Source organism: Gasterosteus aculeatus, chromosome 18 (assembly GCF_964276395.1).
Source record: "Gasterosteus aculeatus chromosome 18, fGasAcu3.hap1.1, whole genome shotgun sequence".
Lineage (NCBI taxonomy): Eukaryota > Metazoa > Chordata > Actinopteri > Perciformes > Gasterosteidae > Gasterosteus > Gasterosteus aculeatus.
The window spans coordinates 4,216,515-4,340,420 of NC_135706.1; the positions used below are offsets into that span (position 1 = coordinate 4,216,515).

The 123,906-nt window shown below is 42.3% G+C and overlaps 2 protein-coding genes across 3 annotated transcripts; one reads left to right on the top strand and one right to left on the bottom strand.

The window, feature by feature from the left end:
• Positions 1-47,951: 47,951 nt before the first annotated feature.
• On the top strand, positions 47,952-104,353 carry LOC120808231 (heparan sulfate glucosamine 3-O-sulfotransferase 5). 2 transcript variants are annotated; one of them, XM_040160946.2, is made up of 4 exons: positions 47,952-48,411; positions 72,815-72,890; positions 101,356-101,497; positions 102,521-104,353. In XM_040160946.2, exons 3-4 carry the CDS (start codon positions 101,391-101,393, stop codon positions 103,449-103,451), a joined length of 1,038 nt encoding a protein of 345 aa, XP_040016880.2. In that variant the 5' UTR covers positions 47,952-48,411; positions 72,815-72,890; positions 101,356-101,390; the 3' UTR covers positions 103,452-104,353. The 2 variants fall into 2 exon arrangements, with proteins under 2 accessions (XP_040016880.2, XP_040016882.2); XM_040160948.2 differs by lacking the exon at positions 72,815-72,890.
• Positions 104,354-110,792: 6,439 nt separating this feature from the next.
• Positions 110,793-114,094, bottom strand: marcksa (myristoylated alanine-rich protein kinase C substrate a). Its single transcript, XM_040160425.2, has 2 exons — positions 113,557-114,094; positions 110,793-112,633 (listed from the first exon to the last, which is right to left on the bottom strand). Exons 1-2 carry the CDS (start codon positions 113,653-113,655, stop codon positions 111,965-111,967), a joined length of 768 nt encoding a protein of 255 aa, XP_040016359.2. The 5' UTR covers positions 113,656-114,094; the 3' UTR covers positions 110,793-111,964.
• Positions 114,095-123,906: the final 9,812 nt, after the last annotated feature.

Consider the following 123,906-nt stretch of genomic DNA (forward strand, 5'->3'; position numbering starts at 1 on the left):
GCCACTACAAACCTCATTAGGACTTAATGTGCTAATGATGGAGACGTGCAAAAGCAAACCTTGATAAATAGTTTAAGTTCCTCATAAAAGAGCAGGGGGCTATTGCAACAAAGTAGAATAAAGACATCCAGGATAACTAATAATAATAGTGTGATCATCGCAGCTTAATCAGTTGCATGTTTGCTGAGACAGAATGAGAAGGGGGAGCTAAGTCAATCCAGGTATACATAGCTGGGATAAGTGCACGTCCACGGCCTTCTTAAATAGACCACGGTATCGATCATAGATTTACTGATGCAGAAATGTAGAAGACGTGTATGGCATATTTTTCACCCACTGAGCAGCAACTAATTATGGAAATTCATGAGCCAAATTTATGAAGCATATAATATGCAAAAAAAGAAAAAACGGCAGCTGTAATTAAACAGAAAGAAAAAGTCTGGCAGATAATCGCGGACCGACTGAATGCGGAAGGATTTAACAATTTCTACTTACTAGGAAAGTTGTAGACTGTTATAATTGCTTTTAATATAATTGTTTCATGTGTTGGTTTTGTTGTATAATAATACTTTTTATTTATATAGTGCTTTAAAAAAAAACAGCACATTTAGCACATGAACACGGATAGTGTTTATGTGCTAAATGTGCTGGTCCGAGTTACATTGAACTCACCAGGAGACCACTCCCAGGGGTGTGGACACTAACTTTCACACCTTTACTGATCTGTAGAAATACCTGTAGGCACCAATTGTTCTTGAGTTTGATGGTAGAAGCAAAAGACAGTCACTATGGGTGGTCAATGGGCTGTCCTGTGGCCTGTTGATTACAGAGACCAGTGTCTCCTCAGCTGAGATGTCCTTTTTACCACAACACGCTTTCTTTTATTAAATACTAAATACTAAGCACATTGTGTGTTTTGAATGGACGTCTTTGTGTGAGTTACCAACAAAGCTCGGTTGGCGTTAATTAACTGATCAGTCATAGAAGGAATGAATGGATACCTAGTATAGGCCTCAACTGGTTGAGCGTAAACGTATAGTTAACTTATAGATTACATACGTAATGCACAGTGTATAACTTTCTAGCAGAGTTAAGACCCACGTGGCTTGCTGGGACCGCGTGTTGCTATTAGTCTATTAATTGCAATTTCAAAATTACAGTGGTATTACACTATTATTTCTCCATTAATTACATTTCAGAATCACAGCTGTATACTGGTGTACACTAAATGCATTTTATTAATTGGTCCAATTTATAAACCGGGTTGTCAGTTTGTTCATAATATTCCACAAGCCCAACACTGGTTGTTGAGCTGCACCCGATTTTCTGTGTCCTCGTACAACCGTGTTACATTCTGCCTCATTTATTCAAATTGAAATTCAGAGATCAGGAAAGGAAGTTCTCCCCAGATCTTAACACGATCTTTATGAGCCGTTCATGTCACTGCTGTCAAACTGGCAACTGGTCACACAAGCTGTTCTCTGTTGCAGTCAGCTGTCACTTCTTTTGTCATTTAGCCTCCTCTTCATCAGAACTGTGCTGCTCATTATTGTCCCATCTCCATGGGGACAGGTACTACTTAAAGCCTCATCGCCCCCGAAAGTATGACCTTACAATAGGGACTAATTGCTGAAGACTATAGACACTGTGTATACTGTTCACTGAAAAATCTGTCCCTATTTGAACAGCAGTGTGGTATCTTTCTTTGTCCCTATGTCTGTGTCCCTGTGCTTAAGAGACTCCTTAGCTGTTGGGGATAGCTCTTAATTTTAAGATGGTTCCAAAAGAAAAAGTTGTTAAGCACTTTCTTCTGTGTAGAAATTAAAATCTGTAGGGACGATAAACCCACACAGTAGTTGCATTGATGCCTGGTGGCAGTTTTTCTACTAATTTGGTTTTCATCCTATATAAAGAGCAGTATACAGCCGCACCAGGATATGATTTGAATGTGAAGAACGCTTTGAACATGAGCAATAATCTTGCTGATAGCCGTATGAGCTATTAAAGTCCAGGGGTTTTACATTTCTTCAAAATAATGAATGTATCAGAGCTTAATAGGTGCCAGATACACATTAAAGAAGTTACATTCACAAAAATAAATAATTATTTGCTTAACAAATGCATATAGGTTGCATTTTGTCAAGCAAAAATTGTGTTTGGCATACAAATTAAAGCCCGCACTATGTTCTGGTGAATACATCTACAGTAAACTTATATTCTCTAAACCCTAATGTCTAGTGGATGACAGGATTCCTTATTTAAGTGGAAATGCGCAAAGTGAAGGTCTGTATGTTGAATATGCTATGAATTCCTAATTTATCATTAACATTATTCTCCTTCAACAGTGTCACTTTGTAGTAACCCCTCATCCTGCAGCTAAATTCAGATGAATGCTACAGTTCCCTTAAGTTGATTGTTTATTCAGATCAGCTGTTAGTCCCTCACACTTGCCTAAGCTGCTCTCAATTAAGAATTGAGAGCAGCTTGGTGCATCGAGTCTCTTAGCTGGAGTGTGGCGACGCCCTTTCCGTAGGGCTGAAGAAAGTTGGGGAACTTGCCACACAGGCAACTCTGATATTCCCCATAAGGCAAACTTCCTTTCAGCAGATATTGTCAGCCATAAACGGTGCTGTTATGGTCAGATTGAGACTTCTTTGCATCCTTACTGTTTGTGATTTAGCTGGATTTTGTGCATTCTGCTACCTTGCTGGCATAGGTATTAAAGAACACGTTTCAACTAGACCATATGCATTAGTGCAGACCCTAATGCTACTCGTGGAAGACTTTGCTTGCCTCACTAGAGTGACCTCTACTCCCATTGTATTCAACAGACTGGACATAGTTGCAACGAACCCCCTGCATCCCACTTTAAAAGGGAAATCTTTTTTTATCCATCCATTCTGGGCAGCTTCAGTTGAAAGTTGCAAGAATCTTTTTCATTGGACCAAGGTTTATGGGGAAAGCCTATTCTGACGCTTCGAGTCCACGATTGCTTCCAGTTGCCGGAGATGTTGGTTATGTGGGCGCGGCTCATAGTAGATCTTGTTGGTGCATCTTGTTTGTGCCTGGGTGATAAACCTGCAGAACAATCTATGTTGCAATGTATGTTTGTCTTCGACTTAAATTCCAAAAGCCCTTCACCCTTCCTTCATGTTTTGAAGTACAGTAAATATCCTGAAAAATAGATGTGAAATAGATGATTAGGGCTAGGAACATACATTTTCAGTATGCAAACACTATCTCCAGCTAAATAAATTCTTAATTTCTTCGTTAATAATCTATCTGCTGGGAGCAAAGCCTCTCGATTATTCAGCTTCCCACATATTGAGCTCCTCGCACTGTGCTTCAAAGGTCCGGATAGCAAAGGACTGATAAGCAGGTAGAGGAACTGAGGAGCAGAAGACTATCCGGGGGCAAAGCTGACAGGTGGCAAACCGTCAGGAGAGGATGATACGAGTGAAGGAAGAGAGGGAACGAGTAGGGAGAGAGGGACATTTCGGGAATCTCTCTAGAAGGACTCCCACTGAGAGAACTTCTCCTTTGCTTCTCCTCAACATCTTTCTCATTTCTCAAGGGGTTGAGGACACTTGGCAGGGTGGAAATCAAAGAGCTCTCATTCTGTTTTGTGCTGGAGGTATTCGCTGCCTGTAACTAAAAGAGGAATTACAAACAGACAATGAAGAAAGAAAACTGTCATAGTCAAAGCACACAGCTGTTAAAACCACTTAGCAATGAAGGCTATTTTTAAGTTGAAGATAAAGCTGGCGTGTCTCCCACACATTATGTCACAAAGTGACTCAAATTTATGTAATTCATTTCTGCTGTTGTTGTACCTCTACTAGCTATCTTTTAATGGTTGTAATCTTATGCAGAGTATAAAACTTTACTGTCCCTGAAGTAAAACAAAGGCAGTCACTGCAGTTAGCGTCACCTCCCATTTAGTTGTGGAGGTGGAGATAAATGGCTGTTTAAAATGTTCTAACTGGAGTGAGTGAGGGGAACATCGGTGCTTTGATCTGATCATGGCACATAGCCCTGTGAGTGCATTCTCGTGTCCAACACCTTGGATTACAGCCCTCATGGTCATCAGCACAGCTACTGCAGGACTGTTTGAATTGGAAATCTATTCATCTGCTTTTATCATATTGATTTGTGGTGGCTCCGAGGCTACCCCAATACTCTTCTCCTCTTACAGCAGCAGAATACAGTTACTGATCAGTACAGGAAGCAGACTAGCAGGCTTCCACGGTGCTTCGTGAATCCCCTTTTTTAGGTTTTGTGAACTCCTCTACTTGTGTAGAGACCAAACTTCACATGTGGAGAGAACAAAAGCTACGCCGTTCGTCTGCGTTGACGCATCCCGGCGCAGGGAGTCGGCTGCTCCGCCATGCTTCAGTGGAGGGTGGGAGCCATTTGCAGCTACCTCCAAGAACATTACAGAGATTCTCCTTCCCTATAATGAGACTATAAATGGAGCTGCTTGGCTTCTCTTCCCCGCTGCATTCATCACTGAAACACAGTTCTTCTTGAGGATGGTGACACTTCCTGCTAAGAGGCCAGTTCTACAGTGTCAAAGGCTTAATCAGGGGGTGATGCGGTAAAACACTGCTGGTATTTGACCTTATGGGTTTTACTGGTAGGGGATGTTCGGTTGCATGTAGATAAGTCAGTATTTTTTGTTGAAAATTATCAAAACTTGTGTGATATCTTCTGCTTCAAAGACCAAATTCCTAGTATTGCTAACCTTATGTTGAATGGATTTGCCTTCACCCCTCTGCATACGTGGAACAATTGCTACTCTTTTGAATTAAACCTGCAGATCCTGTGTGGATGTGGCGCTCTAATCTATGCGCAACGTTCCCGCAGCTTCGCGATTAGTACAGCAGTTCTAGCGGCATAGCAAATACACTGTAGTAATAGCACATTTATTGTTGTGCCAGCAGCTAAATCCCTCCGAAATAATTTGCCTTTGACAAAGACTTTTAAACTTCAAACCTCAATAGATATTTCACGTTTCACGCCGATTATTTTTTTGCCATAAACTTGGAAATAATGGGGTTTTATCAAGTATTTATTGGGGAAATTACTAGTTACCAAAGATTATAAATCTATGTTGTGTTGCCGGTTGTGAAACCCAGGATGGTGGAACGATTTGAAATAGCTGTGAAACAAGAAGCAAGTATAAAAACCATCTGGTGACAATGCACCATGGAGCACCACCAACTAGCCAGAACCAAACTATTGTGTACTCATCATAAACTTATATGTGAATTCTTCACCTCGTTCGATACGTTAGAGTCTTGGCTATAATGTGCAATAATTCATTTGAAAATATTCCAAACACAACTCCTAGAGGTTAAAAAATACCATATGCAAATTAGTCCAGGAATCTGCACACGGCGGTGTATTTGTAACATTCTAAGCAAAGCAAGGGATGAACAAAGAAACCAGCAAGCGTGGGTGAAGTTGATAAATAATTTCTCTCAGACAAACCTTGCCAAAACTAGACCAAAAATTGCCACCAAGCATCGAGCATATGAATCATAAATGCCCCTTACCTTAGAGGTTTTTAACAGGATTATGAAATGAATACAATTTTTTTTTTGTGTGAGGTACGTCCATGCAACATTGAATGCGCATCACAAGCAAATCACAAGAAGGTTTTAGGGTAAGGGAGTCACTTCAGCTTCTGAGTCACTCAGGAAGCTGTCGATCATTCACGTGTGGTTTTAGGCAGATCCAAAAGCAACATACAATCCAACAAAGTGGTCCAAAGGGTGTGCCAACCACAGGCGGAATTCAGATTCTGACACCCGTCATTTGTCTGCTGTGAAGCCATCACAAAAGCCTATTTTCAATACTCAGTAGTATTTTCAGTACTCTATCCATGTGAAACTTTCCATGATTACTGTCCACAAAAAGGGCTATTATGTAGATGTGATTTTAGTCTGGTATCTCCAAGTTTATAGGATTTATAGTGCTGTTTGTGATATTTTTTACAAACGAAATGTCATGGTTTGGGTTCACGTTTTTTTATTTTGTAGTTTCATGCCTCTGGTGCTGGTTAACTTCATTTCCTGCCTTCCTGCCTGTCATCCCCTGTGATAGTCTGCCGTGTCCACCTGTGTCCAATCACCTGCATCTTCCCAGTGTCTTTAAGCCATGTGTGTCTCTTGTCCCTTGTTGTGTCATTGATCGTTCAACCCTGCATGTTATGCCTTGAATGTCTACCCTGGACCTCGTCCCTGTGTCATGTAAGTGCCTGTTCCCCGTCTGCGTTTTTCCGTGTCTTCGTTTGTTCCCTCCTGGCGTTTTGGATTTTGTTTTTTCGGGGATTTATTAAAAGTAATGTTTTTGTCAACTGTGCCCTACTTCCTGCCTCGCCTCCCGCATTGACACAAAATTAAAGTTTTTTTTTATTTGCAATATTGATTTATTTCTGGACCAGTAACTTAGAAACTGATTTTTACACATCATAACACACAGTGTTCCCCTTAACCTGACAGAAAAACAATTGTCCAAATGTGTATTTTACACGCAATATGTCAGCCCAAATTTATAAACATTTATTACACCTGTATAACATTAAAATTGTGCACAATCTTGGCGATTGGACTCCCTCTTGAACCAGGATAATCAAGGGGCCGTGATCCCGAGTTCTGCTCGGCAGAATCCCCTTCCTGGAGTCCAGACACTGGTGGTGGTGGTGGTGGTGGTGAAGAAGGGAGTTGATGAAAACAATGACAACTGAAGAATGCCTGACAGCTGTTGGAGGTGCCTGGGGTGGAGGAGGGTTGCATCCGGTTTTGCACTGAAATGACACCTGACAGCAACAACGGAGAGAACCCCTTTAAAGGTTTGACAGCAACAATATGATTGATTTAGAGACACAGTGCCGCATCTGGTTGGTTGGTTGCATACACCTGAATACAGCCAATATCAGCTGATAGAGTAATGCTGGGAGACCAACTGAGGCATGAGTAAATTACGGTTGCGTGAAAGGGAGTCTTCCTTCCTGAACTACCTCTTAATTTGAATGGAGTTTGTATTTGTGATATCCAGAGTATTATCAGGTCACTTTTAAATAACTCTACAGAGACATCTTTTTCGAGAAACCGTATACCGGATTTAGTTCTAAAACTAAATGCAGAAAAGGGGGTGAAATGTGTGCAGCTTTATGATAAGTGAATTGCAGAATATTATGTTAAGCGCAGCTGAATAATCTCTCCATCCCCTATTCATCATTTTGTTTATTGTTTATTATTCATTTACATGTCTCACTTTTCTACAAGACGATTGCTGGCCTTGTCGTACTTTTAACACTCCTGGAAATCACCGTCAAACTGTAACGCATTCTGTTCAACGGCAAACTAATAGAAATTTTATCCAGCTGATGCTGTCTCTGACAAATTGAGTTGTCCAGATATGATCATGTTTGGCGTATATATTTGTATGTGCCTTAAAAATTGGAGAGAGTCAGGAGGTCTGAATTAATGCCAGCTGCATGGCAGTTTCACCCGCTGTGTGCGGCAGACGGAACTCAATTCAGCCTAAGTGTGATTCTGTGCATCCTGCCGCGCCACATCCTCCTGCTGCTGATGATAATGGGACGTCGGCCCCTCATTGGCCTGTCAGATGTTACTGATGTGCTATTCTCTCCTCTAGGTCACCCCTAGGCTACAACAGCTGCCTCCTTCTGCTCACCCCACCTTCTACCGTGTCCTCCCATGAGAGGTTGCACTGAATGCCATCCAAGCCAGCTCGGCCCTCCTGAGTCAGTGGCTTCCGCATCCGCCCCTCGCCCCGGGCAAGCATTTAAAACCGCCACACATTGTGGAGGGCCATCGCCACTGCAAAGCATTTGCTAACCAAAATCCTATTACTGGTGTATTTTTTGTCTTTCATTTCCCCAAAGTCTCTCTCAGACAGGAGGTTTCAGCAGCAAAGACTGATAGGGCGTGGCATGAAGACTCTGGCAGCAGGTGATGAATCAAGAGGATGAACAAGCATGTATGAGCTGTAATTTTATTAACCGCAACCTGTGATGCATCATCTACCCCTCGCTCTACCACCCGAAATAAATGTTTGTTGCACAAACAAACCTTGGGAAAAAACACAGGAGGACCATTGATGTTGTTGTTCGCATTGTGCTCAATTTCCCAGCATCTGATGAGCAAACAACAGTAATGATCCATTTGCTCGCCTTGATATGAAGGAGAATAATGGACGTTTTGTGGAAGAGTGGGAACTGATGTTTAAGCTTTGGCTTTCTCTAGAGTCCACCCTCCCTCTCCTTTATTGTGCGTCTTCATAAATTTTACTTGTCAGCGAAAACGGTCCATTCCCTTTTCTCCGTCCACAATCTAATACATCATTCTATCAACCTTGCGTTCCTCTGATGTCGTTCAGCAAGATATTCCATCACGGTACGGGGCTCATACATCAACTGTGGGGAGATTTCAGATACCCTTTTTTGTTCTTTTACAAAAGACAACCTCTTTTTCGTGCATTTAAATATCTGTATAATTTGTACTCCAATGTGCTCAAATCAGTCTTCCTGACAAGTGCAAATGTCAAAATCACACGTCACAGGCATCATTACATTGCCCTGAAGTTTTCACTGAAAACTATTAATTGTAGTCGCCAGAGCAACTCACAGGACAGTAGTTATAAAATAGAATATCACAAAAGTAGTGATACGACCGAAACATCGAGTGCAAAGAGATGCATGAAATAAAACTCCATGCATACGTACACATGGACTGGGCACTCCTGAGCATCAGCCAGCGCTATGCACGCTGCCCTGAAGTTAAATTTGACATCCCCAACTCTTTGATCCTTAGGAGAAATATCAATCTCCAACAGGTCCTTGTGGTATGCAGAGGATGGGGTTAGCCTTGAAAGGGGACACGCTAGCCCGCTCTCCATTCAGTATCACCCTTTCTGGATTATAAAAAAAAACTCTACTCATAAGAGGGTTGCAAAATGTGTTTTTCCAGCCATATTGTACCAAATGTGTGTCTGCATATCTCATTCACTACCATAGTACTTGCATATCCTATGCAACATGAGGTTATATACGTACGGCACACAGTGAGGACTACTGGATTGGGCAGCAGAGGAGCGGATGATGAATGGCTTACTCATGGCCTCCCAGGGACGATGGTCGTTTGTGTTGATCAACATTTACAGGACAATTAATTTCCCCAAATGCATTTGAATTAATGACAAGCCTTGACATATATGCTTGAGTATACAAGCTGCATAGTAAACCCTCCAGTGTAACAATATTGAGTGTGTAAACCCTTTGCACGCCTGTGTATAAGCCCAATAAATGGAACTAAATCACCTCCTGAGCAGGCGTCATTCGTGCTGTTCTTTTATCAGATCACCCCGAGAAGTATTTTTGTTTCATCAGCAATGCTGTCTGTCGAGCCTGGTATCTATATGCTGTTCATCGCAGGTCCTTCCAGTGCAATCAATATGAAACCTCTACTTCTTTTGTCTCTCTCTCACTTTTTTTGTATTGCATCCAGTGGGTAAGGGGTGCAGCCAGGGCCTGTAGGAAAGATGATAAAAAGGTTTTACCAGAGACCGGTAAGTTACAGCTGCAGTCGAGACCCTGGCAAGGAAGAAGGAGAGCCATCACTTTATCTCTCCAGTGCCGGGGTCACAGGGGGCTATCATGCATGTCAGGAGCTCCAGTCTTTAATCACAGAGGAGACACTCTTCTACGTTTTTTTTCTTCGGTCGCCTCATTGCTCTCCAGCGAAGTAACCAACCAATCGGCCAGTGTCCTGTCCAAACGGCTGCTGAGTCAGCTAATGAATGGGTGTCTGAAGATTTGCCCGCCAGACCCTCTGTGATTACACCAGTGCCTCCGCCAGGCCTGCTGTCGCCACTCTTGTGAGAGATCAGCCCAAATTTACAGTGCAACTTGGGCACTGAGACCAGCGAGAGGTACTCGGGCCGAATTATACATTTATTTAAAGCCTGTATGTGGCTGAAGCTCTGAACAAAATATCGGCAGTAGACCTTAAGTTGAGACATTTTTGTAAAACAAATATATTCAGTTTGGAGGCTGGACATCAGTTTTCTTTCGAACAAGAAGAGGAGCGGGTACTGATGATTGGTCTGAGCACTTTCTATTAGCCTTAGTTGTTTTCATTAGCTCTCCACATTCTCATTCTTACAAGTCAATGGAGGCAAAGACAGAGGTGAAGTATTAAGGAGAGTCTCTAAACAGAGATATTTCACTTTAATGTAATCAGCTGAAAAGGTATTGGCTTTAGCACAGAGCAATATGAAAATTATTCTGCTCCCTCTTGAACTAAAAGAAAAGCCGGAAAAGCCGGAAAGAAAATGTAAATACCTTTTGTAGGTGTCCAACAAAAGGTATGTGTTTATTCTCATTTTAAGTTTACTTTATCATTGTAATAAAGGCCCCACTTGCTAATAGTCAAATTAAGTAATTTACTGTGGCAAGTTAGTATGCATTGTGGAATTAAGGTTCAGCATTAGAGTTATGGTCCATATATCTTCCTCTATTTTAAAGATGAACACAGGGAGTAGCCTGGCAGTCCGGCTTGTCTCCAGTTTGCAGCTTTCTGTGATTTCTTAATCATAATTCATAAGACCCTGAAGTTTTAAAATAAGAGAAAATTACTAAAATAATGCTCCGGGATGAATTGTGGAGCCCCACCTGGCCACTACTAGATATCACCATCACTATGCTCTGAGTCATGCCTGTAATTGTTTTCAGGTGTTGCTATGCACGGCTCATTTATTCCCTGAATAAATCACAAACAGAGTGGTGAAGTATTTTAATTGTGTACCGAAGCCTGGGGGCAACAGATTTGATGGATTCCCCTCATGCCAGGCAACGTGAACAATGAGACAGCGGTACCTCTGAGGGAGAAGATAACACCGTCTCCCTCCTGAAGGATCCTCATTAGGAGCGTTTAAATGTACAATGCAGGACATTTGAAATCCAGAGGCGGCATTTAAGGATGAGCTTCTCCTTGACCAAGTCTGATCCGAGCACACCCGCCTGCTGTTAAGACTAATCTCTGCCATCAACCCCGTCCAAGCCATTACACCCCCGGGTCTCGTTCAGCACCAAAATGCCAATTTATGCATTCATCAAAGATGAGCACTCACGGTAAAGGTGTTTAATTTCACATTACCGCATTAATTGTGGAACACTATTTCCTACAGTGCGGCAGTAGAACTGAAGGACAAATATATTTTTATATATTTAGTATAGTTACTCTCTTGATGACTAGAGAGTCATTTTACTTACTCACACACACACATTCTTATTTCTCTCAAGTTGTCTCTCCTCAGTCGGGTGGGTGGGTGAGCACAGGTCACATTAAATCAACGGCAAACAGCGAGAGGTGGAGACATTGGAAGATGAAAACCTCCATTGGCCTCTGAACAGAGCCTCTGTGAACTTGAGAATAGGAAATTAATCAGCACAGAGTGTCAGGGTGTGTTGGATCTTGCCGCAGTGACAAGCTGCTCTGTCGTGAGAGCCTTGATTACCGCACAGAACTGATAAAAAGTGCTCTAGCCGCACATGTTCTTATTGTATTATACAATCAACAGGTTTTTTTTTTATCCTACGCACCGCTAGGCTAAGCTAGCTGCTAGGCACCTTAAATCTCAACATCTACCCTGGGCAGCACACGGTCTGAAGAGGACCTCCACTTCAAGACAGTAGTTTGGAAAACGTCCTGGCTAGATATCGGGAGATTGTTGGCACTAGTACAGCCGTCAAATCATGGAGAGTTGAGAGCACAGCAAACTGTTCAACGACAGCAGGAAGAGTCGCTAGTTCAACACGTTCCACCCTGTGGGATTCTGCCTCCAAGATGATCAAATGTGTGTTGTTCTGTGTTTAAAATTAACAATTAAACAATAGTGTCTTAAATACAGTATACGCTTTCTAAAGTGATTACTCTTTACTTGTGAGATTTAGTCTTTAGAAGCAAAACACACTTTTAATCGCAATTAATGAATTTTAAAATGTGCAATTAATTATTTTATGCAACGGATGAATCTAACGGATGTAACAGATCAACCTTACAGTTTGGTTTCAGGTTAAGTTTCAGGAGCCATGGGGTTTTTTTTAAAAGGGGAGGAGAAAAATATAACTTTGCTTTCTATTTATTAGGTAAAGTTCAAAACAAAAGTTCCAAGCAAAGAAGTTTCAGTTGTTGAATCAAATATTTAAGCTGTCAAATTGAAAGCAAAATGGATCAAAATAAATTATACTCAATTCTGTTAAAGTGCAACATCAACTAGAAAATGCATTTCCTGCTGAAAATGCGTTGGAATGCAAAAAGCTGAAAGCTGAAATGAACTTTTTAAAATAGCTGAAAATACAGAAAGTTGAAGGGAATTTGAATACATTTGCTGAAATTATAGATATTAGAAAAGCTGAAATGAATTTGAAATTGCTGAAAATACAGAAATGGGAGAAGCTGAAAGGAATTTCAATAGATTTGCTGAAAAAGCAGAAATGAAAACAGCTGAAATAAATTTGAAATATTGCAAAAAAATACAGAAATGAATATTGAAAAATTGCTGTTGATAGAGGCATAAGAATAGCTGAAATTATTTTAAAGAACTGCTGAAAATACAGGAAGTGGGGAAGCTGAATTTCAATAGATTTTCTAAAAACAGAAGTTGCAGGAGCTTAAATTTGTTTAAAATTGTTTGTAGTAATATTAGTAGTAGTATTAGTTATAATTGTGGTATTAGTAGTACTAGCAGTAATAGTAGGTTTAGTATCAATAGCAGTAGAAACAGCTGTAATACTATTAGCCATAGTCGTATTTGTAATAACATTAGTAGTAGTTGTAGTATTAATAGCAGTAGAAATACTAGTAGTATGGTAGTAGAAGTATCAGTTGTAGTACTAGAAGTACGAGTAATATTCGTAGTGGGAGACAGAATGTTTGTTATTCAAACTAAGAAGTTTTTAATTAATAGGCCTCATCACAAACATTACAGTAAAAATTCCCTCCATGTGGCTTTTATTTTGAAATTATTGGATTGGGTGGGTTGGGGGGGTGTAGATAGAGGGAGGGAGGGTGAGAGGGTGAGGAAGGGAGGGGTGGTGAGGAAGAGATAGAGGGAGAGAGAGAGGAGGAGAAATAGACAGACATACTGACTGACTGAGTGATTAACAGTGAGAAGAGGTCAGGGTGGAGGGGGGAGGGGGGGCTAGTGTCTTTATCATATTGGTCTGTTGACAGAAAGCATAGCTGCGTCATGTGACTCCACTAATCACGTCATTGGAGCAGCTGTGAGTCACACACAGAGATACTGCAGCGTGTTTACGAGTAACCACGGCAACGGCGCACCTATTGCATTGGGTGGGGTGGGGGGGTGTAGATAGAGGGAGGGAGGGTGAGAGGGTGAGGAAGGGAATGGTGGTGAGGAAGAGAGGGAGAGGGGAGGAGAATTAGACTGACTGACTGACTGAGAGTGATTAACAGTAAGTAGAGGTCAGGGGGGAGGGGGGAGGGGGGGCGAGTGTCTTTATCATATTGGTCTGTTGACAGAAAGCATAGCTGCGTCATGTGACTCCACTAATCAGGTCACAAGGAGCAGCTGTGAGCCACAGACAGATCCTGCAGCGTGTGAGTGCTCGTAACCACGACAACGGCGCACCTGTGCGGCTGCAAAAGTGCAGACACAGGACAGCGAGTTACACAGAATCCACACCTCAAACAAATGAGAACCAGCGCAAAACTATAACAGCTATCTAAAAAATACGGCGTTTGTATGAGACCCAAGACTCTACCGAACGCGTGGATGTGTTTTTATGTCTGTCCGGTAATGAATACGGCTCCTATGGCCGTTGACAGAACGTGTACCTTGTGGATTTTTGTGAGAAATATGTCGGCAGATTTGTATTGGAGCCTATGGGGCTTTTGGCAGAGGTTGTGTCACTCAAACACTCCTTGCGCCAAAACTAAAAAACTCTGGGATTCCATGAACACATTAATCCAATCAGCACAACCATACCCTCATTAATCTGAAGAAATGAAGCCTCTAGAGTGTATACTTTGGCTGCAAGGACAGAAGTTCCATATTTTTTTAACCAGATTCCTGCGATGCCCCACACTCTAGCCGTCGAGCTCTCCACTGTAGCAGACGCAATACACACTCATGTAAAAGTCAGAAACGGAGCGAAAAACTAGTGAAACATAATCAGTGATTATGAAAAAAGTACAATAGATATCCACAAGCAGTTTTTTTCATAAAATAGTTTAGACCTGTGTCAACATTTGAAAGTTTAAATGGTGTCTGTAGCTGAAAGATTTGCGAAGCTGAAAAATCTGAAAGTTGAAGAAGTTTAGGAGGATTTGAAAGCAAACTCCATTTGAAAACCATGTTAAAATATTAATGATTATTGATTTATATAAATTCAAGCATAAGAGGTAGAAAGCTGAAAAGTCATAGCCCTCAAGCCAGAAAGGAGCTGAACATTTTAATATTTGAACGGTTTTAATAGCTGAAAGTGTGAAGGAGTTGAAAGGTGCCGCGGAAGAAATAGAAGATGAAGAACTAGAAAATGCATTTCCTGCTGAAAATGCGTTGGAATGCAAAAAGCTGAAAGCTGAAATGAACTTTTTAAAATAGCTGAAAATACAGAAAGTTGAAGGGAATTTGAATACATTTGCTGAAATTATAGATATTAGAAAAGCTGAAATGAATTTGAAATTGCTGAAAATACAGAAATGGGAGAAGCTGAAAGGAATTTCAATAGATTTGCTGAAAAAGCAGAAATGAAAACAGCTGAAATAAATTTGAAATATTGCAAAAAAATACAGAAATGAATAGTGAAAAATTGCTGTTGATAGAGGCATAAGAATAGCTGAAATTATTTTAAAGAACTGCTGAAAATACAGGAAGTGGGGAAGCTGAATTTCAATAGATTTTCTAAAAACAGAAGTTGCAGGAGCTTAAATTTGTTTAAAATTGTTTGTAGTAATATTAGTAGTAGTATTAGTTATAATTGTGGTATTAGTAGTACTAGCAGTAATAGTAGGTTTAGTATCAATAGCAGTAGAAACAGCTGTAATACTATTAGCCATAGTCGTATTTGTAATAACATTAGTAGTAGTTGTAGTATTAATAGCAGTAGAAATACTAGTAGTATGGTAGTAGAAGTATCAGTTGTAGTACTAGAAGTACGAGTAATATTCGTAGTGGGAGACAGAATGTTTGTTATTCAAACTAAGAAGTTTTTAATTAATAGGCCTCATCACAAACATTACAGTAAAAATTCCCTCCATGTGGCTTTTATTTTGAAATTATTGGATTGGGTGGGTTGGGGGGGTGTAGATAGAGGGAGGGAGGGTGAGAGGGTGAGGAAGGGAGGGGTGGTGAGGAAGAGATAGAGGGAGAGAGAGAGGAGGAGAAATAGACAGACATACTGACTGACTGAGTGATTAACAGTGAGTACAGGTCAGGGTGGAGGGGGGAGGGGGGGCGAGTGTCTTTATCATATTGGTCTGTTGACAGAAAGCATAGCTGCGTCATGTGACTCCACTAATCAGGTCATTGGAGCAGCTGTGAGTCACACACAGAGATACTGCAGCGTGTTTACGAGTAACCACGGCAACGGCGCACGTATTGCATTGGGTGGGGTGGGGGGGTGTAGATAGAGGGAGGGAGGGTGAGAGGGTGAGGAAGGGAATGGTGGTGAGGAAGAGAGGGAGAGGGGAGGAGAATTAGACTGACTGAGAGTGATTAACAGTAAGTAGAGGTCAGGGGGGAGGGGGGAGGGGGGGCGAGTGTCTTTATCATATTGGTCTGTTGACAGAAAGCATAGCTGCGTCATGTGACTCCACTAATCACGTCATTGGAGCAGCTGTGAGTCACACACAGAGATACTGCAGCGTGTTTACGAGTAACCACGGCAACGGCGCACCTATTGGATTGGGTGGGGTGGGGGGGTGTAGATAGAGGGAGGGAGGGTGAGAGGGTGAGGAAGGGAATGGTGGTGAGGAAGAGAGGGAGAGGGGAGGAGAATTAGACTGACTGACTGACTGAGAGTGATTAACAGTAAGTAGAGGTCAGGGTGGAGGGGGGAGGGGGGGCCAGTGTCTTTATTATATTGGTCTGTTGACAGAAAGCATAGCTGCGTCATGTGACTCCACTAATCAGGTCACAAGGAGCAGCTGTGAGCCACAGACAGATCCTGCAGCGTGTGAGTGCTCGTAACCACGACAACGGCGCACCTGTGATCATTAACGGCTGCAAAATGCAGAGACATGGCAGCGAGTTACACAGAATCCACACCTCACACAAATGAGAACCAGCGCAAAACTATAACAGCTATCTAAAAAATACGGCGTTTGTATGAGACCCAAGACTCTACCGAACGCGTGGATGTGTTTTTATGTCTGTCCGGTAATAAATACGGCTCCTATGGCCGTTTACAAAACGTGTACCTTGTGGATTTTTGTGAGAAATATGTCGGCAGATTTGTATTGGAGCCTATGGGGCTTTTGGCAGAGGTTGTGTCACTCAAACACTCCTTGCGCCAAAACTAAAAAACTCTGGGATTCCATGAACACATTAATCCAATCAGCACAACCATACCCTCATTAATCTGAAGAAATGAAGCCTCTAGAGTGTATACTTTGGCTGCAAGGACAGAAGTTCCATACTTTTTTAACCAGATTTCTGCGCTGCTTCAGCCTCTAGCCTCGAGCTCTCCACTCTAGCAGACGCAATACACACTCATGTAAAAGTCAGAAACGGAGCGAAGAACTAGTGAAACATAATCAGTGATTATGAAAAAAGTACAATAGATATCAAGAAGCAGTTTTTTTCATAAAATAGTTGAGACTTGTGTGAACATTTGAGAGTTGAAATGGTGTCTGTAGCTGAAAGATTTGCGAAGCTGAAAAATCTGAAAGTTGAAGAAGTTGAAGAGGATTTGAAAAGCAAACTCCATTTGAAAACCATGTTAAAATATTAACGATTATTGATTTATATAAATTCAAGCATAAGAGGTAGAAAGCTGAAAAGTCATAGCCCTCAAGCCAGAAAGAAGCTGAACATTTTAATATTTGAAGGATTTTAATAGCTGAAAGTGTGAAGGAGTTGAAAGGTGGCGCGGAAGAAATAGAAGTTGAAGATGAAGAAACTAGAAAATGCATTTCCTGCTGAAAATGCGTTGGAATGCAAAAAGCTGAAAGCTGAAATGAATATTTAAAAAAAGCTGAAAATACAGAAAGTTGAAGGGAATTTGAATACATCTGAAATTACAGATATTAGAAAAGCTGAAATGAATTTGAAATTGCTGAAAATACAGAAATGGGAGAAGCTGAAAGGATTTTCAATAGATTTGCTGAAAAAGCAGAAATGAAAACAGCTGAAATAAATGTGAAATATTGCAAAACAAAGCAGAAGTTGCAGGAGCTTAAATTAATTTAAAACAGTACAGAAATAACAAAAGCTGAGATGAATAAAAAGAGGTTTAAAATTGTTTGTAGTAATATTAGTAGTAGTAGTAGTTATAGTTGTAATTGTGGTATTAGTAGTACTAGCAGTAGAAGTTGGTTTAGTATCAATAGCAGTAGAAACAGCTGTAATACTAACACTATTAGCCATAGTAGTATTTGTAATAACATTAGTAGTAGTTGTAGTATTAATAGCAGTAGAAATACTAGTAGTATGGTAGTAGAAGTATCAGTTGTAGTACTAGAAGTACGAGTAATATTTGTAGTGGGAGACAGAATGTTTGTTATTCAAACTAAGAAGTTTTTAATTAATAGGCCTCATCACAAACATTACAGTAAAAATTCCCTCCATGTGGCTTTTATTTTGAAATTATTGGATTGGGTGGGTTGGGGGGGTGTAGATAGAGGGAGGGAGGGTGAGAGGGTGAGGAAGGGAGGGGTGGTGAGGAAGAGATAGAGGGAGAGAGAGAGGAGGAGAAATAGACAGACATACTGACTGACTGAGTGATTAACAGTGAGAAGAGGTCAGGGTGGAGGGGGGAGGGGGGGCGAGTGTCTTTATCATATTGGTCTGTTGACAGAAAGCATAGCTGCGTCATGTGACTCCACTAATCACGTCATTGGAGCAGCTGTGAGTCACACACAGAGATACTGCAGCGTGTTTACGAGTAACCACGGCAACGGCGCACCTATTGCATTGGGTGGGGTGGGGGGGTGTAGATAGAGGGAGGGAGGGTGAGAGGGTGAGGAAGGGAATGGTGGTGAGGAAGAGAGGGAGAGGGGAGGAGAATTAGACTGACTGACTGACTGAGAGTGATTAACAGTGAGAAGAGGTCAGGGTGGAGGGGGGAGGGGGGCTAGTGTCTTTATCATATTGGTCTGTTGACAGAAAGCATAGCTGCGTCATGTGACTCCACTAATCAGGTCACAAGGAGCAGCTGTGAGCCACAGACAGATCCTGCAGCATGTGAGTGCTCGTAACCACGACAACGGCGCACCTGTGATCATTAACGATCTACTGCAAAAGACAGAGACATGGCAGCAAGTTACACAGAATCCACACCTCAAACAAATGGGAACCAGCGCAAAACTATAACAGCTATCTAAAAAATACGGCGTTTGTATGAGACCCAAGACTCTACCGAACGCGTGGATGTGTTTTTATGTCTGTCCGGTAATAAATACGGCTCCTATGGCCGTTGACAAAACGTGTACCTTGTGGATTTTTGTGAGAAATATGTCGGCAGATTTGTATTGGAGCCTATGGGGCTTTTGGCAGAGGTTGTGTCACTCAAACACACCTTGCGCCAAAACTAAAGAACTCTGGGATTCCATGAACACATTAATCCAATCAGCACAACCATACCCTCATTAATCTGAAGAAATGAAGCCTCTAGAGTGTATACTTTGGCTGCAAGGACAAAAGTTCCATATTTTTTTAACCAGATTCCTGCGATGCCCCACACTCTAGCCTCGAGCTCTCCACTCTAGCAGACGCAATACACACTCATGTAAAAGTCAGAAACGGAGCGAAGAACTAGTGAAACATAATCAGTGATTATGAAAAAAGTACAATAGATATCAAGAAGCAGTTTTTTTCATAAAATAGTTGAGACTTGTGTGAACATTTGAGAGTTGAAATGGTGTCTGTAGCTGAAAGATTTGCAAAGCTGAAAAATCTGAAAGTTGAAGAAGTTTAGGAGGATTTGAAAGCAAACTCCATTTGAAAACCATGTTAAAATATTAATGATTATTGATTTATATAAATTCAAGCATAAGAGGTAGAAAGCTGAAAAGTCATAGCCCTCAAGCCAGAAAGGAGCTGAACATTTTAATATTTGAACGGTTTTAATAGCTGAAAGTGTGAAGGAGTTGAAAGGTGCCGCGGAAGAAATAGAAGAAGAAGATGAAGTTGAAGAATAAAGATTCGAAGAACAATACTTGGAATGCATCTCAATGCATTCCAACTAATAAAGATTCGAAGAACAATACTTGGAATGCATCGTTAATGCATTCCAACAATAAAGATTCGAAGAACAATACTTGGAATGCATCTCAATGCATTCCAACAATTATGTTGACCTAACACCTCCTTCCTTTAATCAATACTGAATAATCAATTGATGCTGTAATAGCTTCATTAGCCCGGTCAGATTCTGCCACTTATGCAGTGAGGATACCTTGTTGCTGCGGCCACGTCGCTGATAGACCAGGATTTTTTCAGATGTGTGGCCATGCTTTATTTCTAAACAATGCTGAGCCACCACAATGCTTTTGTTCACCCATACCCCATCATTATAATTTACCCGGAAGCCAAAATGCTCCCAAATTTGGAACTTATGAGAGGCCAGTGGCATCTCAAGTTCCTCCGTTCGCTATTACATTACATTACATGTCATTTAGCTGACGCTTTTATCCAAAGCAACTTATATGCAATAGCAACAATATGACCTTTACTGTTAAATACTCCAGACATGCATTGTTCGAGTGAACACACTACTGCCTTCTATATGTTTACTGATACTTTAAATTGATATTCAAGGAAGGGTTGTGACATTACCAAAATTATGACTTCGAATACCTTCCATAAATATGATACCCGATACAATAGGGCTGGGCAGTATACCATTTATACCGGTATAAGATTTCCTTGCAGTATGAATTTTTCACATACCTTAACAACACAACAGCTTGTGACACAAACAATTTTTTAACACTAATAATTGTATTATTATAAAATTACCCCACTGAACTGCATGCTGGGTTAAGCTTGCTCGCTATTACAAGAAGAAACCCGATTGCAACTTGAAAAGAGCGATACATTATTATACACGGCTATGTTACATAGCAAAACCACATTTCACTTCTGGCATATTTTTTTTTACCAAGTCGACGACGGTTGGCAAGTGCTTGCGCATGTGAGGCTATGTCTCCCCTGCGATCCCTCGCTGTGAGCTCATACTGGGTAGTCGCGCCTCCTTCCAGTCAGTCTGTGCGGGCAGCATGACAGGGAGCTGAGCAGTGAGTGCGCTCAGATCGAGTGCTATGTTAATGAAGTATTAAGACTAAAATGCTAAACTAATATGCAAAATTGTATTGTTTAACGTACGGGCATATCAATACATTGCGCAACATTAATCCTGGAACTAGTGGCTACAAAAGGAACATCAGCAGTAAAACTTACACTAAAACACACAAAAAAAGTAAAATACTTGTTAATTGGTTCTCTATGACTCAATCTATGTAGTTGGTTGCGTGCACAAAGTCAGTCAGTGTTCTCTTAAACTGCTTATCCATAGAGGGTCGCATAGGAGCTGGAGTCAATCCTAGCTAGCATCGGGTACACCCCGGACTGGTCTTCAGTCATTCACAGTACTGACACAGCCATGCACTCACGCATTCACACAGAATCTTTTTGGACTCTTTGGAGGAAGCCAATGTACCCGGAGACAACCACACAGGCACGGGGAGATCATTCCAACTCCACACATTATGGCTCCAGCCGCTTGGCAGGTTTGAACCTAAGACCTTCTTGCTTTGAGGTGACAGTGCTAACCACCACACCATCATGCTGACCAGGACCAGGCATAGTGTCTTTTTAAAATAAACTTCCGATGTAGGTTTATGGTTTTAGTCTAACGTTAGTCTAAACGTTGTGCAGATTAGTGCTACATTGTCACCTCAAACAGAGTGCAGATGCACTGGGCACACATGAGGAATATCTGCTGCAGCTAAACGGGGAAAGTGTGCACGTGGCTTTAGCACTCTGACCTAAATTTATTATTCCAAGCCTAGTGCTACAAAATGCACCTCTTGCAGTTACAGCCATTGCAGTTGGTGCGGAGCTATGGCCTGTTTAGAGGAAAGCACCTGCTCTTCAGATCGCATTGTCTATGCCGTAAAGGTCTGGGAAGCAGAAGCTGCTGGATCTCATTTCTGCGCTCGTGATGAAATGGCTACCCATGCCTCGCCAGGCGACGATGAGAAGGAGGAGGCGGATGAGGCCCACGGTTCACTAATACCACATTCAGACCCGCTGAGCACTGCAAATATTTGAAATGTCAATCCATTTGATAATGTCAGTAGGCCCCAAAGAGCAGACTCGGCATTGCAGGCAACTCGCGCCGCTGAATAGTAGCAGCCCTCTCCACGCTCTTCACCCATTTTCTTCCCATTTCGCCGTTTACTAATCTCTTTCTAGAGCCACTTGAGTCCAGATTACCAGCAGAAAGCAGAGAGCTGACCGGGCAGGACTCAGGCAGCTGCTCATCCTTCCGTAGCCAACAGTGAAGTAAGTAATAGGCTTTTTTAATAAGCCCCAGCAGGACATTTACCTCAAAATACCATGATGATATGTTAATGGGTCGTGCAGAGAAGATAATTGTTAGATCATTTAAATCAGCGAGCAGGAAAAGAGTCAATATCACATTCAACGGGTGACCTCAAGGATGCATTTGATGGTTAACCTCAGTGCTGCAATCCTCAATATACAGATATTGATCATCAAAACCAAATAGCTTTTTGTAAAATGTCCGGTTCAATGGCTAACCCCCTTGTTGCTACAAGAATATAAAAGCACATCTGTATAGGGTTTTATATATATATATATGTGTGTCTACATCCGCATATATCGTCGCCCCTAAAACCTGTGGTTGTGGACACATGCTTCCTCCCGACTGAGAGAGACAGGCACCCACGATGCGTCGCGAAGTGGAAGGGGGGGTCGGTTTGAGAAGCAGCCGACATCCTGACTAAAAGAGAGCGTCTGCGCTTGATTGCATTTATGGAGATAACTAAACATAGCACATGTTAATGCCTGCACCTTGCACTAAAACAGCACAGCAATCCATCACTGCGCCAAGCCTGAGACCAACTAGAGTCAGACAGATGAGGAGCTGAGTGCTGCGTCAATCGCTAAGACACTTTATATATAGTGGTGAGCACGGAAACAAACACAGGCGCTATGTAATAATGAACGGGTTTCTTCACATTTGCAACATAAAAAAACATCTATATGAAATTTGGGTTGAAAAATTGTTCAGTGCACAGTGTTAATGATCTGAGGCAAGACGCTTTTGTGTGTGTGTGAGTATGTGCACGTTCCGTTGAGCCTAGTTCGCCTCTGATGTGAACTTTTTTTTACCTGCATCTATGAAGACAAATGGTGTTTATTGTCGCCTTTGCAAACTGGGCTGTAACTTTTCATGACTCTCTGCTGTTCAGACTGCCGCTTTGTTTGCTTTATCTTGGCTTTGAAAAAAATCAACACAAAGCAACATCTATCGCTAAAACATAGTTAATAACAATGATGGGGGACATATTCATCTCTCAATTGCGGGTACCCAAGTGCACCCGGAGGCCCTTTGCAGATCAGAAAGAAATATTTCAGGCAGGCTTTTCATTTGGTGCATCTCATCTGGCTTCTGGCAGAGATATGAAAAAACACATAGCCAATGAGTTTCCCTTGGGTCTGTTTTCCCCTTTTCATTAATCTCATAATGAGAGGCAACAACGGCAGTCTCAAAGAGACGACGTACGGTGAGATTAGAAAAGGCTGCCTTTGCCACAAAACAACTTAGTTTAGGAAATGATTGCAGATGGAGGTAAAGAAAAACAGATATGCAGTAACCGCAATACACAAGTTATGTGACAAACTAATTGACTTCTCATTTCATGAGGGGAACAAACGGCATCCTTATGGCCGAGGAGTCTCAGATTTTTGAATCCATCCACATGTACGTATGTTTTCATCCTTCCTCGTTCATGATTAAGTATATAGCATACACCATCGTCTGTGATGTGGACATACTGCACCGGTCTAAATTTTGACCAAATCTTGAATGAGACCAGCCCGAGAGAAAGCACAGAGGAACTCTGATTACAACACACTCCAAGGGAGAGAGTGACTTTAGCTCTGCTAAACCGCTCTGCTAAAAGTCGATGTGTCCTTGGGCAAGACACTTAACCCAACATTGCTCCTGTAGCTGTGACTACAGTGTGCGAATGTTAGTTACTGATGGGCAGGTGTCACTGTGTATGGTTCTCCTGTCATCAGTGTGTGAATGGGTGTGAATGGGTGAATGATGTCATGTAGTGTTAAGGCGCTTTGAGTGGTCAGAAGACTAGAAAAGCGCTATACAAGTACAGTCCATTTACCATTTACTTTACGTACCATATAGTTTGTTCAAGAATGTCTGACCCTCCAGATATGAATGAAAGGCAGAATTGTGGGTTTTTCACGCCTGCCTGAGTGGCTTATATAAATGGCTACATTGCCATTTTAAAAATAAAGACGATGTGACATGAAATCATTTGTATGTAACTTTTATGGTTAAAAAAGGTCAGAAGGGACTATTGGGCCCCGGGCATCCTCACATTATCAAATCTGGCCCTCTTTGAAAAATGTTTGGACACCCCTGTATCACAGCTTTTAGATGAATGCATATTTTTGCTTACAATTTAACAGCCTTTATATTTGGCTTTACATCCAGTCTGAGGGAAGGAATTGCTTGACTGAAATAAGAACTAAGCCTACTCCCAAAATTACTAATTTGACATTTCCCCATTCAACTGTAGGGGTCGATGCTTAAAGAAGAGTGGTGTTTCCTATTCTCGTTAGGCAAAAGGGACTTGCTTAACGAGATAGTGTTCAAGTAAAAGAGTTGAAGCTCACACATGTGTGTATAGCAAGAAGAATAGGCACAATTCTCTCACCTACAGGAATTGCTGATGCAATAAAACAACAGTGTGTCACTCGCTGTGGGGGAGGCTGGATGCAGACGACCCGGGATAAATCTGCACCAGATTCATGTGGACAGAGGGGCCAGCAGCAGCCAGTCTCCAGGGCGCCGTGGCGCTCACAGAAAGCACACACACACAGACGGCAGGCCGTGATTGGATTCAGATCAGGTGTCTCAGAGAGGCTGAGCGACATCGCAATGAGGGCCTCCTCGGAGACTGTTGCCGTGCTGATCCATCTCTTCCTGCAGCCGCTAGAGTTTACACAGCAGCAGGGCAGACAGAGAGGATGGCCCTGCGGTGAGCCGCTGAGCCCCGTGGGGTTTATTCGCTGGCATCAGAGTCATCTCTCGGCACACCGCTGACATTTCAAGGAAGCTGCCCAGCGAATCTTCCACACATCACACTTGAATGATGGGGATTATACACTGAGTTGCGATCGCTTATTTTCCTTTTTTCGTGAGGCAACTGCCTCTGTGTTTTGTGCTCTGATCCGTCATAGGTCAGCTGGCAGTCAGAGTGCCCTGCGGTCTAACCACTTTTCTTTTTGTGGATGATAAAGTTTGAGTGTGTGTATGGGGACTCCCCTCTGGCCATGGTGGGATTATTGTCCCCTGCTGAAAATGTGGTGTTTGAAAAATTGTACAAATATGCAATCCCTTCCAAAAATAAGTACACCTCCCATGGTTTTACGACAAACTGAATTGAGATTGAATTAGTATGTATTAGTCTGTTCATTAATATTTATTGATAGATTTGAGTCATTTATATGGCCAGAAATGTCAAGGTATTCATTATTGAATAGTGTCAGACCTTGGCAGTTCTTGAGTTTGTGCTGTATCAAGTTTAAAGTTGAAGAGCGGCAGAGTGTGCAGGTGTCCCAGCCTATATAAATTGGCACTATTGGCACCTCATGGTGAAATAAAATGAATAACAAAATGACCATTGTTTTGTCATCATTCCTTTCCTGCTGTAGTTTACGGCAGGACCACTGCAGGGAAGAAAGTCAAATGATGCTAAAGCCCCCTTGCTTTAGACAGCCAAGGAGTGTGAGGAAGAAAACGTGGGAACCACTGTCTCTCATTGGAGTTTAAGGTTTTGTCAAGCCAGCAATGAAAGCATTGCTTCATCAAACTTGCTAGTCTTTTCCACCACTCAATGATGGAACAGCTGTCACACGGTATTTAATCTAGATCCCCCAAGTTTTGGCAGTGCTCTGAACCTAACACACATGTTATGGATAAACATACTTGGTTTGAAATGGACAGCTCGACTGAAGTAAGGTCAGCAGTTGGCTGTGAACGAAGGTTGAGAACAATGCCCTCATTCTGACTTGGTTCTCTCTTGTACTGCTTGTGGAATAACTTATGCATGTTTTTATGCCCATGCAAAAGCCAAAATTCTATTCCCACAGTCGGCCATGAACAGCTGAAAAGACCGCTTCCATTATCTATTGCTATATTGACACTCATCTATCTCTCGCTGCTCACTCATTCCTTTACAAGCCATACAGTGCAAAACCGTGACAGTGCCATGCTCATAGCGTAGCGTTCGACCACTGCTTTAGGAGCAACATGAACTCCTGTTTCTGTATTTTCACCAACGCGTGACATAGAACTACAGATTGGATTCGATGAGCCTCTAAATTATTCACATTTTCTTGCAAATCCATTCTTTCCTTCTCTTGCGCTCCATTGGTGTCTGACATCTGTGTCCCTTATTTTTGCAAAGTAGTCCCAAGACATGATCCTTCCCTAAACCTAAGAAAATTAGCCTAAACAAACCCTAACCAGAGGGCTGTGCCATCCCCAAACTGAATGATGGTTTTTCATGTTCGTTTGTAAGAGTTTGAAGGCATAGCCACACTTGTTTAGCTAATGTAAGCAGTGTAGTCTGGGATGGGTAATGTGCGGTCTGTCTTTGCAGTTGGTTCATTGGTTCCGCAGGCTGCCTAATGGCTAATGCCTCAGCTGTTTTGTGTGTTGGACGTGATAAGCATTTATACCTTTTGCTTTTTACTTTCTCTATGTACATCCATTTTCCTACTGTACAAAAGGGAGCTTTAGAAACCAATACAAACCACCTCCTTGTGCTTGTCAGTTTCTTGCCCTCTTGCCCGACAGTTAACCCCCCGTTTCCTCCCACCTTTGTCTTTGACTCCCATTTCCCTCCACCCCCTTCCTGCCAATCAGTTCGAAGTCTGATCATAACATGGCATTATCCGGCATATAAAACAGTTGACGATCTGCACTTTGGTTGATTGCCGGCAGCTCACACACATCCTTACCGAGTCATAATATTTAGACCCAAGTTAGAGGACTCATCAGCATGTTTCCGGGGAGAGCGGTGCTTGTCACGATTTATTGGCCATTTCATGCTCCCATTTCCTTTAGTAGGTATTACGTGTCACTTTTATAACACTGTGAAGTTGAAGTGGTGAGGTGAAATGTTAAGTGATGTTTCAGCGATATGCAAAAGGAAGAGATTGGCTTATCCTTAAGTGGATATTCCAGCACTCATCCAGCCTTCAGAGGGATCACGGCCGTTTTCTGACTTTGACATAACAAGGCTGAATGCAGCGTCTATGTCCTTGAGGAGCCCTCGCAATGCTTTACAGCCTGTGGGAGAAGGCCATCCCACTGCAAGTATTGCAGTGGCATGTGATTGGTTTGGTTTAAAGGTGACTCTTGGGAGCCTTGTTTTTTTTACCCTTGGAATTCAGTGAATTTACCTTAGACTCTGGCTTTGATTCTTCAGATCATTCATCAATCCAATTTTTCCCCTACTGTTATTTTAGTCACTGTTGTGAAATGCTTCCTCTTCGTCCTCTTTACTTGGCATGTTCAAGAGAGGCCTGTTTCTTAAGGAATCAGTCATGTCAGTTTGTGTTGTAATGACAAGCTAGAGTTATACTGTGTCTTTGACGTAGACATGGGAGATCACAAAATATCCATTTGTTTAATTCAAATTCAGCGATGGCGGTTGCAAATGAAATGACAACCTTTTTTAGTCCCAACGTTCTGCCTCACCGCATCATATAGACAGAAAACAGTAAATGCAAGCTTAGGATGAAAAAAACGTGATGCAGACACGCACAGGCACACCATCAAGCAAAACAGAATGGGTCTGCTGTTGCAGTTTACGGCAAATCAATGGTTTACCATGGCAACAACTGACAGGGATTCAAAGCTTAGAAACCGAATCATCCCTCTGAAAATGCTGCTTGAATTATTATTATATTAATCAACTGCTTGCAGTGTTTCTTTAGGAACTTTTCATTAATTAAAATATGTGAAGAAGTTTTTTTTTGCGGTAAATTTGTACAATCTTCCAGGAAGAACATGATTCTTTAAAAAATGTCCAAATATATCAAATATGCATAACCAAAGAATAACTGTCCGTATGTTTGTGCATATTTTTTTCACTTATCAGAGGAACTATTCATCAGATCTACAACTAAGCTAAATTTGCATTCTCATTCACAGCAGCTCTTGGATTTATAGCTGGATATAGTTATACAATAACCAAACACATCCCTATGATGACTGCCCCAGTATTTTTTTTTTAAGTAATTTTCCAAAATAGCAAACATAGTAGTTTTTCATGAAATATTATTAAAATGGCAGGACATTTTTTTTAATGAAACTCAATTTTGCTCACCCTCATTAGAGGTTCCTCTGCATGATGCCAGTCATTCAGACCCAGAATTACTTTCCCTCTCGCTGTTTTTTATTTTACTGTGTTTGCACATTGGCTTTCGCACACAGTCATAAGCTCTTGGCTGAAATGACCTTTCAGTCCCATTAGCAATTAAAGCCTGGCATATCGCTGTCTATTTACTAATTAATATGCAAATAAACTGAGGAATTATGGAAATTAGTTTAGTGGACTAAACTTGAAAGAAATGTTGAGCAGAAGACGGCGTCCCTCTGACTGTTGTGCTAATGTGAAACAGTGCGGCAGAAATGGGTTTAGCTATATAATCAGTTGCTGAGAGATCTGTTCTGGGTTCTGTGCATGTGTGTCACATATCACATTTTACTGAAGGTGGCTATATCAGTGTAAAAATGGACTGCTACAACAACAATCTTTATCGCGAGCAAGCAGCATGATCTTTTCAAAATTGATTAGAAGAAGGTCTGGTCATGTTCGTATTTGTTCCAATAAAGGGTCTCTCAAAGCTTTCTGACTTATCTACTTTGCTGCTTTTTCCCATTGGTTGAAGACATAAATGGATATAAGACTCCAAATTAAGGCTAAGGCTATGTAAAGCTGGTCACAGTATAGGTCTTGCAAAAAACACATTAATTGTTGGTTTTTCATGAAAAAAACAGCCCTTAAACTGCACATTGGCTGCCTTAAGGTAAAGCATTAAGGATCCCTTTTTCTTGTGGTTTAGAGTGTCAGAGTGGCGGACCAAACAAGGGCTCCTATTGTCATTTTTGTTTGGTCATGAGTGGGCTCATCGTAGCTACTTGCTATCCAAGGCCACGGTATAGGGAAATCGATCTTGATTTTCATGCTACACCACTACCAATTTCCAGAATCGTATTTCTCTCTAATATTGTTAGACGCCAATAACTCTTGAGAGGCAAGTGACAGGGGACTGCTGGTGTGGAACGTCACCAAACATGGCATCCTGCGATGCTGAGGCAACTCATGCCTGTAATTAATTTCTATACTTATTTCTTCTGTAGATAATTACAAGATGATTGACTAGCATCGCAGTGGACAGTAACTGTGACGGCACCTCTGGCTGCGAGCAGGGCCTGCTGGTGTGTGTAGGTTTGTCCCTTTGTCCTGTCTTGCAGGTCCATTGTAGGAGGAGCTCGTCAGCTCAACCGGGAGCACCTGACCAGTCTTCCAGTTGTATTTGAGACCTGTTCGCCCCAGTCCTCACTCTTTTTGAGCACTCGTTTTTTTAAAGTATCTATCTATCTATCTATCTATCTATCTAGTTTTGCGGGAGCCTCTCGGCTTTGTTCGTGGGACCTCTGTTTCTTTGTGTTGTTGAATAACAAATAAATTACACGTGCCATCTACAACCCCGTGTTTCTCATTTTTGTCATGGCCCAAAAGCCAGGTCGTGACAGGGCTGTCTGAATAGTTTTACCACATAACTCGTTCAAATTAAGTTTTTACCATTTCATCACTCTTAAAGCTTTTACAGACTGAGAAAAATACTAAAACAGACAACATTAAAGAATTCATTGGTTGACAATGTTTTCATCAACCTATTACTTTAGGAATGTACAATTTTCAGTTTTGTGATGTTATTATGGTTTCTGAATAGAGTTTCTCAATTTTTGTCACGGCCCAAGAGCCAGGTTGTGATAGTGACAAGCAAACAAGAGTACACAAGAATGATGCAGTGCTGCCAACACATTTTCCGGGTAAGTTGCTAGGGCAGGTCGATTTGCTAAAAGTTGCTTAACCCTCCTGTTGTCCTCGGGTCAAAATGACCCGCCACTGTGTTAAAAAAACCCCAAAATTCCCCTAAACGATATTTTTTTTACTTGAAATTTTATGACTTTTCCTAGATTGGCCCCAAGAGTAGAAAAAGTGAAATGTTGCTTTTATTCACATTTCCATGTAAGCTGTACAAAAAAAGGTACAAAGATGGTCTTCGGGTCAAAATGACCCATGAGGCAAATAGAGTTGAAATCAAGGTCACACAGTTATTTACACACCACAGAATGTTACAATGTTTCAGTTGTGTCTCAGATCAATCAGTAGCAGAAGTAACCAAGACAAATCAGGTGGTCCTCTCACAGACTGCTGTCCAAAGGTCGTTGTCCTCTCCGGCAGTATATGCCCAGCAAGCCAGCAAAATATGGGATCAAGTCATGAGTGGCTTGCGATGCCAAATCAAGCTATGCTTGGAAAATGCAAGTCTATACCGGGAAGCCGACCAGTGGATGCCCAGAGAAGAACCAGTGGATGCGAGTTGTCCTTGATGTGACAGAGGGACTGAGGGGTCACAATGTGACATGTGACAGTTTCTTCATCTCGTGTAAACTTGGACAGCAGCTCCTGAAGAGGAAGATCACCGTGGTTGGTGCAGTTCGAAAGAACAAGCCTGAGCTCCCACCTGCACTGCTTGCGTCAAAGAGAAGAGAGGTCTTATCATCAAAGGACAGGAAGCCAGTCATCATCTTGAACTACAACCGCAACAAAGGAGGTGTGGACAACCTGGATAAGGTGATTGGAACATACAGCTGCAGAAGGATGACTGCCCGGTGGCCCCTGGCTATCGTCCACAACATTATTGATGTTTCCTCCCACAATGCCTTTGTGATTTGGAGAGAGATCAACCCGACCTGGATGTCTCGTAAGCAGAACAAGAGAAGGGTGTTCCTGGAGCAGGTAGGAAAGGCTCTTGTAACTCCACTCATTGAAAGAAGGAAGCATGTCCCCCGCACAGAAGTCTCAGCAGAAGTTGTGAAAGCTATTCAGAGTGCAGGAGCTCCTGATCAACCTGAGGATCCAGCTACTACAGCCACTTCCCCAGCTAGGGCAAGTAAGAGGAAGAGATGTCAGTTCTGCCCTCAAAAGAAGGACTGTAAAACACATACTGTGTGCTGCAGGTGCAAAAAATATATCTGCAAAGGCTGTGCACTTGCATACTGCCCTACATGTGCTAATAGGTTGAATTGGTTATGTTATTTTTCATATTTTTGTAGTGTACATTGTCCTAAATTGTTCAAGAGAAAAAAAAGAAAGAAACTGAGTCATTGGGATGAATAAAGATTTTTCTTTTCTTAAGCTTACAAATAAAGTGAAGAGGGAAAACTGAGGTAGTCACACATTTTGTGGTGAATGACAAGTTGTTTCTTCAAGCAAGATGAAATTTGGTGTTTAAAATTCAATTAAGCTGCTTATATGGGGGGTTTAGTGAAGACGGGTCATTTTGACCCGGAGGACACGGGGTGTATACAGGAAATGAGGACAACAGGAGGGATGTCATTGCGTGATGACATCATTACATAATAACATAAAATTGCATCGTTACGTATAATAAAAAATAACATTACTCAAACTGTCCATCTCGACAAAAGATATGTTTGACATTTGTTAGTTTAAATGTTGTTGTTCATCATCCCATATTTTTTTATTTAGAAATATAAAAACATTTTATATGATGAGATATTTCTACATAACACAACATATTGAATTATTGAACAGTTACACGTTCCACATATTGAACAATTATAGTTTAAAGCAGTCTATTGGTCTAGTAGTTAGTTAACATGTTACCAAACTGATTATTGGTACAAGGTAATATATATATATGCTATTTCTTCGAATAAGCAACTTAACTCAAATAATGATGTGTGCACTAGGCATCTCTTTCCAGCTGTCTCCAGGCTGTCGTGCAGCCAACTGCTGCCTGTGCACAAGCACCTGCTGTTGAAGTCACTCACAATGCACTTTTGCAGCCAGGCAAATGTTGTCTTGTGTTATTTAGACTAGGGAAAATGTGTGTATTTTAGCATTTGAGAAAAGCTAAAGTATTTATCCAATGTTGTATTTGTATTCTTTTTTGTCCGGACATTTTTCATTTGCTCTGTGATTATGAAATTCAATACTTTTTTATTTTTATGGTTAACTTCCAAAAACCTGCCTTGAATTTTCTGGCCTTTTAGATTGCCTCTGACTTTTGTGAAATTCAGTCCACTAAAAACATGAGAACAAGGTGACAGGTTAAGGCTTTAAAAATTTTAATGTAATGGCACTGTAGTGGTCAAATGAGTATGAACACTGAACGTATGTGCTTTGAGCTTTACGGGGATAAACTTAAACTCCATGCTCAATTTGAGAAATCCTCCACTGGTCTCAGAATCTATCAAGTGAATTGTCCGTCATGCTTACAGCCGCAACCTAGACTATGAGCTGGCATTAAATCAGCCAGCTTGAACGATGACTAGAAATACATAATCTCACTGATTTGTGCTTGCACATCATTTGGCCCTTTGAACGGCAATCCAGAGTAATGAAATCAGATGAAACCCCATCAATCGGCCTGAATGTGCTCCAGCTCTATCAATCCCTGTTATGACACCCCCGTCGAACACTAACAGTGTCCAATATGCTATTAAATGAACATGACAGATATGTTTCTTTTAATCTAATTGATTTATTAAGGCCTTTCACGACATCCCAGTAAAAACGATGCAAGTCAGCAAGTTTAAATGGCCTGCTGGATCCTCGCGGCTTTACTGTTTTCACTCCATCCGTGTCGAGATTCAAGTGCGCTGTGCCAGGTTAGCAGCTCACCATCTGGTCCGACAAGTCCGATAGTAGATGGTGGGTCTGACATACACTGTGTGCACAATTATTATATAAATTGTATTTTTGAGGATTATATACTACAGTGCTCTCGGTCAATCCAAAATAAGAATAAACCCCAAACCTGAATATTATTATTAATATACTACTATATTAAGAAAGTAAAAGTGAGGTTTTGGCCTTCTTAGGAGAATATATGTGCACAATTATTATGCAACTAAATGAAAAACAAAAGATTTCCCATCTCACTTTTCCGTCTGTTAAAGTGAGAATAATAAACAAAAGTACAATTTACAAATAAACATTCCTGACATTTTAAAAAAATAATTAGTGACCAATATAGCCACCCTTCTTTTCAATAATAGTAAAACAGTTGCCATTTATGGAGCAGGTCAGTTTCTTGATCTGTTGGCGATGAACGATTTTGTGCAGCAGCAACCGCAGCCTCCCAGACACTGTTGAGAGAGGTGTACTGTTTTCCTTCTCTGAATATCTCCTGTTGAAGAAGGCTCCACAAGTTGAAAAAGGGTGCCATGTCATTATTTCATTCACCTTTAAGGCCTTTACTGGCTAGGCACGCAGTGGAGTATTTCGATGCATGTAATGGAGCATTGTCTTGCATTAAAATCATGGTCTTGTTGAAAGATACAGACCTTATTCTGTACCACTGCTTAAAGAAAGTATCTTCTAAAAACTGGCAGTAGATTTGGGAGTTGAATTTTAGTCCATGTTTAACCCGAAAAAGTCCAACTAGCTCATCTTTAATAATACCATCCATCCATTCAAACTGCTTATCCGTCATACAAGGTCACGGGGGGGTTGCAGTCAATCCCAGCAAACTTTAGGCGAGAGACAGGGTACAACTTGGATTGGTCACCAGCCAATCGCAGGGCTAACACAGAGACCAAGAACCATTTACACTCACATTCACACACATACAGGCAATTAACCAATCCCCACAGCATCTCATATCTGAGCTGTTGGAGGAAGCTTTAGTACACGAAGAGAACCCACGCAGACACGGAGTCGAACAGTGCTAACCACCACACCACCACACACTACCAAAACCCCACCTCCACCTTGCTGGCGTCTGAATCGTGTAGCTTAGTGCCCGTTACTGATCCAGCCACGAGCCCATCCATCTGGTCAGTCAAGAGTCACCCTCATCTCATCAGTCCATAAAAGTCCTGAAAGTAGCCCAGGAGTGATGAGTTTCTGAGACTGCTGTGTAGTGTAGTGTACCATATGTAATCACAGCCTCTGTTGCTCCCTGGTGTCTGAGCGCCAGGGAGGACAACCCACCATCATTCTCGTCATACATACACCGTTATGCCTAAGAACCGCTGATGAACACTGGCAGCCCATCTCATTCTTCCCCCTCTAATCCGTTAGAGGGTCGATACAGTGCTTGAGTTGCCCCAGCGACCAAGGACATCAACCCTGCCCACTCCTTCATCCTCCGATCCACTTGACAAATTGCACGAAGTGACCCTAAAATCAGCTTGTGCTAGCGCCAATACGTCTTCATCGCACTTGCAGTAGAGATCCTCACCATGCCAAGATGAAGCAGAGATTTTGGCCATCCATCTTGATCTCTTGAGTGGGATGACTTTCTGTGTCTGCCTGAACAGCAGCTGATAGCCAAGGACGCAGCCTGCTCACTGGCCTTCACAGCTCTCTGAGCGAGTGTGAGGAATGACACCACCAGGCTCAGTTCAATCTCTTGGATCAGCCTTGATGTCCAGTTTCTGGACTCCAACTTGCCCGTGGGTATAGTTGCTGGTGATTTGTTAGGGGATGGCAGAAGAAACTTGACAATGGTTGACAATAGTCAACAGGAATTGACAATGGTTGTGACTCTTTTTGTGACTTCTGTAAAGCTCCTTTTGTGCTGCGTAGCTCACTAACAAAAGGTCAACATATACTAAGAAAGAACAAAACTAAATGCAATGTGTACAACCGTGACAAGGGTGGCAAGTAAAATGGAAAAAAAGTTAAAACTTTGCGGTACCCTTTATGTAAGATACATTCTTCAGAATCAAAGTTTTTGAGGTCACGACATTTCTTGTTTTGAGATCTCACAATCGAATTGTACTCACTGCCCAACTCGTCCAATACCAATGAGCATTAGTGCACCTCAGCTTCTGATATCACGAGGCCCAGAGGCATCCCAAATAGCTCAAATGTAAAGCCAATCTTGTAATCATTATCAGAGCAACTGACATAATGTAAAGAGCGAGACGGTCTACTTCGGGACGGGTTTAGGGACGATTGTTGGGTCAAAATGATGGCCACAACGTTACCTAGGACTTATTATATGACAGTTTTGTAAAATGATTTCTATACATAGCTATTGCCATGTACATACGTATTTTACATACCAACCACACTTATTTTAATACACTAAGTGTACATTGAAAGTATAATTTAAAAAGAGACAGTTTAGATGTAACAAGGAACTTTTCCTGTGAACATGAAAGTCTATTTTGAAAAGACACCATAAAGACCAGAACAAAATCTGACAGCGATCCTGACTTGAACAAAACTTGCTTGAAAGCATCATACTTTTAAAGCTATGCGTCACTAGCCAAGTGTTGAACGCTTCTGCCAATTACTAGTGACAATGTGTTGACACAACTGATCAGAGTAGATGTACTGATAAAAAATACATTTGCAAACATTAACGACTTGTTGACTTGTATTAAATAAGCCTTAAAGAAATAACAATGAGACAAATGTTTCGTCCTTTGCTGTAAAATACCTAAAGAAGAGACATCAATTGCACCACCACAGCAACACTATGAATGTAAAATATTAAACTCCACCAAAACTGCACTGCACTACTTTTTTTTTTTAATCCTTTATCTTCTATCTGCTTCTAAATTGATTTTCCAGTTGCCAACCACACAAGAGGTGTGTGTGATATTAAAATAATGGCCGATAGATAGAGTATTTAATTTTCAAGTCCTTTTCATCCTGAGGAAGGCCAAAGAGGGTCACATTTCCAGCACAAAAGGGCCTCGCCAAATGATGCTCTCTTCCTATTAGAGGAGAAGACAGAGAGGGTAATTTCATACTTGTTTATACCCACATTTCCCGGCTCTTCTCGCATCAGAGTAAATTGATTTAATTCCTCATATTGCAGCAATCCTCAGGTTCCTTCAATCCATGATGAAATTAATCATGGTAATGTCTCCTCTAAGTGAAAAGAAAATTCATTTGCACCGCCAAACTGATCCAACTAATAACGGGGTACAAGTAAGGAGAAAATGGAAAATCATTACTCTGCGAACATTATCTTCATTATTTGCACTCACTTCTGAGCAAAAAAAAAAGGGGGGCCATGAAGGAAGTTAAGGCGGATACCTTGAAGTGTATCTGACTTTCAACAGGATCCAGGAGAAGGCATTAAAATGGCAATTGGCCATTGATTGCTCGCTAATAACAGAAAGGGGAAGAAGGAAATTTGCTGCGACAAATTTCTTTCTTTAAAAAAAAAATAACCTTATCCATTCATGCATGTTATTAAAGCCATTGAGTTTAAGTCCTTTGTTGAAAGACCCAGAATATGGAGGATGGGATTTTGGCTAACAGGTAACTTATTAACATGTATTTCACGTCAATAAATTAAATGACGTCCTGCTAATATCCTTACTTGAGATCTAAAGCAAATATCCTTCAAGTCACATCCTGATCTTCTCCTTGTCACCCTTTTTTGTCATCTACCAAAAGTAACTAGAGTGCCTGGCAATAGTTAAGTCATTGAAGTGGTGCATAGTTTCTGTAGTTTCTACAGTTACACGTTCACATAAATTGTCTATAATGAATGCTGGTGGGATTATACAGCACAAAATTGTGAAGAGATTAGAAAAAGTGGAGCGTCATAGCGTCAAACTAAGTGTAGCGCTCAGTGTAGTAATGGTTAATAAGTAGGTGGCCGCCTGTCGTAGGGGTTCTTCCAGCTCTCATTGGGGCAATAGACTACAATGCACTAATGCCAAAATAACTCAAAGAGATTTTGTATTTCTCTGTGCGAGTGAATGCAGACCATCCCACTGAAATCTATTGTGATACTTACTGACATTTTCCTGTTAATTTGAACCCACAGACATTTAGGGTAGAACCTATATGCGGGAACTCCTTTTTCTTTTTACTGCTAAAAACCACGGGCGGAAACTGGGACGGGTAGCCAAAATGCACTCTGCAATCTCTGTCTCCTCATTAGAACCACTCATTTTCAAAATCAAATCCTTTTATTCAATATCATTATTTTTCTGCCCTCTTTAACTTTGATGTTGTGACAAACCCCACAGCTGCATTTTCATGCCCTACTGCTCCACCTCAGCTCTGGACTTGGGGAAAGCTGAGTAATTTCCCTCAACTTCTTACTGAAGGCCTATCAGAAAGTAGCTAGATAGTTTTGCATCTTGCAGGATTATTATTATAATTAAGGATTATGCAGTGTTCTGAAATCTACACCCGGTCTCTGCACAGCCGCCCGTGATCTAAAACACGCCTGCTCTAAAATGCATCTCTTGATATTTTTTTTCCCCCTGCAGGAACCCAACCGCTGATGGGTTTCCCTTTGTGTCAGTTAACAAATTGATTTCCGACGGTTTGCTTGTACAGTAGCTACATCACTACTTCAGCACCAGCTGATGTTGCCAGACTCGCCGCGCTGACTTAACATGCAGCAGGAGGAGAAACCATCTACAACGTATGAACACGGATGAATACAGTGGATTTATAACACTCTTGCCTCTACTTAGAGTTTGTGTAACCATGAAGCACAGCTACATGCTTATCACGTTATATTAATCATATACCACTCTGACGACCAATGGAAACTTACACCTTCAAACTATAGTGGTTACAGGCCCCTTTAATATCTGCACGCTAAAATTAATTAAAATAAAAGTTTCTTCCTGTCCAAGCTCTTGCTCCTTATCCTCTGACCTGGTTTGGCATGGCCTTGGTGCTCCTTACTGTTTCCCTCTGCTGAGGAATTTTGTGCACAGCCATCTCTCTTGAGTCTCCTGATGGAGCTGCCTTGCTCCATTAAGTCTTCGTGCTCAGCTCTGAGCCCTGCTGACTGATGCAACTCCCCTTAAATACCATTACCGTCCCTTAGATAAATGCTAAAATGCTAGATTGAATATCACTTTGAAGAATTAGCAATACATGACATTGTTTTTTTGGTCTGGTAATAGGTCATATGTAGAAAAGTTATTGTCATAATATATTTTTAAAGACTGGGATTGCAACAATATTATAGGGTTGACTATTACTGCTTTCACCAAATGAGTATGGTGTGAGAGTATCTGTTAGTGTTTTGCTGTCTAATTTACCTTCTACTTGTGTCATTTGAGCTCCATCATTGTATAGAAAGTATTAAAATGAAATTAAAATGCAGTATTTTCTCCTGTTTCAGTGAAGTCTAAAAAATACTGTGCCCCAGTGATATTTCCCAAATTTCCCGGTAACAATCTAGAAGGTTTCCTAAAGTATTCTATCAAAACGCAAAAAAGAAAAGAAAGCGGATCAATCCACGTCCCCGTGCCTGATGTGTCCTTTCTGTGTCTCATTTTGAACAAATTCTCGGTGAGGTCCCAGGCAGCGTGAGAGGAATGGCCTGCAGAGGATAATGACAAATTTCTTCGTCCTCTCAGAAAACAGGCCATGGCCCCTGCTTACCCCGCCCACCCTCCCATCCCTTCCTCTCTCTCTCTTCGTCTCCAAGATCCACATGCACATCAGCCAGTGTTCATGAAGCATAACCAGTGCCAGGGCCAGAGGGGACGGAGGAGAAACAGCAGGATGTTCAAAGTGTCTCGGGCTCTGCTGCCGCTCGCTGAATGCAAAAGAAATCATATGCATATACAGCCATGTGTGAGTTGCTTCAACTCACACAATCAATGTATTGATTGAAGACACATTGATAAGGAGTCTTATTGTTATTAAGAAGGCAATTATTCAGGCATGCCTGTCAGTGTGGATGAGTAATTATATCCTTAGAAAAGCCACACTGTGGACAGGAAATCAATAACAATAAGCACTGAAATGTTGTTACATACAATTATAGATATTGTATTCCAAGCTGAGTCTTATGGCGCGTTTCCACCGAGCGGTATGGTATGGTACGGGTCGGGTCTGTTAACCATGATTTGGCGAGCTTTTCCACCTCCAACAGTACGCCTTACTTGATAGGCGTGGTGTATTCCAGAAAGTAGTGATAACGTCACTTGATAGGCGTGGTATATGACGGAAAGTAGATTGACGTCATTTGATTGTGCGAAAACTGAAAGCTAACCGCAAACAACAATAGAGGACATACAGCCGATCCTGTTCTTGCATCTCGATATGTGGCTGTTTGTCACAAGGAGACGAGCAAAGGCTACATGCTGCAAGCCTCGTGTGTTGTCTTTCCCCTTGCGGCACGCACAAATGACGACACTCTTTCAACCAATCAACGTTCTGCAGTGAGTCTAGCTCCACCCTTTAGTACCAAACAACTGTGCCAGGTAGCCCAACGGAAGGGTACCCAAAAAGTGGTACGGTACGGTTCGGATTTTTGGTACCATTCTCAACTTTTGGCAGTGACAGAGAGACACCGACCCGACCCGTACCGTACCGCTCGGTGGAAACGTGCCATTATTAAAGTGAAAATCTCCAGGAGCTCTATGCTACAGTTACCCGGAATTGTCATTGTACATTGAAGGACCGTATAAAAAGAAATATGCAAAACAGGGTCAAGTTATATTCTCCCTCACAATCAGATTTCCATCCCTCAGGGAAAGCATGTTTGTGTTCCTCACAGTGCAAGATTGACCAGATAATGTAAACTATGTGTGACTAACTGAAATTAGACATCGTGCAAATTCTGTTGCCATAGGTTATTCTACAGTGAAGTATTAAACAAATGCAGGGTTGTCTAAACTGTGAGGAAACAAACCCACTCGTTTCACCTTTAAAATATCCCCAGGGGTGATGTCACAGTGTACTGACACATCGGTAATAAAAGTTGGCTCCTGATAATGATGCTCTAAGGCACCCTTTAGTGTCCGCATAAGACGCACCCGGCTTTCTACTAAATACTAAGAAACTCAACATCATTATTTGCCGATCAGAAGAACTCAATAGCGAAAAAGTCCGTAAAGGGCAGGTTAGAGATGAGTATGGACAGGTAACATAAATATGGGACTGACAAAGGTTAGAAAAAGCAAGAATAGAATCTCCAGCTACCTTTTTAATTTAGAAAAAAACGCTTTTTGCAAATACACATGGAAACATGTTTTCTTAAAACAGAAGTATTGGTGACATATTTTTGTTAAAATGCCTTCTGGAATACATAGAAAATCCCTAGTTAAAGACGTTTTATGGAAGCAAGTAAACTGAAGAACTCAATTTTAAGTACAAGAGTTGAGAATCTAATTTGAATATAAAACACCTACTGAGGATGTGCCTTAGATGTTGAGGGATGTAGGAAAAGATCAGCATGCACTCGTCTCCTGGAGGAATCAACATGAAGCAGGTGGGTGAAAGGGCACCTCTTCCCACAGGATGGTGAGGCTGGTCACTGGACGCGAATGTCATCTATGGGGATCAATGAACTGACAGGAGCCAGTAGAGAGGCGCGACACGCTGACAGCTACACTATGAATATTTACTCCTTGTCTGCTGGAGCCTGGCAGCCCCATCCTCCCCCCTCATCTTCCAATTTGACACATACAGCATTGTTTTGTATGCAAGCCTCAAGATGTGTGCGTTTAACAAGTAGATTCAAACAGCAGGCTAGTGTCTTGTGGCCGAGTTCTTCTAAGAATTTTTAGTTTAAAAAAAAAGACCACCGGCAAGATGTGCCCCTGACTCACAAACAAAGTTAATACGTCTTTACATTCAACCACATTTCATCCTGAGATAGAGGGTGTTTTTAATTGTATGTTAAAGAAAAGAATGGAGAGAGACAGCAGTGCCGCTAGTTTAATCTGGCTGTGCATTCTACAATTCACTCCCTCACTCACATCTGTAACTACCCTTTTCCCTGTCCTTAATCTGTTAATTATTAATCAGATTAAGGACAAGTTCCTGCCATATATTTGTAACAAAACTTAATATTTAAGTCGAATAACGGATAGAGAGATAAAGAGATTGTTGGATTTGCAAAGCTCAAAGATCCTGTGTGATGTTTTAAATGATTTTAACATTGCTATATTTTTATAACAATGGATGAAATTGTTATGTGTAATTTTTCCCCCTTGGAAGGGTTTTTTCATCTTTTGGGGAGTTTTTCCTGTGCCGATGTGTGGGTTTCGGGACAGAGAATGTCGTATGTTTACAGACTGTAAAGCCCTCTGAGGCAATTTGTAATTTGCGATTTTTGCTCTATGCAAAATAAAATGAATTGAATTGAATGAGAAGGGTGTCCCTCTCAGGGATAAATCACAGGGAATTATCCACGATAATGCAGTTTCCCTCAGTTGTTGTCTTTTTAGTGTCTTCCCCTGTCTCCTAGAAATGATGTCCATACGAATGAGGTGCTACATTTTTGTAACCAGTGGGCATGTGGCCGGGGCTGGATGATGGAGGGCATGTAAAGAGCAGGAAACTGCAGTTCTCTTCAGGCAACAAAGCCCTGTGGTGGGGAAAGATTGTGCTTTTTTCCAGTAGATTTATTCTTTTAAATTTAAAAAGATGTTTTGCTGAAAATGTAAAATATCTTGTCAATGAATGTTTTACTGATGCCTGCTGTACGATTTTAAAGGAACACTCGTTTTAACTTAACTTGATTGCTTAAAGTGCCTACTGTGCAGCTCGATTCAAGTATCTTATGCTAGAAGGCTAATGTAACCCTGAACTTCCAACCCGTTAGCAGAGATGACCAGTGGAGTACAGAGGCAGGCAAAGTTCATTTCTAAGCTAACTGAAGAGAAACAATGTGGTTTTCGTCATGCAAGGATCATGGACAAGGCATTAGAGTATACTCATCCAGTCTACATGTGTTTTGTGGATCTGGAGTAGGCGTATAACTGGGTCCCCCAAGTGATAATGTGGGAGGTGCTGCGAGAGTACGGGGTTAGGGGTCCCTTCTTGGAGCCATTCAATTTTGCTCAAAGCGAGAGCTGTGTTCCGGTGCTCGGCAGTAGGTCAGAATCGTTTTCGGTGGGGATTGGCCTTCGCCAGGGATGCGCCTTGGCAGCAATGCTTTTTGTGGTATTCCTGGACAGGATAAGGCGCATTTTGGGTTACTGTGGATCTCATCGTTGCTTTCTGCAGATGATGTGGTCCCGATGGCATCTTCGGTCTCTGACCTCCAACTCTCCTTGGAGCGGTTCGCAGCCGAGTGTGGAGCGGTTGGGGTGAGAATCTGAGATTAAGGTTCTCAGCAGGAAACCGATGGATTGTCTACTCTGGCTACAGAATCTGTCCTTAACCCAAGAGAAGGTGTTCATGAAAATGGAGCTGAGTCGAAAAGCTAATCTCTCGATCTACTGGTTAATCTTAAACCAAACCTAAACCCTCACCTATGGTCATGAAGGATGGGTCATGACTGAAAGAACAAGGTCACAGGTACAAGTGGCCTCCTCGGGAGGGTGGCTGGCATCCCCATTAGAGATACTGTGAGAAGCTCAGCAATCAGTGAGGAACTCTGAGTAGAGCCGCTGCGCCTTCGCATTGAAAGGAGCCAGTTGAGGTGGTTTGTGCATCTGGTAAAGATGCCCCCTGGCATGGCCAGCTGGGAAGAAACCCCTGAGAAGACCCAGGACTAGGTGGAGAGATGACATCTCCACACTGGCCTGGCAACGCCTTGGGATCCCCCAGTCAGAGCTGGTAGATGTGGCCTGGGTCCCCTGCTGGAGCTGTTGCCCCCGCAGCCCGAACCCGGATACGCGTTTGAAGAGGAGATGAAAGATAAGAGTTGGGGTCCCAGAATCACATGAAATCACTTGAGGATATTTATCAGCATGCACACAGCATCTTCTGGACACATTAAAAGCTTTATATGGTACAGGGCTATTCAGCAATAATAATAAAAGATCACTGAATTGGTTGAGTTATAAGTGGCAACATTACATTTTTACAGCGCTTGCACTAGCTGTCAGGGATGCGGGGAAGGCAGGACTCAAACGAAAACTTTGAGAAGTCTAACAAAAAGACTAATAGTCAAAAGGCAAAAAAGCAAAAGGCCAACGGGCAAAAACGCACACAGGAACCGGGGCAAAAGGGCAGGCAGGAACATGGAACATCCAGGACAATAGACAATGACACGACAAGTGACAAGAGACACCCCCCGCAGAAATGTTTCTTCCAAGCATTTCCCTTCTAGATCATGCAATACACTTGGCAAGATGGTCAGCAGAAAAATCAAACCTGCTGTTCTTGGAACACAAAGTTACGTAACTTTGTTGATGTCGTTGCATTGTTAATGTGTTATTATTTGACCAATTAAACTTTTATTGTACTTCTGTACTATCATAACAGCAAACTTCTTTCAAACATTATCCAGGCTGATTTGTCTCTTAGACCTTTTAAATCATTCCAACATGGTAACTAAATGGCATTGAACATTTCTGCTAGTGGGATAGAAGGCTGATGGAACACACATCCATCAAACGTTTTCATTCTGACGTATCTTGTCATTTTTAAAAAGAAGTTACCGCTAACTCTTTTCTGGCGACTGGGGAGAAACTACATTAACTGCGTGGTTTTAACTTAATTAATGTTTAACAAAGCTACAAACCACTACTTTAAAATGTTTTAAAAACGTTCCTGATTCGCTGTCTTCATCCGATAGACAATTCGCCTTGAACCGAAGTGTTCACATTGCATACGTGTGCACACATCTGTACATTAGTCAAACGCAATTAGTAGATACTCGCTGTACCAACCTCATCCAATTACTGTGTGTGCCTCTCAGCATTGTTTCCCACACAGGTTGCTGTGTGGAGTACATAACTACCTTGTTTCTCTGTCTCCAAGAGGGCCCTCATCTTAAATCAGGAACGCTCATCGGGAAAGAAGCGCCCGCCTGAGCCTCTCGACTGAAGACGTGCCATTAACCCATTCATCCATCAGACAAGGAGTCTCCTTTCTCACTTTTTAAAGCGGTGGAGCCGGTTAGCCTGGAGAGCTTCGCTGTAGAGCCCCTCAGCTGGGGATCAAAGCACCACCCTACCCCCACCCACACAACAACTGGATTAATGGGACGCTCTCAGGACGATTACAACACCCACACACACACACACACACTCAGGTGTGCACGCAGTGCCCTCCCCGTCAAGTGGCTTCTATCGTCTTTTTTGAAAGGATTAGCCCCTCGCCGAAACAAAAAGGACGAGACCACATCCTTGTCATTCAGTTCAGACCGGCTCAACCTTGACAAAGTCTTGCTGTTTTGAGGTGGGGAGGCGAATGAGGAGAAAGTGAAATATGGAACATCTATCAACTCTAATGCAGCGATATATTGTACTGCGGTATTTTGTAATGGTGTGTATTCAGAGTGTCAATGGCTCTGTTAAAGTGACAGGAGTTATCCCGCTAAATTATGACTGCAATCATGATCCCTGCCATCAGTAAAGCCTCACTCTAATATCACTAATGGCCAGTATGGTAATTGTAGCACATTAAATGTCTAAGGACCTACACGATGTCTGTGGAAAATTTATGACAATGTTTTTGGTTTATGGCATTTCCACACATTCCTGTCCAACTTTAGTCATTTCCATAATTGTGTTTGACACGCTGGCTTAATGTGATGCATTAGGCAACGGCACAAACAGAAACTGTGTATCTATTAAAAAGCTTAACTGCTTGTTTCTTGATGCCCGCGCCGCTGTGAGCTTAGCATTCACACATAAAAGCCGTATCAGGTGAATAATTTATGATTTTTATCCCTCTCTGTGAAAGCAAAACACACTCAGTCTGAGTCTGATCTGAAACATAAAAAAAAGATAATGATTCCATTGCTGCAGTATATATTCACAGCCCGGCCTGAATTGAGCATTGGTGATATTTGAATGTGGAGTTGCGTAACCTGATAGCGTTAGACACGCTCCACTGCGGGTGTTCCCTGTCACAGGAAGAAGCTAGCCAAGTGGTCCAACGCACGGCAGTTTCAATCTGCTGCGGGATGGCTGAATAATTCAAAGTTCTTACACAGGACCATCTGGCATCCCAAAGCAGGCGCGCGAGACACAAGCCATCCGAGAATAAAGAGTATAGGATGCATCAGCAAGACCCCCGCACAAGCTTGCGTGATTGAGCTGCTTACCAGCAAGCTGAAATGTGCCTTGTCAGACTGATGTTTTATTGGGAGGATATAGGCGAACAGAGAGAGCTCAAATGTTGTTGATGTGACATGAAGTCCATTCCACTTCAAGTTCAAGCTGGATATCAGCTTGCATGTTCCGCTGTGTCTTATACCCACACACACATGGTGGGATTACTGAAGAGCGCTACAGGGCACAGGCCTGGGGGGCCACAGTGTCAGGGGCTGCTCTGGCCTTCACCTACACAATGTCGCTCAAAGAGACTCCAACCAGAAAGAGAGCACCAAAAAAAACCAAAGGCAACTACGAAGAGACACAGAAATGACTATACAGACTAACACGAGAGAGATACAAAATCACCATGAAGAGACAAATAAACCAAATGGAAACAACTATTAATTAGCCTAACAAATATTAGGAAGAGGCCACAACAACTACAAAGAAACACAAAATCACAAGAAACAGAGAAATCTCAACAGTAATGATTGTGTACTTTCAATATTAATTGATATACTTATCCCATTTCATAAAGAGTCTATAAAAGCTGCTGGATCTAAAGAGCATGATGCATCTGGATTGTGTTGGTCATAATAACAACCACACAGAGAAAAAATATGTACACTCGTGTTCATTTGAGGGGTGTGTGGCTGTTATGTGGGATGTGTTGAAACCAATCTGCAAGATTGTTATTTAGTAATATTATTTTACGCTTGGGAATAGTTCATTTTTATAGCTAGCTCTTAAAGACTGTATGAAATCTGTAGTGCAGGTGGAGTGGTACTTGTTTTGGAACAGAAGGTATTACACATTGCACCTTTTAGGAAATTGTACAGGAGGTTCTTTCCCAGAAAAGCAGATGAAACATTCTATTTTTGTATTTTCCTAATCTTTGCGTTTCCATTTCTTTGTGAAGCACAATGTAAGTATTGATTCAATATGAGGGGTCACCATCTGAAAAGGTTATCTTCACGCTAAATTTTTTTACTGTAAATTAACGGTATTTTACTGGCAGCAAGGACGCCAGGAATTTACCGTTTTTACGGTATAATACCGTAAATGAGTTTTACACTATGTTACCGTAAAATAGAGTACTGTATGTTACCGTAAACTTGAACCAATTTTACTGTGAATTAACTGCCATTTACTGTCAGTCGACGCTAGTAACTTACTGTTTCATTTACAGTCCCCTACCGTAATATACGGTATGTTGTCGTATATTGGATTACAGTTTATTACCATACAATTACTGTTTTTGTGTTATGAATACCAGAATGTTACCGTTTACTTATAACCGTATACTTTTGCATTTAATTCCCCACGAATTAAAGAAAGACAACCAAACATAAAATATGTCGCATGTATACAATAATGAAAAAATGAATCATAAAATTATTAGGAACAAAGTAAACTAACTGCAACAATACGCTATGGAACACTTTCAATTGACCACAGCAAACGGCTGGCGTCCTTAATCCAGTGCCTGTGTAAAACAACCAAAATAAAAAATTTAGAAACACTGTCATTGGAAAATATGAAAATTACAAAGATGAGGAAGACAACGAGATGTAAGGAAAGAGAATGTTAATCATGCTAGGCAAATAACACTTACCAACGTTACTTGGAGAGACGAGGCAATGAGAAACTCCTCCGATGTTGAGCTGCACTGACAGGTGAACTGAGATTCCGCGTCTGACGTGACGTTCAGGAGCAGTCGGTCACGATTAACACTCAAATGACTTTTAGGAAATGAACACTTTGAATAATACAAATATTTAGAATATTTACATATAAGCCATTGAACGACAGCGAAGGTGGCGCATGGGATGGGGAGGGTGTGCTGTGCAGCACAAGGTTGGTAGTTCGAATCTTGCCTACTCCCTGTGCCGAAGTGTCCCTGAGCAAGACACCTAACCCCCAAATACTCCACTAAAATTATGTCAAACCATGGGCGTTTTGGATAAAAGTGACAGCTGCATGTATAGTAATGTCCTGTAAGTCAATGACGTCATCGTATCTCATTATGATGACTTACAGGACCTGTTTTTCAGTGGCTGACATGGGCTTCCATACATTAACCTACAGATGTAGATGGATTGTAATTCACTGCACTTAGATGTGTGTATGTGTATTTCCACCACTTCATAAAATATATGTAACATGCAGTTGAATTACGGTAGTCTGCTATTATTGTAAATTGACAGCTTTAACTGTTTATTCCAGCCTGATCTCCAAAACCTGTTCGGAAAAATGTATACGAACATACAAATTCGTAGTGATACATACTAAATAAATACGGACTGTAACTGATGACGTCACCCTATTCAAAGTGAATGGGGACCTGCACCCCATAAACACACTTTGTGAAGTCAAACGATGTAAAATAAACGTGTTATGATTGCATTTTTAATGAGAAATCAATGTTAAATTATAAGAATACTATACTAACCCCCTCAAAAAATCCAACATGGCGGAGAGACGTTCACTCAAGAATCCAACATGGTCCGCCATGTTGTTCACTCAAGGGGCGTGGTTAACCACCGGCAGTTTGTATGTATTGTTACGAATTTGTATGTTCAAGATTTTCGTATACATTTTTACGAACAGGTTTTGGAGATCACGTTTCATGGCATTGGTCGTTAATTTACAAGCAAGGGATAGAAATTTAACTGTACAGTTATTATGACATACTGTAAGATACCGTTAGAAATGCACAGTAAATTTACAGGAATTTGTTAGAGTGTTTCTGTTTTGACGGTGTTCTCGACTTTAGTCTAGAAAACCTGGTGTTATTCCAAGATACCGAGGACGACATTAATTCCTCACTTTAATTTACTTGTATCGTTTTCTCTTTGGCTTTGTTTTGGGGTTTTTTCAAAATAAGTAGGGCTACCAGGATTTTAGATTAACCAACGCACAACTGGAAAACGATGTTCATATTGTTTTCATCAAGGATAAATCTTTGGATGTTAAATGTATTGTCTAAAACCCACCCTCGTAAACCTCTCCATCTGAAATCTGCATGTTCTCTCTGACGTACTTTTATAGGAACTTTTAAACCCTCTCACAGGGCGGATCACCGCACATCCGCCCTTCCCCGACATCTTCCTCACCCCCCTCCTCCTCCTCCTCCCCCTCCTTCAGGAAAACGCCCCAGCTCTCCCCGTGCATCCTACTCCTCCACAGCAGTAACGCAGCGAGGTCCGCGCGTCTCCAACGCTGATCCACGGGGCTGCTGAATGAGGGCGCTCATGGAGAAAGTGCACTCCTGAAGGGCTTCCATGTTTACCTTAACGTCTCCTTGAATTGACGGAGAAAGAAGAAGAAGACGAAGAAGAAAGGGAGAAATGTTCTAGTTGAGACCCGGGACGCGTATTTTCCTTCCCGCGGACTCGCACCTGGCTGTCCAAGCGCGCACGCAGAGAGGGACATCTGATTTCTGACTATTTATTCCCATTCCACCCGCGCACAACCGCCTCCACTTTTCCCCGTTAAACCCGAAGCCACTTGCCCCCGTGCCGAGGGACACGTGGAGAGGCTCTCTTACCTGCGTTGCATCCCAGCTGGTCCTCGTCCTGAGCATCTGGCTGGAAGGGTAGCCGCCGTGTCCCGAGGAGGATGCCGAACAGGTAATTTAATTTTTTATTTGCTTGTTTGGTTCCAGCATTTGCAGACAGAAAAACGCCCTCTGCAAGCAGAAGTCCTTCCTCTCATATCCACAACGCGTCCCGGTGGTATACTGACTTTAAAGTGACCCCAGTGCAGTGGTTTGACCGTGGAGTCACTGTAACATTCCCGCAGAGACGCAGCTGTTTTTATTCCTGCACTTTCTTTGTCGCCAATTCTCTGAAATTGATGAACTTGTCTTTTGCAGGATGTTTCTATGACAATCAAAAAAAAGGAAACTCATTTTCTAAATGTTTGTGCATAGATGCATCTAGAGTAGTTTCCCTGCAGTGAACTTCCCATCCAGTTTATTTTTCATGTGTGTGTCCTGTTTTACCTGTCTTTGCTGACAGTCACTCCCAACCCCCCTCCATTGTTTACAAGGGGTAGAGGATAAGTTCAAAGAGTGGTTCAGTCAGCAGCACATGCAGTGCCTTCAATGTCTCTCCTTCCCTGTGCTTGTCCATGCACCAACAGTCTCGTCTGTTGATGTTTGGGCGACAGTCACCATTAGTCTGCATTACTACTGCTACTCTCTAATGGGCCTTTTGTTATTGTTTAAGCGCCTAAAGCTCTGTGGCTGTGAGAAGGAAGAACGGAGAGACGGAGGGGAAAAAGTGGTGAGCGATGAAATGTGTCAGGTTTGGTTTGATAATCGCAGCAGGAGGCTGCTGCTTATATAAACCCCACCAAATAGTCTGCTGTCTCAGTTCTGCCATTCATCCGTGTGCCACGTTTCAGGCCTCAGCATGCACCGCTAACCCCGTTGGGGCTCCGTACTAGTCGACAGCTGTGAGACTGCTCTGGATGCAAGGGATCGATGAATGCTTGGATTCAGGAAGTATAGCAGCAATCTACTTCTTTGTAATATGAGACTATATGAGACTCATCTTTGGATGTTGGGACAGACACTGTCTGTGAAGTGCATGTCTGTCCAGACTCACAACCTCTTGTGGTCAGGGGGAACGATGACTTTTGGATCTGGGAAGCAATGCAACATTGTTGCGGTTTTCTTTGATTGACCACCATCTTTTCACCGACCTTTATTAAACAGTTTCCAATTTCCTGAATCAAATCACACCTTTTAGAGGTTGCAGTTACACTCGTTTAATGTTCAATGTTTTTTCCAGGGAATTTAAAAGAACTATTTGAACCAGTCGATTATGGCCATGATCAGTACACCTGTTGGTCAGAGTGGAAGCTTGCAATTTTAGAAAAATGTTATTTTTATTGTCACATTTTATGGTCAGGTTCACAGTTGCTGCAAGTGTGAAGGCCCTTAAATTTTATGAGCTAGCTAGACGTGAAAAGCCAACAGGATAAAGCTCAACTGGCCAAAAGAGAGTAACACTAAAGGATATCAAAATAATTAACTTTTAAATAGTCCAAAAACAAGATTCAACAAGACGTTCAGATGTGGCTCCCCTTGTGTCACATGCAGGCTCATTGACTGCCTTTTGGAACATGTGCACTGTATTTGTCTCGCAGGCCAGATCATCAGCGCTTTCTGAGCTTTTTTTCCAGGAGTGGTTTTTCAAAAAGACTGACTTGAAAACAACAAGTGCTTGAGATGACGGTAAAGTCAGACCGACTGTATAAGAATTGTTTTCTTTCTAAAAGAAAACCTGATAAACACTATAACCCTTTTTAAAAATGTTGACCAATAGCTGCCAACAAATTAACAAAATATTAGATCCCCAGCTTTAAAATTATACAACTAAATAGTTTATGTAGAAAACCATTTCAAAAATAAGTTTTTGGAATTGTAAAGTTTTTAAAAAAAAAATCAATGGCCAAAGTTGTCATGGTTATTCCCCTTAGCAATCTTTCACCTCCTCATAAAAGCCTCTTCCTCACCACCTCACCGTGGCACCACGCGTCACAGCCTTTGAGCATGAATCTCATCATCTGGGATAACGTTAGATACGTTCCTGGAGGTCTCATTCCAGCTATCAGAGGTCATAATTCCACGTGGTTAGCAGCAGTCAGGACATCATATTGTCCTATTCATCCTAATGACTGCTGTGGGCAGGGCTGCGGGCGAAAAGGCCTGAAAACACTCTCTGGTTACCTTGTGCGACTAACAAATGTGGTGCGGATGAAACAAGCGAGTCCTGCGAGGAAGGAAGCCAGCACCAGTTAGACTGTGAAAATAAAAGAGTTGGTCCATCAGTCAGATTTGTTGCAGCACCCTTCAATCTGACTGCTCCCTCACGCCCCGAGCCAGTTATTACATTTCACTCACGTTTGCCGTTTTACAGGAACGCTAATTGAATGTCGGAAAGAGAACCACATACTGTGCCTACATGACCTTGGTTACCGGTTCCTTTAGCGAGCGGAACGCTAAGCTGAAAGTTTAAGGTCCTGCTGATTCATCCCTCCGGATTCACGATGGTCAACATGCAGCGCCCAATTGGCTAAGAGGTTTTGGGGTATCAAACAACATGGATCAACTCTTCATATCAAGGCAAATCAATGTCAAAATCCCAAGAGCGCAAATCAAACATTCGCCAGCAAAAGTGGTGAGCATGTACTACTCATGAAGTCTGTTTTTTTTGTGCAGAAATGGGCTTACACAGTTCTGGGGATGCACAATTCTCAACAGAAATGACATCCAGACAATCCAAAGACGAGGTTTCTAATCAATTAGATGTAGAGAAACCATGGTGACCGGGTCGGCCCCCTTCCTGTCAAACAGAAAACTTGTGAGCGGGGAGGAAGTTTCGAGCAAGTCGCCCGCGCAAGAGCTACATTTGCTCGCAAATTTTGGATTTGCACTCTTGGATATTGACATTGATTTGCCTTCATATTTTGAGGCCTAACATGTGATCATGGCAGAGAATAGGAGGGATTGTAATCCGAGGATCGATCAGATTTTGGTCAGCCCTTTATGCTGACAACCCTATCCAAGTCATCTCTCTTAGGATGGTGATATATGACTATGGTGACTGTGATCATTACTCACAGACCTGTCTTCTTTTTTGCCTCACCCTTGGCATGCCTTCTTCCCTGGGTCTTATCAAGCGTGTTTTATTATCCCGCAGTAATATTTTTTAAAGGTCTGTGGCACGTTGTGTCTGAAGGACGGCATATTTTGGGGCCTTCCAAAACATATCATATCCTACGTCCATTAGCCATATGGGATTTCCAAATGATACATTTCTAGTCACGCGAATAAAGGCCACTGTGGAGAATGATTTGCATTTGTGTATCAAAAAATATCTAAATTGACCAATGAAATCCTCCACCACAACAAAGTTGTCCAACTTCTGAGATTTATTTTCAATAGTTAAGGACATGCAGCAGCCTAAGGCTCCCTTATGTTCTCCCCCAGATTCTTCTAGATTGCTGCTCTTGCAACCCTAAAATGGGTGACACATTTTTTATAATCGGCATAAGCGTCATTAAATGAATCCATCCACTATAATCTTGTGTGCGATCATATTTGGTAAAGCTAGAATAGCCGCATCCTTGGATGGATTGTTTTAATGTTGGTTATCAATAAGTTTATATAAGAGATATATTAATAATATAATGTATTAACAGTGGAACAGCATGCCATCATCAGCAGGAGTGTGAACCACTTGTACCACTGCTTGTGTGCGTGCATTTGCAGTCTCGTGCACACGCCCTCCGACAGGAATTGCTCCACAGACAAGCTAGTGGTCAAAATTCCAAAGTGTACCTGAATGTGGATTTTCTAGATGAAAAACTGCTTTACAGTATTATAAAGCAGATTATTTATATATGTTCTAGGTAATACTTGTTTAATAGAATAAAGTAATCTTCTTAAAATTAAGCCACTTACATCATTTAAAAAAAAATTGTCTGGGTCAGGAGACAGAACCTTATTTCTTTGGAGCAACTTGCTAAATAGTACATATTTTTAATATACGTTAAACCAAGCAAGAAGCCAACAATAGATTCTTGCGGCACCCCTTAAGAACTCTTTTGACATGTAATCATGCATAGACAAAGATGTTGTGTAAAATAGAAAACTAAAAAAACATCTATTATTTCATGAATCTGATGTGATCCTTATATAAGTTTTGCGAAGGCTAGAGGGAACATTTCAGAGGGCATACTTTGGACTTTGCAAGGGAAATTAAGGTTTTTCTGGTCTCTTACCAATAATGTGTTGGACATTATCTACATTATGTACCGGATGACAAAATATTAAGGAGGCCAGTTTCTTAGGAACCTTCTAAAAACAGAGCAACATAAATATATGATCAAAAATGACCATGCAAGTGTCACATTCACCTCTTGAGCTATTTTGTCACTGGGTACACCTAGATGGGCTTTCTTATTTTGGATGGATCCATATTTACTGCCGCTGCTGTGTTTGCTGTGTAATTGACTTCTGAAGACATAAATAATGACTGTCTCTCATCCTCTTCTCCGTCACACTCGATGCCCCCCATCACAGCAGCCCTGCAAATGGGAGTAAGTCTGAAATGCAAATCAAACAAAGCGGTGGTCCAGGTGGATGAGGAGTCTGGAAATAAAACACCTTCTCCCATCGAGCCGTGGAGATTGTTTATGGCCCGTGCTGCTCAGTGGATTGAGGGTATGGAGAGGGTGAAGGGGATTAACTTCTATAGGGGGCTACTCATACTAATATTTACTATGATAGGAGGAACATACTGTGTGAGAAAACATAAACATGACGTTTTTGTGGCAAAACAAATTGTACTGTGTAAAATACAGCTCGGATCTGGTACTTCTCCACCAAATTATGTTCTGGCACTAGGAAGACACTGTAGAACAGGAAATTAGATTTCTACTGCTTATCTCTGAAATCGGCTCATCAGCTGGCGGTGATTTATCCTCCGACGGCAATGGTTGGCATTTTTTTCCAATGTAGCCAGCAAACATGCAGGCCGTGTGCAGGTCAACTGTTTACTGTCCTATTAGAAACTTGAATTGTGAATATGTAGAGTTCAGCCACTGGCTATGACATTGCATTTCAGCCAATGCATTCTGACTTTTTTGATCTCCACACGAACCTGCGTTCAACCAAAGCCTATTCAAACATGACTGACAAGTAAAACGGAAACCACAACGCTTCCGGTATTCCGTTGAGTTACAGATTCTGCGTCAGGCAGCTATCTGTTCCCTAGATTATTTATTTGGTGGCTAAATACTTGGCGGAGGTCCTGTCAAGCATCAGCAGATAAATATTGCTCAGAGTGAGCCTGACTGGAGAGACGCTGATGAGCAGTAATATGAATCCCCCTTAAAGTGAGAAAAACCCAGCAGCCTCCTTCCGTCCGAGCTGTGAGTTATGGCTCTCTTTTATCTGATTGAGCACATAAACCCCAGCCCAGCCTTGTTGTCAAGTATTCTTTTCACTTACACCCAATCGATTGCTGTGGCCTGGTGTTAATGATGAGTCATGTAACTAAATGTGATGACTTTATTACTGTGTTGTCTTGCATCGGCCAACCACCCATAATTAAGTAGATGCAATCGAGCCAAAACTAAATATTAAAAAAATAGACCCGGCAAAGACCATAGAAGAAGAAATGTCTGGTTTAAAAGTTGGAATCTTTTATTGTTTTTTGGGGCCTGAGGGGATGAATGTTTTTCCTTAGAACCAATGCTAAAATACTGCTCTCCGAGTGGCGAGATAATCATTTTCTGTAAATTATCAGCCAGCGACAGCCCTTTATTAATTCATGGTGTCATTTTTTCTACGGAGTATCTTGGGAATGATCAGTGGAAGATGTAATGCGGTAAGTAATGTGACAAAGCAGGATGTGACAATGTTGCGTAATGAAAAGGCATCTCTGAGCCTGTCTTGTGGACTGATCTTTTTTTACTTTTAGCAGCTTGATGTCAAAATGTCAGTGAATGTCTTTAGATTAATTGCCACAGGGGGAAATAAAAAGCGAAGGATGGAGCCTTTTCTGGTGTCAGTTGTCTCAGGCGCAGCCCGAGAGACTTTGATCTTTCGCCACACTTAATTATTCACAGGATAGGATGAAGATAATCACCATCATTAGAATTAGAGATGTCCGGCGATTATCAGCGTGTGTTCTCCTTTTGATGTACATAGTTGACCATGCATTTTAAGGCTTGCTTTAATATGGTTTGGATTAGTAAAATAGGTGGACACATGGAATAGCTTTGTCTTGGCAAGTTTTTAATTTAAATTTTATTTAAAGTTTTGGTTTTGTAATGTAAGGTAGATGTAACGGATGTCTGTTCAATGAATAGTATAGATTTGGATTCAAAAGTTTGGAGTCCAACCCATCCAAAAATGTATTAAGGGATCAAATGACCAAACTCATTCACATATTTTAGCTATACCAGGCTTTTGGTCTTTTTTACGTGTGGAGACACGTGTGGGTTTACACTAGCCATCTGTGGCACAAAGCGGCTATACGACTCTTGAAGGGTTAAGGTCGGGGCCGCGTCCCAGGAGAAGGCCCTTCAGTTAGCGGTTTGCAGTGATGCACATGATGTGCAGAAAACAAATATTTCATAACTTGCTTTTGCTCCTGGATTAATTTTAATTTCCAAGCTTGCAGTGTTCACTTCTCTGAACTTTCTTGTGTCTTTCATGTGTCTCAAACCTCCACATTGAGTTTTCCTGCGTATTTGAGATTTTGCCTAGTCTGAGTCTGAGGCAAAATTTACAGAGCCATTTTCAAATCACCCTTTAGGTATTTCTACCCTTCCTGGGTGCTGTTTGTAAACACTTCAGCTACATTGCAATAATCCTCTTTTTAAAAATACAGCCAAGTTGGATTCCAGTTTTCTGAAATGTGGAAAATCCAGAGCCAAATAGTTCTCAGTTGTCAGTTTCCACTCTGATTACAATATTATGTAACCGGATAAAATTTAGAACAGAGAAACAGGTTTGAAATGTTTCCGTGCCCCCCTCAGGACAACTTCCTCCTCACAATTACAAAAGGAGTTTGATCTTTTTTCGTCACAGGATAGAATGAGGTGAGAATGTCAAGGTACAGAACATCCGCTGGGACGTAACCTAGATGTTTTATCTGCACTGATCTTCTGCCGTGCCTTCCATATCTCTGACTCAATACTGTTGCTCTGTTGACCTTGGGGGAGGAGGGGCAGAGGCAGATGGGATATATATATTAGCCTCCAAAAAGAAATCCGCTGTGAGCTCTGAGCCAGTTTGCTACCAGGGTATGTTTGCTCACTGTCTGCCCGGACGAACGCTACCTTCTGCAGAAGCTCTGATGCCGTGCAGGGGGAAGCTCTTCTCATTCGTCAGTGCCATTCTGCCGAGTCTCCTCTCTGTTTACCCCCTTCCCTGAACAAATTGCAGCGAGCAGCCTTGTCCCGTTTCGCTTCATCGGCACACACCATGTTCTATGAAAGGGCTAAAGTTGAGAGAAATTTCCCAGGCCGGAAGACTTGGTCTTGGTTCTTGCTTGGTATCAAGCAAGAAGTAGTCATTCACTTAACCGATTGAGTCAACCCCTGATTAACATTAGACAGAACCTACTTCACTCTGAGAGTTTGTGCTTCAAATAGTAAAGTTTAAATGAAAATTGCTGTCTTGTTGTCTATTGTCACACTGTCTACTGTCGCGCACCAACCGGCAAGACAAATTGCTTGTATGTTTGACATATCTTGGTAAATAAATGTTTCCTGATTCCTGAAAAGGAAAATGTTTGAGAAGTAATGTGTGTATAAGTGGCTCAGTCAGACTCGGATTTGTTAACCATGGCCGCATGAGAGAAAAAAAGGTTTCCCCAATAATACACATGGGTAAATAATCTAAATGCGAAAGATTGATTTTTGTTTTCCTTTAACCAATTTTTTCACGCCCAGGTGGCTAATGCCCACTCAGGTATCTGGATCGGATGTCTATAACAATCTGTTAGTTGGACTCAATACATTATACACTGGATTTTTAAAATTCCCTTTACTTTTAAAGATATTTTACTTTTTAGTTCCTAGTTGTGCAAGAATAATTATCTTAAATAACGGTTTTGGCAGAATTGCTGATTGTTTAATGTTATATATGCCTCCAGTTCAGGTATACTTCTGGGAAATTGTGATATAAATAAAACTACCAAAAGCACAGTGGAGATGAGAGTGAAAGTGGAAGAGGGGGAATGGAAAGAAACCAGATACCATCGTGCAGGGTTGCCATTACTTAGATTCTACATTAAGTAAGGTCTTTATGTAAAGATGGACTCATATCACAAACTTAACCATACGGCTGCAGTAGAGATAGATATCTTATTCCATCCAAAATAATTGCTCCAGTCAAACGAAAACATTTTTGTGGCAGGCCCACCATTCAAGAAAACAAGCCAGCCCCTGGGTACAGTTGACGCAGTTTATTTCGATAAGTATATGGGTAAGCTCAACACCATGTCACCATTCACGAGCCGTTCTCCTCATCTTCTTTTACCAGGCTCATCCACAAGCGGGTCCTCTTCCAAAGCAGTTCGGTACACGGGGGGTAGTCAGCCAATCCAGGTTAACACTTCTTCACTCTACTTTCCGAAACTATGTTTCACTTGGTCTTCCCTGTTCTCTCTCCTGTTCTCCCTTTTTTCAATGCGTTGGTTTTTCCCCCTCTTTTGCGCTCCTTAATCACTAAGGATCACTAATCCCACCCTCTTCTCGTTAGCCAGGAAGTCCATATAAGGCGTATATATATAAGGTTATATAAGGTTGGAGCCATCTGGCAGCAAGATACCTCCCCTCCATCACCAACCGCCTCACCTCTCCCTGTAATCTACCACAGTTTTCACCCACAGAACATGCCTGTATCTTAACCAGAAATTAGTGGGAGGTTATCCAAGAGAAGGTAGCGTTTGCCAGTATGATCTGAAACAGAGCGTTAGTAAAGTTGACATCTAAGGAATTTTCTTTGTCAAATAAATGGCAGCAATAAAAAGAAACAGTCGATCTACTGCTTCTAGACAAACTATTTGTTTTGGTTGTGGTAAATACTATTGTATCCAACCTAAGGCCTAATTTTCAACGTATGCTTGATAGTTGTCTGGGGTGAACACCACGTGATGCGGTTTTGAACCGTTCAGCTGGACACTCGCTGAATCCTTTTTATCCACAACCAATTACATCCCATGGTGTATAGCGTACTTTCGACTGAGTGAAAAAAATGACTTGGCTTGCTATTAGCTACTTTTGTGCAAGATTGTAAGATTCTCTCTATAAATCAGTGACATTCAACGTTTTAACACCACTCCCTATAAGGTGTGTTGAGTTCAGTAAAGCCGTATGCAACGGATGTGCTGCAGATGTACTCAAGGTGGAAGTAGCGTGAGGTTTTTTGTTGTATCAACACAGAATTACCTGTTCAACAATAACGATAAGGATGTTTATTGTCATTTAAAAAATATACAACAAAATTAAGTTTGGCGACTCACTCAATCAAAACGAGAGTGCCGAGCCACTGCATTCATACGCGCTGCCATCAGGCAAATATCATATATTTTACATTGTAACACTTTATTTCAGTCTGATACTCGTGGAGTGTAGGTCTCTTTATATATCCAATACTAAATTCTCGTTTCTAAAACAACCTTCAGCCTCCATATATTTCCAAATATTTTTGACTCGTTTCCAAAGCTGAGTAGCGTCTTTCTTTTTCTTGGCACTAAGACGAAAAGGTGGCTCAGTGAACACCCACAGTCCCTGTGGTATGATCATTTTCCACTCCACTGATTCTGTTTAATGAGGCTGACACCTTCATGCTCTACATAATGAACCCACCTGTGACTTTGTTAACTTATGGGGTCTCAGTCTTCTACGTAGAGGTTGAAAATACGTGCCGCAGGATTGCATCATCAACACCGATACAACCGTCCTGAATCTTAGAATGTAATTTCCAATCTGCTACTTTTACAGCCATTAGAGGAGAGAGATGTTTACCTCCAAAAGGTTCTGGTAAACCAAAGGGAGAAACTGGCCTCTATGAGTGTGTTTTGGTCTGATTTCCTTCACTATCTATCCCAGCCAGGTCAACCTTTCGATACTTTTGTTTGGGATTTTGTGGAGTAAATAAGTGTTTGTTGGGGCTGAAAGGCGACACCACTTCGATACGACATAAGGCATTTAGTTTCTTGTCCAACCTGGTGGTGTTGTCGAGATTGTCAGACCTGGACTTTAAAGAGGACTCAGGGGCAGAAGGGTGAACATATTTGGGCGTCTTTATTAGGCTCTCCCACACTGCATGATAAAATAAACAGCTATGAAAAAAAACTAAGAAACCCATTAACAAAATCGGAAAAAAATAATCTATCTAACAAGAAAACACCATTCTGAAGAAAACTTATGAACAAACAATCACTCGTATTCACTAAGGAAGCAAGGCAAGGCACACTGCGTCTGTGGCGGCAGGCTTGGGTAGACGAATGGTCGAAACACTCCGGCACAAGACAAAGGGAGAGTCAGACTATAAGACACATGAGGGTAATGGGAAACGGGTGGACACAATCAGGAATCAGGGAAGACAATTCGACTGGTGATACGTGAGGAGGGGCAAGTGACCTGAAACGAGAGGAAGGTTAATCTTTCAAAATAAAACGGGAAATGACAAGACAAAACATGGAGACAAGACAAAACCCCAACTTGACCTCTGTATGACAGAGATGCCAACATGTTCACAGATATGAGCAAATTCTCAAAAATTGTAATTTCATGCATAAGTAGCATTTCAGAAACGTCCATGTAATCCAAACCCACTAAACAAGTCCAGATGTGGCTGCAGCTCACACCAGCCACTGTGGAAAATGGCTCATGTCGAATTAGTGAAAGAAGAATGATGCTAGGCCATAGACACTGTCCGTGGTGCTGAATCAGCCTCTTCCCCAGGATCACGCTGCACACTGACACACAACGAGAGGATGAGAGCTGAGAGCAGACTGCTCATCGTCTTCTTGTCACAATAATGGGTTTTTGAGTTTAAGGAAATGAATGCCGTGATTCTCTGCTTATCTACCATGACAGAAAGGTATTTTTACATTGAAGGGAAAAAATATTCCACCCGAAAACTGCAGCTCATTAGTACGGCTAGTCGTCTGGGCTAATAGCTGCCACATCTTTGAAAACACAGCTATATGATTTACAGGCAGTTACGAATGAACTTGTCAGTGGTAAATGTACATGTTTCTTGGTGAATAGTTGTACTCTGTGATGAATGGGGTGAGGGGAGTCTTGGGTACTCTTCAAGCTGCAGCTTTGCGGTTCTGTACTGTAGGTGACATCTTTGCAGTGAATTCAGTACAAAGCAAAAGGGAGATATGAATCAGTTGGTAAGATGTGGCATGGGCCGCAGAAAAAGCGCGCTTTTATCAAAGTACATACTGTAAATGGATGTCTTGATTTGGAGCTTTGACTTAATTTCAAGTCAAGACTCATACAACTCCCACACTGCGTGGAAGACGGTATTTCCTTAAATATAACTAATATTGGGAGTGTCCTTGTAAAGACAAACCTGATAAAAAAGCCTTTTACTTTAATCTTTACTTGATTTGATCAGTTTCCCCACTTGTAACAAACTGCGGTGGCTAAACAAACCAATCTTTGAATAGGTTAAAGAACAAAAATAAAAAAGGTCTCAATAAAACAGAAGGAGAAGTGACCTTCAGCAGCATGGAATCAGACATCTATTATAGCAAGAATACCAGTTGGAAACCATCAATGGAAGTCAAACCATTTTAACTTGTGAGGCCTAACCAGAATGACATTGACTTCCACAAAAAAAAAAAATTGAAATCCCGGTGCTGCGCCTGTTGTATAACACATATTTTTTCAAAAGACATCTGAAGGTAAGTAATCCCTGCTGCTCGGCCGGCAATTTATTAGCGAGAACTCGACCAAATTGGATAAACAGTATCCAGACTCCAGCTCTGTATTTCACAGACCGACTCATCCATATTGACCCTCCCATCACAATGTTGTTCTCTTCCTTCAAAAACAGAAGGTTAATTTGGCATTAGAGCATTATATTTTCACACTTGTGTTTTTCCCCGTCGGTCTCTGTGTCTCTCTGTCCCCCCTTCTCTATAATATGAGTTTCCCTCCTTCCGCTGGTGATGCATGACTGTACCAACCAAGGCTGACTTTTCTCCACTAAAATAACAGCCGATAATATGAAACAGTCGACTTCTATGGCTCCATGTTTTGGCTGCCTCATGTCGACGTGATTTACTCTGCTGGCGCTCCGCTCCGCATTATCTGTCGACACGGCGCAGCGTTACTTATTAACGACTTATTCATGCTTTATTAAACCTGCTGTCATGACACCTTATCGGGGACTGTGCAGGGGGAGTTCATTCATACTCCTCTTCGTCTGCCATTTAAAAATAACTCTTTTGGTTTGTTTCCTGGAATTTACATAGATTTTGCTCACAGGATGTGACACATGTCAGGTTCGAGGAAGTCAGACCAAACGTTTTTCAAAGGGGGAAATTGCTACATTATGTGTGCGTCTTAGAGGAGACTGTGTTACTTAAGAGTCCTGTTTTCATCCGTCAGGCAGTGCAGAGCACCCGCTTTGGCCTGCTCACTCTCCACTGTTTGTGTTTCGTGTTGATGTCCTTTCACAGAGCTTCGAGCCTGCTGTTTTCACTAAAGTCATCACAGCCGCACCAGCATGTGCTGTTATGCCAAACGGTGCCGGATGAATGCCAACCGGATCGCAGCTTCCCCTGCCTCTCATCAGTGAGAGCTGCCATCAACCCCCGAATAGCTTATTCTAGGACAAGCCTCTACTCCTGTGACCCCTCCCAAACTCAGCACCTTCTGCATATTTATGGATGTTGCTCGCTGCAGGAGGACACAGCCATGCTCGCCTTGGTCTGGAAGTCCTCTGGAGGGGCCACCGCGCCAGGGCCAAATCATCTCTCAATGACACTTTTGGTGAACGTATGCACATATTCCGCATTTTCAGATTAAAGAGGACAGCTGTAAGACAGTGAATAAACACATTTTATTTCCGAAAACCAATTCAAAATGAACGCCTTTATTTGCTTTCTCTTTCTACCTGCTGTATTAGTGGAACAATTCTTTGAAGAATACCGACCGACAAAGCCATATACAGGGAGAAACGCATTACAATTCTTGTAAAATCTCTCGACAATAGAAGTCCCCTTTTACTTTTATCTTCCTCCTGCTGTATTAGTTGACATGTTTTATTGAAAAGGCTAATAAAACTCGGATAGTTTGTTTTAAGCACATTTTGTTTCCTATAACTTCACCATAAATGACTCTACTCTATTTTATAGTTTTTCCAGCGAAAAATCTAAATGACTCAGACAGCGGGTCTCAGTCAACCTCCGGGCCTGGTTTTCCTCCTCTCTCCGCTTTGCTTCCGAGTCTGCTGTCGGGGGCGGGCTTTACTTTGATAAAACCCTCTGCATTGTGCCCACATAATGTCCAAACCTCAACATGTGATCAAATCCCAATGTGAGCAAGATTCCATCTAAGGACAAATAATTTGTCGTGGATCAGATGATGAAAGGCACATTGAAACAACAAGACCAATCCCATTCAAACCATAAAAAGCAGGCATTTGTTGTTTTTGATGCAACATCTGGCCATAGTATGACAGATCACTTCTCAATGTGTGCTTTTCCGCACCAACAAAAGGAAATCTCATAACCACCTGACTGTGGCATGGTGTTGCATCTCACGCATGATGATCAAAGCTGAGAAAAGCAAGCTAATTAGCTCTCCCTGGCAAATCTGAGCTCGGGGATTGATTCAGCCTGTCTGTAAATATTCCCTTTGAAATTATGCACCAAGAAACTTTGCAACGATGTTGCAAAAGTATTTCATACAAACGGGCAAAAAATGAAAGTAGACAGACGATTCTAAAATACTCTCTGAACTCCTAAAGTTGCTTTAATGCTGGCAAAGAAATGCCAACTTCACAGAATTAAAGTTGCACTCAGCAAGATTTCTGTACATAAAAACATACCAGTCCTGTTGGCTCCAATAAAGAATAACGTCCTGTGTGCCCAGATGAAACTTTTGGTAACGATACTAATCAGCTCAGAGGAACTGCTGAAAAACCATTTTCTATGTTCTTTTTCCGGTCCCTCCCTCCTACTCTTTGCAGACCATGCCGCTCTGAATTTCTGCTTTGCTCGAAACATAGCCAGCGGCAGATGTGCTGAGGGTCGCTGCCATCACTGAAAATATATGTTCTACTATCAGACTGCGATCCGGTGTTGATCAATTCACAAAGCCTCCAACGTTTCTTACTCAAGATATAATGAGAAGTAGAGCCAGCCAAGTGTTTTGATCCTTCCAATTTATCAGCTTTAACACCATCCATATTTTCCCTCCACCTGCATCCTGTCTCTTGGGGGAGAATCCGGCGTTGCTGGGGGCTGAACGATTTCTGGTTGTCGCTCATATTGTTCCGATGCCTATCACCGTCTCCGGAACCCTGAACCCTGTTAAAACACAAACTAAAAGAAACACTCACAGTTGCCACTCATTTCTTCTGTGTGAGCAAAACAGGCAAACACAAAAGGCCCTGCTGTCTCTAATGAGCTTAAAGGGGTCTAAATGTCAGGGAACAAGAGCAGCTTCTGGCGCATGGCAGGCCACTGTCATGATAGTAATAGTTGACTGACACATACAGTCTGCCACACGATCCCGGCAATTACGTGGGCGGAAGAACTCCCTTATCTCTAATGAACACTTGCAGTTGCTTTGAAAGGTAGGAGAGTAGATGATGCTGTTTGTTTTTTACTATTGTGCAGCCCCCTCTGAAGCACCTCGGCAATTTGTGTCGCTTTCAGAGAATCTGGGAGTTGATCGTTACTGTGGACTGATGGTGGAAAAACTAAATTCGGTCACCGGGATGTTTTGCCATCTGCGGGGGGCTGTCAACACAATCATTTCACAGACACAGAGCAATATTGGCATGAATTTTGAGCTGTGTTTCCCTCCGCTATCAGCTTCGCTTTTGTCTGCTAAATTCTCTACGTTATCTGATTGATGTTGAGTATTTATCCTTACAGTGTGTTGGAACTGCCGTGCAGCGAGGAGTGAGCATTTGGATATCGAATTCCTGACTTTCTTGTCTTGAGGGAGCGGGGCAACCCCGTATTTCAATGGTAGGGGAAAAACTACTTCATATGGAGCTTAAGCGGTAGTTCAGGAGGGAAGAACTCCCTTTACGCGATGCGTAATTTATTCATGCCTCAGTTGGTCTCTCAGGATTACGCTATCAGCTAATATTGGCTGTGGCCAGGTGTATACAACCAACCAACCAGTTACAACACTGTGTCCCTAAACACTCATATTGTGGCTGTCAGGGGTTTCTCTCCGTTGTTGCTCTGGTTTAAGATGGAGTCCAATCGCCAAGATTGTGCACTATTTCAATGTTATACAGGTGTAATGAATGTTTGTCAATTCGGACCAAGTCTCTCCTTAAGCCTTAATCAGAGCTTTTTGATTGAAGGCAGCAGCTGGGAACAAGGTGGATGAGAGCAAAGAGACACTGAACCCAAACGGTAAATCTGCAGGCCATAAAACCTAAACAATCGGCTTAAAGGTGCCAAAAGGCTCTGTGGATGGTGAAGGGAATTACATATATGGCTATTCATTATCTGTGTCTATCACTAAGATAATCACAAATTGTAATCCACTGTTTATTAAAATATGAATTAATGCAGCTTTAAAATGAGATATGTTCCAACCAAACAACTGTTTAACCAAAGGCCGATACCTGAACGGCCTGAGAAAGAATCTAAAGGGCTTGTGTTTAAAAAAAAATCTTTGTTGATGCTCAGAGGTCTGCGTCTTAAAAAAAGTTTTCCAAATAGTAACTTGTTCGCTACTTCCAACACTGATCTCGGAAACTTTCTCACTTCAATATGTGCAGGATGCATGTGTTGGTTAGTAGGTGTTGCTTTTTGAATGTTCTGTTCTTCTGTAGCGCAAATGAGGTGATGACTGATATGATAACACAATATTGAATAGGTTCAAACTCTTGGGCCACTCGCCAATACCCGATTCAGCACCTTCTCAAGATAAGAGAGAAAAGATGTCCTCTTTCGATTTGGGTGAATGGGTCTTTTTCTCAAGGAACAAGCCTATAATTAACACACACACTGGTATGATCAGGCTGGCAGTCCTATCTGATGCATGGTAGATGAGGTATTGATTTCTAACAACCCTCGTCTACGTTCATTTGTTCATCCACCACATCCTGATTGAAGCTTATTGCCGCGCACGCACTAGCTAAAAATGCTCCCTTTTCCCTTGCAACCCTCCAACTCTATCAGCACACGAGACACTCCCAAAACAAAGAAAACCGAAAAAAAAATGCCAGAAAAGCACATTTGCAAAACTTGGCTTTGAATGGTCGCGTCTATGCCTTGCATCGGTTGAGATCATTAGCATGAATAAGTGCGGGAGTCTGACACAGCGATATGTGTAATCTCACAGCAGGCCTTTTTCGGGCACACACACACACACAAGACGAGCTGTTGCCAGTCAGCAGAGGAGCGTGCAGACGGCGTTCATTCCCCACAGAGGCGCGGCAGCCCAACCCCTTGTGATAGGCGCCACATGATCGACTGCACGGGGCCTGTGGAACTGTGGAGGAGTAAAGCAGAATAAAGCTTCGTGCCATGACACGTCAGCCCAAATCCCCAGCACCCCCCACCAAGCATGCACGCAAGAATACGCGTGTCACCCAAGTTTGACGAACTGTTTGGGTAAATGTGGCAGTGCCTGTCTGAGATAGCGAGGGATTACATTTTTCATTAAAGCCGGGCAAGGCTGCCGGAACTATTGGCGAGCTCCCGCATGTCAAGAGGTCGCACTCTGTTGTGGGATGTCAAGAAACTACACACGGCACCATGCAGATGAAAGACGGCAAAAGGACAGAGGGTGAAAGGTCAGGCGTCGGTCAGCTGTTCTTTCGATGGGCAGATTGCTCACTTGCTGTTTGGCCTCTCATTATTGTCTGTTACTGGAGAAGGCGTGCATTTTGTTTTTTACGTTGTTAATTCAGGGGAAATGTCCGTGGTATAAACGGTTAATTTTCGGGAATGTTTATATTAGGACAGATATGTCATGGGGCCTGACAGCAGAAAATAACTGTGTAATTGAGGTGTTTGACTTATCTGTTTGGGTTTTAAAAGTGAAAAAAATGAACGTGATAAAGTTGTAATGCCAAATGTAACTCAAAACTTCAATTATTGTCAGCGGACCATATATTCTGGCCCACGGGTCCCTTTTTACGTATCACTTGTTGATACGATTCAGTGTTTCCTCAAGGTTTACAACTTCGGCCGGCCGGGGGGTGGTGGTCACTCTGGTGCTCTGGTGCGATTTCAATCTCTGATTGTAAGCTCAAGGTCTGATTGTTGAATGTTGTCTGAATACTTAAATAAGATGGTGCAGCATTATATTGTACAGTGTTGGCGTTTTTCAGCAGCACATAGAAGTTCTGCAAGAGCAAGATTTAGCTTCTTGGTTTACAACCGCTCATTATTTCTCTTCTAAAAATTTGATTAGATAGTAACAGCTTTTAAAGGAATATTCCAGCTGTTTCCCTTAGTTACAGGGCATTCATAAAAACTAGCTGACAGAACTTGAAGACTTTGTTGATGCAAAAGCCACCGATATTTTTCATGGTTTCACCAGTGTTTGCATATGTTCCTCACAAATGTTTTTCAGTCAACATGCAAATTGGAATGGATAGTTTAGCTAGATGTATACAATAGATGTGCTTTGAGGTCACAAGGGATCAGTAAACCCAGCAACACCTTTCGCCACAGCAAATAAATCCCCAAAACTGGGTCATTCTCCCATTTCTGACTGGCCAGTGGCTGCAGAGACAACGAGACTGATTACGTTTGAGTGTTTTTTCTTGATGGAGCGTTGGCTGATCGTTGAGCTGGGCAGAGCTCTACTTGGCTTGAAGGCTGTCACTTTTACAGCTGACCTTGAGCAGTGATCCTCAACTTCTGAGGACTCCTGTTTCCAAGATTCACTGTCATTTTGCACTCAACCATCCCTTCATTTCAAAAGACAATCTGCACTCCTGACAGGGTGGTCCCATAAAAAATACTGCCAGCCCCTTTGGTGTCCCACCAGTTATGTGACGAGGGATCTAATACATTAGAAAGCTGCTATGGTTTTTTGGACAGTTAGTGCAATTCAGTTTCACATGCACACAAAGACTGTCTGACCAGAGGCCATCAGTCCTCGCTGTGTGGGTGCCAGGATGGCATATTATACATTCAAATATTTTCTTAATTTGTTTCATGTCAAACAGCATTAGTTGATGTTCATCAAACACCAAAACAGTGTTTTTGACTTATTTTTGGTATGATATTGGTTTTGCTGCTTTGTATAGAGGATAAAGCTCTTTGATTGCCAGTTGAATTTATCTGTATTATAAGTCTCAGTATTAAAAGGAACAAGGAAGCTGTCAAGTTGTCCTGTGATTTTCTTTGTTTGTTCAATTTTAAATAAAATAGGCTGCCAACGTATTTCAAATATATTTAACTTGATATGTCGACCTGTGTGGTCCTGTGGCTCGGATATGAAATAATCCAAAGTACATTAGGAATGTTTTACTGTTTGAGCTGAAAACAACACATATGCATAGATTTGGGTAGTTTGAGTTGCTTATCCTTTCCTTTTTAAATATACAGCATGAAGATTTTCACCTAGAGGCAGGATCTGTATTATTTTCCACTCCTTAAACTCACTTTGTCAATTTACCTTTGTGACATGCCGAGTTGCCGAGCTGTCTACACTAAAAAGGCATCGAGCCTGAGCCTGAGGGAAGAGGAACTTGCAGAGCCCCCACAGGTCTTTACTAAGAAATGTACTCAGTTTGTCTGAATGTTTGTCAGTAGGAGGATTGGCCTTTTTGACATTTCTTGCAGTTTTCCATTATTCTTGGTGTGTACTACCTGTGCCTATTTCCTACTAATAGTCTCAGTGAAAGGAAATGTCAGTTTTTAATAATGAGTCAGGTTTTTATATGTCTATCTGTGGACAGATGTTTTTTTTTTAAATGGTGACTTTTTTGTGTCATTGTATAATATCCATGTTTACAATCATAGGTATTAACTGAATTATCCAGGTTTGATTGTTTAGAGTTTCTCATGGTTCTGTAACGCTGACACATTTGGTTAAATTGTGACCTTTTAAATGATGTCATTCATCCGTCTCTTTTTCCCATCTTTTCCCTTCCCCTACCTGCACTCACATCCTTAAGAGCAGCCATGCTGAATACGTTTTGATCAATGCTGACTTGTGTTGCTGTGTAGAGTGATCCTGACCGTCCCGGACAGCTGAAGCCTGCTAGCGTACTTGGGGCTTTGATAAAACCAGCAAGGTTCTGTGGCTGTGTCAGTGGTTGCACATTAACCTGATGCAAGAGGGCTAATAGTGGACTTGTGGTGACATTGCAGTTCTTTACGCGGCCAACTCCTCCCCCCTTTTCCTCTCTCCGAGGAGCTGTGCAAGCCAGGTCATGTTATAAATGAATGCATTAGCAGTTTTGCTTTGGCTCCTGTGGCCTGATAAAAACAGGTTGCAGGGTAGAGAGATCCCCACAGCTGTGGAGGTGGGATAAGCGCTAGTGGACACCAAAGCTATTTGTCATTGTTAATTATTTGACTGCTTCAGCATCCAAAGACATCCAAACTAATTACCAGGGGGACACTGTGGACGCGTTAACACAGGGGATTGTTTTAGGAGTTCTTGAGAGTTCAACCCCGAAAGTAAATGACTTTATGAAGAAAACTTTGGGAACAGATTTTGTCCTCGTAATAATTAGGACTAGGGGCTATCACCGTGGTGCAGAGCTCAGCAGGTGACAGCGGCAGGGAAGAAGCTTTTCCTGAACCTGCTGGTCCAGGAACAGACAGCCCTGTAGCGCCTGCCAGAGGGGAGGAGGGCTAACAGTATATGGCCCCACAACCAAGTGCTGGATAGGCCAACTCATCGTTGTTGCTGATGAGGCCAATCACCTTTGTGTCGTCTGCAAACTTGATAATGTTGTTGGAACTATGTACAGGTCTGCAGTCGTAGGTGAAGAGGAAGAGGAGAGGGCTCAGTACGCAGCCCTGTGGGACCGGTGTTAAGGAGGAGCGTTGAGGCGGTGTGGTTGTCTAGCCTGACAGATCGGGGTCTATTGGTTAGGAAGTCCAGTATCCAGTTACTGAGGGAGGTGTTGATGCCCAGATCCCTGAGTTTGGTGATCAGTTTGGAGGGGATGATGGTGTTGAATGCTGAACAGAAGTCAATGAACAGCATTCTCACACATGAGAAAGGGAGGAGTGCAGTGCCGTGGAGATGGCATCCTACTCCTATTCTTGCGGTAGGTTGACTGTAGGGGTCCAGTGTGGGTGGTAAACAGGATTTGAGGTGAGCCAGGACCAGCCTCTCGAAGCACTTCATGATGTTGGCTGGAAGTCATTGAGGCTCGCTGCTTTTGAGCGTTTCGGTTTTAAAGTAGGTGGGGACGGCTGCCTGAGCCAGTGACAGGTTAAAGATGTGTGCGAAACCTGAAAATAATGTTGTAAAAATTCCTTTTCCATCATTCATGAACCACATTTGCAGTTTACAGATGATATCGTCATACCATTTTGTACCATGTGACATGATTGCGCTTTCCAATTAGCTAATGCTGTTACTTGGGGTTAACAAGATTATTCTATTTATTCTACATTCACAGTGTCATTAACTCTTTTGCTCCTGGGCCATCTTTTGCCGGACTTTAACGTCGAGACAAATTATTTGTTCTATGATGAACTAACCTAAAAGACAACAGAACGCTGCTGGAGCACTTTCTGCCAACAATCAGTACAGAATGTGTGTTGGTTTCCAAATTGTTGATCAGAGCTCAAAGTGGGCATACACATTTCATTTAGCCAGCTGAAATGCCAAAGGATGGAAATCAATCTAGAAGGATGTGCTTGTTTAATGCTAAGCAATTTTTAGTTTAGTGTAACCTGTATTCTCAAGATAGTTTTTTTAATACTTTGAATTATTACACTCAATAAAAGGTTGGATTTTCTCAAGCGGAAGCATTTCTCTCCCTTTTAAACACATCAACAGTTGTGCAGCTGGGATATGTGTTTGTCCGAATAATCTTGCTAAGGCTACTTACTGTATAACCATAGCAGGCAGGAAAAATGTATTGTATTGTAAGAGCATAAATGTTTTTTTGAAAGGAGGGGTCATCTCTCTGCTTCTTGAGCATGAAACAATTCTCTACCACTCCTCGACTCTTTGTTTCCTCTGTGTTGCTTCGGTGTCAGTGACACTAAAGCAGGAACATAACTGTCCACTCAAACTAAAAGATGGAATGGAAGAAATTAATATGCAGTATGTAGGCACTTACATTTCACTTTTATACAACATATTTTTAATTGATAACCAGGCTAGAAAACCATATTAATGGGATAAGCAAAGAAAAGGGTTTTCTTTGATTATCCCATTAATATTGTACTGTCCACATCCTTTTCAAAACAAAAAAAGTTAACCTCCACTTGTATTTTCTTAGATGCGATAACAAGAGCAATACAAAGATGGCCTACAGTAAGAAGGTGTTCAATCTTACCTGTGCACCAAAGGGAGTTTAAAATGGGGAGAGACGGGTGGGAGAACAAGCCAGAGCCAGAAATAAAAAATAAATAAGTTTTCTCTCCATTTTTCTTGCATTGTGTGCCCACCATGGGGAATCCTCCTCTTCGCCACTCTTCTAAACGAAAAAACGAACGAAAATAAACGAACTATTGTGTATATTTGCTTAAAGCAAATTAATATTTGTTCTGCGAGGCTCGGCAAACACGTTTCCCGCCAACGCAGTGTGTACGCGTGGAGGTGGTTGTCAGTCTGTTATCTTACAGGAATGGTAATCCTGGCCTCTGATCACAAATCCCACCGCAACGTCTTCCTCTGCATCGAGGACACCACTGCTGTTGCTTCCACACACATCCGTAAGCTTGGTACCACTTTTTATCACAACCTCTCCTTCAATAGCATTGCTAAAACTACCGTCTTTCATTTCAAAATCATTGCTCTTTTTTGCCTCTCCCTCTCATCCCCGCCTTCATCACCTCTCGACCGGACACAGCAGCATACTGTGCAGCACTGACAAAGAAATCATCAACAAACTACGTTACATTCAAAGCTCATCTCCCCTCATAACCTCCACTAGCTCCCAGTACAACAAAGACAAAGACCTTCACAACGCAGCCACTTTAGACCTCAGTGACCTCCTTCACCAACACGCTCCCACCCGCAACCTCAGATCCACCGATGCCAAACACTGTACCCCTCCTCCCCCACTCTGTCTATGCAGACCTATTGCTGCCCACTCCCTCTGGATCTGTCTCCCTCAGCACCGCAGACATTCTTTGTCACTTGTCACTTGAAAACTGCATTTAAAACTTATATTTATTTCTGCTTTTTTTCCTGCATTTTATTGTTCTTCCTTGTTTGTATTGTATCTTCCTTTACAGTTTCTTAACCATGTAGTGCCTTTAAGTAACCTTTTTAAAGCTCCATACTAAATAAATGTTTTATTCTTATTAATCTCCACACTGCAGCAGTGGCAGCTTAATCACGTGTGAGTAACTGGAATAGCCTTGCAATGCAGTCACTCTTATACGTAATTAATATGCTAGTGGGTGCTTCAGCCGGTACTTGCAGCCCGAACAATCACAGCATAGCCCATGCATCTTGGCCCCAAGATGAGGAAAAGAACTGAAGCACAATGTACAGTAATTCTTATTGATTGCTATGCGCTTTGGGTTTTCCATGATCTTGTAATATTCTAATAATTGGGAATGACTGGCACTAAATTCACCTCTTACATTGCCGATTTATTTTATTAGACATTTCATAATTTTTCCCCCTCTGAAGGAGCATTATTGCTAATGTCCTTGGCATGCCCATCTGGGAGACATGCATTCTGGGAGACATCTGGAAGACATGCATTCTGGGGATATTCTTCTACTATGCAGTGAAAAACTAGGTTTTCGAGGCTGACACGTAATAAAGACCCCCATAGGGCTCGTGGTCGGGGGGCATAGCTTAGTCAACAAAAAACGGTCATTCCCCCAGAGGCAAAGTAGTTTTGTTGCTAAGCCGTAATTAAGTTGCTAAGCTAATCAGGGTTGACTCTTGTGTGTCCGTGTGATGTTTCTCCGTTAACGGTCTGTGATCCCACAAAAACTGTGTGACATAAGTGACATTACGGCTTTTTGTTCATATGGTTTAAAAAGAACCAATTTGATTTGTTGAGTGGAAACGAGACCCTATTCTACACAGTAATCTGAGTGATTGATGCAGAGTTTGAAGGCTGGTTGAGGAATAACATATCCAAGATCATTGTTTACGGACCAGATATATTCTGTGGCATTTTTTCGGTTAAACTGTATTCAACTTTACTTTTCAAGTTAAACATCACATAGTCTGAACCAAGTTAGAACACTCCTAATTATATGTAGGAGTTTTCATCATAACATTAATTAACCCAATCAAAGTGCCAGAGCGTTCTCCTTTTAAAAGCCAGATGATTGTCTTATATTGATGTGTTCCATTGTCTGTGTACTGATGAGGAGGTTACTCCATTCACTAGTCGTCACTTTCCATTGACTGCTTAATTGATTAAGCTTCTAAGTGTCTTTGGTCTGCAATGGTTACACTGATCTGCTGGCTTGAGTTTCTATCTTCACCATTGTAACCTGCTTTCAGTTTTGACATAAAATCATCCAAAGCATGTGTGGGCTCCATGGTAGCTCTTATATCTTGATGGGGTAACAACGGGGGGGCCGGTGCTTAGCAAATGGCCATTCGTCTTCTCTGGTGGTCATGCCATGACACCCTGACCTCAAACATCTGCATTTCCTGGCCTTATTGTCCACACATACCCATGTCTTCCGTGCCTATAAGCTGGTTCAGGCGCCGAAGTGCACAGTGTTTGCAATACTCTAACATTAGTGTTCCCATTTTTAGCATAATAGACCCCGGTCACCAGCGCAGTGCTCCACAGCTCCGAGCACTTCACACTGATGCGATCAGTTCCCTAACTCTCAACTCACTCACTGGGCCTTTTTTATTTAACTGAACGTAGAAGCAACTTTACACCGACGAGTTGTGTTTTATTCTCATCTTTGGGTATATTTTTAACTTCCGAACTGGATATGAGGCGCTGCATCCCATTTATCACGCAAAGCAGAAAGTAGATAAGCCTTTTTATAACCGTGCTGGGAGCTGAAAAATTGTTCAAACATTTCCATAATGTGACGACTTATAAATAAAAATGTGTTTCTTCTCTGTTTCTCTACTCTTCACCGATCTCCTTTACCATTTGCATTCGTCTAAATATCCCCCTCTGTGTTTTAGATACTGGATCTGCGTTTGTGCATAAAGGAGTTTTCGGGTGCAAATCGCCACTTCTGGCAGTCATGGGGAATAGAGGGTATGTATTGTCACCTATTACTCACACAATACTGCATCCCTCACTCTGGCTGAGGAGCTAAACAAACGCATCTTCCATGTGGATAGTTTCTACATTATAGTTCATTGTCAACTATATATATATATATATTTTTTTTAATCTACAAAATAGGGCTTCCCATGACGGGATGTAAATACCCGCTTTTATTTTAGTGCAGGTTTTTTGGTATGACATGACATGTTCGAAACCTGAATTCTGTTGTTGCAGTTTATTGCACAACATGAGGTTCATGGCAGCGGTTGTGTCCTGTTGAATCATAATTGCTCTTTATTATCTCTGCCTGGAGGATAATGCGACTATGATATGCATGAATAAATGCGCAGCTTCGTGTCTGTCCACGGCTAATCTGGCCTTCCGCTGCAGCAAACTACATGATATTTTTGGATGGCCAATTCATGGATTTTCGTACGTTTTCTTATAATTTCTTTATGATATAATAACTATATGATTGACAAATAAAGTGTTGCGGTCCGTGAACAGGATAGACAGGAAGATATCTGTTGCAAAGGCAAGAAATACAATTATTGGGACAATTAGTCACGTTGCAAAAAGCTTACTGTGAGATTATTTAAACCAACAATTCAAATGCTAAAAATGAGAATTTCATACAAACATCTCATGCGTTAACAATTATGAAGCAATAACATTTTGAATAGACACGGATGTAAACCAGTTTGCAGAGTTCCCACATTTCCATTTTGTAATGCTTCATGCCTCATTAATGAGTTGAGTCTTTCCCCCTTGTATTTATTATTACAGAGCAAGGAATTAGTGCTATACATGTGTTATCTAAAAAATATAGATGGACTAATATTTAAGCATTAGACTGTTTGTAAGAAGTGGTCATGTACATTGTGATGTCACCCATTGGTTTGTGGCTTGGCCTCCCCATCTACATGTTGTTTTCTTGAAAACAGAGGAACTGAATTCAGCATGTTTGTAAAGTGGAAAGGTGACCTGCTGGATACGACCTCGGTAGTGGCAGCTGCATGTCAGTTATCGTAAGCCCACAAAAAAGTGCACTGTACTTCTTGATGTATTTGAGTCAGTTTAAAATGTTGTGAATAGATCAAATGATATTTTGGCAACTGGAGGAGTCACCCCTGGTAGTGAGAAGAGGAAATGCAAGTTAGTGATTTCTGCATCAGCTTCACTCTTCTGATTAAGCCCTAAATGCAGTTTTTGTCCATTTTAATGCAAACACTGCCTGTGTTTCAGATTGAAGGCAGTCCCTGGCTAGTCGGCAGTAGGTGACTGTACTTTTCAACCTTGGCCTCTCACTTTGCTCTGTTTACCCTTCCTGCTGATGAGACCCGCTGCTGTCTCACATGGCGCATGCTGTTAGTTTAGTACCAGCCTTGGCTTGATTAGGGTGGAATGGAGCGTAGGTAGGCTGAGCAGTAAATTCTCACCGGGCTTTTCCATCAATGTTGCCGCTCTCTCCCTCCCCTCTTCCCTCCAGCTTAGCTGAGCTACGTCCCTCCTAATACACGTTCTGTGGCACATGATTAATCCTGCCTCTCATATCTCTTCCCACGCGTCAGCTCCTTCGCTGCTTTATAGGCTTGTTCTGAAATGAAGTGACAATTCCACTCTAAAATATCACCAAAATAAGACCGCTGGAGTAACCGACGCAAATACTCACCAAAAACCATACATCAAACGGAGGGCGATGCCTAAATCGCCTATTAAAACTTTGTTGACCATGTAATTTCGGAATGTTGCTTCCTGTGGTCGAGCCTTGTAACTCATAATTGATGATGTTTGTGATATTGTTTGCATTTGTTCTGCATAAAATTGAATTCTTAAATCACGGATCATGGATTAGGTGTAGTGTAGGTAACTAATAAACTTTTGGAAAAAGGTGTATTTACAAAGGCCCATTTTGCTGATAGTATTGCATTGATGTGCAGGACTAGGAACCCAGCTCAATTACAGTGTTTCCCCTGGGTTTTCAACTTTAGGGAGGAGGGGGTCAGGTGAACGGTTCGGCCGAAAGGGGGATGGTGGCATTAGTAGCCTGTCTGATGATGCTCTCTGTCGGCTGCAGGTGCCATACACAGAAACATGCGCGCACAAGTCATGGCGGAACTTCCTGCGCGAAATGTAAAAAAACATTTACAATTCCTTTTTTGGGCGGTGTGGCCTGATATGATGCTATGGGAGACACGGAAATACAAACATTATGCCATAATGATTTTATTGGCACACTGGGGACTCTGGGCTAGAATAACTATTGTACATGCTTGACGTTTAAATTAAATTACATTTTCATTCACTTTTTGTGTAAGGAAACCCAAACTGTAATGTAGTTATTTTGCGGATTTTTGTGGAAAGCGGGTTCAACTTTCAAGCCTTTTGGTAGGTGTATCCCAATGTTCTGGACTCTCCCAAAAGACGAGGAAATGGAGAGTGATTAGCCTAAGTAAAAAATATTCAACTCTTCACTCGTGTGTTAAAAGCAAACAAAAGTTTCCACACATCTCCACATGAAGCTGTTTGTATTGAAGTGATTAAATACTTTCAAATACCAAATACTTTTCATGAGTCGAAAACAAAGAGTCACGCAAATTAAACCAAATAAGTACACAAAGTACTCAAATTAAACGCCATAGAAATATGGCTGTGTAATGAAATACTTTATATATAATTATTTTCACAGCAACACCTTATGGACGGTATTTATTCATGACCATTTAGTTTTTGTCAGCACACACATTGGCACATAAAAACACGTAAGGTGGAGGGCTGGAGCCAGCTGCTCGACTGTGTTTGAATGATCACCTGTCAGCACATATAAAGCCCGCTTCTGAAGGGGCTAGAATTCAAGATTTCCAGATTCTCCCATAGAAACCGGCTGCCAACCCTCCATCTATCATAATGTGCAGGCAATGGAGGCCTATAGCTATCGGTTTTCCTCATTTCCTCCAGAGATCCCAGGGATTACGTTGAGTTCCTTTCTAGAGACATAAAGGTTCTATATGGCAAATACGGGAAATTAATAAATAATCTAGTTTCTTGAAATTTTCTAAGATAAAAAGTAAAATAATAAATAAAGATATCTCAATATAGTGCATTCAAATGGAAATATGTTACTTATTCAGTCAGTTTGCCACTGTGCCACTTCTAAAATTTCCTTTGCTTTCAGTTTGTCACACAAGTATCCAGTCACGTGCAGCTAGGGCTCATTTTCAGACGAATCATCAATTGTATCCTTTTTCTGGCTGGTTCTCAGTAAAGGATGTACCAATGTCGATGAGCATGCGCTGATGACTATAATGATGCCATTACCTACAGTGCGATGCAAATGTTGCTCCGTCAGTATCCGGGGCTTCAAAGATGGCCCGGCATGTTGTGTCACGGGAAACTGTAAAGGCAGAACAATAACTTTTCCACATGTCTGGGCATCTAGTCGTTCCACTTCCACCCCAACACAAAATTTGAAATTGTATAGTTGAGTCATTTATTGATCGACGCTCTTACCTGCGGGAAGAGCTCTGCCACGGTTTTAATGAGGCAGGAGACGACCTGGAATCAATAGCTCTCCCAGTGCGATGCAATGAGAATGGACCCAACAAAGGACTCCGGTGATTAAACCTATTCCTCCACTCGTTACTGATGGCTGGTTAGAGACTTGTTTTGCAGAGTTTGTCAGAATTTAGCTTTTTCTTTTCTTTTCGCCCCTTGCTTTTTGCCAGTTGCAAAGTACTTCCTGTCCGCGGGGTAATGTTTGTTGGCCTTGTTAGTTGCATTGTATGGAAGCTTAGTACATCCCCTGTAGTTGACTACTTTGGCCCAATTTAAATGCTTGATGGAGTGCAGATGTTGGTGTTCTTGGACTGTATCTATAATCTAGAGTTAATAGGGTTGAAAGTGAAGGGTTTTAGTCTGTAACTTTGGAACTTGAAAGATTTACAACAATAACCTAGGGGCTCCTCAACATTAAGATTCATTTTGTCAGTCTGTCAAGTTAAATATTCAACCATAGACTTTTATCGGGAAAAGAGGAGTAAATAACAAACAAAGTTTCATTGTTGCGAAGTGGAACAGATTCAAATTTACCTAATACTTTATGAAATTCTTTACATCTGTCTCCTTGTCAGACACAAGTTGCTTAAGTTGGTAAAAACAGTAGAACTGGGGTCCATTGGAGCTTTTAACAGGTTTTGAAACGGTCTCAGTTCAAAACTGTCTCTGTCTATGAGCTATTTAAGAAAACGAGACCATAATCATTCGTAATGCTTGTTCTTGGATTATATCCTTCTATCGGGCCCTCAGGTTCATCAGAAACTCAGTCGAAGGTTAGGCGGGAGACGGAGAGCTCCGTGCCATGGAGCAGGCTTACTACACTCTGAAAAACTCTACCATTATTATGTACTGAGGCCGCCAAATTTACACAAAATGAAAGATCCTTGTAGTCACTTTTAAAGGATGAAGAAATCGACTTATAGCGATAGCAGATAATGATAAATACATTACTGGTGAACAGATTATTTTTAACTAACACAGAAGTTACTGTCACCCATGTAGACTAATCTAATATTTTCCTTACTGTCTTTTAAATATTTTGATTACATTATTGGGGAGATTACTTATCTTTTATGAATTTCTGATATTAATGGAATAAATAAAGGGATAAAATCTGCACAAAAGCAAATTGGGGGCGGTTGCCTGAAGCTTTGTGGCTTTTTATTGCTACATAATAGCGGGAGCCAACTTGGAAAAGCTGTTGGTATTGGGCCATAATTAAAGTTGATATAAAAAGATAGCACGAATGCGTAAGTTGCAAAAAGGAGCGCAGGGGGAGGGGGGTCGTACAGGCCAGACGACCCGCCGGTGTCCCTACAGTCACCTTCGCTGTATTCTTGACAAACGGCTTCCACCGGGCCACGCAGGGGGAAGGAACCGGATACATAACCACCGCCCTTCAAACGAGCCCTTGACTTTAGTGATTATGCGTTAACGGAATTGTCACCGCTTAATATGCACTCGTGGGACAATAGCTGGGGGTGAGTAAGTGAAATGACATCAATATCTCCTTAAGCCGTTTATACGCCACATGAAGGGTGAGCGCTGCTGCATTATCGGAAAAAAACGCATTACAAGACATTTCTTCTTCTTATTTTTTATTTCCATGTAATTTCAAGCCCTTGTGTCATAATTCCTGCAGAAAGGTTTCAATTAAGGAGATGCTTGTTTAATACACATTCCCAGACCCAGAGAGAACACAGATTCACATGACCCAGCAGCACTCCTGAAGCATGAGTGGTTGCAAGTATGTTTTGTGTAAGAGGTATTCAAATTTTTAACTCCCATATTTGTACTTGAATCAAATTTATTTCCTTCTGGACATTTAAAGCACCTTTTATTTGCATCTATAGTTTTTGAAATATGATTTAACCCGTTTTTTCAGACATGATGCGCTGTCTCCGACTGGCTGCTCTAACCTGATTTCCAGCAGTGCTTTATGTCACCTGGCAGCACTTAACGCCACTATCATGTCTGGAGGGCAACTGTTGGCGGGACGCAACTTAGTCATCAAACTCACTGCCTCCCTGTTTTTAATCTACATTTGATCTTGTTCCTCGCTCCTCTTAACAAATTCCGTATAATTTGATTCAACACTAATTCCATTTGTTCAAAAACAGATTTTGTTTTTTTGTTTGTTTTTGCTCAGAAATAGTGATTTTGTGTTATTCAGCAATGTATTTCCAATCACCTCCACAGATCTTTCACATTAAAAGCCTTCCTTCATTAAAGGGACTATTCATAAACCTGTAAACCTAATGATTTACCGATATAGCCTGATAAGCGCTATATGAAGTGCATGGACTGTGTTTGAGCCTTTTGATTGGAACTGTCTTCACTTTTCACTGAATAATGGAAAAGTACAAGTGTTCTGAATACTTTATTGCATTTAATTGTAATTCTGTTCAAGAGAGAAACTAACAGCCTCAGAATGGTGAGGCATGACATTAATTTGTTGTTGTACTAAGAACTTGTGTCGAAAAAATCATTCTACAGAATTAATAATGACTGCTCTTAGAGGCAAGCTCACTAAAGGATTGTGCTGCTCGTGCAATTGTAAAAAAATTAGCCGTCAATTTCAAAGAAACATTCCTGACGCCAAAATGCGCAGCATCCCGTGGCTCCCTGTGCATGCTGCACACATTTAAATGAGGTAATATGCATTTAGAGCAAATCATCCTTTTTCTATACAAACAAGCTCAAGACTTTAATTCACAGAGCGCAGTGCCACAGACACACGCAGTTACACAGAATTGGCCAGTGTCATCAAAGTCGGTAGTAAGTGACAATGAAATGACAGTCATGTGATGAAAAATAACCCGTTGACCCGTTGCCAAATAGTTGAGTTTATGTACTTTTTGTTCATTGCAGTGAACGCGATGTCTCACCTGCAGGGAATTGGTTCAATTTTGGCACAAAAGTCCATTTGGATATACCGTTTAACACAGCATCAAGGATTCATATGCTAATTTTTACATTTTGACACAAATATTTAGTACTGTGGTAAAAGTGGTTAGTGAAGGCATCTTGTAAATTTTAAAAGGAACGTGCATATTCATAGATTTTTATATATGAGAGAAAGGGTGAGTTTTTTTCCCACTAAGTTACTGAAATGTTTTGTGAGATGGACATTCTGGAGAATATCTTTTTATTTAAGAATGTTTAGTAATACAAATAAAGTAAAGTAAACTGGAGCTTGGCCATAAACCTGCACAATTGTACTGCTTTAAATGTGCTTGCTTAAAAACAAATGGGATTTACATAAATAAACTGACAGTGTTTCATCTTTTTATTCTACTCTATGAAGACAGAAGTCTGAAAAAATAATGTCTTCACCAATTTGATGGCAGAAGAAAGAAAATCCAGATCTAAGTATCCAGCGTAGAGAAAGATGATGTGCTGTGATCTGTGTTTTTTGACAGCGCTAGACGTCTGTTATCCTCTCCTTGCTGTTTATATCTAATTAATTATTTTTGGGGAGATTCAAAACAGATTGTTATGTGCACCGTAACCATGTTCTGAGCTCCGAGTGCTGCGTTCAAACACAAAAACGACACAGAGGAAGAGAACGTCATCGTCCACATGTATTATTCATGGCTCCTACTTGCTGCAGTCTTTGTTACATGGGTCCTAAGAAGGCTTATTTTGATCCCCCCAACTCTGACACCAGTTCCCCCCTCAGACAAACGCACTCCCTACCTGCCATTTGAAATTTTGGATTTTGCAGTTAATGCAGGCATATACATTATTAGTTGTAATAAGCAAGCTTCCAGGCTCCGTATTTTATTACATCCTCCTTCACTGCTCTGTGACATTACACAAATATACGCATATGTGTCCGAGAAGGAGTGGGCCCATTAATAACACAGCTGAGCTTTTGTTTCCTCCGCCACTCAAGACCTTTCCACGTGGGATCTGAAGCACTTATATGGACGCCTTTCCAAACCCTCCATTATAATCGTATTGAGTTTTTTTAAGGGCATCAGGCAAGCTTTTAAAAGCGCAAAGACTGCTTGCAACAAATAGAGTGGGAGTGCCTTGAGCTCCAGCCAGAGCAAATATGCGCAACTCATGCAGGCTTTAAATGTGAAACCATTTTGTCCTCCACCCAAAGCGCTTTTTGACTTTTAGGAAATGCGCATTATCATCTCAGGTGTCTTTATCCAATCTGTTTTAACCCCCGACTCTGATACCGACGCACTTATTGTCCCTGTAAGTTGCACAGGGCTAGAGTAGTAAAGTGTGTGTGTATATGGTTGGGATATGGTTGTGTGATATATATATATATATATATATATATATATATATATATATATATATATATATATATATACACACACACACACACACTATAATCCCTATCCCAACCATTTACTTGTCTCTTTAGTTATGCAACCAGAGAGCTCACCGATCTGATTCCTGCGATGTCTATCAGCAGCTGTGTGGTCTGTCAATAAGCAAAGCGCTGCACCGCTCCCTCGTTTACTTCTTCAGTATAATGTCTGCATCAAAGTCAGCTTCAATGTAAATTCAATTCAAAGGAGCAGTGATCAGCCCCAGCAATGCATGACTGACGTGAGACAATGATGTGACTTGACAGTGAAGGGGATGCAATAGCTCTGCTCCGGTTGCTCATGCTCATGTTAATCTTGATTATCTACATGATTAAATGATTTGAGATTGTAGTGTTCCCATCAGGCAGACACTGAATATGGAATATGAACATGGCATCTACCTGGACGATGTGTTGTATACAATTAGCATCATTGGAACAGTGGAGCTAAATTTGTTTTCAGATTATTTATTGCCGGGGGAAACTGTTGGTTGCTTATGAAATCACTGGAGACTAACACACTCGCTCTAATCAAAAAATCAATTGCATTTCATGTGTAATGATTCCCAAGAATTGGTTTCCATTTTTGGTGGCAGGTGAATAGTCTGAGAGAGGGTTAATGAAACACTGCCGACAACGTCCTGCTAAGCTATGCCACCCGCCAACAGCCTGATGGAGAAATGATACAACTTTGAAAAGCCTTCATGCAAAAAAGGAGCAGAGGGCCTGTCAGAGGGAATCACAAGGCGCTTGATGGCTGGAAACAGTTGAAAGGTTTTTTTTTTTTGCACAAGCGCCTCATGGCTAATTAGTTCCTCACATATGTCGACCCCGCCGCGGGGCTGCCTGTACACCTAGAGCCCCCCTGCCTGCCCCCTCCCTCACACGGGTTGTCAATCCCCCGCTTACATCGCACTTGCCTCAGTGTCACCGATAGTTGAGCATGGCGGATGGACGCTCCTTTGCTCATCGTACATTTTCATCTTCATCAATGGCCCAAGGTCGACAACTCAGAGGAGCCTATCAGAGGCCAGGCCTGATGGGCGAGGAGGTGAACGTTGTTCATGCCGATCTCTGCAGTTTTTTCATGACTCAGAGTCTCATAACTTGCACATTACTCAGCTCTAACCTCTGCCTGCTACCTTCCGCCCTCTGCATCTGCCCCTCAGGTTCTCTGCTAGTCCAGCTGTGAAATGAGATGACACGTTTTTTTCCCTGTCTGAACTGGCTGTCCCGGCTTCAGCCTTGAAGTGATGCTGGTGTTGTTTACCATGCTGTGTGAATGCATAATCAATCTTATCATTCTTTCCATTACGGGAGCCAAAATAACAAAACCAAACCTGGTCGTCTATCTCCTGTTGGACCTTGGGAAAGAAGTGGTTGCTGTTCGGCAAGATCATCAGGTTATAGTGTGCTAACAGACAGATTCTCGTCCGGATCTTTTGAGGTGAGGGAGGGATTTGACGTATCTGTCTTACAGTGGGAACCTTTAGCCGCGAGTTGTGTCTATAGATTTCAAAGGTAAAGTTTGAGATTTTTGTAAGCTTGTTCACTTTCATCAAAGATATCAGGGGAGAGGAGTGATATCAATCTGTGTTGAGGACAGCAGGAATCAAGGAGCCTATAGACAAGTTTTCCGGGTACTACCGGTTTACTTCCTGTTTCTGCCAAGAAGTTCCGGCGCAGGCTGAGTAGTGGTGTAAAAATGGCTTTGGAATGGCAACATTCGACCGAAAATCTTGTTAAAAATGGTGTTTTGACCATTCCGCATCCAAGTAAGGTAACATCATGGGCGGACGATCGATATGGCCCAGCATCACAACATCCAAGATGTTTTCTTATTTTATTGATTCCATGGCGGTGGATGGGAATGCAATTAATAACCTGAAAAGCTCAGAGGCGTTTCAGTACCTCCATTCCGACAAAGTGGGCTGTGTACTTTTACACGATATGGGCATATAAAGGCCGATGTTCAACCAAGCCAGTCCGTTAACAATTCAACGCATAACGCCTGGGTTTTGGTTACCAAGACAGGAGATGTGGAGACTGCAGGTTGTACCTGTAGCCATGCAGCCGCCGTGCTTTGGAAGGTACGTTAGCCCATCTCATGCTTGTATTAAGATGTTTGTATGTATCTGTGTGTTAATATATAACAGAACACGAAGAGTAATAAAAAGAAAAAGTAATCCCCTCTAGCCTGCCTGCACTAAAAGCATGCTTTAACGCTTCAAAGTGGACTGACGAGCGTCAAAGTGCGCACCCCTGACATATCTATTAATAGCTTCGGAATGGATAAAGGTATTAACTTACTTTTTTTTCTATGAAAAAGCTGACATTCGTCTGCGTAATAATTAGTAGACTGCGTTGACTTCCGCGAATGATAAGCCTTCCGTATTTGAGTGCAAATCTATAGCATTTTACCGCAAAACAGAGAAATGTTTTTATGGTCAAAACATTCTCCTTCCGACCAAACATTCAGCAATCGCCACGAGTTGTTTTAACAGCACAATATGTCCCGGAGCCGTGTCGGCGTGTAACACCATCCATAGTTTACTTTTTCTGCACGCTAACCAAAGACCGTAAAAGACGCTAACTCGCTAACCGGAAGTGCTTTGCAGACACAACCGGAAGTCGTTGACCAGTAGGCCAATGGCGGCCCGCTTATTTCACTCAGGAAACTTGTCTATAAAAGAAGGATCGGTTGTTGCGCAACTGTCCTTCCGACGGTGCCAGGCTCTGCGTGTTCTATATGCATTTGATTGTAATGGAGCATCTCTTTTCATCAATACTTCGCCAGCTCTCTCAATAATCTTGCGTGTGCCTCTAGAAATAGGAATATTTGTGCTGGTACGTATCACTATGTCGCTCAATGCATTTTAGGACTTTTTGCAGCACTCTATTTAAAAGACATAATGGCCCTCTTTTTTATTGGTTCATTGGCTGCAGACAGGACGTGATTAGCTTAGTGTGGCAGAGACTGGAAATTGTTGGCAGCAGCTGGAATGTCTCTGTTAAAAGTACTTACCGGAACCTATATAGGTCACTTATTAAGAAATGTCTTTCTAAGAGAAATATAGTCGTAACAATTTGTGGTTTATGGGGAAGTCACCTGCTGGGAGTGTATCCATCCGCCCAGCAATTCTGTGCAGTAATTTCAGGGAGCACTTGTGTAGTACAGTAGTACAGCTTTGATGGTGTCAGACAAAGCAAATTCACTGACCACAAGACTCTAGGCAGCAACACACAAAGTCACTGTGCCAAGTATTTTTTTTTTTTTACTAATTAAACAAACTTGGTGAGCTTTGGACAGGTGGTTGCTTCCATGCAAAGCTGGGTTACAGACGTCGAACTATACATTAGTTATGAAATTGAAAAAAATATATTTTATCAAATTATTGAACAGAAAGAGCAAGAATATTCACATCTTTTGCACCTGATGAATTCAAACATGCAATTAGATCCCAACGTCTCATTCATATTTACAGTTTAGAATGAAAATAAAAGCTGTGGTTTAGGAAAGGCAAGTTAAGTTAAGTTAGGCTTTGGCCCCTTTATACACACAGGAACTTTTTTGTAACCTTCATAAACTGTTAAATATTCCTCTTACCATTGCTGCCAATCGTCGTCTTCTTGATCTTAAGTGTGTTCAAATTGTCTTTGAACTGCAGTTGAAAGTAATCTGATCCTTTACTTTCTCCAATTTTTATCAAATTTGAATATTATAGGAGGAGATGTTTTCAGAGATGTTGATCTTTTTGGTTGGGGTAATGCAGCTGCCATTTGATTAAACAGAGAAATAATGAAGCGGTTTCATGCTCCAATCCAACTGGATCCACTTAGAGGGTCAACAGTGTTGATTAAGGTGTAGGTGAGCCAGGATACAGGAGACTGCTGGAAAAAAGCAACCAGTGGGGTCTTAACTCCAGAATGAGATTACTCCCTGGCCGCCAGGCTGAGGTCAAGGGTTCTTCTGCTTAATCAAAGGTTACACCTAGATCCATCTGTCATAGGTTCCACACCTAATGCCATCTATGGTGTAATGTTTCCACTCAGAATCCTCTCTGGAGTTTTCATCCTAACAACAAGAACCCTTTCTAAAAAAAAAAAAAATGTAAAAAAAAAAAATAACGGTTAGCTTTATGTTTTTTTGGTAGGTGGGCTAGGAGGATCTTTTAACACTCAAGAAAGTTTTCTTCCAAAAAGGGTTCTTTGGCTTGAAGGTTTTTAAAATAAACCTTAGTCTTACGAAGAACCATTTAACATTTCTTCAAAAAGATTGATCAAAAATAGCTTTGGAAAAAGGAAGTTAGTTTTGATACAAATATTTTATTTCAGTACTTCAAATTATAGCCATAAGGATAGAGACAGACCCAAGTTAATAGTCTCTAGCACCTCTAATAGCGCCGCTATTGCAGGAAGCGTGAAGAAAGCGTAAAACATTGCAGCATTGTAGTAGAGGAAACATTTCTCTGTGTGGGCCCACCAAGTGTTTGGATGTGTGTGAAAGTTTACTGACAACTCATGCTGGCTTCCTCTGCATATTTAGAAATAGATGTTTTGAGCTGACAAGCGAGTGTTTGGAAGGATGCCCACATTTGTTTCTTTCCGTGCCTGGATGTGGTACGGAGAAGTAGCTGTGCTCAGCGTGGGGAACAACAACACACCAGAGTGAAAGAGGAAAATCAGATGAACTGAAGCTGCTGGAGGCAAGCTGCTGCGGGGAGTGGTGGGAATTGAGCGCAGACACGAGCTGCGTCAATCAGAGGGCCTGCGGGGCGAGAAGCAGACACCAAACCGCTCCCTGCTCCACCCCCAGAGCTGCAGTACATGGAGACAGTCGCTTGTTAGGACACTCGTGTGCGGTGGTGGTGGTTATTGGTGAGGGGGAACAGTCTGTGCAGCTGTTAGAAGCAAGCAGCTGCTATGGAGACCTCTTCTCTCGTAGGTGTTTGTACCGTTATTCGCAATTCTCCCAGAAGGTGGAGAGAGCCCCTCCCCATCAAACACAGACAAACACAGACGTCCTCGCCAGTAACTTCTTCCAATAATAAATCACGTTTTTTTTTTCTCAAGCTAAAAACGGGGTTTATTACTAGATGGGACACAAAGAGCACAATGGCATTAGCCTCAAAGTAGAAATAGTTGGTGCAAGAATTAAATGTGACACTTTGCTTAAGTGGAGGTAAATGGGTTACTTTTACAAAGGCGAGAGGCACCTTCAGATTAGCATCTCACGGAAATTTGGAATACCGTTCTCTATTTACTATATAAAAGATTTTATACGTTTTTGTCCACTGATGGAATCACAACTGCCATTTTGTTAATTCCATTTTGTTATGTACACTCGTAGACACGGTACATGCAATTAATTATTAAACTACTTTATATACAATTCCTTTTGCTCATTTCTGTTGTGGAAAGACGCTAGCCAGTCCTGATGAGAAATATAAAAAGATAGATGATACCAATATAATATTACTCAACACAATATCAATACTTTTTTGTACAATTATGACAATTCTGATACTAATACCAACGATTACACTAACGTGCGGAAGGCTGTCGTGGACAGGCTGGGGCTGTTGCCGGAGAATCACCGCCAGCGATTTTGGGAGGCCAGGTTGGGTCCGGAGGACAGGCCATTTGCGTACGGCCAACAGCTAAAGGACGCCGCGGCCACATGGCTAGAGCCGGACAGTGCTGGAGGGGTGCAGGGATTGCTGGAAAAGGTGGTGCTGGAGCAGCACCCAAGCAGCGTGGGTGCGCTACCATCGCCCGACAATCCTGGAAGCAGCTATTACCCTGGCTGAGGACCACCTGGAGGTGCTTCCCAGTGGGCAAGGGAACCGGGGGAGTCCGCCGTCCTCGGCCCGACCCGTAGCCGCACCAAGGAGAGGGATGTGGCCTTTGGAGTGTCCTGTACCGGCCCCACCACTGGTAATGTTCCCCCTGGCCCAAAACCTACCGACACAAGTGAGCACCGGCGCCCTTCCCGACCCACAGTGCTGCAGGAGGTGCAGCCCGGACACCTGAAGAGGTTGCCCGCTGATGGAGGTGGGGCAGGTGGTTCAGGTTGCCGGCGTTCCATCACCCTCCCCTGGTCCGGGAGCGACGTACCGCAATTGCAGTAAGAATCCAGGGGGGTACACGCCAGGCGATGGTGGATTTGGGCTGTACGCAGTCTATGATAGCCCAGAGCTTGGTTCGGCCCGGGGCATTGGTGGAAGCATCAGTAGTGAACATAAGCTGTGTGCATGGGGACGTTTATGAGTATCCCATAGTGTCAGTGGAATTTAGGCCTATGGGGAAAAAGCATAATGTGAAGGTTGCGGTTAGCTCCTGCCTGACGCAACCCGTAATATTGGAAACAGAGTGACCAGGATTAAACAAGCTAATGGGCAGGTGCAGGGGTGCCTGTATGACCGACACGGTCATGTAGAGTCTTGGTGACTCCACCGTTTCCCGAATTTCACTTCGTGGAAGATTTTCCACTCGAGTAGTCTCGGAACAATACTCTACGCTCAGCCTTCGACCAAGTGTTGAGATTTAATAGTCAGCTGGTGCGCCCTGGCTGCGACAATTCACACCGGGAGAAAATGTCAGGCTACAATGGCGGACCCAAATGCACGACTCAGGAAACAGGGATAAGGGTAATCGGTCTATTGCTCCCAGAGAGATGCAGGCAACAGTACAGGTCCAACAGGCAGGTAAACGTGGTCGTAGAAACAGGCAATAGGTCCAGGTACACGAGAAGACAAAACAACGCTGGAAAGTGAGTCGACATGGAGCTACAACAATCTGGCAGGGGATCCGTGAACACAGGTGAGCTTATATACACGGGGGAGGGGAAGACAACTAGACACAGGTGAGAAACATCAGAGTGAAGACCGGCAATCAACAGGCAGGAAGACAAGTGATGTGATTAGAATAAGACAGGAAGTGCATGAAAACAGACGGAAAACACAATAAGAGCAGAGGATGATCTTACAGAAAAGGTACTTGTATTACTTCCTTCTCCAAACTCCTGGCTACAGGTTGCCCGAACACAATAGAAAAGTGGTTCGTGGGGAATTGTCTGCTATGTTGGAGATGGGGGTAATAGAAGAGAGTGCCTGGTGTAGCCCCATCGTTCTTGTGGCTAAGTAGGATGGGTCTGTAAGGTTCTGCGTGGACTATCAAGGGTGAATCATGTGTCACAATTTGATGCCTACCCAATCCCCCGGGCCGACGAACTCCTGGGCCGTTTGGGCACCGCATGTTTCTTTACGACACTGGGGTCCAAGTAAAAAATGGCTTTCTCCACTCCGTTTGGTATATACCAATTTACTACATTTCCCTTTGGCTGGTTTGGTGCCCCAGCCACATTCCAACATCTCATGAATCGCGTGCTGCGTCCGCACTATGCCTATGCTGCCGCCTACTTGGATGATGTAATTTTCCACAGCCCCACCTGGGCCGAGCATGTGCTGCGGGTGGGTGCTTCCCGGCCTAAGTCGGGCGGTGGGGGTATACGGTAGTGGCCGTGGTTCGGCACGGCTGCAGAGGGGGCAGAGAGCGGGAGTGGCTCAGGGAACGGTGCCAAGTGGAAGTGTATTTGGCCTCAGCTGCAGTCAATGTAATGAATTGTTTGTCTCCTTGTACTTAAAACAGTAGTGGCGAGCTGGTGGGGGTTCTGAAAGGCAGTCAAGACAAGGGCTCTGGACGCCGGGAGCTCAAACGCTGCCGCAACAAACACTGCAACCGTGATTAAATAATGCTGTTAAAAAGCCTGGGACCCTAGAGAACCAACCACGTCAGTGTAATTACAACACATGATGCTCTTTTGAGTGTGCTAACCTTGGCCTGTGAATGTTTGTACTCCCTCATGGTGTCTTGTGCTCAAAAGCAGAGAGCAAAGAGAAATTCACGATGGCGGAAAATGTTTGAAGTTATATGTACCCAGCTGCATGTTCTCTCTCGTCCTTCATCAGAACCTCTCAAAGGAGTGACTTGGAGTGCCGGCATGTGTGTGAGTTGAGTGTTAAAACAGGAGTAAGTGCACACTATGCACAGGGCCTTGAGATAAGAAAGAAAACCTTGTTCCCCTCTGTGGCACAGTGTGTTTTCTTATTCGGTGTTTGAAGGTCACGCAGTAGCCGCTAGCGAAGCCAGAGCCGGGCCTCCCGAGTCCTCAACATTCCCTCCTTGTGTTGTATTCCTGCTGTCACAGTCTGGCAAAGGCTCACTCTCGGATTACACGGAGGGTCAACAGCTCCCGCAGCTGCAGAGCCTATAGTGCAAACCCAACCAACTAATCAGGTCTGGGATTTCTATTACGTGTCTGTGTACCAAGCGGCTGTGGCTCCGAATGCTGTGACGGTACGCATCAGGCCGTAAGGGGCTAGGCTTCACACAAAAGTTATGAAAGCTTGTGCGTGGTGTGGTATTGGAACTCGGACTGCGTATGAGCTCTCATAGTGAGATATCAAACGTTCATGTCTAAAACGCATACATGATCCCGACTATATTCCTAACAGTTTTTGGAGGTTATATATCCTGTCAGCCTGAAGGTAATATGACACGATGCAAATTTTTGCCATATTATCAGTTATTTTGTCAAGTAAGATAGATAGATATTGATACTTTATTGATCCCCCAAGAGGGAAATTTTGGTATCACAGCAGCATGTACAGGGAAGAAAATAGAATAAAAAGATACACATTATATACAATATAATAAGATAGAAATATTAAATTATTAATTAAATTAAGTTAAATAAACTAAAACTGTTGGTGTCACCGGCTCCAATGCTGCTCCCCCAGCAGACCACGGCGAAGTACAAAGCACTGGCCACAACAGACTGATAGAACATCTCCAACATCTTGCTGCACACATGGAAGGATCGAAGCTTCCTCAGGAAAAAGAGTTGACTCATCCCCTTCCTGTAGACGGCGTTGATGTTGGTCTTCCAGTTCAGTCTGTTGTCGATGGAGACACCCAGGTACTTGTAGTCCTCGACCATGGCCACCTCCTCTCCCAGAACCCTCAGCGGTAGCGGAGCTGTCGTCTTCCTCCCGAAGTCGACCACCATCTCTCTGGTCTTGGCCACGTTCAGGAGCAGGTGATTTCTGCCCGCCCACACCACAAAGTCCTCCACTATTGCCCTGTACTCCTCCTCCCGTCCATCCATTATACACCCTACCACTGCAGAGTCATCAGAGAATTTTATACTGGAAGTCGGTGGTGTATAAGGTGAACAGGAAGGGAGACAGAACAGTTCCCTGTGGAGCTCCAGTACCACTGACCACCGTATCAGACAGCACGCTGCCCAGTCGGACAAACTGTGGCCTGCCTGTCAGGTAGTCAGTGATCCAGGAGACGGTGGAGGAGTCCGCCCCCACCACCCGCAGCTTCTCACTCAGCAGCAGTTGTTGGATGGTGTTGAAGGCACTGGAGAAATCAAAGAAAGTTATTCTCACAGAGCCACCCTTTCCATCCAGGTGCGACTGGGCTCGTTGCAGCAGGTAGATGATGGCGTCATCCACTCCCACGCGAGGCTGGTATGCAAACTGCAGCGGGTCAAGTGAAGATTTCACCTGCGGCCTGAGGTGGGCCAAGACCAGCCTCTCCAGCACCTTCATCACATGGGATGTGAGGGCGACCGGTCGATAGTCATTAAGGCCAGATGGAGTCGTCTTCTTGGGGACCGGAACCAGGCACGACGTCTTCCACAGCACCGGGACCTTCTGATGCTTCAGGCTCAGGTTGAAGAGGGGTTGAAGGACCTCAGCCAGCTGGAAAGCACAGGTCTTCAGGACCCTGGGGCTGATGCCATCAGGTCCTGCAGCCTTGCATTGGTGGAGTCTCCTCAACTGTCTCCGAACCTGGTCAGTCGTCACCGAGAGGGGGGGGTCACGGCGTCAGTTGGGGAAGGGCCCTTTGAAGTGGCCTCACAGTCCAAGCCGCTCACCAGGGGAGATAGAGGGGGGAGGAAGGAAGGCAGCAGAGGTGTGGGGGGGTGGAGGAGCCCTTTGAAGTTGGGGACTCTGTGTCCATGCAGCTCACCAGAGGGGACCGGGGGGAGGGGGGAAGTCAGCTGAGGTGTTTGGGAGGTGAGGTGTGAGGAGGAGACAGATGAGGGCTGTGAGCCGAACCTGTTGAAGAAGCAGTTCAGCTCGTTTGCCCTCTCCAGGGAGCCCCCTGGTTGACTCTGTCTTCCCTTGAAGCCTGAGATCTCTTTCATGCCGGACCACACCTTTTGGAGTTTGGCCTCTAGCTTCCTCCTGTAGGAGTTCTTAAACTCCCTGATCTTCACCTTTCAGGTCGCGCTGAACTCTCCTGAGTTCCTCTCTGTCCCCAGACTTGAAAGCTGCTTTCTTCTTGTTAAGAAGTTCTTTCAGGTCCCTGGTAATCCACGGCTTGTTGTTGTGGAAGCAGCGGACAGTCCGGGATGGAACGGTGGTGTGTTCACAGAACTTGATGTATTCTGTGACACAGTCAGTTAAGTTGTTTATGTCCTCCCCATGTGGTCACACAGCACATTCCAGTCTGTGGACTCAAAGCAGTCCTGCAGTGCCTCCTTAGCCTCCTGTGACCATCTCCTCACAGTCCTGGTGGTCACAGGCTGCCTCTGCACCAGAGGAACATAACTTGGAGTCAGCAGGACCAGGTTGTTATCCGACCTGCCAAGCGGGGGAAGGGCGGTAGCACTGTATGCATCCATGGCATTAGCATACAGCCAGTCCAGAGTTTTATTGTTCCGTGTGGGGCAGTCAACATACTGGTGCAGAGTTGGCAGAGCTTTATCCAGAGTGATGTGGTTAAAGTAAGCCTGAAATTAAGTGTTCATTGTTTAGAAATTTAGATTTTAGCCAGCATCGCTCTGCAGAAGTAACTACAGTATTAGCCAGCACTCTTCCTTACCTACAGCACATGCTTAATGTAAAAGACACACTAGCCTAACTGGAGTTGGAGAACAATGGATCTGCAGTGACGGATAAGAAATGATGTAGATGTAATATCACAAAATAAACGTTTGGGTTAGACGAGTGGAGGGGAGGTCAGTGGAGGGGGCTGCTATAAACTGAACAGCAAATCCACTCCCTTGTGCATAAGTAAAGATCAATAACAATAATAAAGCACATGGTGGTGAATTATTCATCAACCCCTCTCTGTCTTCTCCCTCCGTAGAGTATCTAGCTGACTCGACTGAGTTGTTTGAGCCACAGTGCTCTACAGCTGCTCTCTGCCTCCTTCAAACTTTGGAGATCTTATTTCCACAAAGGGCCAAATACAGATACTTAACTTGGCGTGCTTTTCTCACACTCATGAATGCGATTGATGAGCAGACGACTTCATCTTTAATTGCAGACAATCTTTGGAGTGTGCACCAATTTCAGAATTAGGTGTGTAAAGGCTGCTTGACGTAGTCTGTGGTGTGTGCCCAAAACTTCTACAAACTAACAATTTCGGGCTACTTTTTGCGGCCTTCTCTCTTAGAGATTCAGGAAAAAGCAAACCCCTCCATGGACAACGTCATTCGGGGCGAGCGGTGTGAGCCGAATATAACAGAAACGATCTGGATTATATTAAAAAATATATACAAATAAATACTACGGAGAAAAACGGAGCCAAGTGAGAATGTTTTTTTGACTTGTTTTTAACATTACAAGCAGTCAAGTCAACCTTGGCCTTCAGGAGTAATAAAATGAGCTGGGGGAACCTTTTTCACAGAGCATCTGTCCCTTTAATGCTGTTAGGATAAAGTGACAGTTTGTGCAAATATAATAAAATCCAATTCACCAACTGCAGCTTTAATCTAAATATAAGAAATATAATTGTTGATTTTATGATGATGATGATGATGATATGATTTTAAATCCAATAAACACTGCGGCGTCATTAAATCAGGTTTTTGCTTTAAAATGCAGTTGGGTTAATTATAAACAATAATAAACAAATACTCACATTTAGTAATTTGCAGAAATTATCTCCATAGATTAGAGCGATGCATCGTAACAAGTTGTCTCATAATAGCTACAGTATATCTGGTAAACATGAATACAAGAACAACATGGGTTAATATTGGAGGTGTTTTTACAACTTGGACTACAGTTCATGTTATATATACAGTATGTGTGAAAACGGACTGTTCAGTAACCCAATAAAACAGACTGTTCAGTAACCCAATAAACAGATTAGAAGAGAATCTAATGAGAGCTCAGCAGCAGGATGCTTATTTTTACCAGTGCCCTCATGTGCCGCTCTGCAAATGTAGAGAGCAGTGCAGATTATTAGCCCAGCACAGCAAGTGTCTTCAAAACTAAACACGACTGTTTTTCTGCAGAGTCACCACAAATAACCTCTTATATTTAGAATTTTTAGCACGCTTATATCCCACATTCCAGTGTTCTGGAATGTAATTATAGTGATTATCAGGCCTGTAAACAGCATTGCTTTTCAGTGTTTTTAATTACACACAAAATGCCCTGTCAGCAATGCCCTAATCGCTGAATGCTTTCAGTCATAGTGACTTGCTTTTCAATTTCAGCCCTTTTTCTTTTAGGCTTGTGGTGAATGCAAAGTGACAGTGGATGGGTGACCTCAGAGGATGCACTCGGTAGTGCATTAGAATATCTGAGTCTTTGGGATGTATTTCTGACATCCGAAAGTTTGGCTGACGGTCTCTCTTACAGGTGAGTCACAGCCATGAGTGGATTCACTTGCCTTTTTTCTCACACAGTCCTTGGTGCAATGGCAACGACTCACACGGACAGAAGATATAGAGGCCAGATCGGTTCAGCTATGGCAACAGGATGAATGATTTTTGTGAGTGGATGCGCCAGATCAGATCAGAGGTGTCGACATACTTCCACACCTACATTTCAATGCGACCTGCCTGATCTGATAGTGATTGGATATATTAGGTTGTCAAAGATGTGTCTGTAAAACTGTGGATAATTACTTCCACAGTAGTAGCTTTTTTGAGGGAAGAAGTCTGATTAATCTGTTTAAAACAAGCAGGGTGTCAGAGTGGATACTGTTAAAGGAGAGCTTGCTTTTTGGGGTAGTTACTTGAAAGGAGCGTGCCACAGGTGGGCCAGTAATCTTTGTACAAATTTGGCTTTGATTATATAGTTTAGTTCTAAGTTACACAGATGGGCTGCTGAGCCAGTCGTGCTTTAGCACAGCATTACACTCGGGGAACAAAAAATAGTCTGGCTCCAAAGTATCTTGAGTGTACAAAGAAAGTAAACGCGCTGCTGTAACTTCTTACACGCAAGATGTGTTTGCAACTGCTTGCCAGATTTGCAAATAATTTCATAGCCTCCATAATTCCTATTTATTTAGTTTATCTCTCTGCTTTTTTTTGTGTTCTAAAAAGTATTCTAAAATATACTTTTGGAGTTGTGAAAAGTAGCAGTAAAGTGACTGCAGGGTGGTGAGCTTCAGCAGTGGTTCCTACTTCCGGGCCAGGAGCAGAGCCTTCTGCCTGGGTACTCCGAGACCCAACACCAAAACCAACACCACGCTGCTCTATAGCGATGCCAATTTGTATTGAGTCTTAGTTTATGTGTCGTTACTTCTCTCTGTAAGGTGACAAGCAAATGAGTTTGAAAATAGTTTTTTTTTCACTGCAGTTTGGATTGATACAAATATAACTTATCACCTCCATTCATGTCCATCATTGTCTTTGTAATGTTGTCACGTTTAGTGGGAACACAGTATTAAAAGGTATCCTTTTTTCCACATGCACTACCAAGATCATCACAAAATGACAGTTCCTCCTTAAGTAAAAAATGTCCATATAGTTTGTAAACCAGCTCATTAATGTCAATTATAAGGCTATGTGTATGTACAGTTTGCTGACATCAGTGCATGACACCAACAGTACCCAAAAATGTGGTATTAAAGGCCCTTAATGTCGATTGGAACCGTTCTGTTATCATGGTGGACTCAACTTTGCAGCGGTCACTGTTTTTGGTATGAACTGTGAGTCTGAATGCCGCTTATTGCATCTGTTAAACTGTACACTTGGTTCTATATTCACTCTCTTGCAGCTCCCTGTGTATTTGGGTATGGAAAACAAACTTTTCAAGTGCTACTGGATTTCTCTGATCACACGGCCTGTCTGTGCCTATCTACTGCATGATTGTCACCGACTGTGTACTTTGATATAAAGCACCCCGAAACAATTGTTGCTTCCTTTGCTGAGGATGTCACTGCATCATGCCGAGCATTTTACCATTTTGTCTTCTTTCCACCAGCTGCTACCTTCTGATTGTTCGATCAAAACATAACTCTGTCTGGAAGCCCAACAAGGAGAAAACAGCGGAGAGTAGGGCTGGGCGGTATGGCCAAAAATCCATATCATGATTGCACGACAGACTTTGCAATGAATCGTTTTATGATCTAACGTAACTTACGTTGGATTTTCCAAAACCAAAAACAGACACCGCTCCTCTCTTGGGCAAAGTTGTATTGGTGCATCCCTGGTCTCTCGTTGTTCCTCCTGTATCGCTCTTTCCCGTGTTTTCATATAGCAGAGTTACTTCTTGTTGTAAGCTCTACCCAGCATGCAGTTCAGCAGGGTAATTTTTATAAATGTACAATTAGTAGTGTTACAAATTGTTTATGTGTCACAAGCTGTTTTTCCCTGTTAAAAGTGTTTGATGTGGGTTGTTTATTGTTGTTATAACGTTATAACCATGTCTCAATCTCAACACACATTAGACAAGTAGCTCGGACCGCTGGGCGCTCCTCGATGACGTGTAACAATAAATTCTGCCGCCTGCCGAAGAGCAATGTCAGTTGTTATGGCGTAACACCGGTATGAACGGTGTGTAAGAAATTCATACAGTGCAGAAATCTTATATGTTATACCGCCCTAGTGGAGTTTTTTTTTAGGTCGCTCCATATCCAAATATGCTTTACATAGGCAACATAAACAGCTCCTACGCTTCCTTTTCAGGGCTGATCTTATCTGGCAGATGCGCAGGTGTCATTTCAGAGATTTTTTTTTTTGACCAGCACTGCAAATGACAATGATGCAGCTATTTTATTTTGACATCAACATTGACAACGGAAAGTGTGAATCTAATCGTATAATGCATTTAAACTTACACTGCCAGGGCCACTGGAAATTATCTTAGTTCCTTAAACAAAAAGTTTTGGCCCAGTGCATAGATAATAACAAATAATTGCTGCATAATTGATCATTATTTGTGTTTGTGTGGGGGGGGGGGGGGCGCATGTCACACCCCTGCAATGGGGAGAAATAATCACAACAGTGATTTTGCGGTCTTTCCTCTAGTAACGCATTTACCAGAATGAGGACAACCCGCAAACTCCAGACCATGAAGGCAAAGACTAAAGCGATCGATTCCCGCGCAGCTGCTCAGGCCACACAGCAGACAAAAGATCACGGACCAATTCCCTTTCTAACAAATTTGACTCTTTAAAATAATAACATAATCACCATTTGTACTTGTCACACTCACAGCATGGTGCAGCTCCTCAACAGGTCAATTAATTTCTCTGTTTGCTTATGAATAAGTAATAAGGTGTAGTCACTGTTCATTAGTACAAAAAAGTCTGGCGAGACCTGCTTTGAGGCCCTGTACATATGGACGATCTGCTCCATTGGCCTCAAAAATACCAACTGTAATCCAATTTAACCTTTTTTTGAGTTTTGGCAGTGAAGTCTTAGAAACAAGAATACAAATTTTCTCCATTCAGTGGTCAAAACTTTTGATTTCACCACAGAAGGAAAGAAATGCAGATCAGACGCGCTGACGCCTTTTAGGGGGGTTAGTGCTCAATGCGGCTTGACACTGTATTTTGTAATCCAAAAGGGTAGAAGAAGTAGAAGGTATGAACTGTAAATAAATAATCTTCTAACCCTAGTCTTCGTTAAAGGCGCCTGTCCTTTTGAAGCAAATCTGACATAGTGGTCAAACTGTGGAAATGGAACTTTGGGGTCAGTGATATGAAGCCATTGGTCCTCACAATACTTATTTTCTTACTTTTCAAAAGGCATATACACATATGTGAATGTAAACAAGTCCTATGTAACGTTTTTATGAAGAGTAGCATGGTCATCTTTTGTTACCGCTTCCATCGAACACGGTTTGTCTTTTCAAAGTTTTGTGCGACTGTGAGATGGTTGGACCCACTAAAACCTGTACTCAACCTGGGGTAACATGGATAGCTTTGACATATTTTCCATCAAAACGATATAATGCACTGTGAGTGAAGTGTCAATTATAGGAATATGGTTAAACCCGAAAGTAATGTGAGAGTCACTCAAACAAATATAAATCTAACATTTAATAACATTCCCCTGACAGCTAATGATGATACCTGATAATGTAAAGCTGTAGCAGCATGTCTATTGAATTGAGAATGGCTGCATCTCATTGCTTTTTGTGGTGTAAATTAGTGCATGAGATCAGTTTTCTCCCAACACTTTTGAACTAAACTTATCTCTTCTCTTTTTTTAGTCTCTCTGTTAAAGTTTTTTGAAAACACACTAAAAGAAAGTGGATTACTATGTTTTATGTGTGTCTTGCCACTAGACAAGACATTATTTACAGCAGGGCCGAGATCCCTTTGAAGATGGTTAAGTGTATTTATAAAAACAATGTTTTGTAATATCACATTAATAGTGCAAACCGTAAACTGATTCGGAAGTCAGCAGTCCCTGCCTATGTTGTGGGACAGGTCAAAAAACAAATGGTAAGCTATATCAAGAAATAGTTGTTTCTGTATATATACTACATGTGTTTAATAAATTGTTGTAATGGTAATTGGCATTGTGAAACATAACATGCACATTATGTAAATAATGAATCGTCTTGAAATGGTTTGATAAATAACTTTTTATGTTAACGAATCCTGTGTACATATCCCATGTAGCTTGATCTTTAGTATGAAGTTATTTCCCTATTTTTATTTAATGTTTGGTGAAATTACAGTTGCAGGCAACACTACAGCTCAAATAAATGTAATTACAAAATGTGTATGTTATTGTTTAGTTGATTCATTCCTCATGTTTTTATATGTTAAAATTATTTTTTTAATATGATTTTTTGGTATATATATTTTTCTGGAAACCAATTAGAAATGATTTGAGCTTTGTGACATGGTGCATTATCCTGCTGGAAGTAGCCATCAGAGGATGGGTACATGGTGGGCATAAAGGGATGGACATGGTCAGAAACAATGCTCAGGTAGGTCGTGGCATTTAAACGATGCCTGTTCTTCTGCTGTTGTAGCCCATCCACCTCAAGGTTGTGCGTGTTGTGGCTTCACAAATGCTTTGCTGCATATCTCGGTTGTAACGAGTGGTTATTTCAGTCAAAGTTGCTCTTCTATCAGCTTGAAACAGTCGGCACATTCTCCTCTGACCTCTAGCATCAACAAGGCATTTCTGCCCACAGGACTGCCGCATACTGGATGTTTTTCCATTTTCACACCATTCTTTGTAAACGCTAGAAATGGTTGTGCGTGAAAATTCACATTCCAGTAACTGAGCAGATTGTGAAATACTCAGACCGCCCCGTCTGGCACCAACAACCATGCCACCCTCAAAATTGCTTAAATCACCTTTCTTTCCCATTCGGACATTCAGTTTGGAGTTCAGGAGATTGTCTTGACCAGGACCACGTCCCCAAATGCATTGAAGCAACTGCCATGTGATTTGTTGATTAGATAATTGCATTAATGAGAAATTGAACACGTGTTCCCAATAATCCTTTAGGTGAGTGTATATATTGCCCCTGACGTGCCACAGAGTTACAACAGCCACCCGCCGCCACACACACACAGTGTCAGGAACGGGTATGTGGAGGCAGGACTCAAACGCAGATTTGGAAACAAAAAGGAACGTTAGTCAAAATTCTAAAAGGGAAAACCGCAGACGGGAACTAGGAACAGGCAAGACATCCAGAGTTGAAAAATCAACATTCAGTCATGATTTAACAAAGGACACATGACACGCAGGGCTTAAATACGCTAGGAGGGGCAGGTGATTGGACACAGGTGGAAACAATCAGACAATCACAGGGGATGACAGGACAAGGCAGGAAGTGAATTTGTGTCCAAGGGTCAGGAACACAGGACAACGGGATGAGGGGGAGAGGACCAGGGGATGAGGGTCAGGCGGCCCGGGAGCCTCCAGGGGTCGGCCTGGTGGGCCCAGTGGGCGGACAAGAGCCGGGCTCTGGGAAGCCGGGTTCGACGGCGCCGGCTGCAGGTCACAGGGAGCCGGGCAGAGGGGTGCCGGCCCAACCCGTGCCACAACCCGGGTTGGGCCTCAAGGGCCGGATTCCAGATGGTCCTCAGAACACCAAGGGGGGGTGGGAGAGGACCACGGGACTGGAGGCGTCGGGTGCGCAAATCGGGGAACCGGGACTGGAGGCATCGGGAAAGCCGGGACTGGAGGCGTCGGGGGAGCTGGGACTGGAGGCATCGGGGAAGCCGGGACTGGAGGCGTCGGGGGAGCCGGGACTGGAGGAGTCGGGGGAACGAGACGGGGAGATCCGTGACACACGGAACCCCACCCCCACATGGAACCCGCTGGACTTGAGGTGGGCTGTATCTGATCCAAACCTAAAATTAGCCCCTGCTCTAAGAAAACGGGGGCTCTGGTTTTAAGTATTTACGGCAGCTGACCTGTCGTACACACAACGGTTTCTGGGAAAACTTTGCTCCGCCCACCCAGCGTGCCGTTGTGACGCCCGCCGCAGACTTGCCACTGTTGCCACTGATTTACTAGCGATGGCCACTCACTACTGCTACTCGCTACTGCTTGCCACAGAGTTGCCACTCACTTGCCATTGCTTGCCACTGCCACAAGGAGGATCTCACTGTCTCTTACAATGTAATTGACATCCTCCTGCTTGATTCAGAGATACGGGCTGTGAAGATAAACATTTCTTTTCTAAACGGGACTAACACCAATCTGGCCACAGGCTTTATTCTTCCTTTATGGCAGACGGATGAAATTGCAAATGCTCTGCTGGCCTCCCTTCAGAAGTCACCACGAGGCAATATGAGTGAAATGTTTTTCAGTCACGCTGGGATCGGAAGCTCGCTCTTGTCTATGACATGCTGCCGAGGATCCGCTCTATTGGTAATGGTAGGCAGTCGAGTGCAGTCTGCCCTTTTGTAATAACGCTACGACCTCTGTATGGATCTGTTACTCTGTAATGTGATTTAGCCAGTCACACCGTGATATGCTTGCAGATGTGGAAAGGGCTCAGGTATCGACCAACAAAAGAATAAAAACCTGAGAAACTCTCACAAGACAAACATGTCTGTGCTGCATCTTGATGAGAAGGTGTGGTGTCTTCTTTTGGATAAAGAGATGAATTCTCCTTAAAAGGTCTAAAGGGACATTAATGTCAACATAATATTTATATCTGTACTGGTTGTTGGTAGATGTTTAGAGAGGACGATTTTAAAGGGTGTCCTGTTATTGAAGTCAAGAACAAAAAATCAAGAGTGTTTGGAATTTGGTCCTAAATGAAATAAAAAAGATAATAGGTTTAGATCAGTTGTCCCCAACCACCGGGCCATTTGGTAACAGGCCGCACAGATTTCCCAAGAGTCACCCAAATGTTTTCACATTTACAATTACAATTACCCCAAAAAATGGTGCTAAAACACACTCAACTTATTCTTAACCTGGGTGGATTTCACGAATCATTCTTGTATCTTTTTGCTCTATTTTGAGATTGTCATACTGTCGGATTTGTAAATCACAAATAAAAAATACCATATCATTAAACCGGCACTAATCAATATTTGTACAATAGTAATACATCAAATAGCTTTTTGTGATCTGAAATGTGTTGCTCATAGTGACCAACCCACATATAATAGTGTATAACATCTGCTCCCCTCAGTTCTACCAAGCAATTTAGCCTTTCTTAGCAGTGTCCTGGATTTTATGTCCTGCAACTCAAGGTTTTTGCGCACCAAAGGCTGACGTATAAAAGACACATAAATAAAAGAAAAATGCTATTATAAGTAGAGAGTAGATCTGGAATGCAGTTGAAAGGAGTGCTAAAGTTTGTGTCTTGGAAAAATCAATTTTGTTTCTAAAAGTGACCCCCAAGTGACCAAAAATAGTACATACTATTTATCCTGCTCTATGGTATATTTTCATAATCATGATTTACTAAACAAAGTGTTAAATATGATGCCATATTCAATAAAACTTATCATTTAAAACATGTTTACTAATATAACTCAAGTGAGGAGCAGAGTCATTTTCTCATAGACATCTTTACAATTTTTTTATTTTTTTAAAAAGAAGTTGCAAGACTAACTTAAGCTTTGATCTTGCACAGCACACCTGTTCATTAGATCAGATCTCATTCTTGAATTTGCAGGGATAATGTAACAAGTGTAACAAAGTGGCAGTTGGTAAATGAGCATTTTTTTCTAATAGCACTACAGCACTTTTTCAGGGGAGTGTGGCGTAATCCCTTGTAAGACTTGATTGAGTGTGTGTTAATAAGCATTAGGCTGTCTCTCTTCCCCTGGTGATTAGTGGTTTATGTACTCTGCCTGCTGCAGGCTGAAGACGCAGTCCTGAAGATTGATGGAGGGCCATGCTATTCAAACAGCAGGCATTGCTGAGACAGAAGCTCTTCGTTCTGGGCAGCCTTGCTATCGGAAGTGTCCTCTATCTCGTGGCCAGGGTTGGGACCTTGGATAGGTGAGTCATCCCGGTCACTACACAATCCACTGATTACTATAGCAGAGTTTAGTGAATTAGGGATTCAATGAAGGGAATCCTCCACTTTACACAAGAAGTTCACAGCCAGACCACTGTATTGATCCAATGCAGCTTATAAAATCCAAACCAGGCGAACACCTCCCAATTCAGAAAATTAAATTTAATGGATGTCTATGAGAAAATTACCCTACTTCTCACTTGATATATTGCGTCAGAAAACCTACTCTTGTAGTCTCAAGTTTTGGTTTCCAGGCTTCTTCAATACAGCATGATTGATATGGTAAATCATGGTCGCATTTAGAGTCGACCATCACGTAGGGTAATGAGCTTCGCTCCACTCTCTTGTGACACAAAAAAACAACAATGGCAAGAGGGAAAAACCAAACTCAAGCCTTCAAAAATGCAACCCCAAAACCACTGATCACGTAACACTTCTTATACAGATTATGGGCCATACTTAAAACTTCACAGCTCACCGAGACGGTCGTTGTATATGAAAGATTACCAAGAATTTATAAGTGTGAGATGTGAGCTCACTATACATACTCATCTGTCCCAGAATGCCTTGCTGCCATTAAGACTGTACAATGTCAAAATAATGTAACTGAACCTTAAAGTCTAAATGGTCTTTCTTTAAAGTAAAGAAAACAATGGAGATCCCATCATGTGGCAAATTCATATAGGATCAGTGGGATTTTATGTGAATGCAGTGCAGTTTTCAATTTTAAGAAAACAATTCTCAGGAATTTAAGATTTGCAGTTACAGACAAAGCGAGGGCACTTTTTTGTACAAAATCTCACTGGCATGGACAGTAGTGTCTGAGCCAACTTTAAGTACCACCCACAGATCTCTCACAGATTCTACATCTTTGACAAGGCCAAAGGCATGAGGGTTAGCCAACAAGATCATTTGATAATAAGTGATCAATGATTCTTGAATTAAGTCAATTGTTGTAGCACTGACAGTAAAGATATATCTTTTTTTACTTTTGTCTCTCTCAGGCTACAGCCCATTTGCCCCATTGAGAGCCGACTTCCCCCTCCTGAGCCAGAGCAGATACCTCTCCGAACACTGCAGTTCAAGCGCGGCCTGCTCCATGAACTGCGCAAGGGCAATGCCACCAAAGAGCAAATCCGCCTGCACAACCTGGTCCAGCAGCTACCGCGGGCCATTATCATTGGGGTTCGTAAAGGGGGAACCCGCGCCCTGCTGGAGATGCTTAACCTGCATCCGGCGGTGGTCAAGGCCTCGCAGGAGATCCACTTCTTTGACAATGACCAGAACTACGGTCGGGGCATCGACTGGTACCGCGAGAAAATGCCCTTCTCCTTCCCCCACCAGATCACCATCGAGAAGAGCCCCGCTTACTTCATCACGGAGGAGGTCCCCGAACGCATCTTCAAGATGAACTCCTCCATCAAGCTGCTGATCATCGTCCGCGAGCCCACCACCCGAGCGGTGTCCGACTACACGCAGGTGCTGGAGGGCAAGGAGCGTAAAAACAAAACCTACCACAAGTTTGAGAAGCTGGCCGTGGATTCCGGCACCTGCGAGGTGAACACAAAGTACAAAGCGGTGCGGACCAGCATCTACACCAAACACTTGGAGCGCTGGCTCAAGTACTTCCCCGTGGAGCAATTCCACATCGTGGACGGGGACCGCCTCATCACAGACCCGCTGCCAGAGCTCCAGCTTGTTGAGCGCTTCCTCGAGCTGCCCTCGAGAATCAGCCGGTACAACCTGTACTTCAACGCCACCAGGGGATTCTACTGCTTGCGATTTAACATTGTCTTCAACAAGTGCCTGGCGGGCAGCAAAGGCCGCATCCATCCCGAGGTGGACCCGTCGGTGGTGACTAAATTGCAAAGGTTCTTCCACCCTTTCAATCAAAAGTTCTACCAGATCACTGGCAGGACCTTCAACTGGCCGTAAACCACACTCGGGATCCTCCAGTGAGATTCCCCTTGTGTTTTTGTTGTTCAGAAATGCCAAGCTGTGAGATCTCAGATGAAAATATTACTAGCACTTTGAGTTTAATACAGGAACGACAGTGTGACCAAATATAAAAAGGGACTTGATGTTTGTTTGTACGTTTGTGAAAAGGAAACAAATAACTTGATGGTTTGACTAAAATAATCCATTCACTTGATCTTGCAAGTGATCTGCCCGTAATTGTTCTCTATACGGAGAGAAGAAAAGCAGTACCGAGCTGTGTAATTAACAGACAACATTATTTTTTGTTGCTCTTTGAAAGACTATTAAAAGCTAACATTCACGCTGTTAAGATACGCTGTTAGTGTGATTCTTTTTCTCCCAGTACAACGAGCAAAAGATGTCTAAATTACATTTGATAAACAACACAGTTGTTTATTTATCTCCCCCCCGTGTTGTTTATTTGACCAAATCTGCATGCGCAATCAAGATGCCACTTTTTACATCGTAGGCTCCTGTGCTAGTCGTCTTCTGTTCATATTGGTTTCTGCCATGTTTTAATTTTCTATTTATTCTGTAATGAATCCATTTGAAGGTGACCTCTTGTCATTCCCAACCCGGCACCCAGTCTGATGAACAGAACCGGTTTATCAAAACTGGTTCTAGTATTTAAAGCTTGACTCAAACCCGTAAAGCATTTAAGCTTTTGTTTTTTTAACGTAAGTCGGTTTCTGGCACAACAGCCATAAGTGGGGGGAAGGGTTGTCCTCTGATGATTGTCGTCAAACCAACTGTTCATTCTATGCTGATTAGCAAGATGTGTCTGTGACTGTGCAAATACTCCCTCTGTATCATAAGTGTGTTGTCAAAAAATGGTTCAATTAAAAGAATGTGTAAACATTTGTCCGCTAATTTATTGTTTGCTTTGGTTTTTAATTGGCCATTGAACAGTTCAACATCTTGGAAACCAAACCACTAACTCTCGACTAAGACAACGCACTACGTTTGTTTGAAGTATCAATCTAAAATGTGCCTTGATATGTCCTCTCTATGGCTAAACAATGCTACTTTCTTCAGCTCCATGATTGAAACACATGGACATGAGAGCAGTCAAGTCAATTACAATTTTCTAATAACATAAATCACAGAATTCCTGCTAAGGGCTCTCTAACCTGTACAGAATAGGACACACACAGACAGGAAGAAGATCCAGATGGAGCATGTGAATAATCTAGCGTAGACGACAAGGAGTGGCATCAATATTTGCATGTCTCATTCTTTTGCTCACACTGGACGCAACACTAAACCTGAGTAGAATTTCTGTGTGGGAGAACCAGTTCATGTCTGGGACCAGCATCCTCTCACTCATGGATAATGGTGTTACACATGTAATGCTGCTGACACCTGGTGGTGTGGAGCGGCAGCAAAATGAAGTGCAGTGATTCTTTCTGTTGAAGCAACCATACGTTTAAACCTGGCCAGGGCAGAGATATATTGATGTTTTTCATGTATTAGTTAGTCTTATGTTAATTAGGCTAGTCTTCCTTTTGGCTTTCACTGTGGATGCAATGCATTTTTGTCGGTGAGATAATAATCTAACAGAAGAAAAATGCTGCTGTCTTAACAGCCACTCATGTGTTCAATGTAAAAAGGACACAAAAGACATTGTGTTCATGCAGCAGTATAAATCCGAGCCATGTTGGTTAGTGCAAACTTAAGACCCTGAAAGTCAGTGGCATGTTTGAAGCTATGAAAGCAAAATGCGCCAGCCCAGTGTGCACAGGCCGCCCTGAATCAGTGGACTGAGTGCTCACTCCTCTCCCGCTGGATAGAAAACAGTCCTCCTGACCGTCAGAGTTGCCCTCCTCCCAGGAAGAATCACTTTTTTTCAGGTCATTGAGGACATAATTAGTCACAGTATCTGCTGAGATGGCGTTCTTACCGTATTCATTTACAGAGGTGTCATCAAAATGGCCTGGCCATGTTTTTATCTTTTGGGCGGAGCTGTTCATGCACACTGCACAGCAAGCATTTGTCATGTGTGATCATAGGACCAATCGAAGGTCTTTTTAAAATGACAATTGTAAAAAATAAATTATATATATATATATATATATATATATATATATATCCAAAAGCAGAATTAGTTATCACCACAGTGTACTGTATACCATATGTTAGTATACAGTATGTGTGTCGGTATGTTCATGCAATACGACCTGTGAAGCACCACTGAGGAGAAGAGAATAGATAACATGAACATCTTAATAGGAAGCAATGTGGAGCCTTCTTTAATACATCAGATAATCAGGAATGTATAATCAAATAATAATAAGTATGTGAGATTACAAGGAGTTTGGCTCAGCTTTAATGTGTTTTCCTTTAAAACTGACTTAGGGCATAACACCTGTGGATCCCGGATAGGATCAGTGGGACTCACAACCATGCTTCTGAACTTTTAAATCGCTAAAACGATTCTTCTACACTCCTCTACGACATGTTCGAGTTCAGCAGACCGACGCAGCGTTGTGAGATGTTGTATGTGGTTCTCCCCCGGGTTCATTTCAGTTCATAGAAAAGGCAATTTCTATTTGTTTTAGACAAAAAAAAGTTTAGGAAGGGTGAGCTCATTTATAAAGAATAAATATGATTTGTAACTTTATTAAACAATCGAGCCCTGCATTATCCACAACATTGCCTGGCAAACATTTCAGAATAAAAGCTTTATGTTATAAAATGAAGGACTTTTGTCCAAAGACATTTTTGAGGGATTTATGTTTTTAAGTCAGGAAGTGTTTAGTTAAATGTCGAATGAAAACTTTTTCTGTGCCTGTGTCTGTGACATACAGATATGAAACTATAGTAAAGTTGCTGGTAGGATGTCATTAGGCAGTCAAAAGATTAAAAAAAAAGTCAAATTTCAATGTACATCCTCTTCATATACAGTGGCTTGCAGAAGAACAAAGCCCGACACCTTGAATCTTGAGTGGCTGCTTTAACCAGTTCAGACACAACAAGCATTCACAACTAGCTGAGCTCTGTATATGCTCTACACATAGAGGAAACAGTTTGCATCGTGCACCATCTACTGTATGGTGGAGGTCACCATTTTCCACAACTAGGCTAAAACCGACAGCATCATTAGATATGTACACCAGGGGTCTTCAACGTTTTTCAGGCCAAGGTCCCCCAATGGTGGCGAGATGGAGTGGTGTTTGGTCCGCCATCTTTTAATTTTGAGCTTCGCACTCTATAGACGTGAGCATAAACGCGATCTGATTGGCTAGTCCCTGTTGCTGTTGTATTTGCATGTAAAGTGCTGTGAGTGAAGCGGTGCCCAGCTTGAGAGAGCTCCCGTGGAAAGCTGAATGTGTGTTTTGCAGACTGAAAGATAACGTTTTCTCCATCAATTTATCCGTTCGCCACAATATGTTGGATTCATGTTAATGTGTATTTAAAGACAATAAATCCAATTCTGATTCTGATTCTGAAGACATTTAAATTTGTGGGAAAGAAATTGGTTGAAAAAAAAAAAAGATGGTCTTATCAACCAAAAAATTTCCGACCCCCCTGCAGTACCTCCGCGGACCCCCTGTTGAAGACCTCTGATGTACACTAAAGAGAAGATGTCAACCTATGACATCAGACTCACTGGCTTTTTGTAGTAAATTCAAACTAAGAAAGCCACACTTTTACAACGCCACTCCTGCCAATTATTGTTACGTCACATATTTTTCAAGGGTAATTAATTATGTAATTATTTACACGAGTTAGTGCAAAATGGTTTTACAGAGCTCAGACGGCCCCTGCTCATTTTTTTAAATGTATTCAGGAATCAGGAAACATTTATTGCCATATGTCAGACATGCAAGGAATTTGACTTGGTGGTTGGTGCGTAACAGCAGACAGTAAGACAATGGACGACAGGACAACAGTGCACGAGGAATAAAATAAAAAATTATAAAATAAAAAATAATGCTATGGGTTAGTAGTATAAGGCTATGGGTTAGTTTAAAATAAAGTAATAAAGTTAAAGTTAAAAATATTTAAAAATAAAAACATAAAAGAGTGCACCAGCGAACAGAAAGGGACAAAAGTGCCAAAAGTGCAAGTGACGTGTGCAGTGTGCTTCACGTGCTGCTTCCTATTGGACAGGAAGTCTGTGATCCACTTGCAGGTGGAGTCGGGCACGTGCAGCTGAGAGAGTTTGTCCTGCAGCAGAGACGGGATGATGGTGTTGAAGGCAGAGCTGAAGTCCACAAACAGGATTCTGGCGTAGGTTCCTGGGGAGTTCAGATGCTGGAGAATTAAGAGATTGATCAGGTGTGTTCTGTTGGGCACAGCTGGTTCGCCCAGCAAAGACATCTGAAACCTCTGGATTCACCGTGCTGGCCATCAAGTGAGTTTCTTTACCAGCTGCTGGATGAGGTCACGTGACCCATCATCTCCTTCTGCATAATATTGTTTCCCATCACTGCAGTGGGGAAGGCTGACTGTTGGGTAGTGTATCTTTAACATACAGTGAGCTGTGTTGTCCCTCTCTCCCTGGAACCACCAGAGGGTACTGTACATCGACATAGACCTCCCCCATGGGGACAGAGTGGAGGGGGGATATCTGTTTCCTGCCATAAAAGAAGATAGCCGGTCAGATTGAATGAAGTTTAGTTTGGACTTTTTTTTCCTTTGACATCTCGGATGTAAAACAAATGAGAAATTGTATGCTTAAAGCTATTCCCTGTCAATTTGTGTGCTGAACCTGGAGCTCCTTCTAAGAGCAGCACGAGGTATTCGTAGATCTGATGCAAAATATAATTGACTCTTTTGTGGAGTGAAATGTGTTCTCTCTTAACAAAAGGAAGGATTAAAAACAAGACATCAGACCTGGAAATGAAAAAGTGTGACTGCATTCCCTATTTAAGGGGGGAGGAGGAGGGTTCAGTGGCGAGTGACTGTTGTATGACCCGCCCTCTGTGGAGCGACTTTCTGATTGCTACCTCCTCTCTCCGGGGGGCTGACACAGCAGACTGTCCCCTCCTCTGAGTGTGTGCTAACGCGAGCGAGGAGGAATGAATCAAGGTCCCGTCCAATGGGCCAGCCGTTCTCCTAATGGAACTTGAGGACATTAACAGAGAAGAATGAAGATCAAAATATTTTGTGCATAAAACCTTCATTACTTTACCGGATGGTTTGGCATGAATTCTTGAGCTTAGTTGTGTATGAGCAACATTCATTTGGTCAAAGCATTTTTAAATTGCATGAAAAATAAACTATCATTTCCATTCGCATACTCCATGTTTAATATTGGTTGTACTCTTTCTCTATTGCAGTGCACCTTTTTCCTAAACCATTTCATAATAAACCTTCAGCTGAGGCCATCTCTTGTTTTTCTTTGGCAGTGTGAGAACTGAGCGGACCAGCAGTGCTTGATTTCTTCGTCTTCTCCTCCTCCACCCACCATCCACACCAGTTTAGATCTTACTGAAAATGTCCTCTCATACCCTTGAAAACATCCAATATAGGCCAAGTGTTTAGAATATATTCTAAAGATGTGTTTTTTTAAGTAAAAACCTAGATGGATCCAAAAAAATGTAATGCTTCAATTTGTATACTTTGTATCAACCAAAGAAACATTAATACTTCTTCATCGAAATGTTTGCTATTCTACACACTGTTGATTTCCCTGTCCTGATTATTATTGAAACATCTATTCATTGTACATTATGAAAAATTCTGTATTGCACCCAAAAAAAAACAAATATAATTTATACAATCAGTGTTATTGATTAAAGAAAATAATCATCATTATTCCAGTAACAATGCCATTGACACAAAAAATGGATACAAATTATATAAGGGTTTTATTTCCTCAAAGTTATAATTAACAGTCTTAAAGTGGTATTTATTATAGTTTTATAGTTGTATTATCATACAGTAATCTGGTAATGGTTGCCATATTTTTTAATTATTAATTAAGCCTTGAGCGGTAATTTTTTTTTCCAATTTGAAATGAACTCGATGTGTTTGTAATGATCCTTTGAGCCTCGCGGGGGAGCTCTAACCCAGAGGATAAGAGCCTCGAGCTCATCACATGTGAGTGTCGATGAACGGAGGCACGCTCGCGTCGATACGATTGCGCTGGCAGTTCACATTTTTTAAGAAATTGCACAGCACGCCATAATATCACCACAACATGACGTGGTCGTCCACCGGGGGCTGGTTTAATGAAAGCAGACCGACGGACAGACTTTAAGGCATGACCAACTAAAAAATGTGTCTCCTAATTGTTAACTAATATCCGTACTGTTGGCCATGTCGTGAATATAGCCGACGTAAGTCAACTAAAACTCCTCCGAGTCCCGTGTAGGTTACAGCAGCACGAAAGGCCCTGGAAAACAGTTTGTTTTTATTTCATCCACTAGCATTAGTAGAGTTTGCTATTTACTGTTTCTACATACAGAAGCTCCTGCACAGCCACAGAGGACGAACGTCACCCATGACCGAGGTAGGATTGTTTATTTTTATTTGATGTAACTGGAATTTAAATAGTTTGCCATAAAATGTACAAAGTCACTTCACAAACTGAAGTTATAGATAAAACACAGCGACTGACTAAATACATGGTTTCTATCATTGTCGCTCCAACATCTGATCTATGAACACTGTTCATCGGGATGAACATCAAATGAAACCATGACCAAAACGTATTGATTTGCATTCTATTACTTAACTTTGATTAAACACTTTTGTGTAGGGATGACACAGCTCGTCATTTGAATTTTGACGGTTCCAAGTCATGTCTGCATAGGCCCAGTGGAATGATTCTGATTATCCATTATTAAGGAGTGGAGTCTCTTTGTTTAACTCCTAACCTCCTTTGTTATCCCTGATGGTGAGTCATGATAGCGCTCTATTAGCACAGAAACTGTGCAATCTGATAGTGTTCAAATGAAGTCTCATCACTGCCCTGTTGAGTGTAGGAGGCACAAATTCAGGTGAGCATGTCCTGCTTTGAAGTGTAGCCACTCGACAGGTAAGTGTGCAGGAGAGACGGAGACGCTGATGCACTGTGTTCATTACATCCGGCCTAATACCTGTCACTGGGACCAGGGATGGTCGGGGTAGTATGAGGTGCAGTCAGTACATGTATAGAGTAAATTATGGCATTGGCCCAAAGTATGTGTACACCCCTACTTTTGTGTGCTCTTTGTCTGTTCTTCCTGGACTGGGATATAATTCAAGGAAAACGTGTAATAAGAGCTTCCACAACAGTACTCCTGTTTCAAAACAACGTCAACGAAAAGAGAGTTGGACTTTAACAAATAACGACAAGTGCACCGCAAATTTTTATTCACATTTATTGTCGCTTTTAGTGTGCTCACAGAAAATTAGAACACCTTAAGCAGAGGAGTTTAATATCATTTTTTTTTGTTGTAAGCAAAGTTACATTCCAACTCTAAGTCAAACTGGTCAAAGCTTCTCCAGTATTTACACAAGGAAAAGAGTGATGAGAGACAAGATGCTACACAAACATTTGCATCTGATAGATTCCTTAAATTTTTGTCAAAGACCACTGAAAAAGCATCGCCTGCTGTAATCAAAAAACATACCACAGTATATAAACAGTTAACCATTCCACTTATCACAGCTTGGTTTTGACTTCAAAATTGCTTAAGAAAGTCCCTCGGGATGACTTCTTGTGTGTTTGTGTGTGTATGTTGCGTTGTTATCTTACAAAAATGAGCGGGTGGAAAAAAGAGCTGCAATCTTCATGTGCTTCTTGGTCAAGATTTTTTTTTCATTTTGTACAATAATCACAGTTAAAAACACCCCGCCTATACATACTTACATTTTTTTTTATTAAGGTCATAGTATCGACAGTAAACAATAAAGTCTATACAACTGGTATTTCTACTGAATCACTGACTGGTACAGCTAATGAGAAGTGAAAAGCTCCTATGCGTTTATATGACTTCCTATTGAGAAACCTAGATCTGGGATTTTTATGTTTTTATTGTTAAAAAATGATTTAGCATTGCAAAAACCGTTCGGGCGTGTATCAATGTTGGTCTCATAGTTTTTTTTAGACTACTCTTTTCTCAATAGTCCCCCCCCCAGCCTCCTTCATACCATGGGCATGTCCATACCATTTTGTTAAAATCGTATAAAAATTCAAAAAGAAAAAAAATGTAATACTGATGAAAGAAATATATGGCGGAGTGTGGATGTATTTCATCAGTTGTACATATTGAAGCCACCCACCTCCCTAGAGCCCGTTGGAATGGAAGTAACAAGGGGTCGAGATGGGTTTTGTGTAAAGGAGGGTTTGGGGGAATGGAAACAAAAAAAAATCAAAAAATAAAGAAAAGCTTTAAAATATCCCTTGTTGTTGACAAGTTCTTCAAAGCCAGGACCTGGCGTCACTCCAATATACGAACAGGGAAATGTTCTTTGATTATCTTTCTTTTTTCATTTTTTTTCATTTTGAAATTTCTCCCTTCTTTCCTCATTGGAACTTATTCGGTAGCCTCTGCGGTTGCGGCCGGGGCCTCCGCTGCTGACGCCGCATCCTGCGAGATCGGTGAGGCCTCCTCCGTTTTGGGCGCCTCCTCGGCCGGCTTCTCCTCCACCTTGGGCTCCTCTGCCTTTGGCTCCTGGGTGGGCGCGGCCTCCTCAACGGGCTTCTCTGCTGCCTCTGGCTTGACCACTACCTCCTCCTTGGCGGGCTCGGCCTCTCCCTCAGCAGGCTTGGCCTCCTCGCTGGCAGCCTTGGCCTCCTCCGTGCCCTCGGCCTTGGGCTCCTCTGTGGATGCCGCAGCGACAGCATCATCAGCAGCCGCAACCTCCTCGCCCTCTGCTCCATCCCCGGTCTCCTTTTTGGTCTTCTTGAAAGAGAAACCGCTGAGCTTGAATGACTTCTTGAAGGAGAAGCGCTTCTTCTTCTTCTTGGGGGTCTCGTTGCTGGCGGACGGGGTGGCAGCGGTGCCCTCCTCCACCTTCGCCACCTCTCCCTCGGCGGGGGCGGGCGATGCTGCCTCTACTTTCTCCCCATCTGTGGCCTCCTTCTCTGCAGGGGCGTCCTCCTCCTTGGGGCTATCCTCTGCCGCGGCGCTGCCGTTTGCCTGCACCTCCTCCTTGCCGTTCTCGGCCGCGGCGTCCCCGTTCACCTTAACATGTCCGTTTTCCTAAAGAGAGCAAAGCAGTGGCTGTTAATGGAATGCAGAGAGCCTGCTATGGGTTTCAACCAGAGCCGGGCAGTGCCGCCGGTGGACACTAGGGGCAGCAGGCACCATCGAAAGCCGAAGGCCTAAATGCTGGACTCGGGTTCTACTTTCAAGACTTTATTCGGATAGATCAAAACCAACCAAAAACACAACTAAATCCCTCTTTTTTTCATTAACAACGAGGGGGTCGGTTTCTGGTCGCAGAGCAAAGCAGACGCTCATTAGTCCGGCGGATCAGGGAGGGGGAGTTCAGGTGCATTTACGAAAAATTGTTTAAAAGGTAAATGGGGTCTCTAATTGTTTATTTTTCCAAACTATAGGAGGGGAGGAAAGGAACGATTAGAAACAGCACAAGCCCCCCTCCCCCTCCGGGGCGCACCACTGTCTCCCGGCGCGACAGCAGGCTGCCATCTCCACTTTCTCGTCGAGCATCTGTAACAAAAGGAGCGACGCTCCGAGCGCTCACGGCCCTTTTGTTGCCCATCTCGTCTTTTATTCAGTTGTGGCGACTTCATTCGAAGCTCTTCCTTTTCATGATAATTGCACTGCACGTTTGTCCAGGAACTACATCTAAACACATAATACCAATCAATAACCTTACAACTGAAATTGTATCGTCATAAATAAACTATTTTGTCAGGTTTTCTCCAAATTATTCGGTTCTCACGAAACAACAAACATATCAGGTGCTCAACTGTTGATCGGGGACTACAATTTTAAAATAATTTAAACCTCAACCGCGCATCTCCATTCAATATATCCATGATTTACGCACGGATTTGCACCCTAACAGCGCAGCCCGACAAATACCCCCGCCCCCCCTCCCTCCCCCACCACCCGCCCAGATGGATGCGATGGAAGCTGGATGATAAAATGTAATTTACCTGTCCGTTGGTCTTGTTGGGCGAGGAAGCAACAGCCTCTCCGGGCTTTTCAGCCACGGCTTCAGCCTTTACGGCTGCCCTGGACAATTGCGCTCCCATGCTTGTAGCTCCAACAAAGAAACTCAACCGATCCCCCCACACACACACACACACACACAAAAAACGAACAAAGACCCCACAAGCCTCTTTGTTGCAACGCAAAGCTCTTCGCTGCTGTCTTCCCTCTTTCACTCTCTTTCTCCCTCTGCACAGAGAGGAAAAAAAAGTTCACTTGGGAAAACGTGAAATCAAAGTCCAGTTGAGTGCCACTGAGGATTTTTCCGGAGAGCAGGAAAAGGCTGATAGGTTAGGGACAAGCAATAAAATCCACGGTCGGTCGTGTCGCTGCAGACAGGCTGCAAAATGGAGAAATTTCCCTTGTTGCTATTAAGATGCACAGTCCAACGCCCAAGTGAAGAGATGAATGGGCGCTCCAAGCGATGACGGCACGGCACTCAGATTCAACCAATCACGGCCGGTGCGGCGCAGCGTGGGCGGGGTTTGTGGAAAGGGAGTGAACAATAGATGTAGCGCTACGTTCACGGTACGTCGGTATCATGAATCTCACAAACAAACAAGAGAGTATCGCTTTTTTTTCAAATAACTGAAACGATATTTTATCAAATCACGAGATAATTCATTTGGTTTTGAATGGCAACCATCGTTTTGAAATATGAAGGTTTTAAACGTAGGTATATGTTTTCGCTATGATAGGTAATGCAAGCTACACACAAGCCACACAAATGTAATATTAAAGTTATTTTTGTTCACGGCTTCAGGGACTTTTATATGAAAATGTTCCCCTGAATGACTATGTATATAATAAGGTCTAGTTTCATATTTTTGGTAGTATTGTCACCCAAACTAGATCCCAGACTAATGATTTGCGTACAATGGGAACGCTAATATATGTGGTGTAAGAACTACGGTTTTGGAGGAGGTCCTATCTTTTTGAAATTCCCAAACTGACCTGGTTTCCTAATTTTTGACCTGAGATTAGCCAGATCAAACTTGAGGATAATTAAACCGGATTTAGAATGCAGTAGACCTGATTAGACCTACGTAACTATGATTATGCAACGTATTGCATGATCATAGCTGATGGCGAGCTTTGACACGAGCCAAAAGATCGAGACCGTGACGATTGGACAGAATAAACAGTAATTTGGATGTGACCGATCTTGGGTTGGAGATATACGCAAGGAAACTGTTGTTTGTGTTATTGTTAAATATTGGCAACACAGATAACCTTGGTAATAAAAACCCAATTTTGTGGTTTGTTATCATAAATTAGCGTGTTTTGTAATCATTTCAAAGTAATTTGGTTTCTAAAATATGAGCATAGTGCTTAATCACAGTCAGAGCTTCTATGTATAATTTATTTTGGTGTGACATGAGTGCAGCATGTGTTCTCACCACAATTGTCCTGTTGACAAACTATTTTTTTAAAGAGATTAGAATGCCTGTGACATCGCTGTTCAAAGCATTCACCTGAGAGTGTTGGTCAAAGCCTACATTACCACGTGGTCACCAGACAGAAACAGAGACAAGACAAAAATAACATCCGAAAATGTTCAAAAAATCATCTCAGCCACTTTCTCTCGTTGAACAAACACCTCCCACTTGTGAGCGGATGCGGGTGGAGGTTGCACAGTTGCTGGAGGTTATAGGCGTGTACCCCCATTCAAACCTGTGATGTGCCCCGCAGGGGAATGTTGCAGGGCGTACAAACAGGTCCCTCGGCCCACATTTGCATTGCAAATCTATCACACAAGCACAGGCGGAGTCAAATGTCCTCCGCAGCACAAACTGAGGTGGGCTGCCCCGGCAGTTTCAATCTGTGACTTTTTAAATGCAAAACAGTCCCGCGGAGGCCGCCCTGACCCGGAATGCGAAGTACAGCACTTGTTTCAGTTTCTGTCATGCTAAGTTGACGCCACACAACATCGATCTTTCATTTCCAAATTAGCAGCAGTTTTAGTGACTGCCATGTAAAGGAAAGCCACAAATCAGACGCTAGTCATTGTTGAATCTGCTCAAGAACATCCCATATATTGAATAATCACGGTTTTGGCTACCCAACATCAAATGAACATAATTGATTTGCAATATTAAAGCGCGTGCTGTGCTGCATACCAAATTAAGCGCCTCCAAAACTAAAAAACCTGAAGTTTGAATTGTGATACTTCGGCTTCCTTTTAGGTGCAGTTGTCCTGCCACTGCAAGCAAACCCAGCAGCAGCCCTCAGTTAAAAACTACATAGAATTCAGGTTAAAAAAAAATTTTCTTAAGTCAATTATTTGTAGGTTAGCAGGAACGTAGCTGCGTCCTCTTCCTTCAAATATGAAAGCGTTTGGTTCCTAAACCCAATGAATGATTAAGATGAAGAAACGTAAACTAAGAGTTGATTGAAATGAAGAAATGCCAAAAACCTAAAGATGGTGAATTACTCCTAACATGAGATACAATAAAATAAGCACACTTTAACAATTAAACCAACAAGGAGTTGGCTTTGCTCGCCGTGACCAACTGAAAAAATGAACACCAGGCATGCAGAACTGAGTCGTGTGACCCCAAAACACAAATGGCCCTATGTAGAGCAACTCCAAGTAACTCCAGCTCGTAAAAATGGCCCCAGAGGACAAAAAACTGACCTTAGTGTTTATTTAGGGGTTGCTCTGATCATTCAACAGTTACAAACTTGTAACTTGACTAACATTGTGGCACTACTGTCTTTTCCCCAGCCTTCTCCTATAGGAAAAGAAAACGCCAAGATGACAACAGACCATTTATTTTTTATTGTTTAATTCTTGAAAGTTTTGGTTAGTACCTAAACACTAATGAGACCAGAACAACTTATATCTGTGACATTCTAAACATTTTTGACGGGCATTGATATACAGTGATCCCTCGCCACTTCGCGGTTCACTTATCGCGGATTCGCTATTTCGCGGATTTTCATATTGCATTTTTTTTTTTTGGTGCATTGTGCTCTGCATTCTGATTCGCTAAAAACTCACTCCCGAGCCGTTCATTACAGTTCTCCAACGTAATCGATGGTGGCATGTCGGTGTACAAGGATCTTTTTGCAAAGAAGAAAAAAGAGCGACAACAGCTGCCTATCACTATGTTCTTCTCCCGAACAAACACACCTGCACCGCGGGCTTCAGAAGAAGAGAACACTGCAGAGCGCAGTCAGGATGCAGCGGCCCAGTCTGAAGAGCAGTGAAACGGCCTACACGCGAGTCACTGTATTTGTATACATGTAATAGTTGCTAATTGTAAAAAAAAAAAAGTTTTCTATTTCGCGGATTTCACTTATCGCGGGTCATTTTCGGAACGTAACCCCCGCGATAAACGAGGGATTACTGTACTGTATTTTACCAGGGATTGAGACCTTTAAACATGAGTGGTACCGTGGTGAGGCAATAGGTTTTGAGATATTATCTGAGATATTTTAGTTAGATCAAATAAAGTCAAATTAAAAGCAAAAAAAGCAATCAAAACAGTTTTGGAGATTGACCTCCCGTTAATGCACGTATACTATGGGAATTGAAGTAGAAGTCTCTTCAGCTCACAAATATTGTTAGTAAAAGTTTAGCTTTGTCTTTGCCGTTGCCATTTTGCATCTGAATTCAAACGTCAAACAGGGAGTAATACATTGTAGAAGAGGGACTCATTCCTCTAAGAGTCTAAATGTACCAGAATGCCCGGCTCTTAGACAAATTGAAAGCAATCGGGTGAACAAGCTTTCGTTGGGGATTGTTGTCCCTCTTGGAAAGGTCTCTAAAGGAAATCACAAATTGTCTATGAGACCCAGGAGTTGATCGAACTCTTCATTTAAAAGTCCTCTGTGTTCAGACCAATGAGTAAATACTAAGTAACAACTAACAGATGCTATGTTGACCAAGCTCAGCTTGTTTGATGAGACCCATGCCCCAGGGTGTGTTCTCCTATGAAAGGTGATACAACTGATCTCCTGAAATTAAAGGAAACAGGAGGTGATCAGCTCCTGTGTACTAACATAACAAGATACTAGTGCCGACTCCTTATTATAAAGATAGTAAATGTAAATCTTCAGCCCCCTCTTTGTTGTCACTACCAAACTAAATCCAAGCAACCAATCCCCAGATTCTTTCAGGGTTTATTTCCCGATAGATGCTTATTTACAGTAATATGGTCGTCATTGGTTCCACATTACATGTCTGCGCCATGTTAAACACATAGTGTGTGCAGCAAGCGGGAGAGCAAACACTTTTTTGACCCCTAACAAATACCAATACATTTTGACTTTACAATACATTTACAATGTACAATACAGTCATGTTGATCATTTTGTTCTCCTCTTTCTTTTTTCGTGAAAACGCACTAGAAAACAATACTTTAATACAATTTTGTAGATTAAATAAGCTACAACTCCCAGAACAAACAACGGCATGGTAGCGACCTGTCGATTTCAAGGACACAAGCCTTATAGCAAAAACGTTATGCCCTATTTAACTTAATATACTTCACACGCGTTTGCACTTGTCCTGTAGTATTAGAGTATAAGGCTAATTAATTAAAGTTACATCTAATAGCAGCATACACAAGAAAAGTTTGCCGTTGTGGGTACATTGATCAACAAGTGCCATGTCATACATGAAACTGCTTAGCAGTGTATTCTGTCACACATGTTTAAGGTTCCCTTTGGAGTTTTTACTTGATTTTTCTTTTTTTTTGAGCCCCAAAGCCCAGCTCCAAAACACTTCTCCTTGCCCAGGAATGCCAGAGTTCATTTACTCAGGGTCAGTGTTGTCTATGCGAGCAGAGGACAGGGGACAGAGTCGGAGACACTGAGTGAAGGAGTGCTGTGAATGGTATCGCACAAAACCCCAGGGAATTGAACAAGGACAGGGGGGGTTGGGGGAAGCCTCTTTAAACCTCAATCTGGCCAACCGTAAATGTTTGTCCACAGCTTTTCTGCTGCCATTACTGGAATAGCTGGGCCTATTGAGCCCTGTGGGAATAGCTTGACTCAACCCTGCAGCTAAGACTCTAGATTCTTCTCTGGGATTCATATACAAAAGCTATAGGAACCGAACACTCGGGCCCACACAAAAGACCGCCGAAACGTGATCGTGTTTTCTTTTTACTTCTTCACAAGAGCCTGGTTCTGTGCGAGAAGGAGAGGTAGGCTCTTCCGCTGGCTCTTGTAATTGCAGGTCTCCACTCCCCTCTGTTGCTCTGGCACCGGTTGCCTTCTCCCGCCGCTTTGTTTTCCTCCCCCCGCAAAAGTCCTCCACCCTGGCTGGAAGAGTTATGGGAATATCTCCTTCTGTTTTGGGTGTGCCCTTGTAGCTGCGCAGATGGCCACTTGGGCCCCCCGCGTGTCAAACACCACGCTGGGGCCAACGCTATAGTGGTGACTTCATTCTCCTTTTTCTTTGCACAAGAAGCACATGCCCGAACAAAAGCGGTGGCGGTTTTGCCATTAGGCCAGGAGTCTGATAAGATTTAGGAGGGTTTGGTCCTCTGGCTCTCTGCTAGGGCGGTTCACGCCCCCCCATGACAACCAGTCAACAAGCCACCTCGGAGCAGTCGACAAGCAAAAAGCAAACGTTGATCCGTGTCCTAAAAACAATTTACAGGATTAATATGATCGATTTAAAGATCGGCTATTAGTACATTTTCTTAACTAGTGCTAGTTGAAACTAGTGTTCCTCTGAATATTTGGGAATGAAAATGAACGTAATGAACGAATGAAAATGAACGTAATGGTTAAATATAAGATCTAATAAGTAGTTTTGCTTTCGAAACACGGTCTCATCATCTCCCTGTGAGTGAAGTCTAAACTGTGTGTGTGGATGTGAGAGAGAGAGAGAGAGAGCTTGTATACCAACAACTGTCACCTGGAAGCAATAGTCGCATTCCAACACTGTTTGTTGTGTTTCTCGTTAGCGCGGTGAAAAGTCCCTTGCATTCACCCATTGGGCACGGCTGCATTCCTTTCAGCCCATCCTCGAGACACAGACTCCATTTTCATCCTCAGTGCTTCTGAGCACTACTCAACCTTTTGGTCCAACTTTGTTATCATTCAAACGGCAGGGTCAGAGTGGTTCACGAGGGGAGACGTTTTGGTTTCGCAGCCCTTATAGTTGGAGAGACTCAGACCGTGGACAATTTAAAAGATCTGTAATGTTAATTTTGCACAATGATTTATCGTTCCCCGATGTTTAAACTATTTGATTCAGAGCAGGCCTTACAGGCAGAGGCAGAGAGTGAATGGCAATGTACGTAGGTCTGTTCTGTTCGGTCCCCGTGGTGATGGTCAGACCGTTTGTGTGTGTTGATAAGACTTTTGTCTGAGCAGATTGCTGCCTCAGCACTGGCTGCAGCCACAGGGATGCCTCTGGCTGACAGATGCAGCAAAAGCAGCATGTGCCTCGTAGAGTGGCTGTTTAGCCTGCCAGCGCGCCACGCGCTCACTGACTTCCTACACTCGGAAAGATAAATCCACAGCAAGTCTGGCGGTCCTGTGGTTTTGTCGCATAGTTGTGGTTTTTAATCAAGAAAAATGATAATTTGTCCTCCGCGGTTGCTCAGTTGGATCTAGTCCTATTGTTGTAATTAATCAATTCATCATAGAAGCCGTTCTTGTGGAGAAGGTAACACCAACACCCTCAACACCTTTAATGCTGCGCTCAGTGTAACGGCTTGGATCCATGAATCTTTCAAAATTATTTCAAACCTCCATGGTTCAGCAGCGATGAACCCACACGCGGTATTGGCAGAGGTTTGACTTGTATTAAAACTTGAAACATTTATCACTTTGTGGAATTAGCTTTTTTAGTGACCATTTTGTCCACGGAAGTTGTCTCATCGTCCCTCTTGAAAACTCATCGGGCTTAACCTCATTCAAACTCACGACACTTGAATCTGTATTTGAGTAAAGAACATGGCCTACATCTAGGCATCTACATTCCAGATAACAGCTAACACAAAGAAGAATTCATGAGCACACAATTAACTATTGATGGCAGTTCTTTGCTAGGCTATCTACTGCAGGTAAACCACTCATTCTTTTTTTATAACTGTGACATAATAAACATAAACCCGGTTTGAAAGGAACACTGTTTTTTTATTGTATTTTCTTCTGTTTCGATCGCAATGTTGATTCGGTGGTTCACTTTTACATTGTGATATGTCGGATTACGCTATGGTCATCTATCAACTGCTTTTCACTGCTTGATTGGGTTTTGACGTCATGTATTTATCCTTCAAATATGGTACATATAATGCTTACATAGAATATCTCTGATAGGAGTGCAGGGAGTGACGGTGTTGACTCCATATTAGCTGCGACAACTTGATGGAGTTGCAGTGTCTAACAACAGGGGCGTGGCTTAGTGAAGAGTTTTCATGAAGTAGTGCAGCTATGAATTTTTTTTTATTTGGGTCGACAAAAATCCTGATCGGGATTCACAACATTTATTACCAAAATATGTTAGACATGCAAGGAATTTGACTTGGCGGTTGGTGCATAACATCAGACAAGACAATGGCAGATCAAGTCAAGTCAAGTCATTTTATTTTGTATAGCCCAGAATCGCAAATTACAAATTTGCCTCAGAGGGCTTTACAGTCTGTACACATACAACATCCTCTGCCCCGAAACCCACCATCGGCACAGGAAAAACTCCCCAAAAAATGAAAAAACCCTTACAAGAGGGAAAAAAGGGAAGAAACCTTAGGGAGAACGTCAGAGGAGGGATCCCACTCCCGGGATGGACAGACTACAATGGATGCCATGTGTACAGAATGAACAATGTATAATACATGCAATTCCTATGACAGAAATGATTCAAGTAATTGTGAGTAGTAAGCCAGGCGCACAGCAGGACCACTGCAGGGGCAACCACCATCAGATAGAACCACCATCCACAGAATCCTGTGGGGAGGGAGAGCACAGAGATTTTAGGAGAGGGTAATGTCGGTTTATGAGTAAAGTAATATGATTAATATCTAAAATAATGATGATGATGGCAGCAGCAGGCGTCAGCATGGCCACGGTAGGTGTCAGGACCATGGTCCCGAAGGAACCACAATCTACGGAGACCTGATAGGGGCGAAAGCACAAAAAAACTCCCGGAAAGAAGCTGAATTAGTCATGTGCATTAATAAAACTTGAATTATGGTAGAACGAGAGCGTGAGAGAGGAGCTTGGTGTGTCCTAAGAATTCCCCCGGCATTCTAAGCCTATAGCAGCTTAACCAAGGGCTGGTCCGGACTAACCTGAGCCAGCCCTAACTATAGGCAGAATCAAAGAGGAACGTTTTAAGTTTTACTTTAAAAGAGCTGACCGAATCTGCCCCCCGGACTGAAAGTGGAACCTGGTTCCACAAAAGAGGAGCTTGATAACTGAAGGCTCTGGCCCCCAGCCTACTTTTTAAAACCCTAGGAACAACAAGTAACCCAGCATCTATGGAGCGCAGTTGCCTTGTAGGGCAATACGGTGTTACAAGCTCTTGAAGATACAACGGTGCCTCACCAGCAAGTGCCTTGTAGGTGAGGAGAAGTACCTTAAAATCTATTCTTGATTTAACAGGGAGCCAGTGCAGAGAAGTTAATACAGGAGTGATATGATCCCGTTTCTTAGTTCTTGTTAATACACGTGCTGCAGCATTCTGAATCAACTGGAGAGGCTTAAGAGATTTATAAGAGCAGCCTGATAACAAATAATTACAGTAGTCCAGTCTGGAAGTGACAAACGCATGAACTAATTTTTCTGCATCACTTTGAGACAGGAAGTTCCTGATTTTTGATATGTTACGTAGATGAAAATAGGTAGTCCTTGAAGTCTTCTTTATATGCGAGTTGAAGGTCATATCCTGGTCGAAGAGAACTCCCAGATTCCTGACGGTGCTGCTGGGTACCAGAGCAATTCCATCCATAAAAACTGTATCCCGCGACAGCTGGCTTCGAAGGCGCTCTGGGCCTATCAGGATAACTTCCGTTTTTTCTGAGTTTAGCATCAGGAAGTTGCCGGTCATCCAAGTTTTGATGTCTCCAAGACATTCTTGGAGTCTAACTAACTGGTCCGTCTCGTCTGGCTTGATCGACAGATACAGTTGAGTATCGTCTGCATAACAATGGAAGTTTATGCGGTGTTTCCTGATAAGATCGCCCAAAGGAAGCATATAGAGGGTAAATAAAATCGGTCCAAGTACAGAACCTTGTGGGACTCCGTGACCAACATTGGTGGTCTTTGAGGATTCACCGTTTACAAGCACAAACTGGGATCGGTCCGATAGGTAGGATTTAAACCAGCTGAGTGCAGTTCCTTTGATACCAATTAAATGTTCTAGTCTCTGCAACAGGATACAATGGTCTATGGTATCAAATGCGGCACTGAGGTCCAGCAAGACAAGAAAAGAGATGAGTCCTTGGTCCGATGCAAGTAGAAGATCATTCGTAATTTTCACCAGTGCTGTTTCTGTACTGTGATGCACTCGGAATCCTGACTGGAAATCCTCGAACAAAGCATTGTTTTGTAGAAAGTCACATAATTGATTTGCGACGGATTTCTCAAGGATCTTAGAGAGGAAGGGAAGATTAGAGATAGGTCTGTAGTTAGCCAACACCTCTGGAGCAAGAGTAGGTTTCTTAAGAAGAGGTTTAATTACAGCTACCTTGAAGGACTGTGGTACATGTCCTGTCAACAAAGACAGATTCATAATATCTAATAAGGATGTGCTAACTAAAGGAAAAACTTCCTTAAGCAGTTTGGTCGGAATCGGATCCAAGAGACAAGTAGAAGATTTAGACTTTGAAAATAAAGAAGTCAGTTGATCAAGGTTGATGGAAGAGAAGGCATCCAAACAGGCATCAGGGCCCACTGCTGCATCCAAGGTTCCTACATCGGAGGACAGGTCGGCACTGGTTGAAGGCAGGAGACCATCAATTTTCTCTTTGATAGTCAGAATCTTATCATTGAAGAAGTTCATGAAGTTGTTACTAGTGAGGTCCAAAGGAATACACGGCTCGACAAAGCTGTGACTCTCTGTCAGTCGGGCTACAGTGCTGAAGAGAAACCTGGAGTTGTTTTTATTTTTCTCTATTAATGATGAGTAATAAGATGCTCTTGCGTTACGGAGAGCCTTCTTATACGTTTTAAGGCTGTCTTGCCAAACTAGCCTAGATCCTTCTGATTTGGTGGAACGCCATAATCGTTCAAGCTTCCGCACAGTTTGCTTTAGGTTCCGTGTTTGAGGGTTATACCACGGTGCAGACTTCCTTCTTGTTGCTATTCTTCTTTCCAGAGGAGCAATA

Coding starts and splice junctions, on each gene's coding strand:
- LOC120808231 (XM_040160946.2), top strand. CDS start 101,391: ATGCTATTCAAACAGCAGGCATTGCTGAGACAGAAGCTCTTCGTTCTG. Junction 101,498..102,520: donor AGGGTTGGGACCTTGGATAG/GTGAGTCATCCC, acceptor TGTCTCTCTCAG/GCTACAGCCCATTTGCCCCA.
- marcksa (XM_040160425.2), bottom strand. CDS start 113,655: ATGGGAGCGCAATTGTCCAGGGCAGCCGTAAAGGCTGAAGCCGTGGCT. Junction 112,634..113,556: donor CCAACAAGACCAACGGACAG/GTAAATTACATT, acceptor TGCTCTCTTTAG/GAAAACGGACATGTTAAGGT.